Below are 144,179 nucleotides of genomic sequence, written 5' to 3'. Positions count from 1 at the left end.
TCATTCAGATGCTCCTCTGTGGTCCAGCTCAGAGTCTACAATGCAAGACACCCCACTGATCTCTTTATATTATTCATCCAGTTGGAGTGAGAATCCACCAGAGTCACATCAGTTCCCCTGAGGCTCCTTCTCCTCATGCAGTTCTTCAATCCTCCACATTTTTCCATCAACACATGTAAACATGTTCACTGACTGATCGTCTGATCTGATTTGTTTTGTTTATTTATAGTTGCTTCTCAGTCTTTAGTGTTGACTGAATAGGAGTCTTCTGCCCTCCAGTGGTCACTGTCAGTAACTACAACTCTGCAGTTGACTTAAAATTCATAGAATTGAGGCTCAAACTCTTAAGAGTAGTCAGGAGCTTTCTAACTCTGTGAACCTCTGACAGTTTGACAAGTTTCTATCTTTGGTTTTTTTTTTCTCAGATCTTTGAGATAATCTGTGGCAGCATTTTAGTTTGAACTGAATCAGCTCAGTTGTCCCAAGATTCAGAGAAAGAAAACACTGATGTTCACAATGATGCTTTTAATGTAAAAGGACAAGATCATGATTAGAATCTTTAAAAAGTAAAAGCAGCAGCATTTTTATCCTGTAATAATCGTAGCTTCCATCTTTAAAGGACTGGAAGAGGAAGAAGTTTACAAGGAATCATTTAGAAGATAAACTGCTTTAATACATGAAACTGAAAAGGTATGTGTGAGTGAAAGAGACAGACATGTACAGACTGAATTATCTGTTCAACAGTGAGAGAGTTTCTCCAACAGGAGGAGACTCTCTCTGCTACACTCTACGCAGAGACACTGAGGAACCAGACCACCAGACTCCAAACCCAGGACACAGAGGTTCAGTGAATGTGGTGTTGAAGGTGGAGAGGTGGATCAGTGAGTCAGAGGAGACTCTGTAGAAGGACAGAGAGCCAGCAGGACAGTCCACATACACTGCTACTCTGTCAGAGACAGAGGAAGATGATGAAGAGGAGGAGACAGGTGTCATTGTTTTATTGTGCCAAACAGAGTAACCACCATCCGAGAAGAACAGTCTCCAGGACCAATCGTTCCATCCAAACACACAGTTTTCTCTGTCTCCTTTCCTTCTGATTCCTCTGTAACTCACTGATATATCAACTCCTCCTCTCCACTCGACCTCCCAGTAACAGCGACCAGTCAGACCATTACTACATAGCAGCTGAGGCCAGTAGTCAAATCTGTCTGGATGATCAGGATATGACTGATCTTCCTTCACACGTGTCACCTTCCTGTTGTTGTCAGACAGTTTGAGGTTTCTGTTTACTGTGTTTGTGTCGATGGTGAATTCACAGAAATCTGATGGAGAGAAGAAGACACAACACAGCTGCAGTTATTGATCTATCACCTGAGCATTGATTGACACTTTGAAGATGGTTGAATGTGAGCTGCTTTGTTTTCAGGAATCAAATGAAAACCACACTTACACTTCCTCAGACCTGGTCTCAACCATTGGACTCCACTAGGCTCCACCCTGAAAGGAGGAGGGGGGTCAGACCAGCACGTTCTCTTTCAGCATGCAAACATGGACATTACATGGCTCTCATACACAGATGCTTTGATTATTCTGTTCATTCAACAAAGAGACAAAGGACCTGGAGTCCTTATCTTGGAATTATATGGAGCAGGGAGATGACATGGAGGAAAGATTTCATCATGTCTTCTCCATTTGATATCACTTTTGGTGTCAGACACAACAAAAGATCTCAGAATGACAAGATCAGAATCTCAGAGAGGTTCAGTTGATTATTCATCATGGATATTTTAAAAGACAGAGACATGATCAGAGACCTGATTTCATTTCCTCCTTGGTTTGAGACACTGGCAAGATGAATGTCTCTGAGCAGTGTAGATGTCTTATTATTGTTGGTATGTTATTATTAGTGTGTCAGCAGTGAACAGGTATCTAAAGTCTTTGGGGTTGTTGTGGTGAAAGCACTCTGAGTGCTCAAATTGGCTCTGTTGGTTCAGGAGCAGTTCAACCAGCTGCAGCTCAAATGTTTCCATGCTGGCTTTGTGCTGATGCAGCATGAAATCCAGTCTGAGAAAGTCCTGCTCAGGTCACAGAAAACAGCTGACCACACCTGATTTAATGATTGTCACATATTTTCTCTTAAATATGACACAGTGAGTCATGATGAGCTACTGAAGTCAGAATTAGAGAAAACCTATCTTTGTGTTGTTGTGGAATTCAAAGCACTTCTGTAGAGATCTGTCATCAGCTGTGACACACTAAATGTTTCCAGCTCTTCCTCCTCTATCACACTCTGTCTGTGGCTGCAGCAGGCCTCTCCATACCTGAGGGTGTCCAGTCTCCAGTGTGGATCCTCCAGTCCAGCAGACAGCAGCTTCACTCCTGAGTCTCCTGGATGATTGTAGCTCAGGTCCAGCTCTCTCAGATGGGAGGGGTTGGAGCTCAGAGCTGAGGCCAGAGAAGCACAGCCTTCCTCTGTGATCAGACATCCTGACAGCCTGCAGACACACACAACATCACACAGGAACCCTCTGTCAACACCTGCTGATCTGTTTTGTTGTTCTTTTTTGTTCATATTTTTGTTTTTTGGTTCTGGTCCATTTTGGTCCAGGTTCAATGTATTTAAGCCAAATTCCTTAAACATCATCTGTAGGATTAAAAAAAAATCAACTGAAGCATAAACAAGAGAAAATTATGAATAACTGTCTGACTCTGGAAATTTCTGCTGAACTTTAGTAAATTTTACTTTGAACAATCCTACACAAGTTGGCTGTTTATATACTGATATAAATCAGATATGAGCAAATCTTCAGCTAAACAGGTTCATGGATCCTGACCTGAGAGTCTCCAGGGTACAGTGTGGACTCTTCACTCCAGCAGACAGAAGCTTCACCCCTGAATCCTGCAGGTCATTGTTACTCAGGTCCAGGTGTCTCAGACGAGAGGACTGGGAGCTGAGAACTGAGGACAGAGCTTCACAGCTTCTCTCTGAGAGGTTACAGCTGCTCAGTCTGAAGAGGAAACAATGAAGAAAAAGTCAAATAACATTTGTGTTGAAAGGACAATCAAAGGAACAAAACTCTCAGTTTGCTCTGCAGCTCACAGCAAACTAACAGACCTGCATTTGAAAACTGGGCCAAACATCAAACAGTCAGTTCAGTTCAGTGAAGCAGAACTATCAGCTTTTTATCCACCTGCTAACCAGTGAGGATTTTCTACATTGATGATCATCTTTCATTGGCTCTGATTCAAATCCTTCCTGTTTTATTCTCAACAAGTTGGAGACATGACAGTTAAATATGACACAATCAGTAATAAACAGACATGTACAGTCAAAGCTGTAAGTATTTGCACAGTTAGACATGTTTGTTCTTCGGGTTCTCAGCACATTTATTTTATAATATAATAAAGGATACTACAGTCAATGACTGCAAAGGACTTTACATTAAATATTAAATCTGAGGAGTTTCACTTCATGTGTGTTTGTCCAGTTACTTTTGAACCACTAAAAGGGCTGAATCTCCCACACAGTTCTTTCTATACTAATGTCAGCCTGCTTAAATTAAAGCTGAGACTTGGTTCTTTAGTGTACACTGCAATGTTTTAATAAAAGGAATAACAGTTTATAGAATAGAATTATTAGCTTAATATGTAGCAAAATGTGCTTATTTTTAGCACATGCTACTTTAATCACCTTTAAGTAAGGTTATATTTTAGGAAACATCTAAAATCCAGTGCAGTTACACTTAAATCAAATGCATGTCTAGATACAAAGGAAAGATTTAAAAATAAATTTCTTAATATGTAGAACACTGTTAGCTGTTTGGATTCCAGATGTTTTGCATTGATGTTTGCTTTGTACCCAAATACAGTTAATCAACTGAATCTTATATTAATAATATTGGCTCTCTTTTCAAGTTTTTTAATGGTTCTCTTTTTTTAATGGTTTAGTTTAAAAAATGTGTGAAGAGTCAATTAATGATCACAATGATGCTTCTGCTTGTGGTCATGATAAATGGATTTGCAACCTTTATTTTTTCAAATGAGATGTATCACTTTGCTTACTCACTTTAATCAGGTAAAGCACAGGCAGGCTGAACAGAAAGTTTGGTCAATGGCAATAGTTGTGACTTTAAGTGCTGTATTTCATCTCTGGACATACATAATTGCTGGTCTGTGTTGCTAGAATGACAATAAAACAATGAATTACATTGTTTTTTTAATATCTTGAGATGAAAAGGATAAGATGCTTGAAAAAAGACATTTTAACTTTGACAAAGTGGTTTTGCACTTGTCTGTGTTAATCTAAAACCTATAGAATTGTGGTAGTTCTCAATTTAAGCATTCTGAGTAACAAGTTATAATATCTTATTAAGATAATTAAGGAACAAAACACTCAAAGTAAGTCAAATACCAATGTCAAATAAAGACAAAACATAAGCATATTTAGCTTTGATTTCAGATATTTCATCTTAGTAAGATTCCAGTTGTTGCAGTGTAGGATCCAATATTTTTATTCAGATTCAATGAGTCTTTATATAAGGATGAATAAATCTATACACTTACAGAGCTTTGTTAGAGGCTTTGACAACTGGCAGCAGCTTCAGAAGAGCCTCCTCTGAAGCAGAGTATTTCTTCAGGTCAAACACATCCAGATCTTTTTCTGATGACAGTAAGATGAAGACCAGAGCTGACCATTGAGCAGGAGACAGTTCATCTGTGGAGAGACGTCCTGAACTCAGAAACTGTTGGATCTGCTCCACTAGAGAACCATCATTCAGTTCATTCAGACAGTGGAACAGGTTGATGCTTTGCTCTGCAGAGGGAGTCTCTTCAATCTTCTTCTTGATGTACTGGACGGTTTCCTGATTGGTCTGTGAGCCACTTCCTGTCTGTATCAGCAGACCTCGTAGGAGAATCTGATTGGTCTGCAGTGAAAGACCCAGGAGGAAGCGGAGGAACAAGTCCAGGTGTCCATTTGGACTCTGTAAGGCCTTGCCCACAGCCCTCTGGTAGAATTGTTCAGTATCAGGTTTGTCTCTGAACAGTTTAGACCAGTTGGAGGTTGATTGTTCTTCTGACAGCAGATTGACTCCAGACTTGATGAAGGTCAGATGGACATGAAGCGCAGCCAGAAACTCCTGAAGACTCAGATGGACAAAGCAGAAGACCTTGTCCTGGTACAGTCCTCTCTCCTCTTTAAAGCCCTGTGTGAACACTCCTGAGTACACTAAGGCTGCTCTGATATCGATGCCACACTCTGCCAGGTCTGATTCATAGAAGATCAGGTTTCCTTTCTGCAGTTGCTCAAAAGCCAGTTTTCCCAGAGACTCAATCATCTTCCTGGTCTCTGGACTCCAGTGTGGATCTGTCTCAGCTCCTCCATCACACTTAACGTTCTTCAGTTTGGACTGAACCACCAGGAAGTGGATGTACATTTCAGTCAGGGTCTTGGGCAGCCCTCCTCCCTCTCTGGTTTTCAACACATACTCCAGAACTGTAGCAGTGATCCAGCAGAAGACCGGGATGTGGCACATGATGTGGAGGCTTCGTGAAGTCTTGATGTGGGAGATGATCCTTCTGGCCTGCTCCTCCTCTCTGACCCTCTTCCTGATGTACTCCTCCTTCTGTGGGTCAGTGAACCCTCTGACCTCTGTCACCATGTCAACACACTCAGGAGGGATCTGATTGGCTGCTGCAGGTCGTGTGGTTATCCAGAGGCGAGCAGAGGGAAGCAGTTTCCCCCTGATGAGGTTTGTCAGCAGCACATCCACTGAGGTGGACTCTGTAACATCAGTCAGAATCTCTGTGTTGTGGAAGTCCAGAGGAAGTCGACACTCATCCAGACCGTCAAAGATGAACAGAACCTGGACCTCTTCAAACCTGCAGAGTCCTGCTTCTTTGGTTTCAGTAAAGAAGTGATGAACAAGTTCTACCAAGCTGAACTTTTTCTCTTTCAGCACATTCAGCTCTCTGAACGTGAATGGAAATGTGAAGTGTATGTCCTGGTTGGCTTTGTCTTCAGCCCAGTCCAGAGTCAACTTCTGTGTTAAGACTGTTTTCCCAATGCCAGCCAGTCCCTTTGTCATCACTGTTCTGATTGGTTCATCTCTTCCAGGTGAGGGTTTAAAGATGTCTTCTTGTCTGATGCTTGTTTTTGGTCTGGCTGGTTTCCTGGATGCTGTTTCAATCTGTCTGACCTCATGTTCATCACTGACCTCTCCAGTCCCTCCCTCTGTGATGTAGAGCTCTGTGTAGATCTGATTCAGAAGGGTTGGCTTTCCTGCTTTAGAGATCCCCTCAAACACACACTGGAACTTCTTCTTCAGAGTAGATTTAAGTTTACGTTGACAAACTGGAGCAACACGTCCTGAATGAGCAAACAAGAAATAACATCAATGACTGAGTCATAAAGAAAACATGACGTTCATCCCCCTAAAGAACACATGAACATATTTCCCTCCATGTCTTGAGACGTTAGTAAATGTACATTTGTCCCATTTGTCCATCATGTTGAATCTTTAGAGAAATCCTCTTACTGCTGTGCAGACAGTCAGCCAGCTCCTCCTGTTTCATTCTCCTCAGGAAGTTCACTGTGATCTTCACAAAAGCCTCTCTGCTGCTCCTCCTCTGCTCTTCATCCCCAGCGTCCAACATCTCCTCATCCTCCCTCTGTTTCTCTGAGCATTCTGGGTAATCCTGACTCACAACCTTCTGGATCTTCTTCAGCTCCTTCTTCACAAAAGTGACAATGTTCTCCTCCAGCAGCTGGAACAGAAAACTATATGAATGACACAATCAAAGTAAAACCATGGACCCAAACATCAGATCCATGCTGGACACACTGACAAGCCACTGGTCTAAAAAGTGCAGCATGGAGATTATTGTCAACACAACAGATGTCAAAGTAGTTGCTGTCCATGTACAGACCATAAATATGGAGTCCAGGTGTGTTTGATGCTGCTGGGCATACTGAGCACTGGGAACCTCTGAGCTCTCCTGGTCCACTCTGTGGAGGAATCATGAAGAATTAGCTCACATTATGTTTGCAGCATCTGTGAGCGTTTTATGCTTTGTACACAAACAACAGCTGCTTTTATGTTCGTTGGTGACTGTCCTGATTAAAGCAAACACTACTGTGCTGTGACATTCTCAATGAGAGGAAACAAGCCATCAATTCTGTACCTCATGACCTAGAGTCATTACAAGAAGTCCACCTTTTAAATGATAAGTTTTAGGGACTCACACTGGGTTTGACAGAAGTCTCACCTCTGCTACAGGACACTAACACAAACACTAGAACTGGATAGGTGCTGAGTTAGAGGGAGTTTTAGTTCTTATCTGAATGACACATATAAGAACATAAGAAGTGCTTTTCTTGAAAAGAGAAACATCAACTTTGCCACTAAAGCCTGTGTTTCAGCCTGATCATGTTCATATACTGTCATTTATGAAGCCTGGAGACAAAATACAATCACTTCATCTTTGATAGAAGACCAGTTGATACATTTTAAACTCAGTTGCAGCTCACTTCTTTGCAGCAGAGGGAGGTTGTCCTTTGAAATAAATGAGGTGTCCCATTGATCTGTCACTCTTCATGGACACACAGCTGGGCTCAGGTTCATGTTCAGGTCCAGGTCCAGCAGAGTCTGGTGTGTTCTGTTGCTCTGGCCTTTAACACAACACACACAGAGCTTTGACTGTGAATAATAATGGTGCAGTGATGTGAGAGCTCAGCTCTAACATGGAGAAGAGTCATGGACAGTTAAAGATCCTCATCTCACCTCTGAGCTTTGGTCTGGATCTCATGGTCCCCACACAGACTGGTTTTAGAGGGTGGGGCTCCGTCCTCTATGTCCTCATACTGATTCATGATGCTGAATTCACATCCACATCAGCTCACACACACACTTTCTACCTTCATCTGGAGAGAAAACACAAATCATTCATCTGCACATCAACTGAAATCATCCTCTCCATCATTTGTCCTGTAGAAATATCAGCTGCTCCTCCACTGATTGGTTCTTCTTTCCTCTTTCATATCAGTGTCAGTTGAATGCTGTCAGACAGCAGTGTGAGGCAGAAGAAGCTGACATCAGCTGCTGTGTTGTCAATCCACTAGATGGGGTCATGAAGCTGCAGTGAAGTGCAGAGTTATATGGTGGGGCATACTCCCCTGGTTTAGGTAAAGCAGCTGAATGCAGCCTTGAGCCAGCCCCTCCCAACAAGACACCTGTGTGCTATTTGTCAGTCTCTCTGCCTCCTGCTCTGTCACACGTCAAGGATTTTGGTGCCAGTATTTGACATCATGTGATGGCCTATTGTGAGTTGGCCTATGACTGTCTCTTTTGTTTTTTTTATTTTTGTTTTTTTGTTTTTTTTTAAATACATGTTAGCTACGCAGTGTGAGTATTGTTAATGGTATTTCCCTCCTCCCTTTTTTTTAGGTTCACCAGCACTACTGGTACTACCCCTCTTTTTAAGCATAGGAGGAGGCTAGGCGCCTATATATATAATTTAATTTTTTTAAATTATGTAATTTTTTAAAAATTTATTTATTTATTTATTTTTTCAACTCACATCTCTGCCTCAGTGATGTACCGGAGTGCCTTTTTTTTTTAACTTCCTTTTACAAACTACTATTTAAAGACAAGTATTTATGCTCTTGATGGCTTAAACTGGGACCTGAGTACTAATTTCGTACCATAACATGTAAATGTCCTGGTATGACAATAAAGTTCCTTGATCCTTGATGCTAGGTATTTCCTGGGGTGCAAGTCCCTCACCACAGTCTTTTCAAAATAAGACTGACAATTTCAATAAAGCCTTTAATAATAAAACTTTTTTTAAAGGAAATCTTTCATTGAAGATTTTCATTGGAGTCCATATATGTTACAGACCATATCCTGTAATTCCACCATGGTTCAAAATTGTCTGTAAAGGACTTTCACATTTTCACTGATCTGCCTTTTAGACTCGTCACAGTTTCTTTTCCTGCTCACACACACTCACATGACACCTTCTGTCGTTCCTCATTCCATTTTGTTGCCCCTAGCGACTGAGACAAAAAAACACTAAAGCGCTGTACCTTCATCCCTTTATCTACCTTCAATAACTCATTACAATCTATAATTTCTGATCAGTGCACCTGCTTCTAATTTGCTTGTGGGATCTCCTTTGTATTGTATTGTTTACATGTATTTTTGTGAGAGTGGACTTCATGTTTTTAATTGTTTACGTGAGTGTTGAGTATCGCGATTATTCTTTATTGTTTACTGAATTATTGTATAACACGCTTCTGCGTCTTGGCCAGGTCATCGTTGGAAACGAGAACTGGTTCTCAACCGACTTAAACCTGGTTAAATAAAGGTTAAATAAATAAATAAACAAACAAACATGAATGTCATGAGCAGACGGGCATCTTTATTCATCTAAAGTTTCCAAGCTGATATTTCAGTTTGAGACGACGACTGTTTCAAACCTCCTCCTGATTTAAACAAACTCCATCCAACTGTAAAACACTCGTAATAAACCAGTTTCTCCAGCTAAAATAACCAGAAGAACTAGTGACACCACTGTCAACATTTTCCACAAACTAGAGAAAACCATGTCCCTTTAATGAAGACAAATCAAACCAATCAAGAGCTCCACTTACTCAATTATTTCCATGGACTTCATCCCTCTGCAGCTCTCTCCTGTCAGTGTAGGAAAGGCTCTTAGTTCTTCAGTTCAAGCTTCTTTTTCCTCAAATCACTATAACTGATGGTGCTTCATGAGTGTGTGTGTGTGTGTGTGTGTGTGTGTGTCATCTCTTCATTATCCAAATATGCAGTGTGACTGGTTGGACTGAGTCTCAGCCAGAATGAAGTTCACATGCTGAAGTGTCATTAAGACATGACACCTCCTCGTGACTCCCAGTGTGAACACACAATTACTCTGCTGCTGTTTGATGTTTTCATTATTATTGATTATTGATCAGTTGAATCGGCTGAACTCCAATGGAAATAAATTCTCCATTTCAACAGTGATGTCTTCAACACAAACATTCAGGCTTCACATTAATGTGGATGGAACTGGACTGTTCACAGAGAAACTACCATGATGACTGCCCCTCCAGTGGTCACTGTCAGTAACTACAACTCTGAACACACCACACTGACACTCTTTTCCTTGTTCCTGTCAGTACTCACACTGCAACATTTAGAATCAGCTGGAGAGTCTTTAGATAATAATAGATAATAATAGAATTGCAATAGTCCAGCCTAGAAGTAACAAAAGCATGGAGCAGTTTTTCTGCATCATTTTGAGACTTGATGTTTCTGATTGTTGTCATATTAAGGAGGTGAAAAAAGGGTGTCCTTGAACTTTCTTTGATAAGGGAGTTAAAGGACAAGTCTTGATTGATCAAGACTTTTCCTTTTTTTTTTTTAAATAACTCTGAGGTTACAAATGATCTTGTAAGTACATCAGACAAAGAACTTGTCTCTGTGCTTGTCATATCTTAATCTTGCATTTGACACCACTGACCATCACATCCTATTACAGAGACTGGAACTTTTAATTGGCATCAAAGGAACCTCACTAAACTGGTTTAAGTCTTACTTATCAGACTGATTCCTTGACACCTTTGTGCCACCTATTGGTGCTCAAGTCCAGTTATATCCAGTCCAGCTATGACTATAACCGGATACATCAAACATGTGAAGTTTGGAGCAGAGTTGACTCTGCATATTTGAGTTACAACAACTCTTTTCATGATCAGAATCATAATCTGACTTGGATCACAGTCACGTATCTGTAATGGCTCAGTTAGGTTGGACCCAAATGCTGACTCCAGGATGGTAAAGTGAAGATATTTTAATAACAGAGTAGCAGGTTTGCAAGCAGATGAGCAGACTCTGATGACTGGCAGGAACACCACTCAATGAAAAACACACCCTGGAAGCAGAAACACTAGGAAAAACTCTCTGGAGCAGAACAAGAGCAAAAACCAAAACATGAACAGGAACTAAGAAGAAGCATGAGGAAACTCAGAGGAATGAAGGAAACACAGAGACTTAAATACACAAGGGAATTGTGTAACCAGTAAAACACATCAGGGCGGAACAGATAATCACAGAAGCGGGAAAAAGACATAAGGACAGAACAAAGAATCCAAACAAAGAGTCACTCAAAGGGCATAAGCCGCAGAGTCTTTGTGAAGCAGAGGTAGGGTGAGGAGGAACCAGAATCTGAGTCTTGAGGGTAGGGGTAAGAGTAGGGAAGCTGAGCAGGTCAAGGCAGGAGATTTGGGTCCAGAGCATCTGGGAGATCTAAGAAGGTCCAGTGTGGTTTTCAGGCAGAGCAGGAAAGGGACAGAGGCAGGAGTCGGTCCAGGTAATGCTTCAGGCAGAGGGAGACACTAATTATCAAAATGTCAAATTGGGAAAAAGATTCAAAAAGCTGGAACAAGACTAAAAGTGCAGCTGAGTCTACAACTGGTGGCATGGTGGAGAAGAAGCCTGGTATTTAAAGCAGAGGTGACTAGAGATGACTTGCAGCTGATCCCACTGCTGTAATCAGAGCTAAAATGATCCTCACATTCACACTCATCCATTCTGAGCCACTAAACTTGGCTCTTTGAATTCATCTTCAAATGACTTCATGTAAACTTACTGAAGTGTCATTACTCCATGACAATAATATCAAGCAGGGGAGGAAGGTGGTCTGCATTGTAACAGTGCTTAGATGATCCCAGTCCCAGTCTCCATTCCTCAGAGTCATGTGGGGTCATAGGAAGGCTAAGTTGTTGATTGTCTGACCAGTTATGTTAGGTCATGCAAGGTTGACCTGCAAATGGTGTCATAAACTGTAAAAGGGTCTGGTAAACAGTTGTAAAGTAATTGAACTCAGGGGTTAAATTCTTGGTGTGCAATGGGGGTGGTTACTTACGATATATAAGGAGTTGTTCTGAACTGTTTCTTTAGATCTGTGACAGAAGGTACAGGGTGCGTGTCACAGGTCTCCAGATATCTGCATCTGAATTACCCATATATACTTTGTAAGAATAAAGTGTATTTTAAATTGGAGAATTTGAGGTTCAGTGATTCCTTCTAATTAATTAAAAGGGGATGAAGAGAGAAAGCATTTCCCCAACAGTCACTTGATGGCAACACATTCAGCACAAGAGCAGCAGTCGTAAAGCTGCAGTCAGTTCAGCTCTACGTGACAACACAGAGAATATTTTGTTTGATTTTTATTTGATTTAATCAGAAACAGCTTTCACACGAAACAGAAGAGACGAGAAAAGACCATTTACAAACAGCAGCACTGCAAGCTTCAGGTAATATGTAGTACTGAGACTGGTTATTATGGTCTGCATTCCTCCTCTGCCCTTTGTTTTTCTCGGATAACACACTCTGCAGAGTAGAACTGATCAGTTCTTCACCGAACCCTCGACAAACCAGACTGAAAACCATCAAGGACATCATGGATGACGAGGACCTTCAGGACCATCTGGAGATCCACTTCCAGAAGCCCAGTAACTGTGGAGGTGAGACAGAGAGCATCAAGTACATCTCTGGGGGAGATGTACTTGATATACTGTCTTGACTGTGTTATTTGAACACCATCTCCATTTGTGGGTTAAACGTTATGTTAATATCTCCATTCAATTTGTTTGCCTTTAATTAAATTTAGATGTTTGTCCTTTAGTTATTCTAATAGAATTAATTCATTTCATAGAATAAAACATTGGTCTTGTTCAATTAACTAATGTGGGTTTCACTAATGTCAATCTCACTGTTTCAATTAGTATTGTTTTCATTGGTAGAACTAGTAAGCATGTCTGTGAATGTTCTCATTCATCCAGGTCATAGTTCTCTCTTTGAAAATTGAATCGAAGGCAACTGGACATATGTTTGTCTGGGAAGACGTTTCGCCTCTTATCCAAGGGGCTTCATCAGTTCATACGCATCGGTCTATCTAGTCCGCACTAGTCTGACCAAGAAAGTGGAGTAAGACCCAGGTATTTAACCTGTTGTGGGTGGGACCACCAAAGTACCTGTGAAAGTACTGGTTTCACCTGACCATTGTTGTGGTCCCCAGTGAACGACAGTCGTCAGGCTCATGTGACCTAGTTTGTGTCTCATGTGAACGACAGTCGTTAGGGTCAGGTGAGTCCCTGGTGGATGACGCTCGTTGAGAGTCGTCTGAGGTTAAGTTGTTTACTCTCCTGGGTACACATGAAAGGGCTACATTGTAAATGGGGGATAGGTGGTGTCGCAGACCCCCTCCTCTGTTTAGTGATGGTTTTTCCACTTTCACATAGATGGCTTCTTTGACTCCTCTCTCAAACCATCTGTCCTCCCTGTCCAGGATTTTGACATTGCTGTCTTCAAAGGAGTGTGCTTTTTCCTTTAGATGAGAGTAGACAGCTGAGACTGGACCCGAGGAGTTAGCCCTTCTGTGTTGGGCCATGCGTTTGTTCAAAGGTTGTTTAGTTTCCCCAATATATAGGTCCTTGCATTCCTCACTGCATTTGACCGCATATATTAGGTTGCTTTTATGATTGTGTGGTATCTTGTCTTTGGGGTGTACCAGTTTCTGTCTGAGAGTGTTGCTGGGTTTGAAACATACAGGAATTTGATGTTTGTTAAAAATCCTTCTCTGAGACCCCAGACACGTATGGAATGACAATGTTTTTGCGTTTATCTTCCATATTCTCAGCATCCTCCCTGTTGGTATTCTTTCTGGAGCGTGTTGTTTTGCCAAAAGACCAGCTCGGATAGCCACAAGTTTTCGGAGCTCCCTTTATATGCTTATGTTCTTCTGCTTGGGCCAGAGTGGAGGTTGGTATGTTGTCAGCCCTGTGTTGCAAGGTTCTGATAACTCCCAGTTTGTGCTCCAGTGGATGGTGTGAGTCAAAAAGTAGGTATTGATCGGTGTGTGTGGGTTTCCTGTATACCCCAATGTGGAGGCTCCTGTCCTCAGCAAGGTGAACGTCACAGTCCAGGAATGGTAGGTGGTTATCGTTGACATCTTCTCTTGTGAATTTGATGTTTTTGTCCACAGAGTTGATGTGTTCAGTGAAAGCTTGTAAGTCTTGGGTTTTGATCTTTACCCATGTGTCATCCACATACCTAAACCAGTGACTTGGAGGTGTACCTTTGAATGAGTTAAGGGCCTTTTGTTCTACCATTTCCATGTATAGATTAGCCACAATGGGGGACACTGGTGAGCCCATAGCACAGCCGTGTTTTTGTCTGTAAAATTTGCTGTTAAACTGGAAATATGTGGTGTTGAGGCACAAATCCAGTAACTGGCAGATCTGGTCTGGTGTGAGATTGGTTCTGTCATGTAGTGTGTTATCTTGTTTCAAGTGATTCCTCACTGTTTCCACCGCCTCCTTAGTTGGAATGCAAGTGAATAAGGAGGTCACATCATATGACACCATGGTTTCTTCTTGTGCAATTTTCAAACCTTTGATTTTGTTCACAAAGTCTAATGAGTTGTGAACATGATGTGGTGTGTTTCCAACCAGGGGGGCTAAGATGTTGGCTACATGCTTAGCGATATTGTAGGTTACTGAATTGATGCTGCTAACAATAGGTCTGAGTGGTGTCCCTTCCTTATGGACTTTGGGGAGTCCATATAGGCATGGAATGGTATCCTGAGGGTAGAGGCGGAGGTACTGAGGTCGGTCAATTACTCCATCTTGTTGTAATTTTTGGAGACATTCAATGACCTTCCTTTTGTAACCACTGGAAGGATCTCGTTTCAGAATTTCATATGTGTTAGTGTCGTTTAATAGAGTGGTAACCTTAGCATGGTAGTCGCTTTTATTCAGGATTACTGTGCATCTCCCTTTGTCAGCTGGAAGGATGGTGATGTTTTTATCCTTGCTCAGGGATACCACAGCTTTCCTTTCCTGATGGGTGAGGTTCGAAGGGGGGGCCTTAGCATTGGACAGGGTTGCTGACACCTTAAACCTTAGCTGTTCTGCTTCAGTTTCTTTTAAGTTGTTTTTCCTTATAGCCGATTCTGTCGCTGTAATGAGTTCCACTATAGGAATTTGTTCTGGTGTAACAGCAAAGTTTAGTCCTTTCGCTAAGACCTCCTTCTCTGGCTGGGTAAGTTCCCTGTCAGATAGGTTTTTTAATACACACACAACAATGGTCAGGTGAAACCAGTACTTTCACAGGTACTTTGGTGGTCCCACCCACAACAGGTTAAATACCTGGGTCTTACTCCACTTTCTTGGTCAGACTAGTGCGGACTAGATAGACCGATGCGTATGAACTGATGAAGCCCCTTGGATAAGAGGCGAAACGTCTTCCCAGACAAACATATGTCCAGTTGCCTTCGATTCAATTTTCAAAGAGAAAACTAGTAAGCATGCATTTAGATCAAATTACCAAAGGTCTGTTAATCTTCATAAACATGGACAACATACAAAACAATTTTAACAATTTATTTAACTTTCTGGCTTTAACATACAGCCATCTCATATTTTACATCCCCTCAGTTACATCAGCACTGACCCACAGGCCCAAAACATACGTTCATGCTGAGAATGCAAACCAACAATCCTCACTGCAACCACACTGTTCTGAAGGGTGACTGACCCAAGAGAACCAGTTGAAAGGCATAAATGAGACTTAAGTAAATAACAAGTGCATTTGAAACCATTCAGCCCAAGGCAATGCACATAGGAGACTATAGAGGTTCCAAAACAATGTTGACTCAATTGAGGCCACAGCAAGGATTACAGACACTCTTCTCATTACTACTGACATACTATCATTGTTTAACTTACTGACTAAAGAATTAAGTGATTTAATCACCCTAGATTTCACATATCAAGCAAATAAATATGTAAATGTGACTTTGTTACACTTAGTTTATTTCACAAGTAACTCACAATGTATTCCTTCACAAGTTTCTCATGGTCTTCATTGAGGTAGGTGTACAAGGACTTGAGGATGCATGCTCGTCTTGTATGTATGGTGTCATCCTGAAAAAAAAAGAAGAAACCCATTCTGACAATATGCAGCATTTTAGGCAGTCGTTTGACAAAAGACAGTCTTGATAGCAAACCATTAAGTTTTTTGATGAAGTGAAAACCTGCATACTCACTTGGAACTTTTGTATAGAATGTGTGTAGAAAATTATATGCATGCAACTGTGATGACGGGCATAAAAAGTCTTTTACAAGTATAGGTCTACTAATTTTAATACAAACCTTGGAGATGGCCAGCATGAGATGTTTTATTTTTCTTCCAGCCACCCCACCTTTACATTGAAAGGTCTCCATCATGTGTGGTGAGTACTGGTCCAGCTCAGCAAAAAATGTAGATAGCAGAGGTACAGTTGATATGTGCATGAACTCCTTATCGATCTGAAAAAAATTAACACACTTGTGACCCTCACAAGGATGAGCAATGAAATGAATAGCAGTAAGAAGAAAAGGTCTAAATAAATAGCACATTACCCATATTATTGTTTTTGGTCATTATTATATTTGATTTGTCATTGTCTTCCAATTCTTCTGTGCGTGAACAGTCTAGGGGCATACAAAAAAAACCCTAGCACATGCACTTCTTTCACAGTGAACAGAGCTGGCCCTCTACTTTTGAGGGCTTTTAAGTGCTGTCCTTGAAGAACTTCCTGTCTTCTGTATGAGAATTCATTCATTCATTCATTTTCTACCGCTTAATCCTCTATCAGGGTCGCAGGGGAACTGGAGCCTTCAGAGCTGCCAAGCCTTTGTCGCTGGGCTTGTTCTTCAGTGAATTTATTATCACCTCAGTACATCCCAGGCCTCTTAATTTGGTCCGGAAGTTGGCCGTTTTATACTTAAGGCTAATCTTCCACCCGTAGAAACCACTGAAGGATCCCTGCTCCCTCAGGCAAGGATGCTTTTTCACAAGGGCTTCTGCAACATCATTCAGATCACTGTCACAGGCTTTGAATTTAATAATTTCTTCAGAGAGTTATTCCAAAATGTGGGATTTCAGTTTTAGCTACAGTCCAGCATTATAGCTGAAAGGAGGGACTGTGAAAACACTAGGCCAAACACACAGACATGAAGATGACAATGGACCTGAAGATGATGCAGGCTATGTATTATCTGTGTCAACTGAGGAGATTGATGAAGAATCTGTTGGGCTGCAGACTGCCCTAACCCTAACATGTCACTGCATCATTTTCTCCATAACTTTGCAAAAAGATAATCTTAACTGTCGCCTTGTCATCTATTTCAGAAATGACTGACAGGTTTATGAACTCATTTCCAACATCAGCATCTTGATATTGAAGCAGAAAATCTCTGTTGCAATCCAAAACCAGTTTTTAAAGAGTGGCAAATTCCTCTATGGTGTCTGGCAGTCCTCTTGGCAAAATTAGCTTTCTGGTATCATTTTCAGCAAGGATAATCCTCAGTCTTATGGGCTGGGTCATTGTTTCGACTTAAAAAAAAATACTAGTTAAATATTTCACAATCAAAAACCTCAGAGGCACTTATATTAATTTACAATTAGAAATGTCTATTTATGTGGATGTGTGTGTATACATGATCTAATGTACACCTGACTGATACATTGTTTTAATCGAATATCATTTATTTCAAAGTATTTTATTTATTACAGTTGATTGAATGTAGTGCTGATATAATTTTTTATTAAAATAATTTGTAAAATTGTTTCATCATTTAATGAATTATCAGACAATAACTCAAAGTTCTTTGGTTGTAGCTTCGTAAATGTGATAACTTGCTGTCTTATAATGTAAACTGATATTTCTTGGTTTTGGACTGTTGGTTGGACATCATAGTTTGAACACGTCGCCTTGGGCTCTAGGACATTGCAATTGGTAAAGGACAAATGGAATAGTGAAGTGAACTATAGTCTTATATTTTGTAAGTTTATGAGTTTAAAAATAACCTACATAATTAAAATAATCATACCAATCAGGGCTGAAGCATGATTTCACAAATTACTGGGCCATGTGATGTGGGGTGAAAATACTTACAATACTTACTTACTCCTGTTTCCCCTGTAAGTTAACATGTCTCTTCAGAGTAATCAGATGTAGGCCTCCCTCTCTATAGGCAGCCAATGGGTAGTCATCCTTAAATTCCCCATGCTCAATCAGAGCCACCTCTCTCACATGTGACGCATCAAGTTCAAAATCTCTAAAGTGCTCTCTATACCAAGCTGATTCACAATAAAACACAGATCTGCAGAATTTCAGCAAACTGGGGCAGACCAAATAACGGCAAAAGGACGACAATCATTACTTTGTTGTAGTTCATACCATAGTATGACACACTTTTTGTTATGTGGACATCAGTCACTCTGCAAAACTTCAATTGGTTCTGATAAGACACTAGTTACCAACAAAGATGTCTTGTGATCAGATGACTGCAAATAAGAGGCAATCATAAGCTGATGTTTTCTTGCAAGTGTGAGAGGTGTGTTTTTAAAAAAGTTCATATGGCGAACAATCTGTTTAAAGAAACTATGTATTGCTTCAAATCTCATTGTCCATTTGTGGACAAGAGGCCCAAAGAGGCAGATTAGAACAAGGTAGCGCTCTACTAAATAATGATGTTTAGGGAGAAGACAATTGTTTGGGCCGCCCGATTAGCTCAGTTGGTAGAGCACGAGACTCGGTCTCTCGGGGTCGCAGGTTTGAGCCCCACTCCGGATGGCACCACCACCCATGGGCTCACCACCTGTTGGAGGTGCCGTAGGACTTTGGTGTATTGTGGACTGGGTGGGAGTTGTCCCTGTGACCTGCGGCGGATGATGACATGACACGATGATTGTTTGGAAAAAGATGGTATCTCTGCCGATGTTTGCTGATTTTGCACTCGAGATATGAAATTGACTCATCAGAATGGACAGGGGGCTACGACAAGTTCCACTGTGTCCTTGAGATCCAAAACAACATGCCACGTAGGTTCATCCTCTGGAACAAGTGGACCAATAATCAGAGGCAACAATCAAAGCACAGACCAATTTTCATGTGCGTTTCCACCAATATTTTGTTTTTACTGTTTTAAGTTTTTGGTATCGTGTGAGGCCTGTTGGTTTTATCTCCCCATTTGTACTCAAAATGTTGGATCAAATTGTTAATTTTTTCTAAGAAGAAATACTTTGTAGAGATCAAAACAGATACACAATGAGCAAGCTCCACAGGTATTATACCCTCAAACAGATCATGTACTAGGTCAGGAGGGTAGCCTGCAGTGACATGAAAATGGGTGAGATTCTTATTCAAAGCACAGCTCCGTTTAACTCTACAGCACACACTTCCTGTTTCCAGTGCACACTTCAAATGGGCTTCATGAAGTTCCTTCAGGTTCTACGATCAAAAACACAAGCAATCAATGACTGAATTTCTGATTTCTTAGCTGTGCAGAATCTACAGTTGTATTCACCTGAAAAACTTTCTACGAAAGTCCATGGGGTCCTAGGTTGTCAGCTATTACACAATTCACAGTGCCCTTTATACACTCTTTCAGCTGAATGATTGAAACTCACCACGCTGCTCCAAGATCACTAGATCTTTCAAAAGTGGATCCAATACTTTTTCAAATCCAAATGTTCTCAAATCTTCACTTTTACAAAGAACAGCCAAATAAATGGTTGAGAGGGCAGAATGAGAGCCAGGGGGCAAATTGCCCAAGACCCAATGTATACACCACGAAGCTTATGCTTTTTGTGTGAGGAGCCAAGAGGATTACAAATTTCAAAATTGTCAATTTAAAGTGTTATGGAGATTCTCAACTCCTCAGCAGCTAGAGCCATTTGTTTTATAATGTTAACCATCTCTAACAGACCTGTAAATCCTCTGATCACTACGTAAAACCTCTTTTTTCTTTATTTATTTCTTCTTCTATCACTTTATTTCCTGCAATAACTGTAATAACGGGACATACTGAAATGACTTTCTTGGGCTGTTGATAAAAAATACTCAACAGGCTCTACAACTGTTACAGATAAATTTTGGATTCATATTCTATGCAGACTGTAATGTAAATGATTACCAATTATGACAGCTTTTTGCTTCTGTGCTCCTATCATAACTGTAATCTGCTGAGCACACATTATCCACTAACTGTTCTGTAATCTGAATGCTGGCCCTCTAACATTGTTCACTGCCAACCCTGTTTGTATCATGTTTTATATGCTGCATGTCCTTCTCCTCCTTTCCTCCATTCCCAGCTGTCCTATCTTCCTCCTTTTCCTCCCTTCACCCAGCCCGGCCATTGGCAGGAGGGTCCCCCATATGAGCCAGGTTCTGCTCAAGGTTTCTTCCTGTTAAAAGGCAGTTTTTTCTTGCTACAGTTGCCTTAAGTGCTGATCTGGTGTCAGGCTCTGGGTCTCTGTAAAGCGCTTTGAGGCAATTTTTATTGTGTAAGGAGCTACAGTATATAGATAAAATTGAATTAAAATTTAACTGAATTAAATTGTGTTTAATTCCACTACTATTACAACACCACTTAAATTATTAAGTGGTGTTGTAATAGTAGAATTCTCAAGGAAATTTGTTTAATTTCATTAAGTGAACCTGAAAAATGATGAGTGAGTAGAACTAAAAGTGTTCATGGTTAGGGATTGGTTTAAATAGGGTCCAATTCATATCAAAATCATATGCAGTATTTTATACTGTGTATTTGAAAAAGTGCTTTTCACTCACATAGAACAACTCTTTCACCTTACAGAACTGTTCAGGATTCTATGAATCAGCCCCTAGTAGTAGTTCGTAGAAAGTGCTGCAACATCAACTGCATTCTGATAGCTTAAATGACACAAATTGTAAAATTGATTTATTAGAGCTCACAAAAACATCTATGTGTGTTCTTTCAGCTCTCGAGTGATCTCTTCCAGCTTGACTCAAAAAACAGGCGAGTTACTTTCTTCCGGTTGTTTTGCTGAAGACTCACAGATGCACGGATCCACAGTTTCATAACCGATTTCAAATGGTGCTAGAAGGCTGCAGCAGGCTCTAAGCACCAGAAGAAATCAGTTATCTTTTAGTGGAGAAAGTGAAGGAGGAGAAGGGCTGGTCCTGTGCTTGTCCTCCTGAGGCTCACTCACTGCCAGAGCTGTCCTCCTGTCCCCAAGAACACTGATTTCAAATGGTGCTAGACAACAGAAACACACATCTAAACCACCATGTGAAACCAGCTTCTGGGGGAAGACGTTTTGGTGTTGGACCACAGCTGCAGCGGTGAGATGAACCAACAACGGTGAGCTATATATTTGATATTATAATCATGTGCTATATTATTATTGACATTATTAATATTATTAATGTATTATTGATATTATTAATATCAACTATTAACCTAGAAACCAATCATCACTCAATAAAAAGTAATCTTATTTAGAGCACTAAATGAAATGTCTTCAGCATGAATGACGATCTCCCTAAGGCGTCTCAAATCTTAAGGCCCCATGTATCAAAATCTAATATCATTACAGGTTAATATTTTACTATTTTTCAACCTGAGTTTCAACCTTATTCTCATAATTGTTACAATTTCAGCTATGAGACATGCTAACTTCTCTTGTGCAGAATCCTAAAGATGTTATTCAGAAAAAGAGGTACACGAGTCACATGGGACACGGTGTCCATATCCCCTGACCCAAATCTCTACAGCAGAGGTTCAGCAGAGTACAAAGCATGCATGAGCCATGGTGAGACCGGCCACAATTATGACACGCAAGTTGAAAAATACCAGATTTTGTCTTTAAATAACTACTCAGAACCCTGATCTCCTCTGAAAATTGACTCTTTAAAGTATGCACCCAGTATTCAGTAAAGAAATACTGGTTGGTTTCAGGGGCACTCACCCACTGTTCATTTTTGTAGTGACAGTAATGCATCAAGAACAGGAATGCCATGACAAGCCATTCATTCAGTCATGTATCAAAAACACAAGTACAAGTCAAGTCAGTGCAGCCACACTTTTTTCAATTGACATCCCTCTTGTGCACATCCATGTGTTGGTCTATCAGTGGATGAGTCGTCCTTTCAGAGGAGGAGAAAAATGGCAGTGCTCAATATTTAAACAAAGTTTGTCTTCAGCATGAATGTGGTTGTCATGGCAGCGGCTGTCATGTGAAAATGCACATCTGGCAGCAGAGAGGAATTCAAACAAAACAGACATCACAACAAGCGGTGCTGACAGCACAGGACATATTAGGAGAAATTCATACCATTTATGAATATAATGGTATGATGGTACAATAGTACAATATAATGTTGGACTTACTTTGTTTACAGCCTAATGCTTTTGACCCTTTGTGCAATTTCCCCACTGTGGGACTAATAAAGGTGTATCTTATCTTATCTTTCATTGTAGAGCTAAGAAGTTGCAACCTCTTCCAACTGAAAGCTGCTGTTGTAGTGAAGCACTGACATGAACTTGTGGTCTTACCAAAACATTATTTTATAGCTGCATGGCGGCAACAAGATGTGCCAAAATCAGCTGCAGGGCAATGACAGCTGTTGTGTGGTTGGCTATAGCAATATTTAAATTGTGCTTACGGAGAAAGGCATCATGTAACCAGTTTAATGTGGATGTGCCTAAACAAAAGACACCCTCTAAACCCTTTAAATACAGATATAGGCCATGTAGGCCATGTAGGTCATGCTCACTGCTTCAACGTGTAGAAATTCAAAGCTTGACAGGCTGCTAAACTATGATTAGACAGTTGCTTTTCAGGGGAGGAAATTAGCAAAGAGTGACAGTAATGCATCAAGAACAGGAATGCCATGACAAGCCATTCATTCAGTCATGTATCAAAAACACAAGTACAAGTCAAGTCAGTGCAGCCACACTTTTTTCAATTGACATCCCTCTTGTGCACATCCATGTGTTGGTCTATCAGTGGATGAGTCGTCCTTTCAGAGGAGGAGAAAAATGGCAGTGCTCAATATTTAAACAAAGTTTGTCTTCAGCATGAATGTGGTTGTCATGGCAGCGGCTGTCATGTGAAAATGCACATCTGGCAGCAGAGAGGAATTCAAACAAAACAGACATCACAACAAGCGGTGCTGACAGCACAGGACATATTAGGAGAAATTCATACCATTTATGAATATAATGGTATGATGGTACAATAGTACAATATAATGTTGGACTTACTTTGTTTACAGCCTAATGCTTTTGACCCTTTGTGCAATTTCCCCACTGTGGGACTAATAAAGGTGTATCTTATCTTATCTTTCATTGTAGAGCTAAGAAGTTGCAACCTCTTCCAACTGAAAGCTGCTGTTGTAGTGAAGCACTGACATGAACTTGTGGTCTTACCAAAACATTATTTTATAGCTGCATGGCGGCAACAAGATGTGCCAAAATCAGCTGCAGGGCAATGACAGCTGTTGTGTGGTTGGCTATAGCAATATTTAAATTGTGCTTACGGAGAAAGGCATCATGTAACCAGTTTAATGTGGATGTGCCTAAACAAAAGACACCCTCTAAACCCTTTAAATACAGATATAGGCCATGTAGGCCATGTAGGTCATGCTCACTGCTTCAACGTGTAGAAATTCAAAGCTTGACAGGCTGCTAAACTATGATTAGACAGTTGCTTTTCAGGGGAGGAAATTAGCAAAGAGTCAATTGGAAAACTTAAGAGAAATCAACAAAGCAATGTAATTTGTCACAGGCATTTTGAGAGACAAAATCTGGGGCAGTCAAATCTTTTTGCACTGAGGCACATATTGTGCCCACTTGCTTGAGGAAAAATCAGATTTCAAACTTCAAAACTATAACTATAAAATAGCTTGTTAACAGAAGCTGCACTGTTCAGCTGTCCTCACACCTGTTTCACGTGAGTGACATGTGAGCAGAGTGGCCCTCTGCTAAAGGAAACAGTGACAGTTTGGTGTCACAGCACAAAGACCTCTGTACTCGGCATGTGTGGAGAAACCGACACCCGACGCTTTATGTAACCAGGCCAGGTTGTCATGACACCAGGCTACAGGTATTGTGTAAATGGCCCCTTACAGGTGTTTGAATGAAGGATGTCAGATGATCCGTAATGACCAAGGTGTTGGAGGGTGTGAGAAAAGGCACAAATTTCTATTTGGGATTTAATGACACCCTCCTGTGGGGGGGGCAGGGGACTGGACAGCACATCATAGCTAGACAAGTCCTCACAATGCACTTAAACTCTCAATAGGATTTCGTCATGGGTTTAATAGGCTGCCTGAATCCTGCAATTCTGCTTGTTGACACAAGAGGGCATCATTGACATCTCAAAACTCCCATGCTGCTCTGTGAAACAGTGACTGTGGTGATGTGACTGTATGTCTGTTCACACAGGGAAATCTCTCATCTTTCTTGGCCTTAGTTTGGGGAGGTCAAAGGTCAGGGTGAGCTGTACAGCAGTAGTGCTGTCAGAGACATAACTTAGTGCTAGCTATGAGGGTGTAAATGGCACAACACTGTTTTTTGCCGCTCCTTGCTTTTATTGTTTCAAGTTGATTTCATACTCAAATACTCTCAAAGAAGAGCTGATCTGATAAAGATGTTCATATGTTCCTCTGAATCACCTTCACTTATTAGGGTGCACTCACCCACAATAAGCATAATGAGCAACAGCGAGTGTTTTTTTGCGTCAAGTGGTCTGTGAGCTTTTATTTTGTCCTGCATTTTTCACTCCGGCTGCCCTACTTTACTGGTGAAGGTATGGGCAGACCAGTTGGGAAGCGTGCTGCCTGAAATGCAAGCTACTAACTATTCAGGCCTGAAGAGAAGCACTGCGAAGTTAAAGCTAAAGTGAAGGTCAAAGTCAAAGGACACACTATCACCTTAAACAAAAGAAGAAGAAGAGACTCAGGTGTGTAACCATGGACAGATATCTCTACTTACTTGACTCAAAGTGGACTTAAATCGTTTTCACATTAAAACAGTGTACAGTGTATACTGTTATTAAACTGTCATTAAACAGCTCTAGTTGGAGCCCATGCCCCCCTGCCAAGGTGGACAAGATGGACATTTTTGCCCCTGTCCCACCCTGTAAAGAGTCTGAACACCCCTGTCTGAAAAGCAAAAGTGATAAGAGTTTGTTCAAGTGTTTTGTTAGGGACAGACCTGAACTAAAGTAGAAGAAAATAGAAACAGTAGAGGCCCTCTGCAGTAGAAAAACAGGAGTTAGTGATGGACATGCACTCACACATATCCCTCCTTTTTCTCTCACAGGGAAAAAGGCTTACTTGTGGAGGTGAAGCGAGGGCTCATTGTCAGCTCTCACTTTGGCTTCCTGTTCTGCCGAAACACAGGATCCCACACACACACAAACACACACATACGCACACACACACACACACACAGCTGGCACGAATGGCAGTCCTTGGATCGTCATTGTCCCCGCTGCTCCGCCTGTACGTTCATCCACGTTGCCGCTGAGCCTGAAAGCACAGAGGTAAAAAATTACTTTAAATTATGTCGATTTCAAGTTTATATAAGATGTATTTTTTTCCGGTTTTGTTGAGTCAACAGTCCACTGTGGTGATAATCGGACTTCTTTCATAACAACGCAATTTTTATTAGACTCAAAGCTTTGTCTTTTTAGAATCACAGTACTGCCCAGTACTCTTCATTTGATGATACATTGATCTATCAGCCTTGAGGGAGGGATGGAAAAGCAAATGAGTAGATAGATGTAAAGGTGAGTGTAAGAAGGGGGAGCAGCAGTATTAATCAAATAGCTGCACACAATGTTGATGCCATTTAGCACAACTATTTATCACACTGAGGTACCACTAGCCAAACCACCTGCCAGGTGATGAAAATGAGAGTGAGCTCAACTTCTCAATTGAAAATCCTAAAAACCAGAGACAGTTCAGGATCAGGACAGTGAGTGTTGAGTGAGTGTTTTACCCCCCAAATATATACCCTGGAACATGATGAGGGGTAAATGGCATAGGCTTTCACTAAGTAGGGCTTTCTTCTCTTAAGGGGGGTTGGAGCCCAATCCCAGCCAGCTTTGGCCGAGAAGCAGGGTACACACCCTGGACAGGTCACCAGTCTATCACAGGACTGACATATAGACACAAACAACCATTCACACACACATTCAAACAATGGACAATTTACAGTCACCAATTAACCTAATATCAATCAGGCTTTGTATGTACAGCACTTGTATACAAATACATTTTAGCAAAAAAGTGCTTTACACAACTCCCCACCCACACGTGAATACATACACACACCCAAAAGAGACCTGCCCTGTTACAATTTGGCATCATACAAATAAAATTAACGTGAGTTGAGTTGTAGTAAGTTAACATTGATAATTGTATTTGGTGAAAAGCGAGAGACAGAGACAGAGGGACCAGTTATGACAGTGTCATCATTTTGCCTTGGATTTAAGAGAGGAGAAAGACAGCACTGCTCCTCTGGCAGGCAGCCCGTCAGACAGACACCTCAGGGCCACCAACCTGATACTGATCCTCCCTTCCTGTCAAGAAACCTCCCTCTATGTTCATATGTATCTGTTGCAGGAAAATTACAGCAGCCTGACACAGACATCGGGAAGTGAATTCAATTCAGTTCAATTCAATTTTATTTATACAGCACCTTCCACAATCAAAATTGTCTCAAAACGTTTTACAGAGACCCAGAGCCTGACCCCAGAGCAAGCACTTAAGGCGACAGTGGAGAGAAAAAACTCTCTTTTAACAGGAAGAAACCTTGAGCAGGTTAGACAAGGATGACTCTTTGCCTTTACTTCCTGGGGCTGGACAGTGAAAGCTGGTACAAACCCAACCAGCCAGCACTTACAGCTATCTGCAGTGTGGGGGGAGAATTCATTCCTCAAGTTATGTGTGTGTGTATGTGTATAAAGTGCAACAACTCAGATTGTTCTCTTCCGCTCTTTGAATCTTTTGAATCAATGAGCTCTTTCACAAAATGATAACAACCCCCCTCAGGAACGATGCATGCCTCCTTTGTGCCAATCAGTGACAACAACATCCACGCTATAAAATACCTGATAATGCTGCTATTTGCATTCAACCAGAGACCCTGTTGATAATTTTAATGAGACCCCGTTGGTGTTGTTAGGGTCTTGAAGCCCCCTCCCATGAAGGGCTGCCTGGCAAAAAGAGTTCAACTTCGCTCACTTTTTTTTTTAGCGACACCATGGCACATCATCATTGGTCAGTCAGCATCTCTAGAGCTTGTCCAAGAACACTTCGACATGATCAAGTGTTCCGATTGGTGGACAACCTGCTCTACCTCCGGAGCCATAGCCCTCTCTCCTCAGGTGTCCAACAGAGATTCACAACAGAGACAGAGGTTGGTCCAGGGCAGAGACACTCCAGAAGACCAGTTGATATTTAGCAGCAGAGAAACCTGCATCATCATGATTAAGAAGGCTTCATGAAAGTATTAAAATTTTGGAACACTATAGAACTGATGTGAAATGATGATGACATCGGACACAAATCTCACTCCAAGCTGGACACCAAAAGTTGCATCTTGATCTTGTTTAGCTATTTATTGTAGTATTTATTTATTTCATTACTTATTTTATAGTCATGTTTATTGTTAATTTTGATGGCATATTTAATAATAATGCCTGCCACTGCCAAAGGTCTCACCCCTAGCAGCACCTTTCCTCCTTCAGACCACTGCTGCATATCCTCATCACATTCTGTATTGTAATCAAATCTTAGATGCTTAATAAGGCTTGTGGAAAATGCCACATTACAGTTCTCCCACACACATTTTATATAAAGCATTGCTGTTGTTCTGGAAACTGAAAAAGTTCCACACGACTGCATTTCCGGTCAGCCATCATCAGTGCCAGCACTCTGTTCAGTGGCTCATGCATTTATAGAGCAGTAGTTCGCACATGAGTATTACAGGAGGAAGGAGTAGTTTCTACTGTGTCCCTGCTGATGAAAAAATTACATGTTTACCTGAAATGACATCAGATTTTTAACATGAGAATTGATCTTAGAGCAAGAAAAATCTGTATTGATCTGCATACCACAAAGGGACAGCCTCAGTCTTGGCAAAGGGGCATGATGATACACACACGTACACACGCAACACCCAACCCAGCTGGCACACAGCTGCACAGGCAGTGACAACCTAAAGCAGAATAGTGCATTGTACAGTTTAACACAGCTTTTTGTCAACACATTTCACACCACAAGCAGATTTTGCCTAAATTCACATTTTATGGCATGGTTTCAGAGCTACTGTAGCTTATACAATGTTAGCACTCTAACCTGCTATCACAGCACCTTCTGACTTTTAATTCTATTGTTTATTTATTTATTTATTCCTTGCTATCTATTTATTCTATGCTATTATTGTGTTATGTGTAAACTGTTCACGTGCCTTGAATTGCCCCCCAGGGGACAAATAAAGTTCTTGATTGATTGATTGATTGGTTGGTTGGTTGGTTGATTGATTGATTGATTGATTGATTGATTGATTGATTGATTGATTGATTGATTGATTGATTGATTGATTGATTGATTGCGTCTGTACAAAACAAAGACACCCCTGTTATAACATTATTTCCTGCAAAAGCATGCTGTTCTTCACTGCCATTCAAGTCTTTAACAATGAACCAGGTTATTGAAGCAGTTATTACCTTGGCTCTAGCCAAGTTGTGGCTGAGTTTCGGCTGGAAGAAGTCTTGTATGCCTGTGTCCTGTCGTGTCTTTGTGCTAGCTATGCTAACTTATCACCTGTTTCCCCATGTTTTATCCAGTGCTCCATTCCTCATATAAAATCCAAAGTTCTTCCAGACCTTGGACTTTAAACTTGACGGTGCGTTGCAGGTGGTGTTGGTATCAGACACACACACACACCTCTGTGACTATGGCATTGGTGCCACTGAGCAAGGCACCAAATCCACCCCAGCTCCCCGGGCTCCTCACTAGGCAGCCCCGTGCCCCAGCGTCTCTAGTGCATGCTTGTGTGTGTGTGTTTCGTTCACTTGGTGTGGGTAAAATGCAGAAAATAAATTTCCCCAGCTTAAGGGATTAATAAAGGATTAAACTTAAACTTAACTTATGATAAATGAGCAGTAAACGTCTTCACAGTGTTTAAATAACACAAAACTTTGGGGGTAAAAAATGATTTAAACCAATATAGGAAATGTGTCTGCTGAAAAAAAAGACAGCTTGAAGACAGCTTCATGTAGAGCTAGATCAAAAACAAATGGACTTGTATGGGAGGAAATGTCCTGGAGAATCTGAGGTCCAGTTAAATTTGACTTCTAGATCCAGAAAAGAGTATCACAACCTGGAGGACTGTGAATCTTTACAGGCCGCGACTTCTGAATCACAGTGGAGGCTTGACGGATATGTGACACAACTGAAACACTAGATAGCAGGGGTGGGGTCATCCACTAATCAGAAGGTTGGTGGTTAGATCCCCCCATTCTCCTCCAGTCCATGCTCTGGGGGCCTTGAATAATCCCCAGTACAATCTGGTGACACCTAGCTTTTAGGAACAAAAACCTGCAGCCACACCGGCCCTTTGTGGAACAGTTTGCCCACCCCTGCCATAGAGACATGTCCTGTGAAATACTGTAATTAAACTTCATATGTTGGATCACAGATGTTCCCGCTGGTTGATGCCAAGTCAATAAAGTAAGGTTTTGGCTTTCCCCCTATGGTTTGCATAGAGAACACTATGAGATTGAATCATAGAGTAATGTATGGCGTACTGAAATCACAAATGCAGTGAGTAAAGTTTTGACTTGATACTGGCACTAGACATGATGGGTAAAAGACAACCTACATGCCTGGCACAATTTAAAAGTGAAAACAAATTGATGTTGTGCTTTGAGCGAACACTACAGTACCCACAGGCCATCAGTTCCTGCATTTATAAGCACAAATAAGGCTGACGTATTTCTCCTCACTCTCACTTTTCCATCTTAGAAAGAAGAGGGGACAAAAGAAAAACCTTTTATTCTGGAGAAGTTCAAACATCTGGCTTTGTTTGGGCTCAGTTCTGGGAATAGATCACACAATTCCTGTGTCCCAGCCTGGCTGAGGACTGTCCTCCGCCCTGGACACAGATCTGGACACAATCTTAAACAGACCAGTTTGATGAAGGGGGTGAAAACAGAAGCATGCTCGTTAGTCTGGAATGAACTGGAGGATGATGGGATAGGGTTTAAGGTTTTAAAAGAGAGCAAGTTAGAGAAAGAGAGAGAGAGAAATACTAATGTGTGTGTGTGTGTGCGTGCGCGCTGGGAGGGGTGGGGGGGCTTTTCTTGATACAAGAAATAGTCTTGATACATCACCCACTTACAGTAAATCGAGATATTTAGTCATCTCTTGGCCAGAAACAGCACCTACTCATCACACACACACACTTAAAACACCGTATGAAACCGTTCTGGATTGTACTGCAGTTGGCTTTGAATGTGACATACTTCTCCTAAGACCCACAAAGCAGTGTGTGTCAGAAAATACACACACACACACACAAATTACAAAGGGAGGCTGGATTGGTGACCTTGTCACGTAAATCAAACACTCCAGCCTCACTGCCTGGGCAAGACACATAGCAGTCATGTGATGAATGCACTTAAGCTGAATCCACATTCACACACAGATACACACTGCAAAAAGCCCTAACCATGAGCCAGCTTGTAAATCTCTTCAACTTCCCCTCCGCTTCCCCCCCTTTGGCTCTGGGCCAAGCAGCTTCCCAAAATGAGCAGAGTGTTACAGTAAGAGCTGTTACGTTTCTGGGAATCTCCGTTCTGCCGACACATCGCAACAATGACTCTACCAAAAAAAAGCCTAGTGTCTCCCAGTTTCAAACTAAACCTCCTAATATCTGACTGTGCTGCAGGCATAAGGGTGTTTTCTTAAAGTGTAGGTAGAGTGGCTGCAAGTGAAAGATTCACATCAAGGTCTGTTGGCAGCAGTATACACAAACTGTGCAAATAAAGAGTCTTCTTTCAACATTTTCAACACAGCACAGCACAGGTTCGACATTCAATATCTCTTTTATAGTGAATCTGATCTGTGAATACGTTATCATTTGTATTCAAAAGCACTAAAAGCTGGTTTGGAGGAAAGCTTAATATTTATACTCAACCAGTGCTTGTAAAGTAAGTTACAAAGTTTTCTGTAAGTTGTCAACGGACCTTAGAAAAGTATAATGGAGTGGTCTGCACCTGATACTGCAATTCACCTTTTTTGTGTTCATACAAGTTCAGATCAGATGGAGAAACAGTCAGATAAGAGCATCAGTCCAAACTGCTGAGACTTGCTTTGGTTTGTTGAGGCATTTAAAGATTCTCATACATGGGGGTGTCCAGTGACCAGATGCAGTGTTCATGGTTTAATACCTGGCCTGGGGCCTCTTAGTGCAGTATCAAGTATGTCATATGTCAAGTTTTTTTTTTTTTTTCTGTATAGTACAATATCATACAAAGTGACAGAACAGTACAGAAGAAGTCTGAGCATAGCATGCATAAATGAACACCTATACACACACTAATTAAAAGCTAATTTGAAACAAATTAAAAGTAAATAGTAGTGGTGCAAATGTCACTTCAGCAGTTTGGATGTTGCAAGCCTTAGGTGCAGAAATGCTGAAAGCTCTGTCGCTAGAATTTGATTGAACTTGTGATTGAACTGCTGTCCTCTGTGTGTCTCTCCCCCTGGTGTGTTTCATCTGTTCCCAGTTACTTTTTGTGTATTGAAGTCTCTGTGTTCCCTTGTCCCCTTGTCAGTGCACCTGTGTTGGCTCCTGTGTTGACTCCCCATGTTCTAATGGGTTGGCCTCCTTCACTGTTTTTGTTCACATAAGAGTTCCTGAGGTTTTTTTTTCTTTTTTTTTTCCCCTATGTGGATGTTTTTGGTTTTCCTGAGTTTTGTTCCTGGCTGTATGGACTCTAGTTTCATCTTCTGTTTACCTATAAGCCAGTGATTTTCTTATTAAAATTTCTTCATCGCTTGGCTTGTGTGAGTGTCTGCATTTGGGTTCCTGGTCTCCACATAACTGAAAGCACTTCCCTGAGAGGTTAAAGGAGATCAGGCAAGCATTCCATGAGAGGAATTCTGAGACCTGTTTGAAAAACTATTTATATGCATTTCTCCAAATTTCAGCAACTTTGGAAAATGGCGAGATCTTATCTAGAAGAATGTTTTCCCCACAGTTTGAAAATGAACAGACCAAAGCGTAGTTACAAAAATTACTATTGTTGTTATGCAACTCACTCATTATAATGTGTCGCTTCTTCACAGATGGTGAATATGTTATCTAGGAACTAAAACAAATGAAGTCTATCTCCCTCACTGGCTTTTACCTTCTGAGGTAGACCTCTATGGGCGAGGATACCGAAAAAAAAACCTGATTAAACAAAGCAACACCCAATGTAGCACAGAGCCCTGCAACATGAATACACAAGGTTAACGTATCACCACACCTTGCTCTCTTTCCCTCTCACTCTCCTCTGAGGTAGCACTTTCCATCAAAGCTGAGCAAAGTTTATTCAGTAACAGTGAACTGCTCCTGTGAGCAACTGGTGCCAACTCTGCATTTTAACAATCGATGACTGAGCAGGAGCGGAACATTCCAGGGCTATTTTCCCCTCTGAAAAGAATCAATAATGATAGGATGTCCTGCATGTCTGTCACACACTCCACCTCTGCCTAGCCTTCAGTCTCCCTCCCTCCCTCCCTCCCTCTCCCTCTGTGTGCTTGTCTGAGTGGAGACTCTTGTGCTGAGTTAAAGCAGAGCCGCAACAGTAGCAACCCATCCTGCAATCAAGACTACAAATACCCAGCTCTGCCACTACCACCTTGCCAAGTCATAGCTCCTGCTCAATCAGTTTGCCTTGAAACCATTCTTAGTTATATTTTGCTGTTTGATATCAGCGCCTGTCAGCAGTTTTCGGTCATCATGGACTTGGTGTCAGCGCAACCACCTGTGCTTAAACACCAGTAAGACGAAGGAGATGGTGATCGACTTCCGGAGAAGGACACTACCCTACACACAGGTGAACATCCAGGATGCGGACATTGAGTAGGTGGAACCACCTGAGACTTTAAAGCCTTTGAAACTATGCAGAATCTGTCAGATCCTAAACCTGACTGGAGGAAACATATATATATATATATATATATATATATATATATATATATATACACATATATATATATATATATATATATATATATATATATATATATATATATATATATATATATATATATACACACACATACATATACATATATATATATATATATATATATATATATATATATATATATATATAATATATATATATATATATATATATATATATATATATATATATATATATATATATATATATATATATGTGTGAACACAAGCTAACTCTTCACTGTCAGAAATACAAATCCAAGACAAACACAACTCACATATGGCTCAGTGGGGGTCAACAAATCTTAGTAAGGCAAAATCATTGAGCAAATGAATTTGAGTAGTAATCATCAATCAACAGGTCATACAGGGACGCATTAGTAAGCACAAATATATATTTTGAAAGTATATAAGCACAGTCATTAATGCAATGGATGTTTTGAGCCTGCAAGTGGAGTTGTGTTAGTAGATTTGAGGAAAAAAAAGTAAGGGTTTACAGCTCCAATAGCCAGGAGCACTATTACGCATGCAGGGATACAGATGAGCAAATCAGTTGCTCATTGCTCTTTCAAGCTAGCTGGAAAGTTTGACAAATTGGGAGCACGCTGAAAAAATTGGATTTGAAACTAGATTTGAAAATCAAGAATATTTTGACACCCAAATGGTTTTCCACCCAACAGAAAACAACAAAACTGCCAGGTGAATAAATTACCTGACAATAACTTTATTTACTTTGTTGATTTGTATTAGGCAATGTACTTTGTCACAATCAACTGAATCAACCTATGAAACTTACATTTCAATGTCATACTGCTCCTAAATGCACTGTAAGCACTGTAATTTTTGTCAAAGATATGGCAAAAAGCAGGCAAAGCATCAAAAGTCATCAAAAATAGTGAGCATACACTGTTGAGATGGAGATAAACCTCTAAGCCAAGAGAAATTTGAAAAAATTGTCAGTTTGCTTGAAATAAAATAGTTTGTACAACATATTGTCAGACCAAACTGAGTTGAACAAATGGGGATAATGGCACGCATTTTTGGACAGGCATTTATGGTGGTTCACAAAAAAAGTGGCAGAAGTTGTGTGACACCTGACTTGATACCTCACCTGATACCTGATCAATTACTGTGTTAAAGTTTGCAAGATTGTCAGTATAAACATTGTCAGGAAACCAAGACTTTTACATGAACAAGCTCAGCTCCCATATTCCTTACATCAAACAGCTCAAGGATCAACACATACATTTATTGTGATAATTGGTTAATTAGTCTTGATGATGCAGAATTATTGACTGCATGCTTATAACAAAACCCAAAGGAAAACAGAGAAAGACAGCGCAAAACTACAGTTACATTGAGAAAACTTAGCACACATAGACACATCCACTGAAATGTGACACACTAATGTCATGCACTGGGCTTGCCCGTCATTGGTTTCTCATGACATGCCTTCAGACTACAGATTACAGTGCGTTGTATTTGCCGACAGCGTCAGACATGACAGCTCTGAGTCTAATTTAAGACACGAGGGTGTGTGTTAAAACAAAAGGCCTTCTCTTGTTGCACAGAAACAGGAACTTTGTTTCGCTAAAGCCGTGTCATGTCATGACCTCCCCGACTCTGCCAGGGTTTGGAGTCAACAATGGCAATGTGGGTGTGATGATGGACTGATAGGCGCTGAGGGACATTATGAACAGCTGACCCAGTTTCTGACAGAATGGCCGTAATCCTGCTTTCAACTGAAAAATGCATGAGACAAATTAACTTGCGTTCTCTTTAAACAAAGGGTGTATAAATACCTTTAGGATACACTTCAAAAGGCTACATTAAACTGTCATAGCTACAGTTAGCAATAGACAAGTATCGTTACTGAAAACAAACAAGACTATGGTTGAGACGAGGTGTCGTTAAGAAAGAAATTGAAGTACAACCTGCTTTTCCCATCAAACCTGTTGCTTCATGTCACAATGAGTCTTCAGTATAGGTCAGCACCGCAGTTAGTTTTGTACTGTAAAGGACCACAGCAAATTTACCTTTCAAATGTTAGCTCGATAGCACCTGAGGAGGGCGGGGGGCTTGTTTTTATAACCTGGTGGAGACTTGAACCTGACAGCACACTAACCCATGGGTACTTGTGTCAGGAGCACAAACAGGAGGTCTTCAGAAGTGTTTGTGCATCCACTGAGAGCTGCAGAGCCAGAGGTTCTCTCACAAGCATGTTAATGCTCGCCATGACACATAAACACACCCGGCCGTGACATGAGCTCTCTTTTTTGCTGCTTCCAGTTCAAACAAAGTGCTTGGCATTGGCTGCTGCCAGGTCCTAGCCCAGCAGGAAATGATATAAGGTTGGCTCGTGTCAGAGCGGTCTGGCTGCTGTCAGTAGGCTGGCTCTGACAGATGCTTAGCTTGAAGGGGCTGAGGCAGGTATAGGAGAGGAATTAGGGTTGGGCAATTAAACAAATGCGTCAGGAATCAGCAGTGAGCTCAATCAACTGCCTGTGGAAATTCCCTCATTGATTGGTAAATAAAAGGACAATAGCAGTATTTCAATCTAGTCATCTGACACCTGAGAAAGGAAGTCGCTGTCTGGAAATTATTGTTGGAATTACTATGTCTGCTGTGTTTGACGCTGAAGTTTGTATGAAATAAGAAATAAATTTAGTATAAATTAAATATGTGTACCTCTGCCATGCAATCTAAAGTCTGGCACATAGGGTGCTATGTATGTAAACATGCAGACAGGTGACAAATTGAAGGAAAGAAACAACACAAAATGTCTTAGTGTTGGTCTACCATGTGCCACCGAAATGTTGGAGGGATGGAACACAATTCTTCCAAAAGATGTTCACTCATTTGGTGTTTTGATGATGGTGGTGGACAGAACTGACAAACTGAGATGAAGATCAGATCAAATTTAATACAGAAAACAAAAGAATTCCAAAGGGTTTACAGACTGTTTCTTGCCATTGTAAATGTAAAACAAGTGGCATTTTCACTGAGCATCAAACTTTCCTGAGGTTTATTGGACAGTATAATAGGTTGCTGGATCAGTCGTGGTTATACACATGCAACAAAACTAAGCAAATTAAATTAAATTGTTAGCTAAATGCGTCACTCAGTATGACGGCTCTGTGTGTGCTTGTGTAGGTGGATTGTTGTCTGCTGTATGAATGTGAGCAATATTAAGACTGTTATATTCCATTTTAACACAATGTGTGATCACTGCTGTGTTAACTTGCCTCCTGAACAGCAGCTATATCTCCTTGCAGAAAAGACACTACCATTCCCTACCAGCATTTGGTACATCATCAATTCACCCAGACTTTCACCTTTCACTCTCCACACACACTACCCTGTGCTTGTCTGACAACCTTTCCCTCTCACTCTCTCTCTCTGTGCAGTCTACCTGGTGTTTGTTTGATGACACCAGAGAACTACTGAGACGAGGTGCGGTAATTGTTTCTGACAGCGGGGCTGGATCAGAGCCCAGCGGATCTGTTTACCTTCCACTGACGTGAGTTCATGTGAAGGCACGCAGGCGGTGTAACTGGATCCAGGCGGGTACTGAATAGAATACAATAGAATGCCTTTACTGTCATTGCACATTGTTGTATGGATGAAATTAGCTGCCCAGCTCCTAAAACATTTCAGATGATGAGGTGAGTTGAATCCTTCAGAATGGTGCCAGAGAAGACAGGAAGAGTCCAGTTATTTTCTAGGCTGTATTTATGACCCTCTGGAGAGTTCTTCTGTCTGCTGCTGAACAGTTAGCATACCATACGGCTGAGCTTTTTTGACCAGAGCAGTGGAGTTGATTGTCCATGTGAGATTTTCTGTAATTTGCCTGTGAAGATTCATTCAGTTCATGGGAATCCAAGAAGAACTGAATCAAGAGTAACTCATTCGAGAAGCTTCAGAAGTTAACTGAAGAGGCCTTTCAAATGAGAGTTGGATGAGAGTTAAACATCTTCAAGATCGAAAACAAACCAAGTCAGGTTGCCCTTGATTCAACTCTTCTTGGATACTGTGAGATGTGGGTTCCTGGAAACTTGAAATTGGAAACCCTCTCCACTTCTTTTCTTTTGATGTTTAGAGGGTGGACATCCTTTGGTGTCTCCTAAAGTCTACGATGACTTCTTTTGAGGTTCAGTGATAGATTCAAATTTTTTCCTGTATTCTGGCCTGCCAGTTGGACAGCTCTTCTGCTGATGATGGGGAAGAAATTGTCCAAAATGTAAGAAAGGTGAGGATCTGTGTCCTTTGGTGATATTAGAGTGTAAACAGTCCAGCTTGTTTTCCCCCTCTAGTTCAACACTTAACATGTTAATTGAATTTTAGAAGTGGTCTTCAGGTTGGTGTGGTTAAAACCTCCAGCAACAATGGTGACCCCTTCAGGGTATGCATTCTCTCCCCCTTTAGCACTGAGCCAAGTTCTGTCAATGATGGCAGTGTTTGTGCATCAGCTGATATTTACGTCCACCGGAGTCCCTTGTTTATGTCGCTGTAGTGGGTTGAGCTGCTAGCTTGACAGCTGCACCTGGCACTCTTGAATTTGGCCAAGTTTTGCTAATAATCATCCTACGGAACATCCTGAGCAGGTGTCTGCAATGATAACACCGCCTTTGACACCTGCCACTCAGTATGGTTGGATCCACTCCACTGGCATCTGATGGGAGTGCTGGTAAGCACTGGTTGTGAAAAACTTGACACATTGTTCCGATACGTCTTTCCGACTGTAGAAGAAGTTCGCAACCAGAATGAATCTCAGGAAAAAAGACAAGCACGCATGGAGCAGTCTTGAACACTCATATACACACACACACATACTCATACTCATATGCACTCCTATAAACAAGACAAAAGCGAGAACTGTATCTTATAAACTCATTAGATAAGAAGCATTGCTGCAGTCTTATTTCGCTCACCATCTCCTGTGCCGTGGTTTGTGGAGGTGAGTGTGTGTTTGCCTCTGTCTGCTTGTCCTCTCCTCCTGCCTCCTTCCAGTGAACAAATACCAAAATACCCTCCTTTTCTTCAGAATCTGACCACAGTGACAGCATCCAGTTCATCAGAGCACTTCCATTTTTATTCCTCTCTTGTTACTTTGTAACATCTTACACCATCCTCAAACTGAGCAGCTACCTCCAGTGATAGCTCTTGACAGTGACAGTGTTACACGCTCCCCTCTTACTTTCAATGTGAGTGTGTCCTGGCCTACAAAACGGAGTGGGTGTGTCTCTCTCAAACGAGCCAAAAAATGTGAGTAAAGAGGAGGAAGCGCACGCCCACGAGTGAGCAGACTATGGATCTGCACTGTTGCATGCGTGTGCATAAAGTAGGTGTGACTGCGCTGTGTGTGTGTTTTCGTCCAAGCTCCACTTTCTGTTTCTCTGTCAGTTTCCCAGTAAGAAAGTTTACAGGGAATAACAGGAGAAAGTGGAATACCAGCTAATTTCACACAATTTGACTGTACAGGGAGTTTGAACCAACAAACCTTGGCATTGTGTTCTTGTTAGGCTACACAGCAGGACCACTCACAAACCATCTTTGCTCTATAGTTAAATAAGGAAAAAAAAGTTCCACTGGGCTCTAAATTGTGTGTCGTTAGCCATCAACACAAGAAGAAAACAGCAGGGGAATGAGAGCAGTTGAAGGACTCAATAAAAAAAAGAGCCCCCCCCCATCTCCACGGCAATGTCAGAGGAAAAGAGGGGTTCTGTCCAAGTGGCTGCACTTCCTGCCATGTCCCCTGTCCCCACCACCATCTCCTCTCTGTACGCACAGGGCATTGCGGGAAAGCGGACACAGTTCACACGCCCTCTCCCTGTGGAGTTCACAGTCACACTCCGTCTTCACACAGAGGAGACCGCTGAAAGTCACAATGATAAAGAAAAAGGAAGCTACTTGTTTACTCTGGAATTACCCTTCAAATTCATTATATACAGTGGGGTCCAAAAGTCTAAGACCACTTTCGCTTTCAGAGTACTGACAGGAACTAAGAAAAGAGATCATATTTCTCCTGCATTGGCGCTTTGTAAAATCCAGAATAGAATTTAAAATTCTGAAACCTAAAATTCTGAAATTCTAAAACCATCCCCTAGTTAAGCTATTATAGGCTTAGACTGCTGGGACTTCCCATGATGCACCAAGCTCCTCTCTCCTTCTCTTTATCTCTTTCTGTTCTCATTCATATCCCATTAATACATGTTTCTAAGTCAGCTACTTCTCTTTCCTGTAGTTTTGTCCTTTCTTGGTTCTGTTCTCGCTCTCTGCAGGTTCATCTGCCTGCAGAGCTGCAGAGTCTGGATGAGGATCTGTAAGCTACCTACTGCCCCCATTATTAGTTTCAATAATTATTGTCATTAGTCCTGTTATTAGTCTTACCATCATTAGTTCTACTATTGTTATTGTTTGTATTGTTAATAGTCTGCCTCCTCCAGAGGATGCCTATGCACGTGCTGTGTAGCTTGTATGCTTGCTAGATCATGATTATTAAGCAACAAACAAAATGAAATTCAGTTTGTATGTGAATTTCTCCAGTTCCTGGACATATTTCTATGTAATGTTGCAGTGAAAATATTTTAATAAGAAAAACTGGTTTACAGGCTGATGGGTAGAGAAACTAGAGTCCAGACAGGCAAGCACAAAACTTCATGGAGCAAAATCACAAGGAAAAAAAAAACCTGAACAGAACCACAAGGAAACACAAGGGAACTGAAGAGAATATCCAACATAGGAGGCAAAGCCACTGAGGAAGTAAATGCAAAGAACAGACACACTAGGTAGCAATTCAAAGTAAAACAGGAAATAAGACAAGCAAACTAAAACACCAAACAAAGAGTCAGTGAAGGTGCAGAAGTAAAGCTGTCTAAAAGTGGTAAACAAATTACAGCATTATTGGGCAGGTTTACAACTGGATGTCACTGCAGTAATGGCAGCTTGTTTAGTTCTTCTTTGCACATTATAAACCGACAAACCTAATCATAGTTTGTACTGTTTCTATTTCTGCAGCACTATGAAACAGGCACCACAGAGCATGTGTGCTGGGTGGAGAAAAACAATTGGTATCTCCATTCCTCAGCAAATTGCACTGAAACTTGATCAGTCTCCAAGAAAAGCTATGTTTCAGTTGTGTTTTTGGATTAACCAAATCAAGTGATCTGTCGCGGGTGTATAGCAGTGAATGGGGTCATAGAAGAAACACAACTCAGAGAAGGTGAGAGCTGTAGAGTAGGAGCTTGTGTGATCCATTGTCATACTTACTAAGTCCATATGTTTCATCTGAAATTGTTGCTAAATAAATCTAACCTCATGTTGCGTCAATCATGTTGGTGTTGGGGTTGGGCAAGATGCTCTGTCTGGCAACACAAACCTACAGGGAGACTCCTACAGGAACAATGGTGCATTGGGAAAAAGCAGGGGGGAGCGGAGCGAATCAGCTCCATCACAGGAAACCCCTGAAGCTTCCAGAGTTTTAATTCAAACAAAATTCCACACCTACATAAGGTTGGTGGGACTTGGCGTCATTTCAACTAACAGTCGGAGATTGAAGATCCTGGTTTTCTTGTAGGCCTTTTAATGTTCGAGGCACATGGCACAAAATCCAATCCAACAATTGGATGATGGTGACAAGGGGAAGCATGAAATAGAGGACGAAGGGGAGTGGCAGTGTGGGGACAGAGATGAAGGACACGCCTCTCACGATAGTTCTGGTATTGCTAATAGTGTATCAAAATGGACCACCAATATCCTGAAACAGACCTGGAGACAATCAAGATAATTAAATCAGTGGATGAACCTCTCCCTGCTCTTGACGCCTTTGCAGGACTGAATAGACCCAATATTTACGTTTTCTTTTTTTACTTTGAAGAAGTTAAAGGACCACAAAATCATCCTCACTGCTTGACGGCTCCATTTTGTCTTATATTGCAAATATAAGATTTATCAGATCACCTATTAAAACATGTAAAATAAAACTTGATGTGTAAAAGGCTGTTTGTCACTAATGTGGTTGAACTCTAGTTTACCCCCAGCAGAGATTCACCTTTGACATACTGAGGCTACGTACGCACATACACACACACACACATACGCAAACACACAAATATATAAACACAAAGCAATGTTGTTGCAGTGCAGAGCAAAGGTACATCTGTGCCCCACCCACCCCTCCCAGCCATTCACAAACAATGGTCAGATTCATTCCTGGAACGCCAGCAAAACCTGGGGCACGAAAGTACCAAAAGTGCTGAGTCAACTCTGTGTGTGTGTGTGTGTGTGTGTGAGTGTGTGTGTATGTGTCTGTGTGTAACAGATGCAAATAAAGCCGATTTGAATTGCGTCCTCACTGTACACTGATGACACATAACACAAGCTATAAAAAAAGAAACGCAAATTGCTGACATATCTCTGGACTCACCACACAGAAACTAGCACATTTGAGCATCTGTGTGTAACATCATTCTTACTGCAACAGCGTTAAAAGTGTAGTCATACCAGCTCCGACTCAAACAGAAAACACCCCCTCTATCTATTTAATCTACGGTATCTCTATCTGGGGTTGACTTGTGAATGGAAAGGGAGTTTTCTGAAAGCTGTGTGTGTGATAATGAGAGAGCTCCAAACTAAGTGTTACTGTATGAGAAGAATCCTTTATTCACCAAGTGTGTTTTCTTACGCACACAGCAATTTGACACACACACACATGCATGTAACCCGTCCATGAGCAGTTATCCTACACACACCAGGAGCAGTGCATAGCTACTGCTGCTGCTGGGAAGCAGTTGGGCTGTTAGGTGCCCTCAGCTGTGAATATTGAGGGAAGGCTCTCAACCCACGGCTGCCACCCTGTACAGAGACGTCACTGCTTGTCTCGCTACTCTACATGAAGAGACACACAAACGATAAAATGCATGCCTGTGGTTTACCCCCACACACTACGGCTGCTGTGTGTGTGTGTGTGGGGGGGGGGGGGGGGGGGGGGGGAGTGTGTGTGTGTTTTTGACAGGTGCTGGTGCAACATTAGGAAGTGAGTTAGCAATTAGGAATTCGGAGAGGTACCTTCAGTTTCAGGTTCAGTTTAAGGTTGGGGTAAAGGGCTAGGGAATACAAAATGTCAATGAGTGTCCTCACAAAGATATACAAGTATGCATGTGTGTGTGGGAATTGGGAAGTGGGTTTAAATTCTGAGAATGGAAATGGGAAAGTGGTCTCAGACTTTTGGATCCTCTCTCTGTTCATCATCACGAACTTTCACCGAATTCTGCACTGTGTCATCATCATCTCAGGTCATCTGATACCCTTGTAGTCCCAGTTTTGACCCACAATCCCAAGCTGCCATTCACAATATTTTAACTCTGCATTCCTCACTTTACCATCCTCAAGGCAAACACACCAAGGCCTCTTCCATTCCCAGTGGATGATTATGTAACACCTTACATTTTAAAATGTGCAGCTAAATTGTATTTGATTTAGCTTATGCTTGCGTTTCCATTATGCTCCTTGTATTTTTCCTTAGGTAGTTTCACACTACTGAGTAATATCTGCAAGATAAGGTCAAGGCAAGAGCTACTCATACATAACCATGACTATGAAACATGAAGAAATAAACATAAATAACATATACGTCTTTCCCGTAAAAAAGATTTCTTTTACCTTGCATTTATACATAATAACACCAATCATTTCTTAGTTATTTACACTCAGGGGTTTTTTGCTGTTACTGTTGTGAGGCAGCTTGGCTGCCTCTGGGGTTTTTGGTTGTTTTCTCTTTTTGTTTTCCTCTCTGTGTGCTTGTGTGTTTTTGTTGGTAGATTCCTGGGCGGCTCCTCCCCACTCCTGCCTCCGGCTCTGGCTGATTGCGCACACCTGGGCGCAATCAGTCTGCTCTAGAAGTATAAGAGGCTCGGCGTTCCTGTCCTTCCTCGCCAGTTCGTTCCGTCATCTGTCGCGGTGACTAGATTCTGAACTTGCTTCCTTGAGAACACCTTTTGTGAATATACTTACCTTTTTGTTCTTTGTCCTCCGGATCCCCACTAACCAGTGTGCTCTCTCTCCTCGCAGTTTCCCCCGGTTCCTTCCCCCCACATCTCCATTCATCGCCGCTCCAGCCGACTCTCTCCCGCCGCCCAGGAATCTCTTCTCCGTCCCGTTTTCGTCTCATCGACCGATCCTGTGTTTGCTAAGAGCTACTAATAAACTGGTTAAATCCTTTCCTTCCTGCCTGTCTGCTTTTGGGTCCACGGCTCGATTAATAGACTACCATAACAGAACGAACTGGCCACAACATGGACCCAGCAGACCCGGATAAACTCCCGCAGGCGCTCTCCAGCCAGGGAATAATTATCGGACGCCATCATCAACTTCTCCTGGAATTACAAGAGCAACAAAATGTCCTCGGTCAACAGGTAACGCGGATCAGCCACGTGGTGGACTCCCTCGCTCAGCGGAGCATTCCGCCATCTTCGTTCCCAGCGGCTGCGGGTGCGGCACCCCCCTCCCCCCCCTCGCCAAACCGTGTTCCGGTGGACGTGCCGGTACCCACACCCGAACTGTTCCTAGGAGACCCAGACAAAAGTAAGGGATTTTTACTTCAATGTCGCCAGTTTTTTGATATGCAGCCTGTAACTTATCACTCAGATACCAGTAAAATCGCTTACTTTACGGGACTTTTAAGAGGGAGAGCACTGGCGTGGGCTGAAGCCTTTTTGGGGGACTCGGACATCAGCAGGTATTCATTTTCTCAGTTCCTGAATGAATTCAAACTGGTTTTTTGTTATCCTAATGCCCCCGCTAACGCATCCAAGAGGCTCCTCAACCTCCGGCAGGGTTCCCGTTTTGTTGCTGACTATGCTATTGAGTTCCGCACGCTGGCGGCAGAAGCCGGGTGGAATGAGGCAGCGCTCCGTGCTGGTTACATCAACGGCCTATGTGAGCAGCTAAAAGATGAATTGGCAGCTAGAGATGAACCTGAATCTTTTAACGATCTTGTCTCACTTACCATCCGCCTAGACTCAAGACTGAAAGAGCGTAAGCGAGAACGTGCAGCCAGACCCCCCCCCTCTCAACATCACAACTGAACCTCGCAAGCCTGGATCCAGCTTCTCATCTCCCTCCATCGCTACCCCTGTCTTGGTCCCATCTCCTCCTGCCGAGGAACCCATGCAGCTGGGTCGGACCCGCCTAACCTCGGAAGAACGCCAGCGTCGCTTACGAGCTGGTGAGTGTCTGTACTGCGGCAAGGCAGGCCACCTCATCTCATCGTGTCCCACTCGCCCAAACTTCCCTGCCCACCAGTTCAAATAGGGAGTCTGGTGGGCAAATCTGCCATCTCTCCCCAAAATCTCCCTAGACTGCTACTCCAAGCATCCCTGCAGCTCCACCAGCCTCTTCCCCTCTGGGCTCTGGTGGATTCCGGAGCCGAGCAGAATTTCCTGGACCTGGAATTGATCCGACAAGCAGGAATTAAGATGGAGCCCCTCTCAGGATCCATCCCCGTCCGTGCCCTCAATGGCAAGTATTTGGCTAAAGTCACTCATAAAACTGAACCACTGCACTTAGTTCTTTCAGGCAACCACCACGAGAGGATCAGCTTCCTGGTTTTTTCCGCTCCCCAAACTCCCCTGGTTCTTGGACATCCCTGGCTCAAGACCCATAACCCCCATATCGACTGGGCAGCGGGTAAGGTTACAAACTGGTCAATCCACTGTCACCAATCCTGTCTTCACTCTGCTCTTCCCCCCTCTGTTAGCCTCCACTCTCCTACCACTACAGATCTGCCAGATCTTTCCACCGTGCCCCCCGAATACCATGACCTCGGGGAGGTTTTCAGCAAGAGCAAGGCTCTATCCCTTCCCCCACACAGACCATACGACTGCCCCATAGACCTGGTTCCTGGCTCATCTCTCCCCTCTGGCAGGTTATATAACATGTCGAAACCAGAGCGGGAGGCAATGGAGAACTACATACAGGACTCTCTTCAAGCTGGAATGATTCGTCCATCTTCCTCTCCCCTGGGGGCCGGCTTTTTCTTTGTGGAAAAGAAAGATAAGACTCTCCGCCCCTGTATTGATTACAAAGAGCTCAATAACATAACCATTAAAAATAAGTACCCGCTGCCCCTCATCTCATCCGCCTTTGAGTCTCTGCATGGATCCTGCATCTTCACCAAACTGGACCTTCGCAACGCATACCATCTGGTAAGAATCCGAGAGGGGGACGAGTGGAAGACGGCCTTCAACACCCCCCTCGGCCATTTTGAGTACCTCGTGATGCCCTTCGGGTTAACCAATGCACCAGCCGTTTTCCAAGCTCTGGTTAATGATGTGTTAAGAGACTTTTTGAACCGTTTTGTCTTTGTATACCTTGATGACATTCTAATTTTTTCCAAAGATCCCCAGCAACACCAGGAACACGTTCGCCAAGTACTGCAGAGACTCTTGGAAAACCGGCTGTACGTAAAAGCAGAGAAATGTGAGTTTCACACAGACACAGTCACCTTCCTGGGATTCATCATTAAGCAAGGCCAGGTTCAAGCTGATCCCAGCAAGATCCAAGCTGTGGTGGAGTGGCCCACTCCAACCAACCGTAAACAGCTTCAAAGGTTTCTGGGGTTTGCAAACTTCTACCGTAGGTTCATTCGGAGTTACAGTACCATAGCCGCACCTTTAACCAGTTTAACCTCAATCTCTGTCCCTTTCCAGTGGACGTCTGAAGCAGAACAGGCGTTCACCCTCCTCAAGAGACGGTTCACTACAGCTCCCATCCTGACCCAACCTGACCCTGCCCTCCAGTTTGTCGTGGAGGTGGATGCCTCGGATGTGGGCGTGGGGGCCGTCCTCTCCCAAAGGTCCTCCTCTGACCATAAACTGCACCCTTGTGCTTTCTTTTCTCGGCGTCTTTCCCCGGCAGAGCGCAACTATGATGTAGGCAACAGAGAACTCCTGGCAGTGAAGTTGGCATTGGAGGAGTGGCGGCACTGGTTGGAGGGGGCGGAGCAGCCTTTGGTAGTGTGGACCGACCACAAGAATTTAGCGTACCTGCAGTCGGCTAAGAGATTGAATTCTCGACAAGCTCGCTGGGCGCTTTTCTTTGGTCGATTCCGGTTCACCATCACCTATCGGCCTGGCTCGAAAAACCTTAAACCTGACGCCCTCTCCCGTCAGTTTGAAGCTGACTCAAAACCGCCCGCTCCTGATACCATTTTGCCAACTTCCTGCGTGATAGGAGCCTTGACTTGGCCATTTGAGACTGAGTTGCATTCTGCTCTGCTGGACGAGCCTGACCCGGGCACTGGCCCCCCTGGAAAACACTATGTTCCCCGGACTGTCCGCTCCTCGGTCCTCCAGTGGGCACACAACTCAAAAATGTTCTGTCACCCAGGAATCAAGAGGACCCTTGCTCTTCTCCGAAGCCACTTCTGGTGGCCCTCTCTGGAGGCCGATACCCGGGAGTACATAGCAGCTTGCCCTACCTGTTCCAGGAACAAGTCCGCACATCGATCCCCGGCTGGAAAACTCCTACCCCTTTCTGTTCCTCAACGCCCATGGTCACACATTGCAATAGACTTTGTCACTGGATTACCTCCCTCCCACGGTCACACCACCATTCTCACAGTCATCGATCGCTTCTCTAAATCCGCCCATTTCATTCCTTTACCCAAGCTCCCTTCTGCCCGTGAGACTGCAGATACTCTAGTCTCCCATGTATTCAAACTCCACGGAATTCCTTCAGATATTGTCTCTGACAGAGGTCCCCAATTCACCTCCCAAGTCTGGAAGGCTTTCTGCAGCTCCCTGGGTGCCACCGTCAGCCTCTCATCAGGATTCCACCCTCAGTCCAATGGTCAAACAGAGAGGGCAAATCAAGAGTTGGAAGCTGCTCTCCGTTGCCTTTCCTCCCACAATCCCTCCACCTGGTCAATACATCTCCCCTGGATTGAGTATGCCCACAACACTCTGCTCTCTTCTGCTACAGGTATGTCCCCGTTTGAATGTTCCTTAGGCTATCAACCACCTCTCTTTCCAGAAGAGGAGAAAGACCTAGCTGTGCCATCGGTCCAAGCCCACATGAACCGCTGCCGACGGGTCTGGAAAGAGGCACGCAAAGCCCTACTCCGAACCTCCACCATCACCAAACAGCAAGCTGATCGGCGCAGGACCCCGGCCCCTAATTACACCCCCGGGCAAAAGGTTTGGCTTTCTGCAAAAGACATCCCCTTAAAGACTGAATCAAAAAAACTGGCTCCCAAGTTTATTGGTCCTTTTGAGGTGGAGAAAATAATTAATCCTGTCTCTGTCCGTTTGAAACTCCCCCGGTCTCTGCGCATTCACCCCACATTTCACGTCTCCCTGCTCAAGCCTGCCTTTTCCAGCCCTCTCAGCCCTCCGACCGTTCCCCCTCCTCCCGCCCAGATGGTGGACGATTGGCCGGCCTATTCTGTCCATAGGTTGCTGGATGTCCGCCGTCGGGGTCGGGGCCTCCAGTATCTGGTCGACTGGGAAGGTTATGGCCCGGAGGAGCGCTCTTGGGTATCCAAGTCCCTCATCTTGGACCCCCAACTCATCAGGGACTTCCATTCTGCCCACCCTGACAAACCTGGTGGACCGCCTGGGGGCGGTCGTTGAGGGGGGGGTACTGTTGTGAGGCAGCTTGGCTGCCTCTGGGGTTTTTGGTTGTTTTCTCTTTTTGTTTTCCTCTCTGTGTGCTTGTGTGTTTTTGTTGGTAGATTCCTGGGCGGCTCCTCCCCACTCCTGCCTCCGGCTCTGGCTGATTGCGCACACCTGGGCGCAATCAGTCTGCTCTAGAAGTATAAGAGGCTCGGCGTTCCTGTCCTTCCTCGCCAGTTCGTTCCGTCATCTGTCGCGGTGACTAGATTCTGAACTTGCTTCCTTGAGAACACCTTTTGTGAATATACTTACCTTTTTGTTCTTTGTCCTCCGGATCCCCACTAACCAGTGTGCTCTCTCTCCTCGCAGTTTCCCCCGGTTCCTTCCCCCCACATCTCCATTCATCGCCGCTCCAGCCGACTCTCTCCCGCCGCCCAGGAATCTCTTCTCCGTCCCGTTTTCGTCTCATCGACCGATCCTGTGTTTGCTAAGAGCTACTAATAAACTGGTTAAATCCTTTCCTTCCTGCCTGTCTGCTTTTGGGTCCACGGCTCGATTAATAGACTACCATAACAGTTACAGCCTTATGAAGGGCACGAAACCAGAACTTCCTGGTTCTTTGAAAAGGGTAAAAAAACTTCATTAAAGCAAGCTGTAATAACAGCAGGACAGTCGAGTGTCGGCTGTGGTTAGTTCAGATGTGTCTATAACAACAGCTGTCTGTAACAACAGCAGGACGTTTGAGTGTTGACTGTGGAAGCGATATCACACCTTACAGAACAGCTCAGAGCAGCGTTAAAGGATCTGATGCTGCCTTTTTGCATTCATCTAGCAATTTACTGCCCTCTTGTGGCCACACTAGGCTACTGTCTCTGAAAGCTAAGTTGACTACCAGTCGTTTCCCATTTCCCTACATTGCTGTGAGTGTGGCCAAGTCCCACAGACAAAGGCTGGGCCTTGTCAAACAGAGGGGAGAGCAGTCTAGCCCTAACCCTAACCCTAACCCTTGACTGAGCTTCCACTGTTCTGAGAGCACTTAAGATACTGCACACATTATTATTATAGACATGTAGATGTGTATGAAAACTGTATTTATGCATTAAAATGACTTCAGCAGTCTTTTCTTTCTAAGAGGCAGCAGCAGCAGCAAGTAAACAAGGAAATTACAGTGTGATTTATTATATCCAATCAGTATAAGTTGTCTCACTAATAACCTTGGTCAACATGAGTGATGATAAGAAGTTAGGGTGTATTGTGAAGCCACTTTTTAAGAACTCCTTTTGCCAGAAAAGTTTTCACAAACACATTCAGTCAGTTCACATATTTACGGTAATCCATATAACATAATACCCAAGCCAAATAGGGTGATGTTAACTGACACTACTGAGTCAGTTCAATCACTTTGTGACTCTTGTATACCTGTGCTATTGTTACAGTTATTGTTCTGGTTTACAATTGACTTTTATCCTGTAATTATCACTTCTGGCTACTGTGAAAGTTAATCAAGAGCAAAAAAAAAGACAAGCTTCTCATTTTGCCTAGTGTTCCCTACAGGTCAGTACTTATATATATAAATATGACACATACTAACACACTAGCATGATGCAGCAGAGTAAATGATCTACTGGCAGGAAATTAAGAGCTACATAATATTTCCCTGTTTCTTTTCCATTATCTTTTCTGATCAAATAAAACACAACTGGCCTGCTTCTCCTCATTTCCTCCATTTACTCACCTCCCTCCATCTTTCAACCTTTTGTCCTCCCCATCCTGCTTGAACGCCTGCCAGTATACATCACTGTCAAAGCACACACATCTACACACCCAGATGAAGCTACAAAGGCCGGGCAGTGTTGTTAAGTGGCAAAGTTCACAGAGAAAGAGAGAGAGGGAGTGGCACTGTATTTAATGGAAAGAGAAACATACACACACACATCTTTGTGAGGACACCTTTACCCTAACCTTAACCATCAAAACTGAACGCTTGTCCCTCTAACCCTAACCAAAACTCAGTTCTTAGCCTAACCCTAAAACCAAGTCTTAACCCTCAAACAGCCATTTCAAGGTGTATGTCAGAAAGCGAGATCGGGCAAAAATGTCCTCACTTTCCAAAAATGTCCTCACTTCAATGGTCAAACATAGATTCAGTGGTTCAAACATTCATACTGTCCTCACACTGAATAGCCATATAAGTACACACCCTTTCACAACAGGTAGGATCACACCTGTCGCCCACACACATTCTTCTCGTTCCACAGCATAAAGCTGTGAAAAGCATAAAGAGGTATTCACCACACACACACACACATTGAGTAGAGAGAGTGATTCAGACCTTTATGCCAGTTGTGCATTATTCCAATCCTGTTCGTTCATGTGACGCCACAAGGCATCTGCAGCATACATTTACTCCCAGTCCTACCTGCAGAGACAGAAAGAGACCACATGGTTACATAACGTTCCTGTGAGATGGACAGCGTGTCTTTACTGCGTACTGGCTGTGATCAGCAGCCAGCCATGCAGTCCCGCAGGAAAAGATGTAGAATTACATAAATGCCATTCAACATAAATAAACACACTCCAAGCAAGAAATGAAGCCATGAATTATACACACGCCTACAGCATACAGGGCTGTGATCATCAGTTCTGACCTTTGACCTCTTTACTGCTGCTGTTTATATTGCTCAGAAAGCAATGTATGCTAGTTGCTTAGGTTAAGTGGATACTTTACATGGAAACGAAATGAGATAAACATTACCCAGAACACCATATATTGTTGATGGAAACCTTTGAAGGGCCTGGAGGTACAGGCTAACTTGCAAGCCAGTCGTAAACTACTTCTACAAAAATGTCTACTAAGAATGTGTTCGGTCATTTTAAAACTTAAATTCGCCTGCTTTTTCCAAATGATGAGTTAAATGTTAACCATCAGCATGATAACATGCTGATGATTAACAGACATACTGTTTACCATGTTTCCTATCTTAGTTTAGGGCAGACCTGGGCAAACTGTGGCCCGCGGGCCACACCCGGCCCTTTGTGCATCCCTGTCTGGCCCACGTGAGGCCAATCATAAATTATAATATAAATTTAAAAAATATTCATGGTGTGCATGCAATACAACTGTGTTGCTTTTATTTGTAAAAAGCTAAAAGGATGGATGGAGGCATGCCCAGGTCTGGTTTAGGGTCAGGTTGTGCTAGCATGCTTTTTTTGCTTATTAGCACTAAAGACAATGTGTGAACTACTGAGGGTCTCAGAATTAACACAAAGAACCCCCTGAAGATGTCAAATTTTGAGAGGTCTCCAAATTAAGCTAATTTTTTTCTATAATGTAAAATGTATTTGTATCTAAATATTTAAAGTTGAAGAGCAACACAAAATGTGACTGACACTTAACAGGCAGCAAATGTAAGCTGTCTCTGCAGTGTCCATGTTGCAGCTGCTGTATGGACACTGGCACCAGTTGTAATTCTACAAACAATACAGTTAATACAGATGAAGTAATATATCTATATATATAGAACTAGAAATGTGTGAGAGTGTGGACAGAAGATTCTTCCATTTTGCAAATGTGTTAACACTCTTTCATTTTTTTTTTTTGCAGTATACAATGAGCAAAGGCAAACTGACAGATGAGGCTGATGGCCATGCCGTTTGTATTTTCAGCTCAAGGTTTCTTCCTGTTAAAAGGGAGTCTTTCCTTGCCACTGTCGCCTAAAGTGCTTGCTCTGGGGTCAGACTCTGGGTCTCTGTAAAGCACTTTGAGACAGTTTTGATTGTGGAAGGTGCTATATAAATAAAATTGAATTGAAAAATGGAAGAAATTGAAAAATTGCAAGTCAGCGCTGTCTGGGAAAATGGACAAATCAGCCTTTGTGCTGTCATTAACTACCTTGAGTGCTTATCATCTTATCATCCAAGGCGCTCCTTGGCCTGATCTGACCTGATTTGGACCCCTCACGCTACTACGTCTTCCCCCCCAGATGAAGAGGGGGCTCAGTGGTTGCCATTTCGACAGTGATTATGATGTCAGGGCTTCTGTGGACCACTTTCTGGAGGGTCCAAGATAATCAATCACCCCTCGTACATTTGAGTTGCTCAAACACCACTTCATTACCGCCACCTGCTCATGAGACCAATACACTACACAATTGATACTGCCTGCTTAATTAATGTGTGTGTGTCCATGCTAATGTCAAGCTGTTCTACATGTCGATCACATACACTGCTGAATAAAATGAAGTGCCAGGTAGATGGATGAAATACCACTTAACCACGCTCAGCCTTCAGGGCAGCTGCAGACACAAAGCCCCCTAGTGGACAAGGCAGGTACACTGTCTATGCAATGCCCTGTTGCACACTTATATCAGTATTGTTAGGGTGTGCTACTACTGGAAATTGAGGTTTAAAGATGCACAAGTGAAGAATTTTATGTATATATAGTCTTATTTCAAGAATAAATACAAACTGCTTCAAGGTTTGGTTCAATTAAAGGGACTAAGGAGCAAATCATTGTCATGATAACAATAAAAAAAACTGCTAATTCAGGTTTAGGGTGAATTTATGAATGCCAGTGCCTGCTGGGAAATCCCTGCAGAGTGGGAGTGATGGACAGTGAAGCAGGGAGCACACAGAGGGTCACAGAGGGCAACACAGTGGTGGTGTTGTTTTTGTTGCCCTTGGACTCAGAGACATTGATTCCGCTGGGTTTGACAGACAATGACCGCAACCAGGACACAGGGAGAGATCTGTGTCACAGCTCGAGTGGCTCTGAAGTATTAACATCAACTACAGTGTTAACATGACTTCAGCCAGGAGGGCAAAGTCAGCATCCCACTGGCTGGAGGGGGAATGTCGATCACTGCAAATGCCAAATAAGGCACCATGGTTTCTTTAATGATGTAACTGCAGCACTGTGACAATGCTCCTTTTCTGCCAGCCACCTCAGCAGTGTGTGTGTGTGTGTGTGGTTTAATCTTTTAATCTCAGGGTGCTGGTTTTGCTACATCCAGTGCACAGTGCAGTACATCGTGTTCCTGAGTGGCGTCTGACAGCAGCCCTGCATGCTGCCAAAGAATGTGATTCCTGGCAACAGCCCGAACCTCCGACTGCCCTGTACACACAAAAGCAAACACACACGCGCGCACAGGTATCTTCCTGCTGTCCCTGCCTTTTCACCTTTGTGGTTGTTTGCTTTGGCAAGACAATAAGTGTAGTTTGGTATGTGACACACGCATACACAAACATTCAAACCAAGAACAATCCCCCCCAGAGAAACTCATCTGTTTTCTGATATTCAGTACATCTCATTATTTGCTTTTACTTGTTTTCTGCATGTAGTGGTTAGGACTCACAGCAAGAGGGTTCCAAGTTCGAACCTCAGTCTGGGCTCTTCTGTGCAGGGTTTGCATGTTCTGCTTGCATGTCAGCCCAGTGATTGACTGGCGACTGGTCCAGGGTGTACCCCGCCTCTTGCCCATAGTCAGCTGGGATAGGATAGGCTCCAGCTGCCCCGCCAACCCCCCCTCCCCCATGACGATGACTGATCAAGCAGTATACCACTCAGACCAGTCGTCCACTGATCAGTGGGTCGGAGGTTTGAACAACCAGGTCCTCCAGTTTACATGCCAAAGTGTCCGTGGCCAAGATCCTGAACCCCAGATTGCCCCAAATTCTGTGAATGAGTGTGTGTAAAAAGCTCTGTATGCATAGAAAAGAAGCTCTGTGTGGATGGATGAATTTGACTGGTAGCTTAAAGAGCTTTGGCTGTCGATAAGACTAGAAATTATTTATTTACACACATTCATGTAGTGTTTTTTCTGTGCATACAGCGATTTACTAACACACACACACAGATGATACATTGTTTTCCAGCTTCTCTGCATCAGTTCTGCAACTAGAGTGCACTTCTTAAGCACCTTATTCCATCTTTCCACCACCCCATGGCACTGTGGATAGTAGACACTTCTATGCAGACAACATTTTTCTCTTTCTATAAGGAAATGAGCATAAACACTAGAGAGGACCCGTGGGCCAGTGCCACAGGTCCCCTATATAGCTGCGATTCACTTCCCTACTGAGGACTGACTGCAGGAGCCTGATAACAACCTCAGCAGTAACAAGCTGAGAGAATACCACCTCCAGTCATTTGAGGAGGTGGTCCACCAAAGTCACTGTTGCAATTGAAATATGGTGACAATGTCCTTTTTGCATTTGGGCCATCACTTTTTGAACTTGGAGAAGGTGAGTTCAGGGGATTGTGCAGAGGAACATGTTAAGTCGTTCACGGATAAAACTGATAGCTGATACCACCATATCAGGGCTCCTCCACTGTGTCTACCGCATTGGCCACGTCGACCACATCTATGACTACCTGACATGACATGACATGCAGCCTGGTTCTGTGACCCTGGTCTGTACCAAATATTCTCTGAAATATGTGTCATCCCTGCCCAGCCAATCCCTTTGGTGAAAAGCAGCAGGGTCACTGTCTAACCACTTGAATCAACACCAACATTCATCAGCCTTGCACTATATAAATGTCATGACATGTCATCATCTGCCGCTTATCTGGGTCCAGCCCCAGGTCGCCCAGGTCGCCCAGGTCGCGGGGGCAACTCCCGCCCAGTCCACAATGCACCGAATCCCTACGTCACCTCCCACAGGTGGTGAGCCCATGGTAGGTGGTGCCGTCCAGAGTGGGGCTCAAACCCACGACCCCGAGAGACTGAGTCTCATGCTCTATCAACTGAGCTAACCGGGCAGCCTATATAAATGTGTCACTGCTTTTGTTCCTTGTCGGTTCGTCTACTATGTGTTCTTGGTTTTGTTCACTTGTGTTATCTCTGAGTTCTTGCAACTTGAGTTTTCTTACGGGTGTCTGCATTTGTTCCTGTGCATGTTCCAGCTTATGTTCCCTTGTGTTTTTCTTGTGTTCCTGCTCCGGCATGTGTTTTTCATTCTGCCTCTGCCCGTATTCCTGTTTGCCAGCTTGTCGTCTGCTTCATCTGCTCGCTCATCTGCTGATATTTGTCATATTAAAAGCACCTTCACCTCGTCAGCCTTTTTCACCCACAAAGGGTCAATGGTCAAGCATCATATCTTTTATTGTCAATTCACTATATGTGCAGGACATACAGAAAAAATCTTAATACTGTTTCTCTCTCACCAAGTGAGAGGTGCCATTAAGTAAAATAAAAAACATCTATAATAGTAAAACCTATGTACAAATAAGTATTTAAGTAAAATAAAATAGAATAAAATAGATTAAGAAAACCTATATACAAACAGTAGTGTGCAGTATGCATAGTTCCCTGTAGTTTTGTTCTTTCTCATCTCTCTCTTCTCTCCTGCTTTCGCTCTCTGCAGGTTCATCTGCCTCCAGAGCTGCAGAGTCTGGATCTGTGTGCCACCTACTGCCCCATAAACAGTCTCATTAATTATTATTATTAAACCAATTAGTAGTCTTACTACTGTCATCGGTTGTATTTTTATTAGTCCTATTGCTAATCTACTGCTATTGTCTTCTTATAGTTTTTAGTCTTGCATCATTATCATTACGTGGAACTTGCACTGAGCTATTTTCTCTTTCCTCTTGCTCCATTAATAACATCAGAGGAGTGTCTTCCCTGGGTGTTCCCCCGTCAGAGGCGGTTGATGTGTTACCATACTGACACAGTGCAGCCAATTGCACAGCCAACACTTTGAGTCATACCACAACACATGAACTCCAACGCTTACTAAAGTAGTTCTCTTTTGGCTGTCTGAGTGCCTCTAAATGTTACTCCTGCAGCTAGGTGCTAAACTACTAGAGAAAGAGGAGCTGGTGGAAGGAAAAAAGTTCTAACTTTCGTTTCAGGATGTGGTAGAAGATGGTAAATTATGTGATATCTTGCTGAGTGAGACACATTTGAGTTTTGTTTTGCTATATGATGTTGAAGTGTATGATAAGGACGATTTTCTTTTGTTACTAAAGTGATGTTAAGAAGATGAAATACAGTGTGGCCCATAAATTTATTTTAATTTTAATCTTTTATGTTTAAGTTGCTCCCATGGGGGGTGGGGGTGGGGGGTTTACTCTCTGCATTTTACCCACACCCGGTGAACGAAACACACACACACACATATAAAGCATGCACATGCAGAGATGTTAGGGCAGAGGGAGTTGGGGTGGATCAGTGCCTTGCTCAAGGGCACCACAGTCGTGGTCGCAGAAGGGGTGGGGGCGCATCTCCTTCACCACCATCCATATCCATTGTGCTCGGTCGAGGGATCGAACCGGCAACCCTCCAATCTCAGGCCAGTCTAAAGTCCAAAGCCACACTCTTTACATGCTGCACCACAGCTGCCCCCAGGTGGAATAAAATATATTTTACCTCTTCTCATGAAATGAGCTCCAGTGGCGCAATCGGTTAGCGAGCGGTACTTATATGACATATGGGCGGCCCTGGTGCAGCAAGTTAAGAGTGCGGCTTTGGACTGGCCTGAGATCGGAGGGTCATGGGTTTGATCCCTCGACCAAGCGCAAAAAAATGGATACAGTGGTGGTGAAGGAGACGCGCCTCTGCGACCATGGCTGTGGTGCCCCTGAGCAAGGCACCGATCCACCCCAGCTCCCCAGGCACCTCACTAGGCAGCCCCTTGTCCTAGCATCTCTAGTACATGTGCATGCTTGTGTGTGTGTTTCGTTCACTTGGTGTGGGTAAAATGCTGAGAGTAATTTCCTCAGAAGGGATCAATAAAGTAATTTAAAAAATTTTAAAGATTAAATTATTGTGACAATGTGATTTACTCTTGGTATATTCTCTATGCTTGGTATCTGTTTTGGAATATTTAAAAATCTGTCTGTCGATATGTCTTGCTGTCTGTCTGTCAGAAGGGCAGCAGTATAATCACTGGTGAGTGCTGTTTCGTTAAGTTTCCAGGGGGCGCTAGGGCCCTACGTTCAGCTGCCGCTGTATCCGGTCCTGATTAGAGTAACATAATCATGCAAATTAAAAAATGTTAAAAAAAAAAGTTAGCACTAATTGGTGTATTTATGCACTTAGCACGTATCAGAGCGACTCAATTTAAGTTAACGACAATGCTTTGTCGTTAACCACTACATGCAGACAATTTGTTTCTTCCAACCTCTGCAGATGTAATACATGAAGCACCGCCTCTGAACCTGCTATCAGTTGAAAAAAATACTTTATATGGCAACTTCCTCCACGTTGCAGCTTATTACAAAGCGTACTAGCATCACACAGAAGTGTCCGACATGTGAATAATGTTCTTAATAAGTGGATGAAGTCAATGAAAAAGCAAAATGCTGCACTTTAGAGCTGTGAATGGGGTTCAGTGAACGGGGGGCAGCAACGCACAATCCAGCAGCATATACAACACTCTGATCTTTAAATAACAGTCTGAAAAACTGCGTAGGCAGACAAAATAAGCTACATGATCTCAAAGTACTCACGGCTGTGTTTTTACCCAGCATGCAGCAGACGGGGAGAGAGCCGTGGAAATAAATACCCCATCAGCCATCAGTGACGTGACATTCTCCCTGTTTTCCCCAATCTTCTCTTTTTCTTTATCTCCTCTCCTCACTGCTTTTGACATCACAGCAGCGCTCACTGTGCCTTGTGCGATCATGAATGAAAAGAGGAACATGACTCACAGTTCGTAGTCCCACTCACAGACCACAAAAACACACACACAAAGAGTTCTAAGTAAGCCAGCGATCTTATGTATATGTATGTGGGTGTGTGCTTGTATGTGTGCGTGTGCAGTATTCCTTTGAAGGGCTGCATTCACCTGGGGGACAGGATGAATCATAGCTACGACACAGAAGATGATGCATCTGAGGTCAGGGTTCTGACCTTTGCTTGAATACACACATACACACACGTTTAAAGATAAACTGATATATGTAGACAATGGAGAAGCAGAAGGGGAGAAAATGTAATTACCTGCAGAGTTCTGGCTGACTGATGTTGACTTCAAACTCCACCAGTCATTAAAAAAAAAAAGAGGCCTTAATTATAAAATTGAGTTTCTATTTGAAAAGAAAGCGAACCTCATCAACACTATCTGAACTTGAGATGGAGGAAAGTCCCACACACGGTCTTGGTTTCCTCTTAGAATTACTACTGAGAGCGTCCTCGAAAAACGCACCACAAACAAATGTTAACAGTCACAGCGGCAGACCTCATTGGTGCACACCTAGTTTTTGGGTCCAGGAGTGTCCAATAAGAAGCAGACAGGGCGGAGTCTCAGCAACCAGTCAGACATATTACTCAACTTGTTCCTGCAGGAGGATTTTTATAATTTCGTATCATAACAGCCACATAATTGTTTTGCTGTTAAGGTTAAGGTTACAGAGCAGAGGTCTGTGCTATGACCAGGATTTGGGGTTACTGAGGTGAGTTTAGGTTTAAGCCTGAGTTTACAGGGTATACCACCATGGTAACTTATACTGCACATCTAACCTGCTCCAAACCAGGTTAACTTCAAAGGATCAGGCCAACACATGTCAAAAGCCAAACTACTAACCAATCAGATGACTGGAAAACCTAAGCAATAATAATAACTAATCTTTCCTACAGGATCAAGACAGGAACAAATAAAGTGACAAATAACAAAGACCAACAAATATATTTATAGATCAGTAAAATTGATGTTTGAGGCCATGAAGTGAAGTGTCCATTTCACAAGAACGTACATGTAGCCGGATGGACTAACCCAGAGTTAACTGAGCCAGTTGGTAACCAGCTGATCCAGGATGGCAAATGTTAGGCTCGGTGGAACCAGACAACAAAAAAGATATCCTGGATATGCTGAACTTGCTCTGTAATACAGGCCCCAGCTAGGGGTAAAACCAGAGGCATTGCTGTAACACTCCTGGGTCACCTGTCACTACATTTAGAATTCAAGCGGCTCAAGGATAGGGTTTGGGATGGGCCAGTGATAAGCAAGATGAACTTGAAGCGTGTGGTATGTTTGCATTGCTGCCCCACACCAACGGTAGAAAGATGACAAGAAACAAGGGACCAGGGACTTTGGTCAGCAGCTTAACCTCTAGGCCACCAGACCGCCTCAAGAGCTTCATGTACTCATGGACACAACTAACAGCCTATGCTCCAGAGACATCTGCATCAAAGAACTGAGCATTGGTTATACAGGTAGAAATAGACTGCTGTTTGAGGAAACCTGCTGTTTGAGGAATATAGGCAGTGAGGAGGATTCTGCTGAATAAGCCAACCCCCCTTGAACGCGTCATGTGCCACTTATCTGGGTCTGGGCCCAGGTCACGGGGGCGACCATCACCCAGTCAACAATGCACCGAAGTCTACGGCACCTCCCATGGGTGGTGGTCCCATGGGAGGCAGTACCGCCCCTTAAATACATAAGAACATTAAATCTTGGTTAAATCAACAATATAAAATATCACATTAGGAGGAGGCTGGGGTTGTGTAGGGAGCTGCAGGGATTGTGATCAGCAAAGGAAACAGTGATAAGAGTCAGGTTAGAATGTCCACGATGTAAGCCTGAAACAACATGTTTGGATACTGCAAACATGCAGGTTATCTGGCAAGTTGAAGCACATTAACTACAAAAACTTGTAGATAAATTCCAAAGGAAACTCCCTGCCAGCCATGAGTTTCACTTATTTCAGTGTTCTGCAGATTGATTCATCACACTCAACATCTTCTCATCAGTATTTTTGTGAAATTATCATCATCTGATAATGTGGTTGTGAGCAGTGTGACTGTTCACAACCACAGAACTTTTCCCTCAAAGGGTGATTTCAAGGGATCTTTCTTCAGGAAATTTAACAAAGACAAGCAATGAGCCATTGTGGGTGTCATAAGGGAAGAAAGTGGTCACCTCGTATATAAAAAGTTCAGTAAATCTCAAAAGCCGCAATAGCAGGTGAACTCAACAGCAAACAAGAGCTGTAACAACAGCACTCGCATACTACTCAAGCTTTATCGGTGCTGACATTTAGAGGCCAATACCTGTATTTACATTTGAAAGTGAAGATTGGCTAATGCTCATGAATCTAACAGGTCTTCAATAACAGATGCATTCTTATCCTTCATTTAGCTTCCCCACAGCCAATTACGGGCATTAAAGTCACCCACGCAAATAACAAGAGGACGCACTTCACTCATTAATTTCTCAAGATCAGACAGGAGTAATGGCTTACAAGGATTACAGAGATATATTGAAGACATCCTCCCTTGAGATCTCCATACTTCAGTGACTAAGCATTCCAAAAAGACAGAGACAGATTTTGGTTGGTCTAACTTAGTCAGTCAAGCTTTTTTAACCAAGTAGGGTCCATTGGACAGATTAGGAGCTGTCAGTCAAACCATGCCCCCAAGACAATCTTGCGAAATGGTGGTAGCCAAATGAGCTGTTTTTGAACCAGGTTTTCTTATAGTTATGAACATTTATTATCCTTGAAATGTTTGTGGATGCTTTATGAGACACTCAACTTTGATATTGTATACTTTTTTTTTTTTTTTTAATATTTCAAGCCAAGGTTCCCCTAGCTTTGAACATCTTAAATATCTGCTGATACCTGTATGTCTGCATATGGTTCTGAAAACGGTACATTTACAAAGATTTGCTATTCTCTCTCTCTCTCTCTCTCTCTCTCTGTTACTCCTACCTGTCTCTTACTGTCTCTATCGCTCTCTTTCACTCCATTCTTTGGAACCAGACCTGGACCAGGAGGCCAAGCCTGGAGTGCAGTGTAGACTGTGCCACTGAATTTGTGCTATTCAAAGGGCATAGACAACTGCTTCCTTGTTACAGCAGTGCAGTGCAGTGAGGTCAGCTTGTATTGGTGCTAGTATAAATTCTGAATGAAATACAAAAACATATATTGTTATATGAAATCATATTCAAATTGTTGATGTTGATGTAGCTACACTGTGTTGTTTTATCTGATGGAAATGGTAAAATACTTATATGATGTGTATAATTACTCATTAAAATTTTGAGAGGACTTTACTAATTTTACACACCAATGCAGAATCATGTTGCAGGAAAGTACAGCAAAGTAGAATACATGGTAGACGAGATGCTACTGGGCACTTGAATTTAAAGTTTTTTGTCATACACTGGAATACAAGAGTGTGAATAAATCAAGTGTGTGACTGTGGGTGTCTTTTTTACACAAAAACAAACTAGCTGACTCACTTGCTGCTCGAGGCTTTAATTTTGGGTGATTGAGTGGCTTCCTTCTGCTTCAGACTAAATATGTAATGATGTTTCAAGCAATTTTCATGTCTCAGGTAAGCTGGTTTTCAATCTATTCAAAATAGGGGAAGTTAATAGCTAACTGAAAGGTTGGAAGTCATAGGTATTGTAAAAACTAGTTGACAATTTCTAGTGGAACAACCATGCAAAACCACTGATTATGTACTAATAAGGTAACATCAATTTTATAAAAATAATTAAAAAAGCTACTAAAATTTGAAAAAAAAAAATGGTGGATTTATGGATTTCACCCTAATGACTTTTTTTTGTTTGGTGTGTTAGCATTTCACATCAGCAATTGGGGTGTGTACTCAGCATCTTAACTGAACGACACCACAAGCTAAAAGTCACGCCATAACCGACCTACCAGTCCTCATCAAAGCAAGGGTCATATCTTGATCACTTTATGAGTGGCTAAGGTCTGATCGTTTACACCGACAGGAAATGAGTGATAGAAAAAATGAGCTGAGCTGACAGGAAATGCTTTGAGGTTTCTCAACTTTCTGTTCTCGGCAAACATTTCCAACTGGACTCATTTTTTTTCTTTCTCATCATCAGCTTCTTGTGTCCAGTCATTTGTCAAAGACCTTTTCAATAAATCACACCCTCTTTTTCCTTGATTCCTATTCCCTCATCCAAACGTTATTGTTCTTTGCATCCACATTTCTACTTATTTCACTTTATGTATCATCATCATCCTTATAATCAGCGAGTAACTACATCTAAATGTTTGAAAGGCATGCAGTGTTACTAATTATGAAAACTTTCCACACTTGCATAGCATTCACCCAATCCTGTGGTGTACCTCAGGGGTCCATTCTTGGGCCACTATTATTTCTAATTTATATAAATGAGTTACAAAATGTGACCAGTATAGTAAGTCCCCAAACAATTTTCAAACATTTTTCATACACTGATTAAATGTTTTAACTGTTTAATTTAAATCCATATTAGATCAGAGTCTTTAAAAATATGTCATAGCAGTTGTTCAGTATTTTAAAAAATCAGTGTTACTGAGGAAATATATTTAAGATCTCACTTCGATGATGAAATGCTTCATCTAATATCAGCTACAGTCATCAGTGAATCATCATTCATGACTGTTTGAATAGAAATAAAACTGAGCTGTTTTGTGCAATAACTTTTCAAAAATAATGTTAGCTCTAATTTAACAAAGCTGGAACTTGCTTGAGCTCTATGGTAAAACAACTCAGTAACAACAGAAAAACTCTGCTGAGACCAGACTTAAGTGTTGCAGCCTGGTTTGAGGTCTTCTATCGTACATGTTCCTGTCTGTGTATCAACACGTCCTCCAGCTTAAACAACCAGAAAGGTTACTTGTCCCTTGCCTTGGATATGACCCATTTTAGCGAAACAGTGGCAGGTGTACTGCACATTCGTCATCATGGTAACAATAACATGACCTGTAGGAGTGTACCAATAGCAGGTGAACCAGACCTTTGTTGTCATGGTAACAATAAAGCGACCAAACAAACTCAATTCTCAGTTAGTGGAACAAAACCTCACTGAAATCACACAGCATCTTGTTTCAAAACCAGAGATCACATTAACATTAACTTGCTGATGACACATTAAACAAGAGAAAGAAACAGAGAAAATTAATGATGGTTTATTATTGACACATATAGTGCTCAGGTACTTTTTGCTCTGTGCAGCAGTGAGCCACGAGCAAGCTGCTCTTGTGGTTTAACCAATAATTGCCAGCTCTATGAGAGAAATGTACAGTAAACTCGGTCAACCGTTGTTCTGAGAATGTTCTGAGAATAAGTTTCTAACTGACGCCAATGAGAGGCACACTTTCAAATCAAAACGTCATTAAACAAAGACTTATTGTTCTGTCATTTCTTGCTTGCCCTTGTATGGTGTGATTTGGTAACAGCTACTTCAATGAGAGAATTTGCTAATGAAATAGAGGAGCTTGATGTGATTCTTACAGTGTGATTCTAGGTCAGAGCAGCGCATTCACTTAATTGAAAAGTTCAAGATAAAAATACACAAAGACAGATTGTTCACAAATTGGTCATGCAAATGGATCAACATTTTCCAGTGGTTATTCAGAATTCTTGATGGATGTGATTTCACGTGTAGGGAAGTGTGTCACTTCCCAGCATAAAATGTAAAATCTGCTTAAAACCACAGTTTAATTTACAGATAATATTGTACTTGCATTCGAAAAGAGCTGCCTTTTCTTTAATTAATGTTGGATTATAGCATCTTTTCCAGGGTACAGTATATTACAATTACACATCACAATCTAAAATATAGGTTACCATTTTATTTCCTGAAAGACATGCAGAAGAGGTTGCAGTTGTTTTTTAAACCCTAAGAGGCAAAGCCCAGGGCAATAAAGTCTACAAAGCACTTATTCCTACAGGTACAACTGAAGGTGACCAAGACCCACTTGCGACCTCAGCGCTCTTTACATTGCTGTGTCATACCATCCATCCATTTTCTATACTGCTTGATCCGTCAGGTTCTGGAGTCAGCTGGGGCCTATCCCAGCTGACTATGGGTGAGAGGAGGGGGACACCCTGGACTGACATCGCAGGGCTGACACACAAAGACAGACAACCACACACGCACATGCCAATTAACCTAATGTGCATGTTTTTGGGATTGTGGGAGGAAGCTGGAGTACCCAGAACCCTGAATCTTGCTGTGAGGTGACAGTGCTGTGACTGCGCCACCGCACCGCCCCTAGAGTTACAAATAATAACATTTCATATTAGAATATTTATTTTGGTATTCAGTTCTTACACAGAATAAATCACTTCCTTAAAACTGTGTCTAGCTGTGTTTAGCATAGCTTTCTCTGCAAAAGATTAAGATTAGAGAGATTAAGAGATACTTTATTAATCCCCCTGGGGAAATTCGTTTGTAGCAGCAGTCACAAGGAGCAATAAATACACTCTATAAAGGAAAAATAAACTTGGGAAAGAAATACAATATATACAGGAGGGGGTCTTATATACACATACATACACTATATATATATATATATATATATATATATATATATATATATATATATATATATATATATATATATATATATATATGTGTGTGTGTGTGTGTGTGTGTGTGTGTATGTATGTATGTATACACATATACATATATACATATATATGTATATATATAGTTAATGTAACTGAGGTTTATAGCGCACCCTAGATGATGCATTATGGTTTAGGTTTGTGAGCACAGCACTGACAGACACAGATGAGTTACAGTGTCTGATGGCGGACAGCAGGAATGACTTCCTATACCGTTTCTTAGAGCAGCATGGTAGCAGGAGTCTGTTGCTGAAGCTGCTTCCCAGATTGTTCACAGTTTTATGGAGCGGGTGGGAGGGACTGTCCATGATTGTCCTCAGCTTTGACAGCAAAGTCTGTCCCTCGCCACCTCCTCCAGGTTGGCAAGTTTAAAGCCAACAACAGACCCCGCCTTTTTGATGAGTTTGTCCATTCTGTTGGCATCCTTTGCTTTAATGCAAAATACTCTAGCACACCACAGCAAAGAAGATGGTGCTCGCCATAACAGACTGGTAGAACATGTGGAGCATCCAACACTAAAGGACCTGAGTCTCCTCAGGAAGTAAAGTGTACTCATGGCCTTCCTTTAGACAGCATCAGTGTCTGTGGACCATTCCAGTTTGTTGTCCAGATGAACACCCAGAAACTTATAAGTAGTCACTATTTCTACCCCTTTCCCACTAATACAGACAGGTGAGGGCGGGGACTGACTCCTACTAAAGTCCACCACCATCTCCTTTGTCTAGGCCACATTCAGCTGCAGGTGATTCTCCCCACACCACCTGACAAAACTCTCCACAAGGCCCCTGTACTCATCCTCCCGTCCTCTCTCCACACACCCGACTATGGCTGTGTCATCCGAGTACTTCTGGAGGTGACATAACTCAGAAGAGTACTGGAATTCAGCCGTGTAGGTGGTGAATAGAAAGGGAGACAGCACAGTTCCTTCAGGAGCCCCGGTGTTGCTCATCAGGAGGACAGACTCACAGCTCTGCAGCCTCACAAACTGGTCGACCTGTCTGGTAGTCCTCAATCCATGAGACAAGGGGAGCCTCCACCTGCATCTTCTCTAATTTAGCACTCAACAGTCTCGGCTGGATGGTGTTGAACGCAGAAGAGAAGTCGAAGAACATGACCCATACTGTAAGCCCTCTGCAGCAGGTATATTATTGCATCATCAACTCCCACCTTGGGCTGATATGCAAACTGCAGTGGGTCTTGGTATGGGCTCACCAGGGGTCTGAGGTGTGACAGCACCAGCCGCTCCATGACCTTCATAACATGAGAGGTCAGTGGAATAAGCCTGTAGTCATTTCCTCTGGAAACCAGTGATCGCTCTTATTCCACTCCACACGTCCCTGGTTTGGTTTCTCTCCAGTCTCTCCTCCAGCTTCCTCCTGTAGTTGTCCTTACTCTGCTCCAGACTGTGTTTCAGTTCCTTCTGGACTCTCTTGAGCTCAGTGCGGTCCCCAGCTATGAAGGCCCTCTTCTTATCATTCAGAAGGGTCACTTGTCACCCATGGTTTATTGTTAGGGTAACAGCGCACCTTCTTGGTGGGGATGGAGTTGTCCGTGCAGAATTTGATGTACTCAGAAACACAGTCAGTTAGTTCATCCAGGTCGTCACCATGTGGTTCATACAGAGCAGGCCAGTCAGTGGTTTCCAGAGCATCACGCAGGGCGTCCATGGCACCATTAGACCATTTCCTAACAGTCCTCACAGTGACTGGCTGCTGCTGAACCACAGGTGTGTATGATGGGGAGAGCAGGACAAGACTGTGGTCAGACTTGCCCAGTGGAGGGAGTGCAGTGGAGGTGTATGCATTGGTGACATTAGCATACAGTAAATCCAAAGTCTTATTGTCTCTTGTTGTACACTGGACATACTGATGGTATGTGGGGAGACTGGAGGAGAGACAGGCATGGTTAAAGTCCCCTGTGATGAAGATGAAGGCACTGGGATGTTTAGTCTGCAGGTTGGCATTGACAGAGTGGATGACGTCACAGGCCGCGTCTGCTTTACCAGTCGGAGGAATATAGACGGTGATGGCAATGATGTTTTTAAAATCCCGTGGCAAATAATATGGACAAAGTCCGACAGCAATAACCCCTTAACACTCCGGCCTAATTTGCCCAAAACACCTGTCAAAAACATGCCCAAATTAAATTCAAAGCTGTTCTTGAGCCCTTAGAAGGACATTCAAAAGTTTGGTCTCTTTGTGAAGGTAACACTCTAAAGTTTTTATTTCAGCAGTCTGATCTACTGTAGGTGTAACTGGTATCGAGTAAGAGAATATTAAACACAGAAAAAAAAATTTTTTTTTTCCTTGCCTGGATTTTTTTTTTAAAAATGCATCTTTCTAATAACCTGGGCTTGTAGGATAGGATTAGATGACAACATATTTCTGTAGACTGAAGTCCTACCCATTCCATGTTAAAATTTCATAGCAATTGTACAAAAAATTGACTGTTTTGCACAGGTTTTTCAGTGGGTATGTCCAGGCGTTCTCAAGAGCTATCCAAAATGGCCACTTTGGATAGCTCTTGGGCACGCCAGGTGCCAAGTGTATAACTCCTGAATGCTTCAACATACAGACATCAATGACGGCTCTAATGAAAGGTGACACTTAGAGGAATCATATTCCATATTGATTCCTCCAATATATTAATATTCATATTCATATTCATATTCATATTCACAATTAGTAGTACAAAAATCGTTATGGAAGAGAGAACACATTGAATGCTCATTATTCTATTGAAACTAAACCTGCATTATAAGAAATTAGTCAGAAAAAGTGCTCTGGTCAGAAATCAACACCTTTATGTGAATGAATCACATACTATTCACAGCAAACTGTTTACATATTTACAATTTCACCTTCCTAAGTTTGGCCGCCTGGTTAGCTCAATTGGTAGAACATGAGACTCAATATCTCAGGATCGTGGGTTTGAGCCCCACTCTGGACGGCACCACCTCCACCTCCCCAGGTGGTGAGCCCACAGGTGGTGAGCCCACAGGTGGTGAGCCCACAGGTGGTGAGCCCACCGTAGAATTTCGGTGTGGACTGGGCGGCCGCAACCTGGGCCTGGACCCATATAAGCGGCAGATGATGACATCATCACGTTATTCTCAGCATGCCATGCAGTAAAGTCATGCCATGCAGTTAATCAACGGATCTCAGTCTTCAGACAGTTGATTGGTCAAACTGTGTGCTCTTGATTGCTGGGAACAAAAACCCACAGCCACATGGCCCTTTTGCTCTCTCCTGTTTCTAAGTGATGTGTCGGTCGCGACCGCAATGGCCATCTTTGAAGTGAACGACGGGAGCCGCAGCCGCTTTGTTTTTGTTTTTTCGTTCACGTGATTGGTCAACTACGTGACGTGCGGCGTGTCCGCACTAAGCCGGGAGGGGGGGGGGGGGTGTTGCGGTAGCGGGGGTTACAGACACAGGAGAGAAAGAGAGAGAACAGCCCCTAAAGAGACAACACGCTGAGAAGGTAACAAAATGAGTGACCGCAGGAAAATTAACTTTACACGTAATTTTACATTATTTTGTTAATAAATCAATTTAAGCAACAAAAAACATCTGCGGAGAACCTGGGGAGCTGAAAGAACTGGCACTTTTTAGCGAGCCGAGCCATAAGAAAATCACTACTGTTTTCACGCACGTACGCACGACTAGCTGACATCCAGTGTATTTGTTTACGCACGGTCTTGTAGCCCCTCCTCCTTCCACAATCACAACATGTGACGCTTCCCCGCGACTGCAATTTCATTGGCTACACGGCCATTAGATCAGATTCAGCGTAAGATATGATAGGCGGAGAAGACAAGCGTCAGAGTGGGCGGTGCACTTTAACGTGTTAGAGTCGCTCATTGGCTATTTCTGGCTGTGGGGGGGCCATAGATCTTCCTGGATGGTCAAATGAGGTGTCAATCAAAAGCAGAGGGCAGGGACTACAAACCAAGCTCCATGGTATTAATTTTCAAAACAAAACAGAGGCGACAAAACGTAGAAACGAAGGAGCAATAGCGCACTGTAGTTTTCAGTCGGAAAAATTCGATTGCAACTTTTGATCATTTATGCACCTAAAGAAATGTTTTTGACCGCATTTTTCAACTCGACGTGATTCTTTAGACTTTTCCCGACAAAACAAGACCATTTTTGTTGTTGTTGCGCTGCGTGTTGAACCGCAGGGCGACTAGTAAAAAAATAAAAACAGTGAGCGACGACAGTTATTACTTTGTTGTTTTTTAGAAGATGGTTTAGTTCTACCTAAAGTCGTTGTTTTATCTTGTAAAGGTTTATATCGCTGAAAAGATAAGACTTTCAGCTTTCAAATGATACGCTGCATGCGCACCACCTTAAATGCAGCAGTTATGTAGTGTTACGGCCCTGTGTTGGCCTTTCAGGGAGCTGTGTTGCTGCTGTTCTCTTTTGCTGTGTGTGTGCAGGTGATTGCTGGGCGGAGCTGAACTTGCACTCATGCAGCACACCTGAGTTGGCAAGATTGTAGAAGGCTTATAAGGGCCCAGCAGGCTTGCCTCGCTCTCTCTCCTCCTGGCATTTTAGACAGCAGTTGTGCTCTGTTGTTTGCTGCAGCCATGACTGGGTATTTGTCCTGGACATGGCTGGCCTGCTAACTGTTGGTATCAACTACCTATTCTTCCTAAATAAAAATGGTGAATTGTTGAGATTGTGTGTGGCCTCCCCACTTTGTCACTTTTGTGAGCCAGTTGTGACAAAATGGGGGCTCGTCCGTCCATTTGTTTGGTAAGTTTGGCAGTATGGATTTAAGCTTGGTATGCTTTGTTTCTCAGCTTGTATTACTGGTGTCTTCTCTAACTTCACTAGTAAGGTTTTGGGGTGGCCTAGAGTGAGTTAGAGGTTGGTATTGTCTCACATTAGAACTTTGAGTGGTTGATTTTTAGCTGAGTGCTAGTTTGGGGAGGCCTCATGTTTGTTGTAGGTTAGTTATTGGTTAAATTTGAGGTTTAAATTTCAGATTTGGTTAAATTTCAGTTGCATGTATTTGAAGGGTTTTGTTAATTTGATTTGTTTGTTTTTGGGTCAATAGTTGGTCAGGGGGTTTTTGGTGCTGTTTTCTGTTGTTGGAAGACAGTTGTGGAAATTAGTGGGCCATGTTGACAGTCATTGGCTGGGGGGAGTGCATTTGTTAGAATTGGAACTTTCCCTTGTAGGTTGAAGGAACGTTTCTCCTTTGGGATTCGTTCATGAAAAATTCTGTAGTGTTGCGGTGAAAGCAGTCAGAGCAGTTGTCTCGGGAGCACGTCACTAGAAGTCGGGGGGGTCGCTGTTGTACAGTTGCCTTTCTCGCTCTAGTGGTTTTTAGTGCATAAATACCCACTGTCATTAGCCGCATGAAGACTAGGGGAGAGTTTAGCAAGCTTTTGGAGTAGGTAGTTAGCGGGATTGTTCTAATTCATTGTGCATCTCAGTCATTAATGTGCTGTCATGGCCACTGTTGCTAGTTTTATCCAGTTTCCTTCAGAAGAACTTCTGAATAGTTGTACTAAAGAGCAACTTTTGAAGCTTGTTGAGCACTATGAGGTTGATATTGGAGAGAAACGGTTAAAGGAAGAAATTAAAGGATTGTTGAAAACCACTTTGGTTGAAAATGGTGTTTTGCCAGCTACAGTTCAGGCAGTTGGTGCGGCTGCGTCAAATCCTGGTGCTTTAACTTTCGAACAACAGAAAGAGCTGCTGCTGTTGCAAATGGAAAGGGAAAAATTAAGCATAGAGAGGGAACGAATCAGGCACTCATTAGAAAAGGAAAAACTGGGTTTAGAGCAGTATCGTTTAGATCTAATCAGGCAGGGAAAACTAAGTAATGCAGAGGAAAGTTTAGATGAGTCTGAATCAGGTCCACATGGTTCAAGAATGTTTGATGTAGTAAATAATTTGCGTCTACTGCCTAAATTTGATGAGAGAGACCCTGACACTTTTTTCTCCCTTTTTGAGCGGGTCGCAAATGGAAGAGGTTGGCCTGAAGCTGACTGTGTGGTCATGCTACAGTCTGTGTTGACAGGCAAGGCCCAGGAGGCTTACTCTGCACTCAGTCCTGGGGACAGTCAAACATATTCAGCAGTTAAAGAGGCAGTATTAAAGGCATATGAGTTGGTGCCAGAAGCGTATCGTCAACGCTTCAGATCCTGGAGAAAGTCAGAAAAGCAGTCACATGTTGAATTTGCTAGGGACCTGACAAAATTTTTCAACAGGTGATGTTCTGCATTAGAAGTCACAACCTTCAAGGAGCTGTGTGATTTGATGGTGCTGGAACAGTTTAAAGATTGTATTCCACCTGTTGTTTCCACTCATATTGCTGAGCGTGGAGTAAGAACTGTTTCTGAAGCAGCTATATTGGCAGATGAATATGTGTTAGCTCATGTGGGGAAATTTGAGAGAAAGGGCAGTTCAGAAAATGTTACTGCCAGACCTACTGGCCTAACTGTTAAAAATTCTTGGTCTGAGCCTTTTCGAACATCTCGTGGTCCTCGTTCAGCTGGGTCAAGTCATGACTGTAATTATTGTCTTGAAAAAGGACATTGGAAAGCTGAGTGTCCAATACTGAAAAGTAGGGGTGGCCGCTCAGGAGGCAAACATGTTAAACCTGTTGTTTGCACTGCTTCAGTGGTGAAAATTCCAATGGTTGCTAATGAGGGACCAGTGCCGGTTGTACCTGAGACTGATAAATATTCTGGTTGCGGGGCTTTTGTGTCTGAGGGCTTCGTTTCGCTCTCTGGCAGTGATAAGAAAGTGCCTGTAAAAATTCTTCGAGATACTGCAGCGAAGGATTCATTCATTTTAGAGTCTCTGCTGCCTTTTTCTCAGGCTACTGATACTGGTGGTTGTGTGTTGGTGCAAGGGATAGGTTTATCCACTTTGTGTGTTCCCTTGCATAGGGCCAGTATTTATTGTGGTCTTGTGGAAGGTGATGTCCATCTTGGTGTCATTTCAGCTTTGCCCATTGAGGGGATTGATGTGATTTTGGGCAATGATTTGGCTGGAGATCGTGTTTGGGCTGATGGTTCTCCACCAGTTAAGCCTCCTTCTTTGGAGAAAGAAGTGGTGACTGCCAAACAGGTGTTGCCTGATGTGTTTCCAGCATGTGCAGTTACACGTTCCATGTCTAAAGCACCATGTGGCTCTCCATTCCAAGAAGAAGTGGATGATATGAAACTTGGTTTGAATATGCCTGATTCCTCCTCTTTCTCTCAGCAGGAGCTTGTCAGTGAGCAGCAGGCGGATGCCAGCTTGAAAGGGCTCTTTGACCAGGTGCGGCCCACACAGGAAGCTAACAGTGCAGCCTTTGGATACTTTGTGCAGGATGGGGTATTGGTTCGTAAGTGGGTGCCCCAGGGTTTTGATTGTGTGGGAGTTCCAGTGGTTCAAATTGTGGTTCCTATGAAATTTCGCAATGAGGTGTTGAAGTGTTCTCATGATCAGACAGGTCATTTGGGAGTGAGGAAAACTTATAACCACATCTTGCGTTATTTCTTTTGGCCTCGTCTTAAGCGGGATGTTGCAGCTTATATAAAGACATGTCATACCTGTCAGGTTACAGGTAAACCAAATCAGTCTATTAAGCCTGCACCTTTGTGTCCCATCCCTGTTGTGGAGAACCCATTTGAGCATTTGATTGTTGACTGTGTGGGGCCTTTGCCCAAGTCAAAGTCAGGTTCAGAGTACCTATTGACTGTGATGTGCCAGGTGACGCGTTATCCAGCTGCGTATCCCTTGCGAACAATTACAGCTAAATCAGTTGTTAAGGCCTTAACTCAGTTTATTGCCATATTTGGCATTCCTAAGATCATTCAGAGTGACCAAGGGTCAAACTTTTCATCACATCTGTTCGCTCAGGTTCTTAAACAGCTGCATATAAAGCATAACCAGGCTTCGGCCTACCACGCTCAGAGTCAGGGGGCCCTGGAGCGGTTTCATCAAACCCTTAAGTCACTGATGCGCTCATATTGCACTGCAATGAACAGAGATTGGGAGGAAGGGCTCCCATGGTTACTGCTAGCTGCAAGAGAAGTGTGTCAGGAGAGTACAGGATTCAGCCCCAACGACCTAGTTTTTGGCCATAAAGTTCGTGGGCCTTTGGCTGTGCTTCGTGATGGTTGCTTGCCAAATGACCCCCCAGCAAACCTATTAGACTATGTCAATGGTTTTCGGCACAGGCTCTATATGGCAGGTCTGTTGGCTAGACAGAAACTGGAGACATCTCAGGTCAGGATGAAACATTTATATGATCGTCATGCTGAGAAGCGCCAGTTCAGTGAGGGGGATCAAGTACTTGCTTTGTTACCAGTGGTTGGGTCACCATTTCAAGCAAAGTTTGTTGGACCTTACACTGTGAAACATCAGCTATCTGAACAAAACTATCTGATTAACACTCCTGATCGCAGGAAGAGACATCAACTATGCCATGTAAATTTGCTGAAGCCATATTATGCTCGTGTGTCATCTCAAGGTGAGCCAGTTTCCTCTTCACCAGATACAAGTCCAGCTTTGACAGCTATTAATGTGGGGCAGCCAACTTTTGATGGGGGGGAGGAGGATGTGGTTGCACCTGATGATTCGTTACTGCGTGGTCGTTTGAAGAACTCGGAGTCCCTTAAAAACCTGGAGGGTTTATTGGGACATTTGCCTGTTGAGAAGAGGGTGGAATTGGCGAATTTGATTCAAAGTTATCCATCTTTGTTTGGTGACACCCCCTCGAGAACAAATTTAATCGAGCATGACATTGATGTTGGAGATGCATGCCCAATTCGTCAAAGGTTTTATCGTGTCTCTGAAGAGAAACGCAAAATAATGGGTCAGGAAATACAATATATGCTTGACAATAATATTGCAGTGCCTTCTTCCTCCAGCTGGGCTTCTCCTTGTTTGCTTGTGGAAAAATCTGATCGGTCTCCACGTTGTTGTACAGATTTTCGAAAGGTGAATGCTGTAACAAAGCCAGATTCCTTCCCTTTACCACGTGTTGAAGACTGTATTGATCAAGTGGGAGCAGCAAGGTTTGTGAGTAAATTTGATCTACTCAAAGGCTACTGGCAGGTCCCCTTAACACCTAGAGCACAGGAAATCTCTGCCTTCATTACTCCATCAGGGTTGTATTCCTACACAGTCATGGGTTTTGGTTTGCGTAATGCTCCTGCCACCTTTCAAAGATTAATGAATTTAGTTGTTAGTGGGCTTACTGGTTGTGCTGTGTACTTGGACGATGTTGTGGTATACAGTGACACTTGGGAAAAGCATGTTGCTCGTATTCATGCCTTGTTTGAACGTTTGGCTCAGGGAAATTTGACCATTAACCTAGCGAAATGTGAGTTTGCCAAAGCTACAGTAACATATCTGGGCAAGGTGGTGGGTCAAGGACTTGTGCGGCCAGTGACTGCTAAAGTGGTAGCTATTAAGGCATTCCCTGTACCTACAACAAAAAAGGAGCTCATGAGGTTCTTGGGCCTTGTTGGTTACTACCGTGGCTTTTGCCGTAACTTTTCCTCTGTTGTGGCCCCTCTCACTGACCTGTTGAAGGCCAAAGCTAAATTTGTTTGGTCTCAGCAGTGTCAGCAAGCCTTTTGCCATGTGAAAAGTCTGCTGTGTTCTGCTCCAGTTCTTTTAGCTCCCAAGATGGATCACGCTTTCAAACTGCATGTAGATGCCAGCCATATTGGGGCTGGGGCCGTTCTTTTGCAAACTGATGACCAAGGTATCGACCATCCAGTTAGCTTCTTTTCTAAGAAGTTTAACTCCTACCAGGTAAACTACTCAGTGGTAGAGAAAGAGGCTCTGGCATTAATTCTGGCTCTTCAGCATTTTCATGTATATTTAGATTCTGGAATGCCCCTTACTGTATTTACAGATCACAACCCACTGACATTTTTAAACTCCTTACAGAATCCAAACCAAAGGCTCATGCGATGGGCCCTGTTTTTGCAGCCTTATAATTTAGATATTCGTCACATTAAGGGAAAAGATAATGTGATGGCTGATGCTTTGTCCAGGGCACCAGTGTAACTTCAAGTAATATTGTTCAATTGACTTTTGTGTTGTCCATTGTGGTCTCTGTCTCCTTCTTCCCCTTAAATTGCTCCTAGGCGCCAAGGTTGCTGAGGTGGGAGGATGCAGTGGCTGTGAAGGTGCCACAAGGTCAAGCTGTGAACTGGTGAGCCGTTCAGGGCCAAGGCTGTATTTTGGTTGTGTGTTTGCACACTTATTGGGAATCTGATGTATTTTCTGTGATGTGTTTTAATAGTGGTACCTTCCTGAGAGAGCTAATGGTCCAGGGTCGAGAGTCCTCGCTAAGAGGGGGAGTGTTACGGCCCTGTGTTGGCCTTTCAGGGAGCTGTGTTGCTGCTGTTCTCTTTTGCTGTGTGTGTGCAGGTGATTGCTGGGCGGAGCTGAACTTGCACTCATGCAGCACACCTGAGTTGGCAAGATTGGAGAAGGCTTATAAGGGCCCAGCAGGCTTGCCTCGCTCTCTCTCCTCCTGGCATTTTAGACAGCAGTTGTGCTCTGTTGTTTGCTGCAGCCATGACTGGGCATTTGTCTTGGACATGGCTGGCCTGCTAACTGTTGGTATCAACTACCTATTCTTCCTAAATAAAAATGGTGAATTGTTGAGATTGTGTGTGGCCTCCCCACTTTGTCACTTTTGTGAGCCAGTTGTGACAGTAGGTACAAAAAAACACAGACATGTCCGAGAAATAGCATGACGGCCCGCCGGCGGGCCGTCGGAGCGTTAAGGGGATAAGTTCCACGTCTGGACTGCACACGCGCTCCTTGATGTGGATATGCTGCGATTTACACCACCTGTTGTTGACGAGCACGGTGACCCCCACTCCTTTCTTCTTACCGGCCGCAGTGGTGTCCCAGTCCGCTCGCACTGAGTGGAATCCAGCGATCATAACATTTGAGTCCAGTATCAGTCCGTGCAGCTACGTTTCCGTGAAGCACATGATGCTGGTCTCTCTGTACTCATGCTGGGTCCCTGTGAGCGCCTCCAGCTCGTCCATTTTGTTTGCCAGTGACCTGACGTTCCCCATGATGATCGCGGGGACACAGGGTTTAAAACGTCGCTTCTTCAGTCGTCTTCTCACTCCTGCTCTGCATCCTCGTCATCTCCTCCTCAGTTCCTCTGGGATTTGGGGCTTCTCTCCGGCCAAGAAGGATGTTGGCCTCAGAGCCAGCAGCTGATCTTGTGTGTAAACAATGCACCAGGAGCAGGAGAAAAAAGTTTCTGAATCTCAGAGTCATGCTGCCAAAACACTAAAAAATCAACCAAGGACAGAACAAAAATGAAAGTAGACAAGAAACAGGCACACTAAGACACTAAACACTAAACACTAAAGAAAAGCTTGGAAAAAAGCACGGACTGATACTGGACTCAATATTTAAATTATCTGAGGGCTATTGTTCAAAGTTGAGATGGTAAAGGGCCAGGTAAAAGCAGGACCATTCAACAAAGGGTCTGCTAGAGTGGCTTCACACTTTATCTTGCTTGATTTACCTCATGCCACTGATCAACAAGGAGGACTGAGGTGTATCCAGGACTTTGGCCTATAACCTTGATCCCAGGACAATCTTTGTAATCCACCAGGCCATCCAGGCAGCCTCTATCTTCACAAACATTCTTCCAATTTGAAAAAAATAACATCAATTGTAGGCTTAGCTGATCATATCAACAACAACAATAAAAGAACTAATTTCAATAGACTTAAAAATCACCAGAGTAATATGGGCCATCAGTCGAGTTTCTGTTTTCTCAGTATTTAATCAAGCCTGATAAGTGTTTTCATATCAGTGCTGCATTATTTTAGGCTCTACTTCCTGTCAATCACCTCACACCTACAGGAGGAACTGAAAGTCGAGAAATTTCAAGATCAAATATTGCTTCAATGTGGGTTTAACCCCAAATTAAAGTGTATGTTTGCAATTATATGAAATATACTCACTGAGATTCTTCTCCACATTGACATGATTCATCACATCATTTGTGCTGCCAATCTCCAAAACTTTTGCTTTGTGACAATAGAGCATTATTGTGCTGGAGGTAGCCATTAGAAGATGGTAAACTGTGGCCATAAAGGGATGAACAGCCACAATACTCAGACTGTGGCATTCAGGCCATTATTGACTGGTATTAAGGCCCAAAGTGAGCCAAGAAAATATTCCCCACACCATCACACATCCAGCCTGGACTTTTGACACAAGGCATGTTGGGTCCATGGATTCATGCTGTTAAGGCCAAATGCTGACTCTACCATCTGCAGCCTTAGCAGAAATCCAGATTCATTAGAGCAAGCTACGTTGTTCAACTGTCCAGTTTTGATGAGTCTGTGTTCACTGCAGCCTCAGATTTCTGTTCTTGGCTGATAGGACTGGACTGTATAGGGGGAGTGTTATAGGGTGGCAAAGAAGAGCTCACAACCTACTCAACAGCAAACAGGAGACAGATACAGCCAGAGAACAGCTGGTGAATATAGTGGAGCATTTAGCAACTAAAGAGCCAGATATTTCCCTCAGGGGCTGGTGGAGACCAAAATGTAGCTAAAAGATAATGAATAAAGCATTAAGGCACAGGAAGTGGTGGTTTATAATGATTTTAACACAGAGACGCAGTGGAGAGCATGTTTCAAGCTTGTAGTCTAAACCTGCTCCATATGAAAAGTGCCTGGAGATAACTTTTGTTATGATTCAACAATATAGAAATAAAATTGACTTGATTAGATGCTACTGTGCCTTCAGAGATGCTGGTTGGTTGTGTGTGTATGTAGCATATATGGTACATGCAGAGTTAAATATGTTTTCAAGATACTCAAACCTTAGGAATTAAGTGGGCATCAAGAAAGGTGGTTTTTTAGTATTCACAGGAAATGAAAACAAGTTTTAAGCTAAACTTAAACTTAAGAGCGTAAATTTATGTAAAGAAAACTATTCTAAGAAAAATCAGAGAAACAGAAACAAAATGTGCAACTGCATAAAGCAATATGTACACAGATAAACAGCTCTAACAGAACAGAGGCTTCCATAGTAATGCACTTCTTTGTACGACTCTGCTGCTACTACTTCAATAACAAGAGCAACAAGAACAGTACAGTACAAGTAAATATGTACCTATGCCTACGAAATGTTGCAATGTAATGTGATGCGCTACTTAGATACGTCTCCAGAGGGCGGTCACACATTTTTAAAGCCTACAGCTTCCCGAGCACTCACAAATGATGCAGACAGTATCCAGCTACAAAATGAAACTTCAGTTTTTACATATGCATGAATAATTATTCTATGGTCTACATCCTCGACCACTGTCATTTTCGCACCATAAAATATAGTGTCTGTGCTGAAACCCAATAGGGCTGGCAATATATACACAGTATATATATATACTGTATGGCAAGCAGTTTAGGAAATTATTACACATATATATGGAATGAAACTTGAATACATGGAATGAAACTTGAATATATGGAATGAATGTATGGCCATTTTGTGTTTTCGATGAGATTACAGACTACAGATGAAGGTGACACACCATAAGGGAATCAGCTTGAAATTTAGTGTTGGCACTTTTAAACAATGAGGAGATAATAAACACACTGGCGACTGTATGTACGGGTCAAAATACAGGTAGCCAAAACCAGTACCATTCTTCCAATGAATAAATTTATTCTCTTTTTCATCGTGGAAGATTGTTGCGTGACTTTTGTCCGAACAAATCTTTTTACCACCAAAGTCACACAATAACACAAAGTCACACAACAATCTTTAAGACATCAAAGTCGCACAGTAACCTAGCGCATTAATGTTAAAATTGTCATTTTTGTTAATGGAGTCTGGTGGCTTTGAAGAGAGTAAGATTATGGCTACTGCTGGAAGGGTTATTACTATTTAAATTGAAAATCATGTTCTGTTATTACCTCCTGTGTCCTGTGCCTGGGAACAGCCTGACCGGGGACCTGCACTCAGTCTTCCACAATGAAAAAGAGAATAAATTTTTTCATCGGGAGAATGGTAGTGGATTTGGTTACCTGTATTTTGACCCGTACATACAGTCACCAGTGTGTTTATCTCCTCATTGCTTAAAAATGCCGACACTAAATTTTTATTTGATTCGCTCATGGTGTGTCACCTTCATTCGTAGCCTGTAATCCCATCGAAAACACAAAATGGCGGTAGTGACGTCCAACTTTCATTCCATATATATGTACATATATATATATATATATATATATATATATATATATATATATATATATATATGTGTGTGTGTAAACATAGATTTATATGTTCATACTGGACTACTTATGAGCCATATACATGTGATATTAGATATAGATTACTGTTAGCTACTTGGAATAAGATGTTTCCTGCATACTTAGGCTACGTCAAGCTGCTTTTCCAGTATTTTATAACATTTTTAAACAAACCTAAAAGCGATGCTTGAGCATTATCCTACAATTTCTTCCTGTTTTTGTCTTCTTCTCTTTCTTACTGGGGCTATTCTCTCCAAAATAGTTGCAGCAGTGTTGCCATCCTGTTTCAAAAATAAATAAATAAATAAAATAGAGAAGGAGCATGTTGGTACCTTAATTTTTTATTTTAACTAATGTAAGTTATCCTACTGCTTATAATGGTGTAATGCTGCCTTTTGTAGTTGTGTTTCATGTTAAATTTAATTCATTATTATGATTATTATGATTGATGATTGTTAGGCTGTTTTGGTGCCCCCCCCCCCAACACACAGCGCGTGATGCGCTTGTAACGGAGGAGCTGAGGCCAAATCATAATCATAACAGGAAGAAACCTCCAACAGAACCAGACTCAGGGTGGGTGGGGCCATCTCCCTTCACTGGTTGGGTTGAGATAGGCAACTGATGATATGAAAGCATTGTGTTCAGTACTTATTTTCACTGCCTGTTTAAAAAATTGTGAGTTTGTGTTTTAAAGGATTTTTTGAATGTCCTTTGTTCTTGACAGAGCACGATGAATTGTTTTTAACATGTCAGTGTCTGTGGACAAAGGGATCAGGGACAGAACAACTCTCATTAAGAATGTAAAGACATTAGAAACTGTTCCTCCATCCAAACATGCTCAGTGTCCTGTTCCCTCTCTTCTGTTCTCTCTCTCTTTACAGTCAAGGCATGTTTATATTTCCCACAGACAATAGAGACGATAAAAGTCGGTTCATTATAAAATGGCTCCTGTGTGCTTCACCACGGACATCCCCTTTGAAGTTCCCATGGTAACATGCCATAAGAGATAGTGCTACTGACTCTCTGAGTGGACTGAGTCAGGTGAAAACCTGTGGATCCAGACCATCCAGAGTACGACTGAAGGCCAATTCAGAACCAATCATGTCGAGAGATCAGGAAAACAGAGATTAATATGCTGCAGCTTTGGCTTTCCATTTGACTAAGGCCTTTGAGCTACATGTGCATATGCCAATTTCACTCTGACTCAGTTTTTTTTTTTAGTCATTCCTTTTCTTTTCAGTTTCCAGACTCCTCACACCACCCCGCCTCTGTGTCAGCATGACTCGGGTGAAATTATCCTAGCAGCCAAGTTATAACAGCTCACAGGTCACTTCCACCTCTAACTCTTTGCAATGAGGAAATGATACCAAAATAAATAGCTCTCAGTCACACATTGACTTGGACGCATGAAATGTCACACCAGGAAAAAAACAGTTCAACTATTAACCATTTAGCTGAAACTCATATTATTCAACATCAGATTCAATCAGCAGGAAGATTTAGTCACTACAGGTACTTCATGCTCAGTACATGTTTTCCATATTTCATGTAGACAATTTTTAAGACATTTCAAGCATTTAGAGATTCGTAATGTAGTTACAAGCAAACTCTATCTGACAACAAGTTCAACAAAATAACTAAGCTTGCAAGTGCCTTCCAAAACAACACACTGTATCTGCTTAGGTAAAGGAAAGATCATGGTCACAGTTTTAAAGTAAGAAAACAAGTAGAAAAGAGTAACAAAGTTAGTTAAGTGAGTCAGTAAAAGACATAGTATAGTATATTTAGAACTGATTCAGGTGCAGATCCCTGCAGATCCCTGAGTGCTGGTCAAACACAGAAACATCAGATACAAAACCTTGATGATGTATAAAGTTTAAACACAGGACAGCAATGATGGTCTAAAGGAAATAAATCTTTTCCAGTAGTTACATAATATCATCTATCTTTACTTTGTTAGCATTAGCCACCATTTGCTATGACCTTGCCAGACCAGACTGTAGCAACAAAACCCCAAAGTGTAATGCATTCAGTGAGGGTATATTCCTGACCAAGATGAGGCTGAGTGATACACCGAAAGCTTTAAATTAGCTAATTTATTTGATGGTAGTACCTAACTGGAAAACCATGGTTTTATTGTAGCTTAACTTTCATTTTTATAGCTAGGGGCACCAGTGCCATTGTTTGTGATAAAATTGCACAAAAGTAATTATCGAGAGCGTGGAATACAAAAAGTTCACGGGGCAATGGAGCAGCTACCAAAAGTGCAGTCACATAAGATAAGATGGGTTGTAAACAAGCTAGCGGGTTTTGAAAGATTAGCTGCACAGTGGTGCTTTGAGCTAAATGCTAAATGTCAGCTTGTTTAAATGCTAATGGTGGCAATGGTGATAACATACTGATGTTTAGCAGTTATAATGTTCACCAATGTCACCATCTTGGTTTAGCAGTAGACATCCTGAGACCCAGTCCTGTAGAGGGTTCACATGCCAAAACCTCATTTTAATATCTTTAATATTTCTTTTTTTCATGGTGAAAGAAATGTATTTAATTATATTGTAATCAAAGTAATATTCAACCTGCGACCGGCTCACACTTCCTGCCAACATCAATCATTTTAGGGAATAGCCACCTTCTACCATCAGGAAACATTTTACAGGAAAGAGGACTCTCAGGCAGTCCTGTGAGTAAATGGCAGCCCCAAGGATGTGATGCACAGTGCCGGGGCCTCCAGAATATATTTAGTCCACTTTGAAAGTGTAAGCAGACACAAGCGGTGCAGGTTGCAAAGACAAGACAACTTGGAATAACGTCTTTCAAAGCTCTGTCTGATACTGTTACACCCAGTTATCCCCCCTCCTGAGGGGTCCAGAGGGCTCTGAAGAATGGAGCTAGCTTACTGTAGGTGCTGCGTGCGCGCACGCAGCACCTACCATCATTGCTTTTAACAACAAATATGCTCCCAGCTTTTCCTGAGTAAACACTTTCAGTAGCCCAAGCAAAGTTCTAATTTCTGTAAGTGTGTATTCCTACATTTCTCCCTCATAAATATGAAATGAGCTGGATGAGGGCAGGCACGCTGCGTGGGATTGCTCCTTGACATGTCTCTAATTGAAATGAACAGCACTTTGGCCTCCCCTTCTAAGGCCTGCCTGATGCCATTAGAGGGGATCTGAGGCCATGGTGTGCGTGTGTGTGTGTGTGTGTGTGTGTGTGTGTGTGTGTGTGTGTGTGTGTGTGTGTGTGTGTGTGTGTGTGTGTGTGGTTTCATCTGACACTCCCACACACTCTTCCATCTGACTGTTTAATCATAAAATAATCCACATTCACACTGCTAACAACAGCAAGGACACTTATAGAGTGAAACAGCACATTTACTCACCCTGAGAGGAAGAAGCTGTAAAAATGTTAAACCTCAGGAGCTGGGACTGACATACTCACCCAACACCTCAATGGACTGACGGAAACCACAGCAAACACCAGTTGTTTGTTCCTTGCACATTGTTTCCATCTAGTGGAAACAAAAAAGACTGCACTAAGGTAAACTGAGAACACACACTCATTCTTGTCTTACATTAGTTGTCGGGACATTAATTGACATATTGCAGTCCCTAACCCCTTACCCTAACCAAAACCCAATTCTAACCTGAACTCTCAAACAGCCATTTTAAGGTGTTACAAAGGTTAGAAAGTGCAGACCAGGCAAAATGTCCACACTTTCCCCAATGTCCACACACTGTGTAGCCATACAAGTACACACACACAAGGATGTATTCATGCCACAGGTGCAATCAGTGCTAACACTATCAATAATGCACTTGCATGAGCCTGAAGTCTAGTCAGACCTGAAAGCAGCTTTCAGTTTGTTTCAGTTTCCTGTTTGATTTCCAGAGCCCTGGGGGCAGCCACAGGCACACACACACACACAAGTGCTGCTGTTATGTAAGCACCAGCCACGTGTTGCCGTGGGAACTGAGGAAAGGATGGGCGACTACAGCAGCTTTAATGTTTTGATCTATTCTCACTGCTCTCGTCAACCTTATTTGCAGCAGCAGGCATCTGTTTTTCTACCATTCCACTACCTGCTGAGCAGCACACAGCAGACACACACAGTCAGACAGGCAGTTGGTCAACATGGAGGAGCATGTAGGAACTAAAGAGAAAAGATACCACTTCACATGAATGATGAGAATGGTGATGTTGATGCTGGACGTGGAAACAGGGTACACCGGATGATCAATCATTATAGGTGGACAGTTTGTCCACCTGAGGGCATTGACAAGTTCTCCAATACCGATACCAATACTGTTTTTTTATTTAACATTAACACATCAGTTAGCATTTTTCAATTTCAATTCAATTTTATTTATATAGCGCCTTCCACAATCAAAATTGTCTCAAAGCGCTTTACAGAGACCAAGAGCCTGACCCCAGAGCAAGCACTTAAGGCGGCAGTGGCAAGGAAAAACTCCCTTTTAACAGGAAGAAACCTTGAGCATTTGAAATTTGGTTATTAAAGAATTATGATCAATACATGTAGTTAAAATCAACTCATCAGTGGTGGATAAACTAGGTAATAGTGACTTCATTAAGAAAGTCTGATCTTGTGTGTGTGTGTGTGGCATAATTTAGGGAGCACAGCAGCGTGCAAGTGTGTATTAACAGTGTCAGTCTCTGTTCCTGCGGTGTCTTCGGCACGGTGAGAATGCCACAAGTTGGTGTTTGTGTTTCATTACAAAATGCTTTGTTATTCCAGAATGGTCCACAGATGACCACATTCTCAGCACAGAGAGACTAAAACCACTCAGCATGATGGAAAAGAAGTGCTGTGGCCTGTAAAAAGCAGCAGCTCAGGCTCTTTTCTGTTGTTCTGCATGAAGTCAAGTGGCAGTAGAACTTTTTTGTGGGGAATGAAGAAGTGGTGCTCTGCTGTTTCATCAGCGAGAGGCAGGGGAAAGGCTATAAAAGGCAAGTGTTCCAGGTCCATTTTCAACAATCTAGGCCAGCGACTGTGACGTTAAAAAAAAAAAAAAAAAAAAGCCAGTGAGGAAGAGGAGAGCTTGCATTGCTCATCAACATGTACAAGTGGATGTGGTTGAGGAATGAATGTGTGTACATAAAAACACTACAACATCGGCAGCGCCACCACCACATCAAGGAGCTTTCTGAGAAACAAAGCCCTCTGTGTGCTGTTATTGTTGAATTCGCAGGAACCCGAGGCATTGCGTTATCCCCACGTAACCCTGGCACTTCCACCTGCAGAGTGAACTGGTATGGCTGGTCATTTGGTTTGGTTCCAGTTACTTGGGAAACAGGTGCTGTGGAGAGAGCAATCTCCCTCCTCCTACTCCTCCTCCTGGCGTTTGACAAAGACAAATGACAGACCCAATAAACTCTCCCAGAAAACGGATGTACAAACAGACAGGAAGAAATCCACCAGCAAATACAGAAGCGTTCTCTGTTTTTTGTTCCCTACTCATCACTCTGACCTCACAACTGTTCTTTGACCCCTCACCACCCCCCCCACCCCCCCCGCCACCGCCTTCTGTTGCCTTGGGGATGTATTTCACTTTAGAGGGCTTGCAGGGTGTGAAGGCTGTGAGAGAGTGTCAAGGGAAGAGGTGGAGGAGGCGGTGGTGAGAGCATGTCAGGCGGAAGAGACGACAAAAAGCCTTGTCAGAGTTTTGTTGCCACAGGCTGCCGTGGCACTGAAGACCGGGTCGAACTTCCTGCGGCCATCGTGACCTCAGATAACAGCTGGACGTCGGCCCTTGGCTCAGCTACTGACCTTCAGTGCTGGTTAAAGAGGTTAAAGAGAAGGTCAATGCCATCTCCAGACCAATGGAAATCAGCACCTCCCCTTTTCAGTGGTGTGGCTTAGAGTGTCACGCACAGACGTCAAGCAGCATGGGATATATGACACACTCTCACTCTCTCTCCCACTCTCTCTGTGTCTCTCTTCCCCTCTGTGATTGAACAGGACACTGGAGAATGGCTAACATAGCAGCGCTGGTTCATGTGACACTCCCCACTGCCTTTGGCCTACTTAGCTGAGCTTTAGCAGTCTGCACTTCCCCTGACAACTATCTCCTGTTTGACTAACTCCAATCCAACTACCTCCTCACTTATCCAGCTATTAAAAACAATCTAACTGTTACCTTGCTAACTACCTTTCTGACAAATATTTACATAAATTTTTCTTTTCATTTTTTTAATATCCACTAGCTTCTCATCCTCTGAGTTACCCACCTCTGAGTTACCTCACCTATCATCTGAAAGGCTTCTTCAATTCCAACCGACTGGTGGACAATCCAGGTGACTTCCAGGTTGCCTTTGTATAGTTTTTGGAAATACCATGGATGACCGAGAATCTTCACAGACATTTCACAAGTAGAAAACTACAATGTCTCTGGTGTGGAACAATTAGCCTCACTCTTGTCTTGCTTTTGTAATAAAACCAGTAAAATGTTTTTCTGTGATATGTTCAAATATAGAGTCATTGAGTCATTTAACTGACTCAGTCATGCCAAGTTAACAGCAACATTATCTATCTGACATTAGCCAAAACAAACAAACGGTCATACCAGACCAAGTAAGGCAGTAACAACAAAAGCGCTTGAGTGTAATGAATTCTGCTCTGTCTCTTCTGAATTGAACTTTTCTTCATTTGTCCGAGGAAGATGTATAATTATTACTTTTTTTTCAAATGTTACATAATTTAGCTTTAAATTCTGTTCCAAAGACTGCGGGAAAACTTTCAAGCAAGCTAGCAACTTTGGCTCAACAGTGCCCACATGTCTAGAGTATTAAACTGCAGTGTATCCATCATCCAGATCATCGTATTTCTAAAAGCTGCACAAAGACAACTGGACTTGATTGAGGTTCTTGAAGACATTTTCATGTCTCATCCAAAAAGTTTCTTCGGTTTTAACGGGCTGGTGGGGAATCCAGGTGTTTAGTTTACTATGGTGTCATTCACACCTTGAGAGTTGTTTAGGCCTAGAGTCGCATTACATTTTAAGAACAAGGGACACAGATTTGAGGACAATAATGTTCTTATTTTAAGACCAATGGTTTAAAAGTGGTGTGAAACCAGCCATCACTCAACAGAGGAGGTGGCCTAGGACACCAGTTACCACCCACACGCAGTTTTGGGATCCCTCCCCAGACAGATCAACACCCATTCACACCATGGCTCATGTGACTGTAATGACTCACATGATTGGATGGTGGGACGTGGTGTGAATGAGTGTAGACCTGTCTGGGGAGGAATCCCAAGAGTACATTATAAGTAGCTGATAAGTGGTGTTGAAGGCCACGTCCTCTTTTGAGTGACTTGTAACCTCAGTTAGAACTGAAGAAGCCTTTCGGATGGGAAGTGAAACGTCTTCAAGAACCTCAAGCAAGTCCAGTTGCCTTTGTATAGCCTTTAGAAAAAAACATATATGTGCGTGTGCGTGTGTTACACATTGTGGAAACAGCTTGTTTCTGGCAGGAATAAAAAGTTGAAGTGGGAAACAGACCAGTTACCACACATGTTCAACAATCTCTCCCCCAGCTATCTTCTTTTCAAATAACACACCTCTCTTAATTCAACAACCCTTCCGGTCATCTCCACCCTATCCACATATCATCTTAAACTAGAGCTGTGTCGATAAAGTCGATTCTCCTATTCTCATTTATTTTGTAAGGATCGATTTGTACGTGCTCACGTATTAATTCGCGTCATCGAACTCATGCATGCGCACATGGTGTGAAGCTACCAAACAATGAACATCGTCGGACAGTAAGAAATGCTTAGTTAACGTTAAAAATAAAAAAGTGCAAACTTGGGCATTACTAAATTACATCGGACAGTAAGCACTGCGTACTGTCTGATGCCATGTTCATTGTTTGGTAGCTTCACACCATGAGCGCATGCGTGAATTCAATGACGCAAGTTCGTACGCGAGCACGTACGAATCGATCTTTACAAAATGAGAATAAGAGAATCGATTTTATCGACACAGCTCTATCTTAAACTCTGTCATCCACCTTTCTTTTCCATTTCTTTTTTCTTTTTTTTCTAAACATTCCCTTATAAAGCTTTTTCTTTAGTATAAATCTGGACATGAGACACATTTTGAGTTGTCATAGTAGACAAAGTACAGGTGCTTCTGATAATGAGACAGCTTGAATGCTACCAGGACCCTGAAACTGACACATCTATGCCATTCATCCATCATTATTTATTATTATTGTGCTATTACTGTGCCATTACTATTATATATATCCAGTCAAAACTTTCCATGGCCATCCATGTCTGTACTTCCCATCCCAAACTCTCCTGGAAATTCTATCCCCCTCTGACTTTCTTCTCCTCTTCTGCAACTCTTTCTTTGTTATTTTAAAAACAAATCTCTATATCTGATCTCTTCAAAACTTTGCCTTCTCCAGCTAACTCCCCTTATCTCTTTGGTCCTTGACACCTCTTTCCTTTCATTTTATACAGTGGACTCGGTATGTATGAATTTAACTTATTTATATATATGTGTGTGTGTGTTTCCACTTCACCATGCAGCCTTTTGAAATAGATCCTCCTCTCTCCATTCTGTTGCTGTGAACACTTCCTGGTGGCAGAGATGTCTTGGTCATGCTCAGCAGTTGTGAATGCCTTGTTCTGGATGCCAGAGTAAACAAGAACAGCGTGTGTGTGTGTGTTTTTTTCTTTTTGTATGTGTGTCTGGAGTGCGGGGGGTCTCTTCTGCCTACACCACATTTATGACCCAGAGCATCACTTTTTCTTCTTCTTAAAGATTTCTGTGTAATATATCTTTAACCTCCACACCACCCCATCCCCCACCTTCCTTCCCTACCTTCTGCTTTCCTTGCTGGGAACAGCAGACATATGGATTGTGGGTTGCTTGCAGAAGATCTTCGTTAAAGCCAGAGCTGATGTTCCTACAGTGCAGCAGCTCAGCCAAATAAAAGGAAGTAGAGTAAAAAGAAACATATACAAAATAAGGACATAAACTGTAATATTGTTGCTCTCCCTCCTTTTATTTATCACTCTCTGTTTCTTCCCTGCCTTCCTCTCTAATAAAGACACAGACAGTTTTCTCCTCCAGTATCCGTGCTCTGCTGAGGTTTCATTTCACGTCCTCCCCAGGCCGGTTGTATGCCAAACAGCCTGGTACTGGGCCAGACTCTCCTCGCCAACTCATCCTCCATCCTGCGGGCCTCCTTAAAAATGCAATCTGCCACTCACCTCTGACCATCCCAGCTCCATTCACAGTTTGATCACAAGTTTTCATCAAGAAGGCACACAGTGAATGAAAAGGTGATAAGTCAGAGTTTATTTTCATGATGTCAGAGAATGAAGTCTCCTGATTTCTGTGACTCCCTGCCCAACTTTCCTCTAGCACCACCAACAGGCCCAGGTTTTCAAATCTGATTCCCACTACCACCACTGAGGTGCCCTTGAGAAAGTCACTGAACACCAAACTGTGGGGTTGCTCAGTGGCCAGCAGGTCAGACTGCAGTAGCTTCCTGGTGTGAATACACATTCAGTGTGTGAGTGTGGTCAGGGTGTTCCTGCAGAAGAGAACCAGGCTCTCAGTGGAGTTTCCTTCAGTAAATAAAGGTCATAAAAATTCAATGTCAGACTCTTGAGCATGTGAGATTTTCTTTCTACCACCGGTCAAAATATGAACTTAGGTGCTGTAGGTTCTGTATCTCATAATCTACCAGTATGGCTCTGAAATTTGCTGAGAACGTTCATGCTCTCCAGAGGACATCCAGGCAGCTTTCCATGAAGTTTACTCTGTACATCCAGTCGTGCTCCACAGAGGATAAGCTCTTTGGATTTTTTTTTGCTCTTATACCATCCTCAAGACAAAGGCTGACACACCACCAAGTGTGAAGTTCCATGACTGAGGTTCAAGTTGTGATATTGTTTGGCTCGTTAGCAAGGCTTTAGCGTAATATGCTGGGTAGCCATAGAAGAGTCCAGTTTCAATAATACTGTCAGCTAGAGAAGGTGAGTACACAGATTTTCCCTCCACCACTCCCCTGAATAATACATTCTTTCAGATGGCTCATTGGGGCCTTTTTTTAAAATGAGCTGCTTTGAGAACCATCTTCCCATGTCTCTTTCCCATGCCTGAGGAAGCCTGTCGTTTGCAGAGGAAATATTTGAGGAGTGTCCATTACCGAGGGTTTGTTATGAAAGACTCCTGACAGCCAAAGAAAGTTGCTCCAGCCTGGGAGGGCAGCTGGCCCACGAAAGATGATGAGGTCACTGCGAATAGCGAGCGGGGAAGGTTGGCTCAGAGCTGGAACTGGCAAAGCTCTGGACAAACAAAGCCTGTCTCACTACTTTTTATGTCGAACGCAGGGTAAACACATTTCATAATCAAATGTGTGGTTGCCCAACCTACGTGGAACGCTGATTAATTTACTATATGTTTGCATCTGTTTACGGTGGATCAGGCAGCAGAGGCAGGGGCAACCATCTTACAATCCACAGCAGCAATGAAGAAAGTGATCACTCATTAGTTTCTTTGTTCCTGTCTCACTCTTTTATCTGTCTGTGGTTTTCCTGCTCGTTCCCCTTCTCTCTCTCTCTCTCTCTCTCTCTCTCTCCCCCCACCTCCCTCTGCAGCAGTGTAATGTCTGCAGCTCTCACCCCTCTGCTGCCTCCTGCGTCACTTCCCTTTCTGGTCGGCTGTCATGTAAACACAAGCACATCCCCGCTCACAGGCGTGCTGTCACTTACAAGCTCAAACACACACACACACACACACACACACACCCAGTCACATGGGAGCTGCTAATTATGACCACATAAACCCAGCGGAAATACAACTTTCACAGCTGGCTAGCACATAGTTCATAGACAAAAAAAAAGAAAAACAAAACAACAAACACGCACCCTTCACTTCAATTATTCAACAAATGCACACCAAAGGAAAAAAGATTAGCCTCTGATGCTGAGGCTACAAATAGCAAAGATTTTTTCCTGCTGCTCAGGAGAAAGGACGAAGAGACAGAGTCAAAGATTTTGTAAAGGATGGAGGGAGGAAGGTTTTTAGCTGCATGAATTAGAAGGAAGAGGGGGGAAAATGAAACTGGTGTCAGGCAAAGCCATTTATACACAAGGTAGAGGAGGAAACGATGAAAACAACACATGCTTATTTATATCCAAAAGAAACAGATCTATTTGTTGAGACAAGGCGAGTGTCAACATCTGACAGACGTCACGCGCAGTCTGTGACGCAGATGGGAAAGTCTGTCTTAGTGCATGCATGCCCCCACAAAAGCAGACACAGATAAACAGGAACACACACACACACATACACACAAATACAGGCAGGCCATGGCTGGACTCTTCTTACACAGCCATTTCAAGCATGTCACTAATCTGAGTTTCAAGCTCATTGGTGGAATTCTGTGCATATACGTTTGCCAAGTAATGCTCTCAAGGGGCGGAAATAACAGCTTTAGTAGCTCAGAAAGTTTGCTTCAAAAGGCTGATGGATTTATTCGGGGCTAATGTGGCTAAACAGCAGAATTAATGCTAGTTACTGGTTAATGCCGCAAGATTATTGCAAATTTCATTATCATGCAAGTGCTAGTGGACAGCAAAGTTACCCTTGCACCATCTTGTCAGGGCACATTTGTATTTTTTTTTAACCAATAGAATTACAGGAAAATTCCTCAATTCAAGAAAAATATATTTATTTGGTTTAGATTTTCAAAAAAATCACACTGAGAAAAAAAAAGGTCACAGGTTTGTTATTGGTTCATAAAGACTTACAGAGTCACTATTTGGCTGTTACACATTATTTTCCCTGGATTCTAAGCTAATACATACTATTCCTTCAATATTATGCAAGGAATAGCTTCAAGTAGGGAAACTGCTGACCCTTCAGATGGGGCCCAAAATTTTTGAATTATTCTGTTTGTGCAATGATGAAGTAAATCCATATTTAAATAGATTCTTGACAGTACTTGTGTTCATTCTGATTATTTTTACAGTAAATTAAAACTGCTCTTAGCAGCATTTAGCAGCTAACAGCCAGATACTTCCCTAAGGAGTTGGTAGTGACCAAAAACAGAACTAAAACAGAGGGAATACTGGAATACTCAGCACACAACACCAGAGACGGCGTCAGAAGAATGCTAATGCTACTAAATCTGTGTCTGCTATCTTGCTAACACCTTCGCCATATTAACTTTATAAAGTGAAAATATTTCAGTGCGGTGTTTCCAGCTTGTTTGTGCCTATGATCTCAAAGTTAAAGATACTGTGTTCTAAATGCAATAAAACAAAAAAAAAGGGAAAAAAATGGCAGGAGAGCTGGAACAAGTTTGGCATTTCTGCTCCATCAGTGACTTAAAACACCAAAGTGATTATCGGAATTGTTGCCAATTATTTTTTGGGCAACTGACTAATTAATCAATTAATAATTTCAGCCCTAATTTCAAATGTTTCAGAGTGGAATAGTAATTGTTTTTGTGTGGTTTGTAGGTTAAATGGTTGTAATCTTGTTAACCAAGGAGGGGAAGAATAATGAAGGGTGAAGGTCAGTTTGATTCTTACATGATGATTACAAGATGATTCAAAAGTGGATCAAGCGTTGTTTCCTTGATTTGAATAAAAGTGGATATTAATATGAGGGTGAGTAAGTCGACTGCAGTTTCCTCATATCGTCATATTCAACGCCACGTGAATTTATGTCATAAACAAACTTTTTTTTTTTTTTAACCTGGGTTTCCTCTCCCCTATTCCCCAGGACAGCCTTTTCCATAAACTGGTGCTTCCTCCAGTTGGCCCCTATCTGAGCGTCAGCCTCCAACAGCTGGTGAGCATCTCTCCGGAAGAACCACTTGCATTAACACGGTCAATTATTTCCCCTCGCTGCTTCACTGCTTGAGACTGAAACTGCAGCCAAAATTAGAGGTGGTTGGAACCCTGTCATATACACGCACAGATGTGACTGCCCTGTTATGAATCAGCAAAATGCTGAGTGCTGTTTGTGTGTGAGTTGGGGGGGGGGGGGTATGGGTATGGCCACAGCAGAAGGCAGGTGGGTTTCTTGTTTTCCTACTGAAATACAGAGTCTGGGTGGCTCTATTAAGCCATCAGACTACAGGCTCTTAAGTTTTGTTCACAGCCAGGAAACTGCCTTAACTCATATTTATAACCCATCAATCCATTACATTAGGGAATTGATTCATAATCAGAATTCATCCTTTATTATACAACTTGTTTTGGTGATTATAATCAAATCAAATAAGTGTCACACTCAGTGGTTGTGACTGATTTTGTGAACTTGCTGTGAATTCTTGGCACATGTGGACGCAGAGCTTCAGGTTGAGCTTGTTAAAAAGAGGGGGGCGGGATGTTTCCAGTCAAGCCTGGAGCACCGTGCATGAACATCAACACACTGCTTTTTCAAGCTCCGGAGCGGAGGCCCTTATTCCCCACTTGTTTATTTCAACTTCAATTTCTATGTGCGCAACAGCACCTGGAATGCGGACACACTGGCGAACGCAGAGTGCGAGAAAAACGCACATGGCACGGGATCAACAATCCTCCCTGCAGGAATACTGCGCTTTCTCCGCCACAACACACACTTTTCCAACAGCGGAGAGATGCGGGTCCTCACTAGAACAGCACACTACCAGGCACAACACAAGCGCGCAAACGCACTTGCGGCAGCAAACACAGAGCCGATCCCACATCAGCCGAGCTATTAGAAAGAACTTCACTCACGCTGAACGACGCCTCCTCTTCTGCTCCGGGACCAGGCGACATTTTCCTTCTCTTTTTAAAGTGCGTGTCATGGCTGGCAGGTGCAACTGCGAATAGAGAGGTCCCGTCCGATGAAGCGCAGTGAGTCCGGCTCGGCCCGCCCCGGCCAGGATCGGATGGGCTCGGCTCAGTTCAGCCCCCCTCCTCTGTCCCTCTCCCCGCAGGGCTGTTGGTTGTCGTCAGATGACTGCGTACGTTTCGGCCCCCTTCTCCATCAGCCAGGAGCTCAGCGCACTCTGGGTCTCTGTTCCTGCCCTTTCATTATATCATGTCCATGTGACACGCTCAGGCCTCTGTCACTGGAAACTTAAAGGGGCCTCCCACGTGATGGCGTTCCTGCGCGCTCACGGCGGCCAGTGCGCGTCCCGGAGAAATGAGATGCTGCGTCCTTTATAAAAGTAAAGCAGCGGGCTGTAAAGCCCTCTGACCGGACTGCTGCTGCGGTTTTACCGGCACCATGATGATGACTGTTCAGCTGTAATAATGATGTCATTACTGGTGGTGGTGGTGGTGGTGGTGAAGATGATGGTAGCAATGAAGCTGATGGCAGTGATGAAGATGACTATAGTGATGAGGATGATGACAGAGATGAAGATGATGATAGTGATGATGGTGAAGGCAGTGATGAAGATAATTACAGTGATGAAGGTGATGGTAGTGGTGAAGGTGATGGTAGTGGTGAAGGTGATGGTAGTGATGAAGATGATGGTAGCAATGAAGCTGATGACAGTGATGAAGATGATGACAGTGATGAAGGTGGATGACAGCAATAAAGATGATGATAGGGACAATGGTGATGATAGTGATGAAGATGTTGACAGGATGAAGGTGAGGGCAGTGATGAAGATAATTACAGTAATGAAGACGATGGCAGTGTTCAAGGTGATGATAGTGATGAAGGTGTTGACAGTGATGAACATGATGAATGTGATGGTAGCGATGAAGAAGGCAGGTGATGTCTCTTCTTCAGTCATTTCTTTATTTCTTTCACAGTGATGTCATGCTGTATGTGACATCACCATAGGGTGACTAAGACTGTGGGGAAATGCAGCTGATCTCAGATCAGACTATGATGTCAGTGACCCTCTAACTGCCTTTATAATGCTACAGACAGACAGACAGCTTGTGTTTCTCCTCTGTATATACATTAAACTACCAGTGTAGTTTTCCTCCTACTCACACTTTCTTTGTTTGTGTGTCCATGAGGCCTAATGTACACGGAGAATACATTTCCTGTCTCAGAAAAACATTGCTTTTTGCTCTACATTATATTTAATACTTTAGAGAACAGACAAGCATGATAATAAAAAATGCTAAAATAACAAGTGTTACACAAAAGTAAACATCACACCAAAGGCGCTGTGAGCCTGCTTTATGCAAACATCATCACTTAACTACCATGTTAACAACTACTTAGAGTGTATCCACAGTGGTGTGTATTGCTGTCTTCCACCAAAGCCACATTTTCAAACTTTAACACACTGATATTTAGCATGTTAGCATGCTATGTTAGCAGTAATTGCAAAGTACAGTTGAGGCTGACTGAAATTAGGTTATCAGATTTACAGGTATCACGTCATGAGCTTAAAAGTTAAAGCTGTTGTAGTCAATATTTTTATATTAATCTCGGCTCTAACCACGCCCTTTTTAGTATCTTTTAGCTTGTTGTTTTGGTTTTAGACCTTGCAACTGTATTGTTTTAATCTGCTATCTGCAGAAAATCATTCTACTACAAGTTTAAGTGTTCGACAAATTGCCCAGTGGTTTTAAGATATTTCATCATGATTCAGGTATCAATTTTTGTTTGAAAGCTGAACTTCTAATCTGCACCAGATTTTGCCACACTATGACTGTGGCAAAAAAAAATGTAACAGTGTGATAGAGAGTCTCAATGGCAGTTTCATTGTTCCAAAAGTGGTACTGCAGCATACACAGTAAAATTCATGTAAGTTAAATTTTAAGTCAATTTAAAAAAAAAACATTTTAAACATAGTCCACATGCCTTATACGATGAGTCTTAATTTTTTTTTTCTAATTTAACACTTGTGGCCATAACAGTTTTACCAGCTATGTTCTTCCCTGCTTCCTTCACAATCTCCTATTCCCACAATCTTAGTCCCTTAACATCCCCCGTCTCTTTCATTATAGTGACCTACGTAAACCAAGAACCCTCAGCTGTATTTTTTTAAAGTATTTAATTCATTCTTTATATTTATTTCACACCTCTTTCAGGTGGTGTTAATGGTTAATACAATTGTTGAAATCAGTCCAGTTTTTAATGCATAATAATGGTATTTATGATCAGTTACAGGAGTCACATTTTGCACCAGTGGCCAGTTCCAGATGCTTCCTCTTGAAGAGTCATTTGGGAAATACTTTCATCTTTGAATGTGGTGACTGTGCCAGAGTTGATTACAGTATAATATTTTTTAAATCCTGTTTTTGAAGATGTTACAACCATCACCTCCAGGCAAGGCACTGCAAGAAATTGAATGTACGAATACTAAAGATAGAGAAAAGTAAACTTCTAAAAAGCTGGTCTGTTCTTTTATCAGAGGAAGCTGAACTGGATGGGATTTTCTGGCATCATCATCATCACAAGCCATTCAAGAACCATGGTGTTGTTCATGCAGTCTCCCTTCTCCACAGCCAGATAAATGGCACTATAAAATACACAGCTCCATAAAAACACACATACATACATGACGTCTTCCTAATGTTCCTGTTTGCCTGCACCGCTTGTGAACAGAGGAACTGTTCATAAAATGTAGTAGACACATTTCCTTATGCTTTTCCTACCCAGTCAGCATCTAGCCACCTGTTTATCTTGAGTGATGTAGCAGGCATTCATAACTACTTGATGACACTGTAGAAGCTTAACGTTACTGTTTTAACCCCATTTACTTTACCCAAATATTATGTTAACCTGAGGGTCAGTTTTAATAACCTATATTAATTCAGCGCATTACATTAAGGCAATACACTTAAATTTGTGTCGGAAACACAAAACAAAGGTGGTTAGCATAACCTTGGTTAAATAAACACCTTTAACAGTCTTTGAACCATTAAAAAAAAATAAACATTTACATACTGGGAAAAAAAGCTAATCAACTAGCAAACTAACACGCCATAATTACAATGAACCAAAAGCGTCTTCTCCTCTGCTTTATTGTATTTTTTCCGGTGTTATTATTATTTACCACGGAAGAAGATTAGGGCCACATGTGGAAAAAAAAACAGAAGATTAGAATTTTGAGTTTAAAGTCAGAAATTCTCAGAATTTTCTTTTTTTTTTCATATGGCCCTAATCATCTTTTGTAATTTCAGTATTATTATTACTATTATTATTGTTATTACTTGGGTGAACTAAGCCTTGAAATACAATTCTGAGCTTAATTATTTTAAGAAAACGTGTCTTCGTAATTGTGTTATATTGAATAATGCATGCTGTGATACAGCTGTACATAGACAAACAAGGTGCACTGTCTCTTTAAGGCCTTCGCTGTTCGCTCTGCACTAGCCTCCCGCTGCTTGTTATTTTCTGCAACAAGATGGCTGTTGTTCCTGAGAGCAGAGTTCTGACTTTCAGCGTTTTTAAGTGGAGCTCGTACTCCTCTACATATTTACCTGAGTGAGTAGTGCACATAGTAGCCGGCCCAGCGTATGCATTAGGTTTTGTGGGTACAGCTGGTCTTTTGTCGCCACAGTGCACCAGTGTATGCTCGAGCCGGCCCAACGGGCCTAGCTCGTCTGTGATCCTTGCCAGCTAGCCGCTTCGTCAGCAGCGTCGGGGGCGTTTGGTTTGGATACCTCGCTGCTTGACAGTTACGTTGCTGATAGTCCATTGAAGTGTTTGCGGTATCTAAACAGTGCTCTTGAATAACAGTATACCCGATAAGACAACGTTTACATATTTATTTGAAACTTGTAGTTAGTCACCAGTGTCATTTAGATCGTGCCATAGATATGAGTTTGTTTATTCTGCCCTGTCGCCCGGTTTTAGCATCTTTGTTTATCTTAGTTCATACGTTCTTCTCTTGTAAGAGCCTGAGAACCTGTTTTGGATCAATAGCCCTCAATGCCGTATATTGAAACAACTCTAGACAAGTTCAATGCAACTTCAGACTAATGAGTTGTTAAAAGAGCACCATATTTATAGAATTGGGCAATTTGCAGTCCAGGACCCAACTATGTTAGCCACGAACGTCCACTTCAGCTAACTGGCCTTCAGAGCTAAAGCAGCTGCTGTTATCTAACCAAAGACCTTTGCTTTAGCTACAGTAGCCATTCAGCTAGCTGAAAGTTCTCTTAATATACCAACTGTAACACTTTATGCTTCGCATACACATATTAACTTTACGAAATGTTAGAATTTGAGTGAAAATCAGCCATTGTTTTAAAACATACCGCCTGTTGCTGGATCATCACTAAGATACAATTTAGTAGCGTTAGCTAGCTAACAACAACAGCCTGCTAGCTTATAGCATCGTTGTTATAATGGCGTATTGGACAGAGCAGTCTTGCTGGACCACATAAGCAATATGATTCCTTTACAGCTGTTTTTTTTTAAATATAAATACATATACACACGCACATACACAGTTATATATACGCAGTCCTGTTTATTCTGCCCTATGATGAGCTATGATACCTGTATAGTGTTGCTACTCTGATATAGGACAGAGAAAAATAAACTCTCCTGTTCTGTGTGTGTGTGTGTTTTGTTTAGGAATATCCTGGTGGACAAACCTAATGATCAGTCTTCCAGGTGGTCTTCTGAGAGCAACTACCCTCCACAGGTAATTCCAATAAATTGAGGATATGTGTGGGGTAGCTGAAGGAATGTGTGTCTTTGACCTGCTCACATTTAAGATGTCAATACTAAGTCATCAGACATTGGAGAATTCGGATAAGCTTGTTAAGGAAAGCTATCTCCAAGTTTAGCCATGACAACCTTACCTTCTTCTAGGGATATAATTCATAAATCAGTATTTGCTGAAAAATGGATTGTTCAAGTAAATGTTAACTCAGTGTTCAAATTTGGTATGATATTCCTTCTGCATCTCTGAGATATGCATTAAATCCATTTGAATGTTTTGAGTGTTCATATGTTGGCTGAATTTCCATACAGTGCCATTGTGTACAGCGAGCGAATACAGTTAGAGCCCATGCTGAAGGCAAGGTGCAAGTGGTTTTCCATAAGATAATAATGGTATTTGGGCGATGGCATTATTGTATGTATGATTCCAATTATTTCAACGATTAGTTTGAATTACATGTTTTTTGAGTTTACTGCATGAATGTGTTTAGTGTCAGTTGTTTAAAATCAAGGCTGGGAATAACTTATCAGTAATTGATGCTTTAAGAGGCTTTAGTTGATTGGTTAGTTGTTTATTGAGCCGTCCTTTATTCTGTTTATTAGTTGGTTGTCTGACTTTGTTTTCACTGTTTTCTTGTGTTAAACCAGTGATGTTTCCACTGTGTAGTTCTCACTGTGTATTTAAGCTTTACACACTTTAAAATAATTAGTTGGACATAAAATGCGATTCAAAATAGATTAAACACAACAAGGAGCAGGTAAAAACAAAGTCGGTCAATTAGAGCTGCTAAACAGAGTCAGGTAAGGGGCGAAGACAGACACACAAGGAACAGAGGCCTGTGCTACGAAGCAAATTCAACAAATCCAGGATACCTCTTTGTTATCTGGCTCCACTAAGCCTATCATTGGTCATCCTGGATCACCTGTACTACGAAGCTGGTTATCAACTGGTTCAGTTAACTCTGGGTTTATCCTTCTGCCTATGAGCGCATTCATGGGAAGGAGTGTTAATTACAAACAACATTGTGAATAAAGAACTTAAAATGATATGAGAACATGACATCGTCAGGTAAATTCAGTTATAGAGACAAGCAGAGGTGATATTCAACAAGGTCAGATGTAAACAACATGATCACATGACTAGAATAGAAAAGAAACTCTAAAAATAATTTACAGTTGTTAAAGTCAGACTAAGGACATAAAAGAAGTATATAAATTATCTTTTTTTACTGAATTAGTAACAAATTAATATGAAGATGTGAAGCAGGTAAAAACAAAAGTCAAAGTAATTTATAATCACATGAAATATTTAACATTGTGTGGATCATTTTTCTAAAAGAGGGTTTAGTTTGAATGAGTAGTTATAGTCACAGAGTCTCCTTATGTTATTCTAAGCTGCAGTGATGGAATCAGAATAAAAGCATCAACACTGTCTGGAATTCTGTCAAATTAAAGAATCTTTGTTCAGTTAAGGTGAAGCTATAATATTTATTATGTAGTTATTTAGTGATAAACTCACTTAGTTTCAAAACCAGAATGAACACATGGAAAACCTCCAACCTCAAAACAATTTGAGTGAACCATTTTGCTGCTTGACCTAACCACTGTCATAAAACTGAAAACCCAGGGTTAAACCTGAAGTTACTGCACTAACACCACATTTTGCTCAGTAGCACGGGCCTCTGAAGTACACGTTTTATGTCAAATATGCCCTGTAAAAGAAAACCTAATAAAAAGTTAATTACAAAAAAATAAAAACAATCATACCACTAGAATGAGCATGTATGATTTTTAAATGCACAAAATATGAAGGTACCAAATATAGTTTGGTGCCTTGAACCAAACAATATTCATAAAGGTAATGAAATCTGGTTTTAATGGGTTTGGGTGTTTGTTTTCTTCCTTGGTTGCCAAGGCTTTTGTTTACTTAGTTGTACATGATGTATGTGATAAACAGGTGTGAGCTTTTGTTTAAAAAAAAAAAAAAAACAAATAAAAGGAAAAGTAAAAAAATAAAAGGAATTGAAAAAAAATAGATAAATAAATTAAAATTAAGATTAAATTAAATTAAATTTAAGCCAGTAGAGTAGGTAAGCTTAAATGTGACTTTGAGATAGACAAATAGGCCAAGAAATGGGCAATCGAGGCATATGTACATATGCGCACATTTTCGCGGTATTATTGTTTTTAGAGTAGACTTTTTCATACATTGGCAATTTGGACTTTAGATATAGGTGTGGCCTTTTTTCATTTTAAATGCCTCATAAATCAGAAATTTTGATTTTGATTTTAAAAATTGTAAACAATCTGACGTGGTTCAGTTTTTTAACACAATTTTCAGAAAGCAATATGCAACTGTAGGCCAGTGATTTTTGAAGTTAAAGACATGTGATGGAGCAGAACAATTCCTAAAAATGTCAAGCCTGTAGTAGGAGCAGTTCAAAAGTAATGAGATATGGAACTTGACCATAAAAACAACCCTAAAAGCCCATTTTGTAGCTGTGCTGATAAAAATTAAACTTCTTAAACAAGCACTGAGTCCCTACTATCTCCAGGGCCAGAGGTACCATAGGCTTGACCAGCAGAGGGGACACAGATGAACTTCACATGAGATCTGTGTCCAGAGTTGAAGAAAGCTCCGGCAGGGCATTTAGGAGAGAACTAGTTTTAATTGATCCCTGCAGAAAAACACATGTTCACACAAAGTAAATACACTTAGGATCTATACAAAATGCTCATTGATCCCAGTAGTGGCACATGTTGTTCACATCAAATCCATAGAGTAATACACTCTGTGCTAAACAGCAGCTTAGCAGAATGTTTGAGACACACTTTCACTGCCTGAGACATGGAACTGAGAAGATTAGAGTGGGTTATTCCCGCTAACCAATTAAAACAAAGTGTGGGCCAAATTCTAGGCAAGGATCTGTAAATGATTTCCTTGAATATATGAGTCATTGCAGGCGCTTGATTTTTTTTTTTTTTAAATCACATGCTGACTGACAGTGAACTAGGCCAAAAAAACAAGATCAGTGCCTGACAGGAGAGTCAAAAGTCAGTGAAGCTTTTTTTGTTTTTATTGATTATGAAGGTCAAAGGTGAAATTCCTGCGGAAAGACTCCTGAATGACATCAGTGTCATTAAAGCTTGATCCCAGATTAATGTTAATAAAGAACGTGGAGCTATAGAATATTCCCTTCTTTATTAAATGTCTGGTTTCCAGTGGCACATCTAATCAATGTTCTGTCCTGTGGTCTCAATTCATTCTAGCCTAATAGTCACCAGTGATTTGTCGTTAGGAGTTCTGGTTTGTTAGAACACCATTGACACATGGAGGCAGCTCATAAAGTGAATATAATGCCAGTTACCTGACGCAGTAGATTTCCCTTGCTGTAATCATTTAAATAACAAGTAAATCTTTTTACAGTGGCTTGCACACCATAAGCACAGGCGGTTTGTGCAGTCCTCCATAATAATATCATACCTGTTCTCTTTGCTTTCAGTCTTTTTCATGTACCCGTTTTCTTTTTCTCTGTCTTTTACTCCAGTTTTTAATCTTGAAAATGGAAAGGCCGGCAATTGTTCAGAGCATCACCTTCGGCAAGTACGAGAAGACTCACGTCTGCAACCTGAAGAAGTTTAAAGTGTTTGGTGGGATGAGTGAAGAGAACATGACAGAGCTTTTGTCCAGGTGAGATGTCAGTCAGAAATTTGCAGCTACTTTAATGTGAAATTGGATTGTTTAGAGCTCTCTGTGGGGTGATACACAGCCTGGAGTTGAATTCTGCCTCAGAAGACAAGTGAAAGGGAAAGAAAGTCCCACAAGCAATAAAGCATCTGCAAGAAAGTTGTGTTATTGATGTCTGGGATTTATTTTGCCTGAGGTCTACAAAGCATGATTTGGGGTTAGCGAGGTAACTTTAGGTAATGGTGGTTCACTTCTTACTACATTACATTGCTATGGTAACTTGTGCTTGTGCCAGAGCAGGTTAAGTGTAGAGGCTTGGATGGAGAATGGATTGAATGGTTTTGCTGTTGGATTTTTTTCCTTCGCTCTCGTTTTAAAATAAACAGAGGGAGAGTTTATCACTATTCTTTTCTATTCTGGTCATGTGATAACACTTAATAACCTGTGAGGCCCTATGAGGTCAGGTGTTCGTCTAGTTTCTGCCTTGTGTTTCCACTGTTTTACAAAGTGAACAATTCCGGATGTATGTTACTGAAAAGGGGGCACCTGGATGGGCGGAACAGACAACAATGGAAAATGGGCCACTAGTACTGATTTTTTTTTCTACATGTAATGGCTTTGAAACATCAGTATATGTTAATGAAAAGATGGGCCTCACTTGCAGTAGCAGGTTCACAGAACAGAGCAACAACAGCCTGCTGGTAGAGAGAAAATCACTTCTAAACATATTGTTGGTTTCATGCTGCCCTGTGCAAAAGCAGGTCATCACTGGAAACCTTTGGATACTTGGAACATTCTTGGAACCTTAAACCAAATGAAACGACTATATCGCATGAAAAAATTCAACAAACAAGAAAGCAAAACATAGTCAGATATTGGGATTAAGAGATTTTTTTTTGCCTGCATATTGAAACACACCTCCCTACAGTTCGTATTTCACAGTGGAAACAAAAGCAGAAAGGCTGCATAATTATTTTCATGATCAGTTAGTCATCAACGCCATTCGCCTTTAGAGTCAAGGGTGGTGTTCTCAGTTTGCTTGTTTTATCTGACTAAAGGTCGTAACCCCAAATATTTTTTTGTTTCCTGCCATATGAGCCAGGTTCTGCTCAAGGTTTCTTCCTGTCGCCTTCCACTGTCGCCTTAAGTGCTTGATGCTGTGGGGTTTGCTGGCTTCATTTCTCCCAGTGTCCACAGATACTGGAGCACTGTTGAGAAGCACCTGCAGTCAGTGCAGGTGTTTCGTCTCTTTAAAGATAGACTGAAGCTGGACCACTACCCAGAATGCAGCAGCACATGGATGCTGTTTCAACCTACCAGTGTCATTTGTGAAACAACTGCACTTTTAGTAACATAAAACATCTAAAGTAGTTTTGCGCCTTCATTTCAGAGCTGTGCACAGGTTATTGATTTACTCAGCCCCTCCATGTCTCTCTCTCTGAGTGTCTCTCTCCCTTTCTCTGTCTCTGACTCTCTTTCTATTTCTTCCTTTCTCTCTCTGTCTGTCTGTCTCTGACTCTTTCTCTTTCTTCCTTTCTCTCTCTGTCTCTGTCTCTGACTCTCTTTCTTCATTTCTCTCTTTGTCTGTCTCTGTCTCTGAATCTTTCTCTCTTTCTTCATCTCTCTCTCTCTGTGCCACCCTTAGCCCTGTGGTTCAGCCACAAAGTGTATGTAACTCTGTGGTAAACAGTGTCTGCATTCCTCTTTCTTTTCCTCTGCCAGTGGCCTTAAGAATGACTACAACAAGGAAACGTTCACCTTAAAGCACAAGATTGACGAGCAGATGTTCCCCTGCAGATTTGTCAAAATAGGTGAGAGGTGACATGGTTTGTATCAGCGTGTGTGCTTTCACGTTGCACGGTGAGCAGCTGTCTTTTTACACTGTTCTTCTCTTTCTCTGTCTGTGTCTCAGTGCCTCTGATGTCTTGGGGTCCTAGTTTTAACTTCAGCATCTGGTACATTGAGCTGCATGGTATTGAAGATCCTGATGTGGTGCAGCCCTGCCTTAACTGGTACAGCAAGGTAAAGCATGGTCACCTGGAGCTGAGAGATGTGGCAGGGAGAGTTGATTACAGATTCAGCAGGCCTGAATCTGAAAACACTGAATTTGCTGCATTTTTGGAAATCTGTATCTCGGTAACCTAATCACAAAACAGGGATTGTGAATGATAGCCCCACTGACTCAGCAGTAGTTTATTAACTAACATCCATCCATTTTCTTCCGGTAATCCAGAGTCAGGTTGCAGTGGCAGCAGGTTAAGCAAGGTAGTCCCGATGTCCCTCTCCCCTGCAATGCTTTCCACCTCCTTCCTGGGGGACCCTGAAGCGAGATATGCAGTCTCTCCATTGTGTTCTGGATCCACCTCGAGACCCTGTAACAGTTGGGTCTGCCCTGAAAACCTCCAGCGGGTAGCGCCCAAGGGCTGAACCATCTGAGCTGACTTTTTTGAACATGGAGGAGCAGTAACTCTACCCCTAGCTCCCTCCAGATGTCCAAGCTCCTCACCCTGTCTATAAGGGTCAGCCCAGCCACCTTATGGAGGAAACCTATTTCAGGCGGCTTGTATTTTTGATCTCATTCATCTCAGTCATGACCAATACGTTGAACATAGATTGACAGGTGAACTGAAAACCTTGCCTTCCGGCTCAGCTCCCTCATCACCACTGTGGTCTGGTGCATTACTGCTGATGCTGCACCAATGCACCTGTCAGTCTTACCCTCCACTTTACCCACACTCGTGAACAAGCCCGTGAGATTTAAGTCACGTGTTGTTAGACTAATTAATCAGAAAGTTTCATTATCTTCATCCCTTGTTCCCAATTTCAGCCCCTTTTAAAGTTTATAAATTCTAAACAGGATAAACGTAATATTTTTCTGTTTTTACAATACATAAATTATACATATTTTCATACCTTATTTGCTGAATATAAAAGTTGTTCTACATAACTCTCCAAGCATATGTGGCCACCAGTAGAAGGATGTGTTTGTGGACTGATTTGAGTCTGTGTCCTGTTTCCTCTCCATCGTTTACCCTTGCAGTACAGAGAACAAGAAGCCATCCGCCTTTGCCTCAAGCACTTCCGACAGCATAACTACACAGAGGCCTTCGAGTCACTGCAGAAGAAGACTCGGATAGCACTGGAACACCCCATGCTCACCCACCTTCACGACCGGCTGGTGCTGCATGGAGACTTCGATGCCTGTGAGGAGCTGATAGACAAAGCTGTGAGAGGTACTTTACTTGTACTTTACGACCTTTTTTACTACCGAGTATAAGGTTGCCTCTTGAATTTTTGGAATAATTGCTACTGAAATCCTCTGTTATGGCACATTCCCTCTCACATTAATAGTGATTTTTGCTATATCTGATCCTCTTTCTCTCCTTGCTAGAGGGTTTGTTTAACCAGTATATCAGCCAGCAGGAATACAAGCCCAGGTGGAGTCAAATCATCCCCAAATGCAACAAAGGTACAAGCACCCAAGAAATCAACCGAGACGACATGAACGGTGAGAGCATGTGTTCAAGCGGGAAATCTTCCTGATCTGTCAGTCCAAGATTTCAGTGCAGCCTTCTCTTTTTTTTGTTTTTTTTTTGTTGCCTCCCTCCTGCCCTTTCCTCCTCCCATTGTTCCACCCCTCTGACATTATCCTCCCTCTCCCTTCAACCTGCGTCATCTTGCACCTCCCGTGCTCACTACACCGCCCTTGTCTTGTCTTCGCAGGTGACGGTGACGACAACAGGCCGGGCATGAGGGGAGGACATCAAATGGTCATTGACGTCCAGACTGGTGAGACCCACGCAGCCAATGTTAGGACTTGGCTGTCCAACCAACACTATGACTCACATCCTCCTACACAGACTCCGAACTCCAAATCTTTCAGTTACCATTGAATCAAATCAAATTAATCCCCCCCCCCCCCCCCCCCCCAACCACCACTTCCAACCCTTGTCCTTCAAAAGAAAACTGTCCTGAGGGACATCGCTCTTCTAACGGCACATAAATCACCACTTCTGTTTTCACACAGACACGTGACTATTGTTATTTTTTGTGTATCCAGCAACATTGTTGGTGGTGTGCTTGCCTGCTGGCCATATGTAAAACAAAAGCCTGCATTGTGTGTGTGTGTGTGTGTGTGTGTGTGTGTGTGTGTGTGTGTGTGTGTGTGTGTGAGAGAGAGAATGATGCACATTCAGAGCTCAGAGAGCATATTGCATCCCTCTAGTCTGCATCCCAGGCTGCAGACTCTATGCTTTGATAGCAGCAGTAGTCGAGAGTGGTAGTTGAAACAGTAGGTCCTGATTCTTTGTGTCCAGTTCTGTCCTGTGGAGACTGGACTGGGGGATCCTGTTTTGATTACACTTATTATTTTCCATTTTGAAGATGATGGAGCTTGTCACCCATCCCTTCCTACCCCATCCCGATGCTGCTGCTCCTGATCCTCCTTCATCTCTCAGTGTGATACATGCGTCCGCAGAGTTAAACCTGTTACGATGACTATAGAACTTCTGTCCATAAATATCAGGACAGTTACACATGTTTTTTTTCCCCAATTAGAAATAAAATAATGGATGCTACATTAAAGTCTGAGATCAGTCCACATGAAACATTCACCTTGAAAATCTGTTTGGCTGCATTGGCCATATGTTTAGAATGGTTGTCCTGCTGTTTTGATGTATTTGGCTTAACCTGAGCACAGAATGTTTCTGTCAACCTCTGCATTCATCCTGCTGGAACCACATATGTCCGAGTCAGAACAGAACAGAACCAGCACCATGTTTGACTGAGGATGTGGTGGCTTTGGGTCATGGGATGTTCCTCTATCCATCGTTTTGATTTCATTAGTCCGTAGAACTTTATTCCACAACTCTCTGGTTTCTTTGAGTGTTTTTGTGAACTGGCCTTTCTGTTTTTTGAGGCTCACCAGGAGTTTGCATCTTGATTGCAGACAAGGAAACATGTCCACCTACATCCTGGAGAGCATTCTTGACTTGCTGTACAGTCATGAAGGAGGAGCAACAGTTTTCCTGCCAATCTACCCAACTGTTGGTTTTGGCAAACCAGCTGCCTTTTGATATCTTTCCATTCTCTTAGATGTTTGATTTTTTTTGTTCCTCATTATTATCTTCTTCACGTTGATGGTCACATCTTTACTCCTTATATTGACAGACAGCTCCAGAGGACCTCAATCTGTGTGGTAGCTCTTAACTCTCAGTCATCTCTGAGCCACATCTGACCACACACAGATCAGAGGAAACATTCGGTAACTGAAACTTTGGTGCACTATGTTTTAAGGGCTGTATCTCCCACATAGTTCTGCCTAGATTGAAATGAACCTATTCAAATTAATTTTGAGACTTTGATGTAGTCTCCATTACTTTAGTCCAAATTGAAGGTGCTGAAGCTCAGAGCCTGAAGAATAAAACGTGTAACTGTCCAAATACTACTACTACACTACTTGCTAGAGGTTGAGAATTTACTTGTGGTGGTGGGTGTCGCTGCAGTGTGTGACCCATGTTTACGCAGAGACTCGTGCAGCCAGGGGGTGGGGATCTGTAGCCCAAGTAATTTTAGCTCTAGTTTACAGATGTCCCCTGGACACAGGCTGTTGGGTGTACACAGAGACACCTCTATACAGAAGCCAACAACAATAATAAGACAACAGTAGGATTAGCAAAAGGACTAATAACAATACAAACAATAACAATAGTAGAACTAATGATAGTAAGAGGATCAAGGAACTTTTATTGTCATACCAGTACATTTACATGTTATGGCACGAAATTAGTACTCAGGTCCCAGTTTAAGCCATCAAGAGCAAGATGTGAACAAGAGTGAAATATAAACATAAGGGCAATAAATATAAACATTAGAGCAGATATATAAACATTTTGAAATATAAACAATTAACAATTAAAAATATACATAAGATAAGGAAGCCGAGGTTAGCATGTGCATAAATACGGATGTGCAAGTAGGAGGTAGTGGCAGTGCAAATAATAATATAATAATTGGACTTATAATAATAATAATTAATGAGACTTATGTTGGGGGCAGTAGGTGCCCCACAGATCCAAACTCTATAGCTCTGGAGGCAGATGGACCTGCAGAGGGTCAGCAGAAAGAACAAAACTACAGGAAAGAGAAGAAGCTGAGTTAGTAACATGTATTAATAGGATATGAATGAGAACAGAAAGAGAAGGAGAGAGGAGCTTGGTGCATCATTGGAAGTCCTCCTGCAGTCTAAGCCTATAGCAGCTTATCTAGGGGATGGTTCAAGGAAAGACTGAGCCAAAACTAACTATAGCTTTATCAAAGAGGAAAGTTTTTAGCCTCCTCCTGGAGTGGGTGGGTGCCTGCCTCCCAGACTCAAACTTTTAGATGGTTCCACAGAAGATGAGCCTTATAGCTGAAGCATCTGCCACCTATTGTACATTTGTACATACAAACAAAATTTGTATGTAAAGCAGGACTTTTGAGAATTTAAATGGCTCAGCTTCCGTGTTGGACCCCTTTTGCATATTCTGATCAGCTGTCCTACTGTATGTGGAGTTAATAATTATATATCATCATCTCATGCTGAAATGCTGCGGCACAGTTTTGATGATAAAAGTCTGATGGTAAATTCCTGTACACTTCCAGCATGTTTCCTATCCCATTACTATCCTGACAATAAAATAGTGTCTGCAGGAATCTTTAATCCAGTGGTTAGTCCATACAGGCCATTAGTTACCCACATAGTCTCCTGCCATTAGGAAAGGCACAGTCCGGATGCTTATACATTTACATCCATACTACAGATGTATTCTTATAGTGATGAGAAGTGGAATAAATGCATTTTTACTGATCCGTAGCCTGCAACATACCTATTAGTGATTGTCAGCAGTGACTCATTCAATAGTTTTTTTGGCTTTCACAACTCACTCTTGGCCCTGTAGTCTGTTTTGGAATTGCAGCAATAATGGCACAACTTATTTCCTCCTACACAAAGTCTCTGATACAATCACAACTTCCCACAACTCCCATCTGCCTGAGCTGCAGTGGCCTGTATTTGACCCAAACAATGACAATTTTATATTGTGTTTGTCTGTGTGTGTGTGTGTATATATTTAAATTAAATGATTCTTATTAATTATTAGTAATTAAAATGAATTATTGCCGCTGCTGCAATGTAATGAGGTCAAATAATAAACTTCAAAAAGATGGAATGGCGGCCCTGTTCAGACCTGCATCTCGGATGATCTGACCGCAAGGAGGAAAAGGAGGAAGATAGGACAGTTGGGAATGGAGGACATGCAGCATATAGAACATGATACAAACAGGGTTGGAAGTGGACATTGTTAGAGGGCGATCATTCAGATTACAGAACAGTTAGTGAATACTGTGTGCTCAGCAGATTACAGTTATGATAGGAAACAAAAAGCAAAAGCAAAAAGCTGTCATGATTGGTAATTATTTATATTACTGCATAGAATATTAATCCAAAATTTATCTTAAGCAGAGTGGAAAACTAAGAGGTGTGCAGTGGATCATGGGAAGTCCCCCAGCAGCCTAGGCCTATAGCAGCATAACTATGGGATGGTTCAGTTGCCTGAGCCAGCCCTACTATGGACTTTATCCTTAACTGTAACAGTGTCTATAGAAATAACTGTGACTAACTATAGGTTTAGTCATAATAACTAAAACTATAACTACAACTAAATATAAGCCTAATTTTAAAATTAGAGAGGGTGTCTGCTTTCCTGAACCCAAACTAGCAGTTGGTCCCACAGGAGAGGGGCCTGATAGCTAGTGTGGACAGCTCTAAGTTGAGGTGTGAAGAGTCATTGAGGACAAATTTGATTTCTGACCACTCAGACCACTCAGTCTGGGCCGCATTCTTTTGGAGTGTGAATGCAAATATGTCCAGGGCCACATCTGTGTAAGGGAATGTACGTATTAATTGTAAACAAATACAGTTTGAGTATTTGTGTGAGTTTTTTATTTTTGAAGTTCATAGAGATATATCACAAGTGCTTCGAACATCTCGGGCTGTTTGGTTTCACTGGATCGTGCCAAGTAATAGACCCAGCGTGTCTGGTCATCACTAAATTGTTTTTATTGGCAAGAGAGCCAATAAATATAATGCGAGAGTTTGTACTGAGAGAAGGGACTATCTGAAACAGAAAGCACATGAAGAGAAGCGATATCATGCTGAATATCTGTGATTTGTCTTCTTGGTGAACACTCACTGTTTGTCCCCCTGCAGAGACCGTGTACCTTTTTGGGGGCTGGGACGGCACACAAGACCTGGCTGACTTCTGGGCTTACAGCGTCCAGGAGAATCAGTGGGCCTGCATCTCCAGAGACACTGAGAAAGAGGTGCAAAGGCTCCTCTAGAAATGACACCAATACATACACGTTCAATGTGTTCCACTGTTTTGAGTGTAAAGTTGTTTATTGATTGAGAGTAAGAAAGAGCTGAACAGCTTATGCATTGTGTTTCCTGTTGACCAATCAGAGCGGCCCAAGTGCTCGTTCCTGCCACAAAATGTGCATTGACTCCCAGCGGCGCCAAATCTACACACTGGGCCGGTATCTGGACTCCAGCGTCCGGAACAGCAAGTCCCTGAAGAGTGATTTCTACCGTTACGACATCGACGCCAACACCTGGACGCTACTCAGCGAGGACACATCAGCCGACGGAGGGCCGAAGTTGGTGTTTGACCACCAGGTAGATCAGATCAGTGGCCTTCTGACACATTTACACAATGGCTACGTATTTAACTGTGATTTGTTGTGTCTGTCTGATCGAGCGGCTGCCAGGTTACAGGTGATCGGTCTTTGCAAAGTGGCCCACAAACCACACCCTTGAATTAGCAGCTTACAGAAAAATTTGAATACTTAGTTGTTTGGTGATTTTCACTGTTTTTGATTCATGAATACAGGGTTCGTACAGATCCTTAATTTTTTTTTTTTAATTTTTACAAATAATTTACTGAAAATCGCTCACATTAACATACACGCAGATCAGGATAGCCTAACCAACAACATAAACTGGTGGCTAAAATGATGCGTTTGTTTCAATGTTCAACAATATGAAGTTGGACTTAAAATTAATTGCTAAGTCTTGAATCGTACCTTAAGATGTAGGAACCCTGGAATATAAAATTTGATTAAAATAAGAAATTAATTCATGAGGATGCAGAACACAAATTCCTGTCAAATTCACTAAATCCAAACAGTTTTCCCAAGCCATGTAAATTGAGGGCGGATGGTCAGCAATTCTTGCACTTCCCCAAAAAGCTGCTCACAGTCAGTGTCTGTATGACCTTTGCTTCCTCCTCTGACACTCTCTCTGAATTTGGGTACTTCCTGTTTCCCCTGTGTCTTGATGTCTTTGACCTCTGCTCCCTGCTCTTCCTGCAGATGTGCATGGACTCAGAGAAGCACATGATCTACACGTTCGGGGGTCGGATCCTGACGTGTAACGGCAGCGTGGAGGACAGCCGGATGTCAGAGCCTCAGTTCAGCGGGCTGTACGCCTACCACTGCCAGGCCGGGACATGGAGCCTCCTGCGGGAAGATTCATGTAACGCCGGGCCAGAGGACGTTCAGTCCCGCATTGGGCACTGCATGCTTTTCCACACTGTGAGTCCAGATAGACTACCTAGATACTTTTTGGTCTGATTCATTTAATTAGACTCTGTGAGCTTGAAAGTGAATCTCCCTCTCTCTCACTCTCTCTTCTGTCCACAGAGAAACCGCTGTTTGTATGTGTTCGGAGGTCAGAGGTCAAAGACGTACCTCAATGATTTCTTTAGCTATGATGTAGATGGAGACCATGTAGAGATCATATCTGATGGCACCAAGAAGGACTCAGGCATGGGTAAGATGTCAAACCTTTCCATCCATTTCCATCCTAACACTCAACTGACATTGAGAAATTTGTTTGTATATTCTTTCACCATTTTTTTGGGGGGGGGGGGGGGTTCGGACCTCTGGCTTTATTGGAAAAGTAGTTCTGCTCTTTGGGGCCAGTGTATGATGCACGTAAAAGCACTTGCACCTGTTGTTTTCTGTGTAGAAATCACACACAACAGCGGCATCTTAACACACGTCTGCTAGAGGTGTTGTTAAACAATGCAACTCTGCTTGATGCTGCTTTTTCATCCCACTTGAGTTTGCACACCTGCAGGGTGTGAACTTTTTTTTTGTTGGAAATGTGGTATCTAAAAGAATACATGAAAATGAGTAGTCATTGTGATCACTGAGTGTCTGACTTTATTAGTTTGCTATTCTGGATTGTTGCTTTTGAACCGGCACTTTATTTTCTTGAATGTTTTTCAAAGTTGACGCATGACAGTTTTTTGCAGTAATTGTCCTGTAGCCTAATGAGTACTGTTTAACTTAAATCTGTGGATTCATGCGACAAAATAAACGTGTCTGTAACCACAGCAGACATCTCTGCTGCTGCATTCAGAGTCTAATGGGCTCTGAGTTTGTTGGCTTCTCTGTCTGATTTCCAGAAGACAATCCTGACATAGTGATAATATGGAAGAGAGGAATAGAAAAAATCAAATAGGTGTTTGAGTGAAAGAGAAGAAGAAAGAACAGAATGTGTTTTGGCAGGAGGGAACTAGCAAGGCTGAACACTTCTTTTCTCTGTATCTCATGAGCAGGCACATTGACTTGTACTCAGGCCGAGCTCAGCACCGAAGCAGCATCATAGTTGTCTTTGTGGCCTGATGTCTGTTGATCTGCCTTCTGTCTTTCGCTCTGCATGCTGTCTGTCGCTCTACCTTCTGTCTGTCACTCGTTCTCGGGGTGGTGGTGTGAATTTTGACATTTTGCCATGGAACGGGAAGTTGTTGTAACTCAGATATTATATACATTGTGAAATCTGTCCCATACTTCAGCTTTCACTCCTTCTTTGAAGTGACATTACTCGGTTTTGTCAAGCCTGAAACCTGCTCATTGCTGCTCCTGGCTTTATTTTTGCTGCTTCTCTCTCTGGAGTGCAAAAAGACTAGAACCTTAAATATCTTTAAGTGTGTGTGTGTATATATATATATATATATATAGATATATAGATAGATAGATAGATAGATAGATAGATAGATAGATAGATAGATAGATAAAGATATAGATGTAGATATATAGATAGAGATAGAGATATAAACACACACACACACTCCACTGTGTATTTTGATATTCTGTGCAGAAAATGCTTCAGACAAAGCAATCAAAGCAGTGAGATACATAAATATATAGATAGAGATAGATAGATATAGATATACATATGCTGGCAGCGGTGAGACAGCGTTTGACCACATCAGTGCTAATAAGTGTTAATTTCATGCTTGTTGTGGTTCTTTCTCTGTGTGCAGTATTCATGGAGAATAAAAAAAAAAAGCATACTTCAGTAGGACTGTTGATAATGGACTCACTGTTAAAAATGGTGGTGCTATGTGGTGCTGCAGGTATCATGGAGCTGCATTAGATTCAGTTTCTAATTAACAAACAAACCTTTAATTGAACTGAAACGCAATAATGTTTGAAATTTGACTGCACTGAACATACTGATGAATCATATTGGAGTTTGCGGTATTAAACAAAATAATTGTGTTCATGCATATAGCCCTTTCTGTTACCCTGACTGTGGACTGCACAGGGAATTTAACCCTTGCCCTTGCAATTTGGGTCCGTTGCTCTACCCACTGCAGGTCAGAGGCCTACAGTCATCACGGGAGAGCAACAGTGTCTGTCAGCATTTCTCCATTTGGATGCTGTTCACTCTCTGTGGGGCCTTGTTGCCATGGCAATATGTTGCTATGTCATCAAGTAGTTTTTTTTGTTTTTGTTTTTATTTGGTAGCCGCCTAACTCTGCAGCTCGCTGCTTTCCTTTTTCTTTTCATCTCAGCAAGAAGGAAGTTTTATGACTAATTAAGTTTGTTGAAATTAATTTTGTTCTTATGCTAATTAAACTATTTTTTAAACATTGTTTAGAAATTTGCTTTAGGAGTAAATATTTGTTGTTGTTTTTGGCCTCCACAGTGCCAATGACAGGTTTTACCCAGAGAGCCACCATTGATCCTGAGCTCAATGAGATCCACGTACTGTCGGGCCTCAGCAAGGACAAAGACAAACGTGAGGAGAATGTCCGTAACTCCTTCTGGATCTATGACATCGCCCGCAACAACTGGTAAGAGACAAAGTGAAGAAAGAAAAACAAACACACACACACACACATTCTGTATCAGCAGGGTGGTTTCTGTGATCATCACTGCAGCAACAAGGTAAGAGTGCAGGAAATACTTTCACACACATCAGCTCTCTGATGTGCCAAGAGCTTCACCACAACAGACAGTGGAGAACATGCATGAAAACAACACACACTCTCACATGTAAACATTTTTATAATACATTTAAGGACAGTTCCTGACCTCAGGTTGTCCTACTGCATGTTCCCAGTGTGTATATGAATGTGTGTGCACATGTAACAAAGTGCATTTGTGGAACCTTTTTTCTTTGAAGGCTTCAGGAAGTATTCAATTTGTTTCAGGAAGTGTTTAATTTGTATGCCACATATGTAATTTTGCTTCCTTCTCCTCTTTTCGTGTGTGTGTGTGTGTGTGTGCGTGCGTGCGTGCGCTCGTGCGTGTGCGCTCGTGCATGTGCGCGCATGCTCAGGTCATGTGTGTATAAGAACGATCAGGCAGTGAAAGAAAACCCAAGCAAGACCCTGCAGGAGGAGGAGCCATGTCCACGCTTTGCACATCAGCTGGTGTATGATGAGATGCACAAGGTAACACACACACAGCTCACACATCCATTTGGTTGAAGGTTTAGTTGTTCAACACTCTGTGGGGGGAAAAAACATTTTTTGGGTTTGAAATTGGATTATCTCATAACTTTGTAAGTATAACTAACATAGGCCCGAAAAGTTCCAGTTTTGCTTCATCGCTCCACAGAAGTGATCTGAAAACCTCTTTGGCTTATATATATAGTTTTGAGCAAATTGAAGCCAACTTTTCTTGTACTTTTGGGTCAGTAGTGGTGTATGTCTTGGAGTTTAGGCATGGAGCCCTTCAGCGTTTAGTATGCACTAGTGATGCATTTCGTCCAAAAGTGCATTTTCGGTTTTCGGCCGAAAGACTTTTATCACAGAAACAACACGGCGTGATGATGTTGTGATGACGCAAGCAAAAACGGCGGCCAGTACAAGCTTGTCTGGAAAGGCCAACATGTCTGCGGTGTGGACGTATTTTAGTAAATCTGAGAAAGACACACGGATAGCGATTTGCAAAACATGTAATGTCGAAATTTCAGGAGCGGGTGCGTCTGCAAAGAATTTCTCCACGTCGGGTTTAATTTATCACCTGAAATCCAAACATCTTGATCGCTATGCTGAATATGAGAGGAATGCAGCACAGAAAAGGAAAATCCCTCCCAGCACGCCCACTCCGTCTGTGTCGGACGTTTTTGAAAAGGCAAGGAAGTTTAAAACTTAACTTAAAATGCTGCAATTAATTACAATTAACATATGGACTATGGCAGTCTTTGTTTTGATACCCTATTATATTGTAGTCCTACAGCAAAAAATTTAAAATGCACTTGACTTATATGCACTTTGTGTTTTTATGAGGGAACATATTTAATTTTACAATCTTGTTTAAATTGATTTATTCTTTGAAACATTCATATTAATTTATGTAATCGCAATGCCTTGCAATTTTCGTGAGGTTAGTACACAGTCATAGCCATAAATGCAATGGTACTAATAATTGGCATAATAATTTTTTTTCTGTGTTTCGGTTTTCGGTTTTCGGCCTTGGTTTCCTCATTTTCGGTTTTCAGTTTCGGCCAAGAATTTTCATTTTGGTGCGTCCCTAGTATGCACCTTACTGTGGAAACTGGAAACTGAAACCTGTGCTGTGTCTGCTGCCACCAAGTGTTGCTGCAGGTCTTTTGCAGTCAGTCGAGGGTTTTTGACCATCTGCCTCCTCAGGGCTCTGGTGGCAGCTGTTGATTCCTCTTTTTGCCAGGTCCAGGTAGTGTAACCACTGTTACTTTAACTTTAAACACTTTAACACTTTAACTTTAAACTTGCGAACTATTCTTCCATCTGTATCTCTAGGAACATTAAGTGCCTTTGCTATCTTTTTGTATCCTTTTCCTTGTTTGTGCGAGGCAGTGATCTCTACTCCGAGCATTTTGCATGCATTGAAATGTCACTGCCAACAATCCAGGTATTTGAGGTGTTCTGTCCCAAGCCCACCTCATGTAACTAACGAAGCTCTTGATTGGTTGCATCAGGTGTGCTTGCAACCACATCTGATTTGCAAATGTGTGCTATTATGAAGAATTCTATTCAGGGGGTAGAATAAAGATAAAATTTTGCCAGTAAACCTAAAATGAAAACAGGCTTGGAATCATTCTGGTTGCAGCTGTGTGTGTGTGTGTGTGTGTGTGTGTGTGTGTGTGTGTGTGTGTGTGTGTGTGTGTGTGTGTGTGCGCCTCTACTGAAGCAAAGTGTGTCCATGTCAGGAAGGGGTACTTCCTCAAGCTAATGTTAAGCGCTCCCCACGGTTTTCACTTTATTGAGTAGCAGTACTCTGTAACGCACTTGACTGATGCAACACTCCCAGTTCGTTTCTGATATCAGCTACCCACGCTGGGTTAGCCACTATCATTGACACTACCACAGCATAGCTAATAACCCCTGATAGGGACCATGGTTACTGTTAATGTTGTCGGGCTGGGGTGTGGCTTGGCCTGAAGTATGCCCCAAGCCACCATTGAATCTTAGAAAGTTTCCAAGCTGAACCAACTCCAGTTGAACCAGTGCTAGCACCAGCTCAGAACTAGCACAAGGTTCCAGGTCCAGGGTAGATCCTTGTTAGACACCTGTAGAAAGATCGAGGGCAGCTGGTTGATGATGCTGTGCTCGGATATACAATTTAGTACAAGTATGATTGGATATTGAAGCATTGAGGAAACATTCCCTGAGAAATTGAAACGTTCATAATTTTGGTATTAGCATTGGCTAGTACTGAGCTCTTTGAGCATATCTGCATCCGTACCAAAAATATCCTTTACTCTGGCTGGTTTAAGAGATCAAATCAAAGACAAAGAATCTAGTACTGAGTTGAAAAACGTGCAACAGCAGCCACAGAATTAATAAAGTGGTGGTTAACAGTGACTACTACTTCAGCTGGATTGTTTCTTAGCTTTCCATTTACTTTAAGTTCAAACAGTTTCCTTTCTTTATTGTGATTTCTTGTTAGTTTTTATCACTGGTTCCAGATCATTTTAGAATTACAGCTTGCCTTTTCTGTTATGGTCAAGAAAAAATATTCTAGCTTAACTGTTCATAATCTTTACCATCTTATTCTGTGACATAGCAAAATGGTGTCTGTCATGGCTCAATATAGGCTTATAACTGCAGTTTTTAAGGCAAGATACAGTTCCGTCATCGCTTTTGGTTAGCTTTCTGGCCACCAGAGTCAAAATTGTGCTCAGAGAGACCAGTTAACATATTTTGTTACTAAATATAAACTCAATTTGAGTCCTGGCAGACTTAGTTCTTCTTGTGGGCCAAAGTTAGTTAGTTTTGTGCTCATGAGAATATTTGATCGGTGTGTATTCCTTGTGTGTTTCCAGGTGCATTACCTGTTCGGTGGAAACCCTGGGAAGTCTTGTTCTCCCAAGATGCGCCTGGATGACTTCTGGTCCCTCAAACTGTGTCGGCCCTCTAAGGAGTACCTACTCCGTCACTGCAGATACCTCATCAGAAAATACAGGTCTGCTGCTTTTTTTTTTTCTTTTTTTTTTTTTTATTCCAGCAGCCACAGCTGACACACTTTTCCCACCACTGCATCATGTTTTATATAAATCTCATCATGTCTTCTCTGATACACTGTGTCAGTGCCAGTACCGAACATATTAAACACACAGGGTATCGTCCAGTATTGACCAGTTCACATAAAATACATATTCATTGTTACGACACAATTTTAAAAACTGTAAAAACGTTTTGGTGCTTGAACCTTTTACATAAAAAAAAAAAAATCTCCAACACTGTTAACAGTTACATTTAGTTCAATGGAAATGAACTTAACAGTAATGACCATCTTAAATAGAAAAGACCTTTGACCTTTGTCCTGAATAAGCCACAGAATCTCCTTTCAGGGTCATAATGAGAAACCAGACTACTGACCTGTGAAGGATGTTTGCTTTGGGTCTATTGACATCTAGTGGTTAGCTGCTGTAACTGCAGCCCACTGTGTGAATTACAATTAAATTATGTGTACTGTGTGTTCTGGTTGGTCAGGTTTGAGGAGAAAGCCCAGTCAGAGCCACTGAGTGCACTGAAGTACCTTCAGAACGATCTTTCCCTCACTGTGGACCACACAGACCCTGATGAGACCAAAGAGGTATGGAGTTTTCTTTAGCTCTTAATTTTGCATGCACTTTCGGTGTCTGCAAGTTAGCTAGCTCCTTAGCTAAAGGAACTGCGTTTGTTTGTTTCAGCTTTGTTGAATGTTGAAGTAACTCAGATGTTTCTGTTGTGCTTCAGTTTCAGCTCCTCCCGTCAGCTCTCTTCAAGTCCAGCTCTGATTTCATCCCTCTTGGTAAAATCCTGACCTACGTTCATACTAACCACATGTACTACAAGTCCACATAGGAGCAAGAACTAGATTCACATCACCTCCCCATCTGTTTGCATGCTTCTCTTAAAAACCATTGTTTGTGTTTAGAGCATGACACAATTTTCCAGGTATAGAAGTAGATTTGTCAGATGGTGTATCTTGTGGCTTTGTTTGGGACAAAGCTTAAACAATAAAATCAGATACATAAAAGAAACATCAGCGGTAACCTTCGTACTCTGGATGGATGTGTACATATAGGTCTGTGTTTCTGTTCATTATTAACAATCACACCAGATCTGGAAGGGGTCGTGGGAGTGCAAGTAATTTTGGAGCATGTAGTAAATAAACAAAATAATTATTTATATTACTTAATATAAAATTTTGCAAAAAGGGCATTTGCTCTCAGGGGGCGCGTCTCCTTCACCACCACCCATTTCCATTGTGCGTATCCATTGTTCTTGGTCGAGGAATCGAACTGGCGACCCTCCGATCTCCAGGCGATCCAAAGCCGCACCAAAATTCCAGTCATATATAAGCGTTACTTCTGAAAACTGTCAGAGTCCTGAGTCCAGGGAACTTTCAGTGCACTCATCTTTTTGTGTCCTCTTCTTCTGCAGTGGTTTAATGGCACCTCCTGGAGAATTAGCTCCACCAGCTTTTTATCTTGACGTGCTAACTCGTGATAGTCGCATGAGGGGTAGTGGAAGGAAACAGGCAGGAACTCGTGGTTTCTTTCGCAGATGTGTCTTTGACATTCTGCTTCTCACTGGACTCCTGTTTCCTCTCATGTCAGGTTTCTCAGACGTTGACCAGACGTACGCTCAGCGGACGCAGCTCTTTGACACGCTCGTCAGCTTCTTCCCGGACAGTATGACCCCGCCCAAGGGCAACCTGGTGGACCTCATCACCCTCTAGCCCCTCTCAACTCTTAACACACTCCCCCTCCCTCACATCACCTCACCCACTGGGACTGACTGAACGCCGCCCACGCACCTGATGGGACAGAGGAGACGGAGCAGTTATTTTTCTATTCCTGAACCCTGCTGGTGGGAATACGCATCATCTGAAACAGCTTCTCCTCCGTCACACTGACGTGCTGCTTGCCTGCTGTCACGGGATGTGTTACCTGATGGTGACAGTCATAAAAACACACACACACACACCAACATCACTGTATTTACACATGAGCAAAATTACTCAACAGCCTGAAGAGTGTCTGTGTACTTGTTTATCTATCTTTGTGAAGACAAATTTGAGGGTAGACATTTTGGGAAAGTGAGGACATTTTGGTTGGTCAACAAAGTGCAGTTTGAGTACTGTTTGAGGGTTAAAACTTTTCCAGCTTAGAATCAGGCTTAGGTTAGGGTTAGGCATTCAGTTCAGATGGTTAAAGTCAGGGTAAAGGGCTAAGGAATGCATTATTTCAGTGAGTGTCCTCACAAAGATATAAGAATAAGTGTGTGTGTGTGTGTGTGTGTGTGTGTGAGAGAGAGAGAGATATTCCCTCCCCTTTTTCTTTGCTGATAAAGATTAAGCCCCACGTAAGCCTGCCAAACATCACTTGTTTTTTTTTTCATGACTTGATTTTTCTTTCCAGAGAAGTTTAGGCCAAAAAAACAGAGGATTTGCACGTTTGCAGTTTTTTTTTTTTTTTTTCATTGAATTTAGCTTTTTTTTTTTTCCTTAAGCGTTTAGATGTGTTGCTTTGTACCCACCCAAACACCCACACAGTTGACCAAAAGGCGTCCTATCTGCACGTTTGAGGCGAAACGGATGATGATGAGACGACGCCAGCCCGGGCCAGTTGTAGTGAAAGTTAAGTTCAGATTCACTCAGACCTGGACGGTGTGTGTGACCGTGGAACGGCTACAGGCCCTCCTCTTCCTTTTCCAATATTCTCAGCATTTCTTCTACAAAATTTTAGGCCACCTCAGCTTTTATTTTGACGATCGGTTCTCTTGCTTTTCTGAAACACTTGCCCCTAGTCATGACAGAGATGGCCGTCAACATTATTAGTATTGTAGGAACAATAGAGATAAAGTTTAATATATATCTAAATATACATTTATATTGGTTTTGGTTGTCACCCATGTAAATTTCTGTCCTGTGTCATTCATGGACTGAAGCTTAATTCTCAGTGGTTAAGTGCTGTACAGATTATGTAAATATAAACATAGGATGCTTTTCAAAGATAGTTGGATTGAACAGATCCTATGCTGGATCATGCTCTTCCTTGTCCCTCTTTATCAGAAAGTCAGGGTCCACATACAGGAATCTTTTTGGATCTACGTGTAATAATCATTATTACTTATTGGGAAGAATTTAAAGTAACTGGTGTGAGTGTGTGAATGAAGTGCTGGTGCCAGTAATTCAGTTTGACAGCTACAGTGGGAAAAGGTGTTTGAGGGCTGTTCCTTCAGTTTGATAAAGTGGGTGAAATTTTTCCTTCTTCTCCTTCAAATCCCAAAAATCAAATGCCACATGTGTTACTTTTATAGACTCATTTTTTAAATCTCTTTTCTGTTTTCAATAATCTGAAATGGGCTCTAAGCATTAATCTGCTGTTTAACTTAATCACTTGTTTGGTCTATAATATGTGTCCCAGACAGCACAGTTTTCTAGAGCCCAAACTAATGTCTTCAGATCCAAAAACCCAAAGAGATTCAGTTTGCACCATTTTCATAGTGAAAAGAAATGTTTGTTTTTGCTGAAAAAAGAATCAGAAGCATAATTTATTATCAAAATAGTTACCAATTCACTTTCTTTCAGGTGACAATTTAAATAATCAACTTACTGTTTCAGCTCTAATTAAATATAGTCCCTGTACCGTGAACCCCGTACCCCGCACCCTGTGCCCCGCGCCCTGTGCCCCGTGCCCCATGCCCTGAGCCCTGTACACTGTACACAGTACCCTGTACCCTGAATCCTAGAATTTGGCTTTTCTCAGCAGGTCTTCAGCAGTTTGTACCCTGATTTGGGCATCCATATTCACACAAATATCAAACGCATTTGAAGTTAAGTTTGGTTCTCACTTAACAGCTGTTTATCTGTTATTGTATTGACTACATAAATAACTAGCTCCAAGCTATTTAGCCCCACTGGAGAGAGTTCATTGCTGTCACATCCATTTAAAAATGGGAAAAAAGTCTGATTCACAGATGTCCAATTTATACTATTTCTACAGGTTAATCCACACCTTTCAGCCAATCAGAACCAAGAAATCTTAGTGGCCATATTAGAAGTTTATGTGACACATATAGAGCTGGTTGCTGCTGTTTGATTCACTCACTACAAGTTGAGCAGACGTACAAGTTTCAGTTGTTTACCCGTTTACCTGCTGTCACCAAATCATAGTTGGGTGTTGGAATCCATCCCTCATTGGTGCGTACTGCTCACCCAGAGTCACACCCTTTAGGTTTGTAGTTTATTAGTCTCCCATGAGTCTCAGTCAAGACACTAACAGATTGTCTCTCAGTGGAAGTCTCATGGACAAAAAAAGCAGTGTTCACTAATCAGGTGAAAGCAACAAATGATTGTCTTTCCCGGTCCCAACAAGTGGGATGCATCACAAACACGCTACTACATGACCTGACACATTACCTGTGTGTGATGTTCAGGATCAGCACTGTTTCTGTGTGCGAAGCCTGAGGAACACTGAGGACACATGAAGAACAGCCACTATCCCCAGTTTGTGCTGAGTCTTGTGTACGTATTCTCTCCAAATCACAGATCCAGGCATCTGTTTTTAATGAAAGATAAATGACAGCACAAAAAATATAAAATGAGAAAAGAATGGAAAGAAGCAGTATGTATAAACACAAAAATCTGAATATGAGCTCAGTGATTTGGATGTTAACGATGACACACAACAAGGTGTGAACTGGGAGCGGGGTAAAAACTGAAACATACCGTGACTTTAGCACTAGGAGCTAACAATACTAACAGAGGCTAACGTTAGCCACCGTGCCCTGCTGCTCGTACCAGACCAATTAAGTCTGTAGCAGCAAGCTTAGAGTTTGCTGCCTCTTTCGCAGATGACTTGGTTTAACACTGATTAGTGGTTTCTTCTTTTCAGCACACACACAGACCGCTGCGAAAATCAGCTGACAAGCGGCATGACATGAAACACAAAAACAGGAAGTTCACTTGTATGAAATATGTCACGAGTGTAAAATCCTTTTTGTTATATGATGCTAAAATGAACTGAAGCAGTTGGGAGGTGGAAGGCAGGTGGACCCTGTCTGAGTTCAATGAACTTTTGGTGAAGCGAACTGTGATATGAAATGATGTTTACTGTGACTGTGGGCAGTCTGCTGACCCCCATCATCACTGTAAATAATGCTGCTGGTGTGTTGACACTAGAGATGAGTAGTTTCCATCACTCCACATTGAGCCTCATGGTTTTGTTTTGTTTTTTTTAGGTATGTTTGTTTCAGACAGTTTTAGCATCAGAATAAACGGACAGAAGTGACTTACTCCTCAAAACAGACATACTTTAATTCTCTCAGTTCATCAGTGGTGGAGAATAAAGCCTCTTTTTACAGTGGAGATGTTGCTTGGTTAGTTTTCAGATTGTATGGTTGTTGTTGGCGTTGAAGGAGGGGACTGCATGTGTGGACTTTTCTGCCCATATTCCAACTCCAAAGGAAACAGATCTGTGGTTATTTAAAAAAAACAAAAAAAAAAAAAAAAAAACAAGAGTAACAAAGCTTCTATCTTAGAAATTGATAAGCCCAGTGAAGAATCATCACTCTCGCTGCAGTTTACTTCTGTTTTGTGCCAGAAGATGACAAATTAAAAAAAAAAAAAAATCCTTGAAAAAATTGAAAGCACCTTTTGCAAAAGACACAATGCCAAATACTATTCTTTGTGCTGTTTTAAGGTAAAAGCTCTTCTACACAACAGAGTTTGCTATTTGAATTGTTTTGTATATTTCTCTTTTTTTCCCATCTTGCCCTCCTCTCAATCCCTGGGTGGGACTCAGGCTGGTTTTTTTTTTAAGGCTGGTACTCTCAGATCAGTGAGCACTACTCTGTGGATACAGTGAATGTGTAGAAAGTCTTGTAGTATTGCATTGTATGTAATGTATATAAATGAATAAAGACTGTATTTTGTTCAGGTTTTCTTACCTGCTGCCTCAGTGGTGTCTCTGCCCTCTAGTGGTTGTTTATAGGTATTACCTACAGTCAGCTGCACAGAACAAGAAACCTACAGAACCTAAGTGGGAAAACACTTCATTTATTTGCAAATCTGAATATGATTGCCAAGGTGATTGACAGTTTAACAGCTTCCAGTGTGTCAGACCCCCTGCTGTTTGCCTTCAGCAGCAAACAAACCATAAATACATCAAATACTGCTAATGTACTTCGGTGAAAATGCCACCACTATAATAATAATAATAAAAGTGACAGTGTAGACACACAAACATAAAAAAAAAGTTGGAGGTTGGAGTGCCCAAAGGTGATGGACTCACTTGTATATATTTTGAAGTGATAGGAAATATATAGTAATTTCTTATTTGATTTAATAGGAAGTACATCATTAAACGGAACACAACAGAATTCAAAAATAAAAGTACAAAAAAAAGTATCGTAAAATGTCACGACACAACCCTTCCAGCATCAGCAACAGTGAACAAAAACAAACATTTACACACTATTTACAGTGTTTGCATCAGATGTGCACAAAGTTATTGGCACAGCATCTGTATTGACCAATTTTACTTTGAAAGGTTGTGTTTGTTTGTTTGTTTGTTTGTTTGTTTGTTTGTTTGTTTGTTTGTTTGTTTGTTTGTTTGTTTGTTTTTTGGAAATACCATCAGTTCAGTTTTTATTCTTGTTACCAGTTTTTAAGCTGAGTGAGAACTAAGGAGGTGGCATCGTGAAAAATCCCAGCCTGCTTTGCAGAGACAGGCATGTTTATTGTTTCTGGCTTCAGGAAATGACCTCATTGTAGGTAAAAGACAATTCCATATTATTGCAACCTTAGTGTTATGTTAGTGGTTTTGGCATCAGTCCCATCAGCAGTGTAATTATACTGTAAAGTCCAACCACGGCATGATTGCATCATTCTTTGACTATGGGTCAATTGAAGCTTTAAAAAAAAAAAGACTTCATTGATTGTCAAGTTTCCAATGAATTTTCTGTTGATTGACTAACTGTTTATTCTACTGAAGAGGATGAGGGGCACATGGGAAAAAAAATTCAATTCTAACTTTAAACTCAGAATTTTTCACGTGATCCTAATCCTCTTCTGTAATACACAACTAATAGTTTCAGCTTTACGAAAGACTTTTTGTCTTTGTTTTTGTTTTTTGTTTTTTTTGTTTTTGTTTTTTTTTTGCATTTTCTTTTGACACCATAGAGTTCTAATTTGGATTTAAATCCTTCATCTGTCTTATTTCTATAGAACTGTCAGCCTCAAGAAGCATCTTCATGGGCAAGTTCCATCTTTTATGAATAAGGTTATTCATAAAATAACACACACACACACACACACACACACACACACACACAAACAAATATGTTGGAAAATCACCACGATGCTCTGAAGTATCCTGAGATAATCTACCTATGTTAGTTACTCTGGAACTGCCGAGGCAGCTGTCGTCGTGGTCACCTCTCTCGTCTTTCTCTCCTCATGATACAACAAAGTGATCAGTTTGAATAAAAAAAAGAAAAAAGTCTGCACACACAGGTTCTCAGGTGGTGGTGATGGTTGGGGACTGTTTGACCTTTTAAAAATAACAATTACGCAATAGATTTTTTTTACAAAACACATCTTTGAATTGTGCTGTATAGTCACTGTTGTGCTGATACAATGTTTTTCCAGGGCCACTGCATCTGATTGGTTCTTCATCCTCACAGTGTGTGATTTTTGACCCTTGTTCTTACCGAGATGCATCAGAAATCCATCAAACAGCATCATCAGCATGAATGTGGTGGCCTGGCTTCTCTGTAGGATGCCGGTCTATGTAAGAAAGTCTTGTCTGGCTAAAGGGACATGATCCCAGGGTCGAGAGTGTAGGATGAGTGGTCAGGGCTGACATGGAGCAAATGTTCTTTTTTTCTGGTGGGGGGGGGGGGGGGGGGGGGGTTTGGAATTAGAACTTTATTCTTAGAAAAGGAGATGGCGTCTCCGTCTCCTTTTCTTCCTTTGTCCCATGGGTGCGCGTCTTACAGGTGGGTGTCCTCCTCATCAGGTACGTCCTCCTTCAGGAGGTTGTCGATGGGGACAATCCAGCTGTCATTGAACTCTCCATTCAGTGCCACCTTCTTTTCCTGCATCTCCGGCGGCACCTCCATCACCTCCAGTGTGGGGTTGTCGTGGTAACCGTTCTCCACCGTGTGCAGCTCCTCCGTAAGATGTTGCTGCAGAGAGTTTTTAAAGTTTAGAAACTGGTTCGTAAACTGTGATCTCAGAAAATATAAGACCATGTGCAGGGATTTGTAAACCATGAGTACAGATTTACAGATTTACACTTTGTTACTAATCTGACCCTCAGGAGCCCCCGTACGAAAGCACCTACCTGGTTCTCGCTGTACGGTTTGCGGTGGTGGGAGGCACAGACGGTGAGGATGACAATCATGATGAGCAGAGCGCCACAGGAGGACAAGATGGCGATCAGGGTTTTATTATCTGTCGCGTTCTTCAAGTGGGAAACACAACAAAGAGAATGGTGTCCTGCCCGTTAGTGTCTTTGCTGCACCTTTTAAAGTCCATGAATATTAGAAGTACTAACCCTGAAACAAACCTTTACCATGGAGAGCTCTTCATAATACTGGGTGGCTAGGCTGGTTCGCACTGTAAGTGAAATTTGACATGTGTTTGCAGACAATTTTTAGAAAATGTATTTAAACTATTGAAACAAATATGATTTTAATAAAGGGAGAAGGGGGATTCACCTTTGCCATTTATCTCCACAAGGTCAAACCTTACTTTGCCGTTGCTTTGCCTCCATACCAAGGTGCAGTTTCCATCTTCCCAATGCTCCATCAGCCGATTGCACACCTCTGCCAGCTTTTTATCTCCCTCTTTCTGAAGGTAAAATAATCACATGTCATCTAAGTACATGATAAATCCATCAACGCCAGATCTCACGTCTTACTTTTCCATAAATAAATCATGAGCTGAGCCTCTACTATACTGTTAGGAAGGGCGGACAAGGAAGGTCAGAGGTCACAGCTGAGGTCATATCTTCCTGTGCTGTGATGTGAGCATTATTTCTGGTGTGTCCTGGATGACACGGCCACGTAGGCGCTCAGAGAGAGAAAAAGGGTGAGTACATGAAAGAGGTGTGGGAACGAAGGAAACTAGTGAAAGGCAGGAAGGGTTCCCATGAAGACACTTTTTCCACCCAGTGCCTGGAATCCTTTTTTTCTTTTTTTTTTTTTAATAGCAGACTTCACTGCTTTCTGTGCTGCTGCTGGAAACATAGTCTGGACGTGACCTGTTAGACATTGGACTTCTGTCATCTAAATCTGTCCCTCCCAATCTGACCATCTTGTTGACAGTACTGTTAAAAAAAACTCCTGTTAAAAGGGAGTTTTCCTTGCCACTGTCGCCTTAAGTGCTTGCTCTGGGGTCAGGCTCTGGGTCTCTGTAAAGCGCTTTGAGACAATTTTGATTGTGGAAGGCGCTATATAAATAAAATTGAATTGAATTGAATTGAATTGAATTGAATTACTGCAGGTTCAGTGTTGAATGTATTCCAGAATTTATCTCAGGGCACTTTTCATATAAAGCAGGTCTTATACTTCTTCAGAATATCATTTACAGAGACCCACTATTGAGGTGTGGAGCAGGATTTGAAATCCTGTTCTGGATTTTTACAAGGAGCAAATGCAGAGAAGCCAATACAGAGTCCTGATTCCTGCTTTAGAGACTTGTTGGGGCAGCCTGATAATATATATAGAGTGTATAACAGAAACATATTGTTAACATGAATATAAACTGTCAGAAACAGATTTAAATCAAACTATAGCTAATTCTTACCTCAGGTTTGCTGTTTAGAGTATACTGCAGAAAAAAGGCAGAAAACAAGAGTCAGACAATGCATGAGAGTCATTTCTGTAATATGTTTATGAATTGTTACAGTATGTCTGACCTGAAACACATATGACTGAGGTTCAGCAGTGGTGTTGGTTTGCGGGGACGTAGCTCCAGTTAGGTTCCCACGAACATCGGATCCTGTTTTGGTCAGGGTGGGCAAGGTACCGGTGGTCCCTAGGTTCCCAGGTGGCTCTTGGGCGCTTGGTGATGTCTGCCCATTTCTTGTAACAGTCACAGTTGTTTTCTCGACATCTTCAACCAGAAATAAAATGACAATGGTAGTTTAATGTCCCCATGTATCAAAATCAAACATCTAAGAAATCAGAGAGGTATCAAAGGTAGTTGGTTTTCCAAAATCAACAACTAGATTCTAAAGCAGTTGCACACACACAGGAAAACTGTTGCTGGTCGACCGAGGACAAGAAGTCTTGTGGATAAGCGGAAATCATTTGCATTGGTGAAGAAAAACTCCTGACTGCGCAGCAAGTCAAGAATTTTCTCCAGGATGTAAGCGGACACATTTCCTTGTCAGCAATCAAAGGAAGTCTTCCTTGCAAACCCCTGGTGAGCCTCAAAACCAGAAAGGCCAGTTCACAAAAAACACTCAAAAAGAAACCAGAAAGTTCTGGAGTAAAGTTCTACGGACTGATGACACAAACATCAACCTCTATCAAAATGATTTCAGTGGAACTGGTCCGTTGACACATACCGATGCTGGTAAAGCGACAGGATGAATGCTGAGGTTTAGAGGAGCATTCTGCGCTCAGATTTAGCCAAATACATCAAAACACTGTGGAGACATTTCATCATTCAGCAGGACGACCGACCTCTAAATATACGATCAAAGCAGCCAAACAGATTTTCAGGGTGAAGAGTTGGAATATCCTCAACCGGCCAAGTCAAATCACCTGATCTCAGTCCACTTCCTGAAGACCAGACTAAAGTCAGAGACCCCACAACAAACAAGAACTGAAGGAGACTGAAGTCACTCTCTGTAAAGGTTTGGCCATAAATAAATGACGAGTTCTTCTAGTTCTCCTATAAAAATTAACATGTACATGACAGGTCAGACACGGGAATGATGTAGGCACCTCTGTGTCGGTCACTGACCTGTGCATCATTAACTCTGGGGCTGCTGCTTTATCAGTTATGACCCATTCAGGTATGAAAGACCGACTTTTAATTTTGGTTCCCAATCAGGCCAATGGGTGCAGTTTCTCTGCTTCCTCCCTCTAAGGGAGTACTGGTGTGATTGACATGTTGCAAGATGTTGTGTTTGAGTTATATTGCTTAATTGGTCTTATTGATATTAAGAGTTGGTTCAAGTCAGCTGCTTTATGTGAGTTACGGACTCTCCGAGTTTGAAATGAACCCTCAGTCATAATTCTCATCAGGTCAGTCAGTGTTATTGTCATGTTGGAATATTAGAAATTCACAGGTGAACTTACCTCCTTCGTTCATTTTGGGAGCGATAGTGCTGTGAGCCACGGACTCTGTTGAGGCCTTTGTAATGTTCTCCACATTATGAAGATTTCCTCGTAGCGTGAAAGGCTTTTCAGTCCTGGAGGTTTTACTGTTTATTGGGGTTTCGGGTGTCTGTACTCCGACAGAAGTGGTGGCTGCTGCTCCTGAGCTGCCGCCGCTGTTGACTGTTACGGCTGCTGCAACTGTTGTAGCTGTTGTGACTGCTGTACCCGGGATCGTGGGGGTGCTGAAGGTAGCGGCAGGGTTGGAAGGATTCGTCACAATAGCAGGGACACTAGAGACGCTAATCTGAGACGATGGGTTGATTACTGTGATTGGTTCTGTTTGAATGGGGACTTGGGTGTCTGCGGTCGTCAGGGGGTCCACAGTAGTTGACGTTATTGGTGCCTCTTTTTGCGTAGAGGCGGCAGCAGTAACAAGTGTAACTGATGTGGTTTGACTGTTAACAGTTGGGTCAGCCCCAGATGGGCTACCAGCACCGGTAGTCAATGTCCCAGCTGTGACTGTAGAAACCACAGGAGTGGTGTTGTCTGGACAGACACTGCCAAACAGCATGCCTAAGGAGGAGAAAGACACGACAGATTACCTTCATCACATTGCAACTGCTCCTCTTTAGCTGCTCCGTTGCAGCTAAAGAGGAGTTGGGCTATAAAATCAAAACAAGGTAATGAAAGACACTAAAACTCTCTATAGAGCTGAGTGGAGCTGTAGAGTTGGGTGACCAAGTGCTAAGGTGCTATAAGAAATCAGTGAGAGTAGGCAGTGTAAGTGGATTTGACAGATTACAGGTGGTGCTGTGTGTGTATGTGTGTGTGTGTGTGTGTGTTTCAGGAGGCTGGTGAGGAATGTGTGGGTGAGGTAAAAACATCCTTGATACTGATAACAGCGGGATCAGCGGGTGCTGTCGCCCGCTAAAAAACAGATTTGTCAGTGACAGCTCAGGGTGGGGGGTCACACACACACACACACACACACACACACACACACACACACACACACACACACACACACACACACGGGGGAGAGAGGAGAAGGAAGAAGTGAGTCATGTGGATGGAGAAAATGATGAATAGATCTTTAAGACATCACTGAAGAAATGGTAAATTACCATCAGATTTCCATCAGTTCTGTTTGAGAAGAGCAAATTCATTGTTGTTTTTAAACAGAGGGAGGCAGCGATGCACTTCCTGTGCCTAATCTGCCTGAAATTAAAAGAAGAAGAAATCACCCGAGATGCACTGTAGATAAGATATTTTAATGGAATATATCTCTGTGGGATAAAATTTTCAGACATTGTGGACCAAACCAACTGATTTGATGCACATGTACTGTAGATCGGAACACTCAGCTCGATCAAAGGAACTCCTCTGAGTGGAGGACAGTAAGTCTTACACTCTTAGTAACCGTGCTCAGGGCAGCAGGGGGAGTGCTGATAAGACATGTGTCTGCGCAAAAACAGAGACAGGACAGACTCGGCTCTACCAGCCTCCACTTGAACAGTACAGAATCTTATCAGCAGACTCCTAGCACCGTCCTTTTGGACATTTGGACAACTGATTTCTAAGGCTTTTCGATGCATCTTGGAAATCAGAGAAAGACTCTTTGTCTTGCTAATCACCTAATCATCTTCATGATCTACTATGAATCTCTGATGTAGCTGGAGTCAAGTGGGATAAATCAGAAAAGCAAATCAGCGCTCCTAGCTTAAAAATTCCTTTTTGAGCAATACTGATATTTCAAAAGGAATCCTCCTCACCTCTCCTGTCCATCCCACATGACCCGAACACACCACATTAGCTGCCTTTTGATTACATGCATTGTTTTTACATTTTGAATTGCTTCCAAAATGGGATATTTTGATACATGTGTTAAGAGATTTGGTCCATGAATAGTATATTACTTTATTATTTACTCTTCGCTGCTTGGAAGTTGAAAAAAAAAACTCACACAAACAAAAAACTCCAAAGTAACAGGTTATAGTCTGGAAATGGCTGGGAATGAAGGCCATTGTTCACAGGGTACTGGGAACAGGCTGTGGTCGTGGGTGTGGCGCTTCCAAGTTTATTGTATGCAGCATCCTGTCCTGCACATTATTAATAGAGAAAGAGACGAAGATGAGGCGCTGTGGCTGAAGCTTGAACCAAGAAAGTTCTGGAGAGGAGGTCAACACTCCACAGTTCTCCATCAGCCCATGACTTTGACTATGCAAATCAAAATCCACTACCACTACCACTACCTTCAACAAACAGCAGACAGACCCAGTCACAGACCAGCTGGTGAACATTTCCCTCGGGAGGTGGTGGAGACCAAAAACAGAGCTAAAAGACGGGGAATACTGGACTTATGTTCATCAGGTGGACAGAAATATAACTCCATGACAGTGTTGTGTTTACAGCTTGTCTGTTCCCAAAAATAAAAATCAGTTAATGCAGGGTAAAATGAAATTTTAGTTGAATTTGAATTATGTCTGGTTTTTGGCTACACACAAAAAATAAAAATAAAAATAAAAATAAAATAAAATAAAAAGTGAAAGTAAATGCCTTCATTCTTTGTGGCATTGATTCCACAAGATATTGGAAACCTTCCTTTGATATGATTGCACCATATCAAGCCCCATGCTGTTCTAGCACATCCCAAAGGCTATTTTATAATTTGTAGATAATTGGTGGACTTCCTGGGGAAGACCTCATTGATTAGGAGAGATGGCATACATCCCACTTTGGATGGAGCAGCTTTTTCTGTTTTGATGGTCCTTAGTAACTGAGTCTGTTAGACTACATAAATAAGGCATTAGCTTGAGCTAATCATAATGAAAGAAGTTACAAAAAAAAGAAAAAATCCTGCTAAATGCCAACTGGCCTAGCTTAGATTCCCATTGGGTTGTCCAAACATAGTCTGTAAAAAACAAAACAAAAAAAAAAAAACGAATAAACAGCTCAGCTGTAGGAGAGGTTTTTGCTCTACACGATGAACTCCGGTGAAGGAAGGTGAATATAAAAATACATTCCGTGGGAATAAAAGAGAAAGAAGTGAAAGGGAGGGGACAGAGGGGAAGGAAGGGTGAGAAGAAAGAAAGTGAAGAGGGGTTTGAGACACTCTAAATCTAATGGCCACATGGAAATGACTCACCACACACATGCACATGCATTCACTCAAAACAACTTGCATTATGCACAAGTATGTGGATTATGTTTGCTAGGTATGTGTTTTATTTCTATGAGCTGAGGTGCATGCTAATTGTATAGGTTAAATGTTAGAGGACTCACACACACACACACACTTAAGACTTTGAAGCTGTCTCACACTGTCTAATTTATGTCTGTAGACCATAACATTTAACATAAAAAATTTCTCTGATTATAAATATAAAAATATATATTAAATATATAATTTTGGGGGGTTCTGACTACATTATACTTTGTTGCTAGATTTGTTGCTAAGTTCTTTTGTGAATAAAAAAGTCACTTAAAGTAGATACATCCAGTAACAAAGGTGTCCCAAAACATGGTCAGTCAGTCATTAAGCGACATTCACGTTTGTAGGGCTGGCCCTGCTGGTGCGGTCCACCCAAAAAAAGATTTGAAATTCTCCTTGATGGGCACCCTCTTGGCATAGGATGCCCTAAAAAAAAACAGTTATTGTGGAATACCTGGAGCAATACGATGTACTTGAAATATTTTTCTCACAAAAATATAGGAAAACAAATACGCAAGGTAATTTCTAACTCACCTATGCATGTAAGGGTTAGAGGATCAGTTCACCCAAAATAAAAGTGTATAGCAGATCTATTTGTATAGCTAGGTACCGCAAAAGGTTAGTGCGAAAATGTTTTTTGTACTTTGCGTGAACACACCCTTTAAAGGGATTAGGAGAGGCTCAGTGTGTCGGCATGCTTCATTTCTCTCTCTCTCTCTCTCACACAGACACAAACACACTCACAGACAGACAACTTTGCATACTGCTAAGGGAGGAAGAGCCATTTTCTGTTTTCCTAAAAGCTGAGACATGAGGGGAGTTCGCGCAAAGTGATGAGGCAGATGAAAAGATTGCTGAAAAAATAAGGAGGAAAAGATGGGAGGGAGGAGAGGAATGAGGAGGCTCTGTTTGAAGGAGATGAGGAGGAGCAGGAGAGTGTAGGTCCGTGATGGTACCAGCCACAGGCCTGATTAATGGACACCTGGGCGTGCAGCGGGGCATGCTGGTTAGAGGGAGGGAGTGAGAGGCGAGGCCGAGCGGCTCTTTATCTGCAGCATCAGACGATGATGAAACGCTTGGCTTTACAGAGAGCAGAGATTCCTGCCTTAAAGAAATCTGAGTCTACATGCCAGCCATGCCTGGCCTTTAAAAACAAGATCCATTGCACCTGGACATGACACATGGGTCCTAAGGGTGCCTCAGACCCACAGGGGTCCTTGAATGAGCTCCAGGGAGGCTGGAAGTTTGTGCTAAACAAACAGGGGTCTCTGGGTTAAAGCAGTTCTGTTTTGTGGTATAAGAAGATTTTATAGTTTCTCATTGGAAATCTTTCTGCTTGTTTCTGCACCATCCATCTGGATGGAAGGCTTCCCTATGTCTGACCGGGGGAAGGGGGACTTAGAGCCGTCTCCTGCCACCACACCCTCCTTGGGAACTGGAGGAAAAGGTTTTTTCCCATCAACTGTTCTCTGTTTTCTCCCACATGTGGCGGCCAGTGTGGTCATAGTGCCAAGCAAGCGGGCCCCCCCCCCCCCGCCACTGGTGTCCGGACAGGCCAGGAACCCCAACTGACTGTTATCTTGTAGGAAACGGAAAGTCGTGAACCCGCAAGTGGACAAGAGAGATGGACAGTGTAGGGTGAGGAAGTCCTGGAGAGCACTGATAACTCATCATGCTGCCCTCTTCCTAAAGTCCAGACTACAAAGAATTTATTCAAACTGGACGTGGAAACTCAAGTACAACAGCGAAATGGCATGTTCAAAAATAGCCGATGCAAAGTAAGGTTGACTGGGAAAACTTTGCGTTTAAGCATGAGTAGACTAAGAAAGACATGTTGATCGTACCTGCAGAAAAGCATGAGACCACTTTGTTTAATTTGCAATGACACAATGGACACTGTGAAGAGTGGCGTGACACCACTAACGACATCAAACGTCTATTTTAAACAAGCCTGTCCCCAGAACACTGAGGTTAAAGTATTTGTTTTGACATTTTGGGAAATATGTTTGTTCATTTTCTTGCTAAGATTTCAGTTTTCAGATTGATACATCTGTACAGCAAACATGAAGCAGGAGGCGGCAGATGGTTAGCCTAACTTAGCATCAAGACCAGAAACAAGTGGAAACACCTTGCTCTGCTCTTTTCAAGGGTAATAAAAACTCACCTATCAGCACCTCTAAAGTTCATGGATTACCATGTTACATCCTGTTAAATCTGTACAAAAACCGAAGTGAAAACACAACAAGTTGTGGTTTTTATGGGCCTAACTATTTCCTGTTACTGCTGGGGGGCAGTCACTTAAGGCTAACTGTAATTTGTAATATTAACACAAGATGTAGTAGAAGCTTTAGAGGTATTGCTACTGTATGAGGATTGTTACCATTGAACCTTTTCAGTTTCATTATGCTAACTGATTGCTAGTTGTAAACTTATGTTTACCAGACATAGCCCAGACTGCCACCTGCTCTGGAGTTCTGCCTTTCCAAAAGTACAACTCCTTCTTACTTACTAGAAACTTATTTTAGGAAGCACTCAAAAAGTACAAAAAAGATCACTCAATTACAAAGTTAACACAAAGTTAACTTGAAATTGCAGAATACAAGACTAGATTCTTTTAACTGTACTTATGATAATGAGAGTTAAATACACAAACACAGATGCACGTTCACACACACAGAAATGTGTCAAGGTTTTTATCTTTAGACAAAGTGCTGACGGCCTTCAGACTGAGTTTTTTGGAGCTGTGTCACATGTTTTTTCACACACGTTCAGAAAAATAAGAACCTCCCACCCGAATTCACCTACTGTAGTGGTGAGAAAGCAGCAGGTGCATAATTAAAGAAAAACTTTTTCCACGCCTCTCAGCCAGGGAGGGAGTTAAGGGGGTGCACTTCATTATTCAGCCTCCTTCTGTCTCTGAATGGAAGACTGTATACTTTGAGGGAGGGCATGAGGGAGGCCTTAACTATGGAATGGTGGGTGGTGGAGGGGCAGATAATTACCCTCAGTAGTAACAGTTTCATGAGCTTTAATGATAAAATCTTCAAACAGATCTTTAGAAACAGCTGTAAAACCTGATATATATTTTAACTGTTTTTCTCAACCTTCACCAAATAACAATTTCTTCTTCTAAACCATCAACCTGTCTCTTAGACCTGATCCCAACTAAGCTGCATAAGGAAACTTTACCCTTAGTTAGCACCTCTTTACTAGATATGATCAATCTAGCTGACTCTTGATCCAAACTACAGACCTATAGCTAACCTTCCCTAAGATGGTACTAAGATGGTCCTACTTATCACATCATTTTCAGTTTCTATACATGACTCCATGTGTGCAAAAGTTAGACATGGTGTTCCACAAGGTTCTGTGCTTAGAGCTTATATATACTTCTCTTAGGCAACATTATCAGGAAACACTCCATTAACTTCCATTGTTATACAGACAACTGTACTCATAAGTGAAGCCAGAGGAAACCAATGGATCGATCATGCCTTAAGGACATAAAGACATGGATGACCAATAATTTTCTGCTGTTAAACACAGACAAAACTGAAGTTATTGTAAATGGGCCCAAGCACCACAGAAACACTTCACACAAACACCCCTAATTATGTTGCTATAGTTCTAGGTTAGTCTGATTTTTTGCACTATGCAAATAAAACTGACTTGATTTTTCTGTTATTAGGTCTGATTATGGCCCTCTTTCCAGTAGATTTCATTCAATCTACACAGCAGCACTGGGACTCCACTTTCTCAAACAAAGAACAAACTAGGGAAAGCTGCTCAGTGCAGAGGATTTTCCTCTGCTCAAGTCATGCATAAGTTTAAGAAGAGAAGCAAAGAAGCAAATTTTTTCATCTTTGACCTGCATTCATTCCAGTTTTTTAAATGCTAATATAAGGGGAATACAGTATCCAATCAGTGTGTGTCTATGTGCTCAAATTGTAGCCCACACTGTGAGATACAGTGCAGTAACAGATTCCTAAACATGAACAGTAAAATCAGTAAAATGACAAACACGGTCAACAAATTTCTCATGATTTTAGTTGAATACTTGCACTTCAAGGACTTATACATGTATACATAATATATGGTATCATCATTAAAAGTGAGAAGAGACGAAATTATTATGCTGACAAGAAAAAAGGGATGAAAGAAGTTTAGGTGGATTTTAGGTGGGCTATGTCTGGCAGGGCAGGGATATGTTGGTAGAGTAATGTACTTAACCCTGTGAGCCCGTACGTATCATATATGATACCCACATTTCTGGGACTCATTGCATCACCATCAAGCATAAACTTTGCATTTAACCCTTTTAGATGAACTCTTATGCTCGTATACTGACTCCTGGTAGACACTCCTCACTTTTCTAAATGTTTTGACATGTGTGATACAAACAAAAAATATACTTAGAATTTTTTTTTTTTTATTTTTTTTTTTTACATTTTGTCAAAGGGACAAATAAAGAGTTCATATTTGAAAAATTAGAATTTTCTGACCATTCTTTCATAGTTCAGGTCTCACAGGGTTAATCACAGTTTTGAAGAACTTCTATTTTGTTACCATTTGTCAGACTGTTAAAAGCTACAATTTACAGATTAAGATTTTACATTCATAACTATATATGATGGGCATACTACGTACAATTCATTGTTATACAGTATAAAGGATTTAAAACGAGTTCAGCTTCAACCAGCTGCAGTATTAAAATGTTACGCAATGAAATACGTAAAATTTACTTTAACCAATTCAATTCTTTGTGGTTCCACATTTCAACAAATTAACCTGACACACAGACACACACACACACACCCACTCACATGCACATTGTACACACACAAAAAAAATTAATGTATATAGTATATATCGATCTTGATGTCATTTACTTGTAACATTGTTTCTGAAATTTTCATGTCAATAAAGCTAATTTGAATTTGAATGATAAAGTATCAGTCATAGGAGCCGTTTCTCAGCTGAACAAGTTCTTTTCCTCTGATACTTAAAGCACTTTTTTTTGTTCTTTTCTGTACTTTTACTTAAGTAGGAGATTTTGAGTGAAGGACTTTTTACATTATTGGTACAGTAGTTTAACAGCATTGTAATACTCCTTCCACCACTGCCTGATGAGTAGTTTTACTTTTGTCAGTTTAAGTTGCTACATTGAACTGCTGCAATACTTTACACCTGTGATAAAAACAAAACAAAACAAAACAAAAAAAAGACTTGCAGAAACCCACAGACACACACAGAGGAGACCTCTATGAGACTCATCACAGGTGGATAATCTATGGAGGGAAAAGAAAGTGGACTCACTGAGTGAAAGCAGCAGCCACGAGATCCTCATTGTTGCTCTCGTCCCGGTTTCTGCTCGTTTCTTCTCCCAGATGTATTTTATCATTCACGCAGCGCTGCGCTACTATCCCTTACTTTGTGTTAGGAGCTGCTGCACCAATCATAAAACGTCCTGTCACGCCTTTCTCCTTGAATTTGTATCTTAAACAAATGATCTCGCCGAATGTATTGTTTTTTTTTTTCTTCTTCTCCTTTTAAAGTGAAAGCCAAGAATGCCTTTGTCTGTCTCCCCAGCTTCTTTCTCTCCTCTTTGGGCAGAGTTGGGGATTTGGGGGAAGAGTGTTTCTGTGGTTTCCTTGGCTGCACCGTTGTTCCTCAGTGTCTCTCTACCCCACCCCTCTCTCTCTCTCTCTCTCTCTCTCTCTCTCTCTCTCTCTCTCTGTTGTGCCCAGCAAATCCTCTCTCTCTATCTCAGTGTGTTCAGCTGTTAGCAGCCAGTGTATCTGAACAGGAGTACTGATCATTCCACGTCCCTGGCTCCCCTTGTGATGAAAACGCAGGGGCAGATCCAGTAATGGTCCAAAACCCAGTTCCACACATCTGAACTCTCTGCTTCAGGGACGTTTTCAAAAAACAAAGGAAGCTGTGAGACAATGAGTTCCCCTGGTTTTGATTCTTTCCTAAAATGGTCCATGACTCAAGGACGTGGGGTGAGGTCACATCAGCACTGATGTTTGACCAAGGGAAAGACCTGTTTAGATTCATTTAGTCAGCATGCCTAATATAGCACGGGCTACTGCGTTGCGTTGGTCTGTTGGGTGTCTGCAGAGCCTTTGACCTAAGAACTGTAAGCTGGACTTCAGTCACAAAAATGAGGACTTAACATGGAGCTGACATATTTATCCCCTCAGTCTTGTTCAGCTGTCTTTTTTTTTGGTCAGCTATTCTCAGACATGAAAGACTTGCATCTGGGCCTGTGCTTTGACAATGAAGCCTTGAGACATGGATTGTGTCCACCCAAAGCCAACTCAATTTGTGTGTCTACAAGCCAGGCTTTCACCTGAGCACTTTTCAAAAAAAAAGGAAGCTCTGAAAGTTCACAGAGGGAATTTTTCTCTAAAATACTTTTGTACTCCTTAGCATTACATTTTGTGTTCCCTTGCAATATTTTGTATTAACTCACTGCGGCTCAGGAGGTAGAGCAGGTCATCCACCAATCAGAAGGTTAGTGACTCAATCCCTGGGTCCTCCAGTCTGTGTTGAAGTGTCCTTGGGCAAGATACTGAACCCCAAACAAACCCCAAAAGGGGGGGAGGGGCAAGCAGGCGCAGGAAGAAAAAGAAGATACGTCTACATAATGAAAATGATGCAAGACTAAAAACAATAAGACAATAGTAGGATTAGTAATAGGACTAATAACAATAAGATAAGATCCTATAGTTACTTCAGAGCACATTGGTCCAGCTAGCATTCTTTTTGACTTTTGGATTAAAATCAGGCAGTTTGGTCCCTGCAGGGACCACTGAGTTGAAGCCAGTCTCTTGTAACTATGACGACAGATATTCACAAACGTCTCAGGAATTGCTTTCAGGCCACTTTTCCCTCTTTCTTCATTCACTCAGCTCCAAATATTTCCTGACCTACAGGTCACAACAGGATTTAATCAGATCCTTCTTTGAATGCAAAATGCAACAACAATAAACATGTCTATAATTTTTTTTTTAAAAAGACTGTAATCGTTTAAGTGCCATTGTGCTTTTGGATGTGGCGCGTATGCCACTGGGTGTTGATGGGAAGTCTGGGGGAAAAAAATTAGGAAAGATAAGATCAGGGGTGTGGAGGTTTTCCTGGGTGTTTCCTGCCACTGAAACAGTTAAGAGTCATTAATAAAAAGCTGTAGAGACTGAGCTTCAAGGACCTGATCCCAACATCAGGACTCACATCTGCAAAAGCTGCACCGTGACATCAGGATCCCTGTGTAATTGTGCATGTACAGGATCATACATGCTACAGTAGTGGAGGGGGTAGTAGAGGGTTGCCCCCAATGTTAGCACTGACGCAGTGTGGGTGTTTGTGTTAGCCTGTCTTTGTGCTAGCCAGCCTTTGTGCTAGCCTGTCTTTGTGGTAGTCTGATGACGTGCACAGGTTTCCTGTGCGATTGTGAAATTCCTCCGTTACAGTTATTTTGACTTACTTGATAGACACATTAGTTTGCTGATAGGACCATTAGCATCTGGGAGCATGGGAGTGTAAAGGCAGCTAATGCACCTATCAGAGAAGATCCCTGCTGTGCCACTGAAAAAAAAAAAACACAACATCCTGGAACAGTGAAGACCATTAGAACTGCCAACAATCCCGTAAACTGACACATCCCTGACTTCTAAGTCTGTGACACTTATTTCAGCTTTGTTTCAGTTTTAGTGCCTGAAACCTCACTGTTTTGGTTCACTGTCACTGCTCTCAGCAACCCAGTTTCCAGCTGCTTCAGCAGCTGGTTTCAGAGAATGCTGTAAAAAGCCACTGTCCACCTGCTCAGCAGCAAAAAGCAGACAGACCCCAGCTGGCTCTCCTAGATATGCTCCACATTTAGCAACTGAGCTAAAAGGAGGCTTAATATTGGACTTATATTCATCAGGTGCCCAAATGAATGAATATGTGTCTGCTGGAAGTGTTAAGCTAATATGCTTGTGTGTGTTTACAACTTGTTGCATTGGCCCCACATGGACAAGAAAAATTTTTTTATGCAAGTTTAAGTAAATTAAAGTATAATCAGAAACAAGTATTGAAAGTAAAAGTAGTGGCAGCATAGCAGAATGGCAGCTGTCAGTTTTCTTTGATCACTGATGCATTACTGCGGAAGAAGCATTTTAAAGTTGTAGCTGGTTGACGGGGAGTTTGTTTTAACTACTCTATAGATTGTTGAAGGTTAAGTTCAATATATTAATTTTGGACACAAGAGTAGAACTCAGACTAAGAGAACTGGTAAAAGTTCAGGAGAAATTACTAAACCGTATTTATTTATTTTTAGCATGACTATGCCATGGAAATGCATTTTTGAGTGGCAGGTCCATAGCGCCCCCAAAAGCATGATCATGTTGTGCTTAAGCTGCTTGGATGTTTGTGAAATTTGGTGGGATCATTGTTCTCCTCCTTCTGGTCATAAGACATATTTTTTTTTTCTTTTTTGCCAGACAAGAAGTCAGACATTTTGATTTTTTTGTGTCAGTTGTCATTTTTGAAATCTTTGCAAAACCTCACAAAACTTTGCAACCATTTTTGATACAGGATATGGACCTAGGGCATGGGTGTTGCTTCAGCAGTGCTGTCTGTAGCTGTGTGCTACAATTCATTCTAAATCCTGACTGAAAATAAATTGATGTTCTGTTGAAAGTCACACAGCTGCTTGGCAACTGCTTTCCCAAGGATCTTAGAGAGAAAGGAAAAGTCATACAAGTTAAAGATATAGGTCTGGAATTGGCTAAAACCCCTAGATCAAAAGTCTGCTTTTTAAGAAGGCATTTAATTACACCTACTTCATAGGACTGTGGCATAACTTGTTGATAAAGCCAGGCTGATCAGATCTAGAAAAGAAATGCTAAGGGTAAAGTGTCCTTAAGAAGCCTAGTTGGATTAAGTCATGGAGCAAACCTCCTTTGTTTTTTTATTATCTTATTTTTTTTTTTACTATAGCCATAAATACAGACTTAACCTAAAATAATACCCCTGTTGTTATATAGGCTAGAATTTTAGACTCCCCAAAGATACCTTGGATCTGATTTCTGGATTCTCTCCTTGCCAAAGTGAGATGAGCCTATATTAGCATTTCAACCAACATGATGGTTTTTTTTGCTAATTGCATAATCTGAAGAACACTAGTTTAACATAGACATTTTGAATTCTGACTTAATCAACACCAAATTTGGTATATAGTTTTGTGGTATTAAGATTCAATCAAAAATATGGCTTAGCAGGAAATTGACCTGGGTCCCAAGCTCTCTTCAAGCAATCCTGATTAACCTCAGAGGGGACATCCTGAGTGTGTACCTGCATGCTTGCAGCAACCCAGCTTTGGTCATCCTGGTATAAATGTGTGTGTGTGTGTGTGTGTGTGCTGTACTGTTAGAAGAGCACTGGCGGCGAGCCACGCCCTCCCATGTCCGGCGCTTGGAATTCCTCGGCCGTGAGCTCAGCTGCTCTGTTGCCGTCCGACGCTATAGCGGTTTTGTCCACTCTGTGGGCACCATGGCAGCATTCGTTCCCTCCCGCGCCTCATTAGCCCGCTACAATCACACAGGCATGCCTGGAATGCGAGAGTGCATTCTTCCCTGTATCCCCCCAACTCCCCCACCAGTAACCTACTCAGCACCTTCTGGGGTCTCCTTTAAACACTTGCTGCCCCCCCGAGCACCACCACCATCCTCTCCTCGCACACACACTCCTCCACTTCTCACGTAGCATCCCCTGACACATTCTCTCCCACCCATTGCTCCCCTCCTCACCAGACTCAAACCTCCCACCTTCTTTTTGCAAGCTGTTGCAGAGTTTTCTGGAATTCTCCTAAGACGTGGTACCAATCACAGGGAGATAATTCTAATCCTCCCCATGATTTACTGGATTTTTAGTATCAGCTCTCAGCAGATTTATTTCAGGTACCTCAAACATCGAACAGCCACATGGACACATCAGTCATACTGGTTTTTTTTTTCTCACCAAGCTCAGGAGGTAGAGCCAGGGTGAGGACACTGCAATTTAGTATTTAGTATTTGGTAACATTAATTTATAATCCCCAATAGAAACACAACAAGGTGGTGGTGCAGTGGTTAGCACTGTTGCCTCACAGTAAGAAGGTTGTAGGTTTGAATCTGCGGGCTGGAGGGTTTCTGTGTGGTTTTTGCTTGTCCTCCCTAGGCTAGTGTTGGTTCCCTCTGGGTACTTCCTCCCACAGTCCAAAGACATGTAGATTAGGTTAATTGACGACTTTAAATTATACATAGGTGTGAATGGTTGTTTGCTTTTACATGTCAGCCCTGTGATAGACTGGAGACCTGTTTAGGGTGTACCCTGCCTCTCACCCAAATGTTGGCTGGGTCTGGGTCTATAGATGGTCTGTTCAGCAGCTTATTATGACACATAGTTAGGTTTTATTGTTAGGTGACCTTTAGCAGCTGCAGTATTTTTGATAGAGAAGGGGGAAGTCAGGTGACATTTGATACTTTGCAGAGCTGAGACCAACTACAGTGTCGGTAGTTCTGCAGATATTTTGTCATGGACCAAAGTGGTGGAACGGCAAAGTGGCTGCAACATTCCATAAAACAGACTTGTCCTCGATGTCTTGAAAATCACTTCATAAACATTAAACTTCAAATTCAGCATGACATATTTCATCCTTGGAAACTCCTCTAGAATTTTGTGACAGCATTTCCCACGCCATCACCCAGACGCTATCAGAGCACAGCAGCAGTTGTTGAGCACGCACCTCAGTTACAGGTTTGTGGCCAAAAAAGCTGTTAAATTGAAAAGAGTGAATTAAGGTGTTAGGTTGAAACTGAATGATTTTATTCACTTGTGTGGGTTTTTGTTTACCTGGCCAATTGGAGCATTGGAATTGGAAGCAATTTACGGTTATTTTAATGATGAGACAGATGTCCTAGTGGGACAGTGAAGTTCTTTTCTCTGTTTCTCTGTTCTACAGTGTTTAGCTGCAGAGTGATAGGGTGCCAGTTGAAGCGAGAGTTGCCCGTCTTTCGTCAAGTAAATGTTCTTCATTGTTTTCATCTTTTTCTTCACAGTGCATGTGATATGGGAGGAGGCCTGACAAGAGATTAATGGCTGGACTCAGAGTACTCCACACCTTGTTATCAGACGCCTGGTACCAAGTGGAGCTGCATCTGGAGCCTTTAAGTACAGAGTGTTTGTGTGTGTGTGTGTAGTAGTATGTGTGTCTTTTGGAAAGAGAGAGTAAATGCCTTCCTTCAAATTCTCCCTGCCACATAACCATCTTCTCCTTTCAGAATGGATGATGAGGACCGAGGTTAAAGGTCAACAGGAGGAAGGAGGTGACGTAGGATAAGCTAAGAAAGGAGTGGAAGGATGGAGGGTGATATGTGTGAGTGTGTGACCTGGAGGAACATTCTCCAGACACGAGGCCTGAGAGGAAGCTGTTGGGCCGAGGAGCCACCGGAGGAGGACTCGGTGACTGCCGGGGTCGAGCCCACAGACAGATACCTCTATCTCCCTGTGATAGTGAGCACAGAGTGCACACTTATCTGGAGGCGCTGCTTACATGGCTACATCTCTGACTGACACCACAAACTGTTGGTCAGAGACACAGCAGACATGACCTCCCCCACCTCCGAGTGTCCTCCTCACCTTTTCTCTGGCAAACATCAGCAAAAATGTGACACTCGATTCTGAACAGGAGAATTCTTTTGTGCAAGAAGTGTGTTTCCTTCACTGTGTCACAACAAATTTCAATGGTTCGGACTAAAAAAGCCTGACATTTTTTTTGCTAAATAAACTTGAGAACACTTGCTTTCTTGTGACACACAAGGCATTATCAAAAATTCTATTCTGTCTCCTCTCACAATGACAGATGTTTGACAAAAGAACCCTGTGCTTGATTGTTCTGGAGCTTGGGACTAAATCCCATGGTCTTCATCAGCAGAGAAAGCTGCCTTTCACTTTACGTAAAACTTTACGATTGACATTGATGGAAACAATGGAAACAGTGGATGACCAAATCAGTTCCACCCAGTTTCTGCTTTTGTTTTGGCGCTTTCAACCGTCTGTTATTCATCATCATCATCATGATCTGGGCAAACTTCATCTGCTGATGAAGACCCTTGTGATGTGGTCAAAAGCTCCGAAAGAGAAAGCGGAGATTGTTTAGTTTGCTGTTTTCCAAGGTAAAACACTTCAATCGTTAAACATACTTTACTTACAGTGCACAGACATTGTAGAAAGTGAGAATATTACAAATGTCGGCACTGGACACAAAAAAATAATGTGTGATGTGTTGGATGATAATGTTCACGTGTGAGTGTGCGTGTGTTAATAAAAGTGCTGTATTAATGTGTGTGTCAATGGGTGAATGCGACTTGTAGAGCAAAACCCCTTTAAGAGGTGGATAAGACTAGAAAATAGGTAAATAAATGCAGTTTACCGTTATTTACAGACAGTAAATGCCGTGAAAAAATATGGCAGGGAACATTCATGGTTCCCAGAGGAAGAACCCTGACTCTGATGACACTCTGAAAACCTCCCAGTCAAGATGTTTCTGTGGCTATAAATGTCCCACAGAGGATGAAAGCCAGTGTTTAGCAGTGAACTTCCTGACTTTGGATGCAGGAAAAATAAAACTTAAACAAATTTCTTTCTCTGCATTAAATTTGCTACAGATAGTAATATCATAATAGGCAGGAATGCCATGTTTTTAGTGGTTTCTGGCATCGCTGCCTCATGCTCCAAAGGGGGGAAACCATTTTTTTGTTTTTTAATGACATCATGGTTGTTTGCCACTTTACAAATTAGCTCCACAGCTCGACAGAATCATTAGTACTTTGCCCATTTTCTTCAGTACTTTTGTAAGGTGAGGTGTAATGGTCGTGATGTACTTAAGTGAAAAAAGCCACAGTAAAACTTGAACTTTGGGTTTGAGACTTTGAGGATTGTTTGCTGTTATTTATAGTGTCTCAAATACAACAAGGAAATGGGTGGAGGGAGAGGATGAACAGACAAGTGGGTAAAGCTGCTGGAAGGAAGGAGGAAAAGGAAAAGGGAGGAGGCTTGCGTTGTGTGTGCGTCTTTGTTGGGAGTAGCTCCTCAGACAGAAGATCGATGTGCAGCCAGTTCATTGTGAGAGGGCATGTCTTTTGTGTGTC

The 144,179-nt window shown here is 42.1% G+C and overlaps 3 protein-coding genes across 5 annotated transcripts; 1 reads left to right on the top strand and 2 right to left on the bottom strand.

Annotated features, from left to right (window-relative positions):
- Positions 1 to 64,728: 64,728 nt before the first annotated feature.
- On the bottom strand, positions 64,729 to 92,173 carry LOC121176566. Of its 2 annotated transcripts, none has more exons than XM_041030659.1 (3): positions 92,093 to 92,173; positions 81,775 to 81,844; positions 64,729 to 66,188 (listed from the first exon to the last, which is right to left on the bottom strand). In XM_041030659.1, the coding sequence occupies exons 1-3, from the start codon at positions 92,132 to 92,134 to the stop codon at positions 65,764 to 65,766; spliced, it is 537 nt and encodes a 178-aa protein (XP_040886593.1). In that variant the 5' UTR covers positions 92,135 to 92,173; the 3' UTR covers positions 64,729 to 65,763. The 2 variants fall into 2 exon arrangements, with proteins under 2 accessions (XP_040886593.1, XP_040886592.1); XM_041030658.1 differs by having other exon boundaries at positions 64,729 to 66,060.
- A 3,490-nt stretch (positions 92,174 to 95,663) lies between these two features.
- On the top strand, positions 95,664 to 122,395 carry mkln1 (muskelin 1, intracellular mediator containing kelch motifs). Its single transcript, XM_041029777.1, has 18 exons — positions 95,664 to 95,762; positions 96,861 to 96,930; positions 100,499 to 100,641; positions 102,361 to 102,449; positions 102,551 to 102,660; positions 103,679 to 103,871; positions 104,030 to 104,146; positions 104,362 to 104,427; positions 108,887 to 108,999; positions 109,139 to 109,351; positions 110,047 to 110,268; positions 110,377 to 110,506; positions 112,676 to 112,823; positions 113,312 to 113,426; positions 116,285 to 116,424; positions 116,955 to 117,057; positions 117,201 to 117,255; positions 118,067 to 122,395. The coding sequence occupies exons 1-18, from the start codon at positions 95,683 to 95,685 to the stop codon at positions 118,186 to 118,188; spliced, it is 2,229 nt and encodes a 742-aa protein (XP_040885711.1). The 5' UTR covers positions 95,664 to 95,682; the 3' UTR covers positions 118,189 to 122,395.
- Positions 122,396 to 122,832: 437 nt separating this feature from the next.
- podxl (podocalyxin-like) lies at positions 122,833 to 136,911 on the bottom strand. 2 transcript variants are annotated; one of them, XM_041029779.1, is made up of 8 exons: positions 136,321 to 136,911; positions 127,773 to 128,366; positions 126,380 to 126,576; positions 126,268 to 126,291; positions 125,178 to 125,310; positions 125,033 to 125,076; positions 124,802 to 124,921; positions 122,833 to 124,643 (listed from the first exon to the last, which is right to left on the bottom strand). In XM_041029779.1, the coding sequence occupies exons 1-8, from the start codon at positions 136,403 to 136,405 to the stop codon at positions 124,449 to 124,451; spliced, it is 1,392 nt and encodes a 463-aa protein (XP_040885713.1). In that variant the 5' UTR covers positions 136,406 to 136,911; the 3' UTR covers positions 122,833 to 124,448. The 2 variants fall into 2 exon arrangements, with proteins under 2 accessions (XP_040885713.1, XP_040885712.1); XM_041029778.1 differs by having other exon boundaries at positions 125,027 to 125,076; positions 136,321 to 136,910.
- Positions 136,912 to 144,179: the final 7,268 nt, after the last annotated feature.

Source organism: Toxotes jaculatrix, chromosome 22, assembly GCF_017976425.1.
Source record: "Toxotes jaculatrix isolate fToxJac2 chromosome 22, fToxJac2.pri, whole genome shotgun sequence".
NCBI classification, from domain to species: domain Eukaryota; kingdom Metazoa; phylum Chordata; class Actinopteri; family Toxotidae; genus Toxotes; species Toxotes jaculatrix.
The sequence above is the reverse complement of the archived record's forward strand: the minus strand, read 5'-3'. Positions and strand labels throughout refer to the sequence as shown.

Coding starts and splice junctions, on each gene's coding strand:
- LOC121176566 (XM_041030658.1), bottom strand. CDS start 92,134: ATGTCGCCTGGTCCCGGAGCAGAAGAGGAGGCGTCGTTCAGC. Junction 81,845..92,092: donor AAGAGGAGGCGTCGTTCAGC/GTGAGTGAAGTT, acceptor TGTTTCCACTAG/ATGGAAACAATGTGCAAGGA. Junction 66,061..81,774: donor TCAGTCCATTGAGGTGTTGG/GTGAGTATGTCA, acceptor CTGGTAAAGCAG/ACGCGGCCTGTGACGTCATC.
- mkln1 (XM_041029777.1), top strand. CDS start 95,683: ATGGCTGTTGTTCCTGAGAGCAGAGTTCTGACTTTCAGCGTTTTTAAG. Junction 112,824..113,311: donor GACATCGCCCGCAACAACTG/GTAAGAGACAAA, acceptor GCGCATGCTCAG/GTCATGTGTGTATAAGAACG. Junction 117,058..117,200: donor ACCCTGATGAGACCAAAGAG/GTATGGAGTTTT, acceptor GTTGTGCTTCAG/TTTCAGCTCCTCCCGTCAGC.
- podxl (XM_041029778.1), bottom strand. CDS start 136,405: ATGATAAAATACATCTGGGAGAAGAAACGAGCAGAAACCGGGACGAGA. Junction 125,311..126,267: donor CTCTAAACAGCAAACCTGAG/GTAAGAATTAGC, acceptor TTTTACCTTCAG/AAAGAGGGAGATAAAAAGCT. Junction 124,922..125,026: donor AAGAGCTCTCCATGGTAAAG/GTTTGTTTCAGG, acceptor TCCCACTTGAAG/AACGCGACAGATAATAAAAC.